At 39.4% G+C, this 144179-nt stretch overlaps 7 protein-coding genes across 10 annotated transcripts; 1 reads left to right on the forward strand and 6 right to left on the reverse strand.

The window, feature by feature from the left end:
• Positions 1–7703: 7703 nt before the first annotated feature.
• On the reverse strand, positions 7704–12618 carry LOC120570371 (CD209 antigen-like protein E). Its single transcript, XM_039818682.1, has 7 exons — positions 12470–12618; positions 12281–12376; positions 9916–10017; positions 9477–9614; positions 8571–8713; positions 8309–8418; positions 7704–8134 (listed from the first exon to the last, which is right to left on the reverse strand). The coding sequence occupies exons 1-7, from the start codon at positions 12537–12539 to the stop codon at positions 7987–7989; spliced, it is 807 nt and encodes a 268-aa protein (XP_039674616.1). The 5' UTR covers positions 12540–12618; the 3' UTR covers positions 7704–7986.
• A 4110-nt stretch (positions 12619–16728) lies between these two features.
• On the reverse strand, positions 16729–46767 carry LOC120570377 (CD209 antigen-like protein A). The gene is made up of 7 exons (XM_039818689.1): positions 46741–46767; positions 36003–36103; positions 23665–23766; positions 22397–22564; positions 19831–19973; positions 19568–19671; positions 16729–17333 (listed from the first exon to the last, which is right to left on the reverse strand). The coding sequence occupies exons 4-7, from the start codon at positions 22425–22427 to the stop codon at positions 17180–17182; spliced, it is 432 nt and encodes a 143-aa protein (XP_039674623.1). The 5' UTR covers positions 22428–22564; positions 23665–23766; positions 36003–36103; positions 46741–46767; the 3' UTR covers positions 16729–17179.
• A 502-nt stretch (positions 46768–47269) lies between these two features.
• LOC120570375 lies at positions 47270–49272 on the reverse strand. Its single transcript, XM_039818686.1, has 3 exons — positions 49130–49272; positions 48631–48913; positions 47270–48474 (listed from the first exon to the last, which is right to left on the reverse strand). The coding sequence occupies exons 1-3, from the start codon at positions 49219–49221 to the stop codon at positions 48127–48129; spliced, it is 723 nt and encodes a 240-aa protein (XP_039674620.1). The 5' UTR covers positions 49222–49272; the 3' UTR covers positions 47270–48126.
• Positions 49273–51312: 2040 nt separating this feature from the next.
• LOC120570376 (CD209 antigen-like protein C) lies at positions 51313–55322 on the reverse strand. Its single transcript, XM_039818688.1, has 6 exons — positions 55209–55322; positions 55011–55112; positions 53127–53270; positions 52595–52737; positions 52326–52435; positions 51313–52147 (listed from the first exon to the last, which is right to left on the reverse strand). Exons 1-6 carry the CDS (start codon positions 55276–55278, stop codon positions 52000–52002), a joined length of 717 nt encoding a protein of 238 aa, XP_039674622.1. The 5' UTR covers positions 55279–55322; the 3' UTR covers positions 51313–51999.
• Positions 55323–63544: 8222 nt separating this feature from the next.
• Positions 63545–71185, reverse strand: LOC120570374 (CD209 antigen-like protein E). Its single transcript, XM_039818685.1, has 7 exons — positions 71130–71185; positions 70853–71000; positions 70655–70756; positions 68647–68814; positions 66992–67134; positions 66761–66870; positions 63545–63759 (listed from the first exon to the last, which is right to left on the reverse strand). The coding sequence occupies exons 2-7, from the start codon at positions 70920–70922 to the stop codon at positions 63612–63614; spliced, it is 741 nt and encodes a 246-aa protein (XP_039674619.1). The 5' UTR covers positions 70923–71000; positions 71130–71185; the 3' UTR covers positions 63545–63611.
• A 4967-nt stretch (positions 71186–76152) lies between these two features.
• Positions 76153–106436, reverse strand: parp4 (poly (ADP-ribose) polymerase family, member 4). Of its 4 annotated transcripts, none has more exons than XM_039818428.1 (40): positions 106336–106436; positions 105961–106088; positions 105565–105784; positions 103986–104106; positions 103320–103398; positions 103123–103227; positions 102102–102257; positions 101186–101323; positions 100733–100909; positions 100057–100208; positions 99678–99809; positions 98929–99027; positions 97612–97795; positions 96751–96901; positions 95741–95883; positions 93898–94029; positions 93386–93472; positions 92453–92617; positions 91925–91962; positions 91578–91659; positions 90520–90657; positions 90240–90429; positions 88753–88823; positions 86833–87020; positions 86522–86621; positions 85985–86155; positions 85302–85382; positions 84459–84539; positions 84265–84360; positions 83989–84150; positions 83862–83897; positions 83725–83754; positions 83532–83618; positions 83336–83425; positions 83172–83225; positions 81701–82599; positions 81510–81576; positions 79095–79197; positions 78236–78368; positions 76153–77720 (listed from the first exon to the last, which is right to left on the reverse strand). In XM_039818428.1, the coding sequence occupies exons 2-40, from the start codon at positions 106084–106086 to the stop codon at positions 77513–77515; spliced, it is 5472 nt and encodes a 1823-aa protein (XP_039674362.1). In that variant the 5' UTR covers positions 106087–106088; positions 106336–106436; the 3' UTR covers positions 76153–77512. The 4 variants fall into 4 exon arrangements, with proteins under 4 accessions (XP_039674362.1, XP_039674361.1, XP_039674363.1 ...); XM_039818427.1 differs by having other exon boundaries at positions 102102–102260; XM_039818429.1 differs by lacking the exon at positions 83862–83897 and having other exon boundaries at positions 102102–102260.
• A 23866-nt stretch (positions 106437–130302) lies between these two features.
• On the forward strand, positions 130303–136814 carry LOC120569540 (probable 2-ketogluconate reductase). The gene is made up of 7 exons (XM_039817406.1): positions 130303–130322; positions 130704–130883; positions 131871–132252; positions 132616–132787; positions 133177–133355; positions 133895–133991; positions 134116–136814. The coding sequence occupies exons 3-7, from the start codon at positions 131874–131876 to the stop codon at positions 134285–134287; spliced, it is 999 nt and encodes a 332-aa protein (XP_039673340.1). The 5' UTR covers positions 130303–130322; positions 130704–130883; positions 131871–131873; the 3' UTR covers positions 134288–136814.
• The last annotated feature ends 7365 nt before the right edge of the window (positions 136815–144179 follow it).

The following is a 144179-nucleotide window of genomic DNA, read 5'->3' on the forward strand; positions in this document are numbered from 1 at the left end:
TCACAGCTAATGAACCGTATGACGTAGAGTCTTGTGTGAGCTATCGTTGAACTCGGCAGGGAGTTCCCTTTTCATTGTTGATGATTTGCAGCGTCTGAGTGCCGCGCGAATGCATGGTCGCAAGGAGCGGCGTCTGCCGGTAACCCCGACGCGCGCAGAGGCGCAAGGGCCCGTCCATTGCTGCTCGCAGCTCTAATCTTGTTGGTTCCAGTTATGCAACGCTTCACCGTCAGAGGAACTCAGAGGAAGTTTCAGAGGTGTTAAAAGAAGTTTCCTTGACAACGCTCCTTTTTAATCTATCTACAGACAGCGCCAGATTAAAAACTAAGATTACACTAGGCGTACTGCATTTTTTGGGCCCCCCTCCAAATGAATACTTTGTTATTTGGTGAAAAAGCCGGATTACTTTTAACTACCACATGGTTGATTATTATTTAAAAAAAATTATTAAGAAATTTTAATGCATCTTTAGGTATTCTTCACCTCCCAGTTGCTTAAGCGGCTTTGTGAGAGTCCCCGGCTTGGTGGGCTTTTTTCGGCATTTGGATCCAAATACACATTTTCGGCCAGCTGACCCGCTTTCCACTCTGCCCTACAATGGCTTGTGATCACACAGCGGCGGGGAGGGCATGATACTCACTGCTGTGTCCACAGACAAAACACAGACATGCTTGTGCCTGCTCTCAGAGCGCTGTGCAGTATAGAAAAGTCTGATAATATATAAATATGTTCACATTCTTACCCATCTGATTTGTCGAAGGTCTTGGGACAACACTTTGGCATAATGATCATTGCCATAGATTCCCTCCATTGCTCACAAGGATGTCAACTATTTACTAGGTCAGCCCTGCAGCACATACTGCACTACATGTAAATGATGAAACTCTTGTTGGTTATAGGCTCGTTACTTTAAGTAGGCTACAATAAAACCTTTGTGAGTTAAAAGTCAATACTTATCAATACTCACTTACCTGTCTACAGACAAAAACATGTAGGAAGCGATATTTCAATCTGCTCTGTCTTCTCAGTCCACTCTTGTTCACCGCGCTGTTTTATGCGAACACAGCTCTACTCTGCAAATAGTGAATTTTTACAAACAAGCTAAAACAAAAGCTGTCAGATTGTAATCTAACTGTTTATCTTAGTTTGCCAGGAATCTTGAAATTTGGACAAATTCTTATAAACTCAACTGCTGGCTCAACAGACCATCCTCTTCGCTGGAGCTGTAAATCTATGGATGTATTAGAAGACCAAACTAGATGCATGTGGCTACTTTATATGCACGAGAATGATGCAATCGTTATGTTCGCGTTCTTCATTCTTGATGATGATGCTGGTTGTATTATTTTGCAACAGCATCGTTTCATTGCAAATGAGGCGTACATGATGAATGCATAGCCTGCTAATCAGTCCATTCATTATTAAAGATTAGGTTTTCCATGTTAACTTTTCGCTTCAGCCTCTTTGACAGTGACATTTTTACCTGACAACGGGCCTTTCTTTCTGCAAGCATTTCCCACCAATCAGGACACTGCATACTACAACAACCATGTTTCCATAATCACAGACTTTAATCATCACTCCTCAGTGAACTGCCTTCTAGTCTGAGATCATTTTCTAGTTAAAGAGCCATTTATCATTATGTTTCCATGTTTTTTAGGAGTTTGCTCAGACTAATAGGCCTACATGTAAAAAAAATATAGCATTAATTCAGTAAGAAAGTGAAAATATCAAACAAGAATAGGCGTATTAGGTATAAATAAATGTTATTTTCTTTATTTGAAAGTCCGGCCCCCGGAGTGTCTGCTTAGAAAAATTCTGGCCCTTGGAAAAATGTAGTTGATGACCCTTATGCTAAGCTATTGCTAAGCTATTTTTTCACCAATCCATCGCAGTTCATTCCAGTTTGCTCAAGTGTTCTTGCCAGCCAATATTTGTGCACAGTCCTCTTAAACCATGCAAGTTACTTTTTAAGGTTGTGTTTGAGTAAAGTGCCATATGCTTCCTCTTGCAGTTCCTCTTCTGACAATGCAAGCCTTTATGCTTGATTATGGATTCATCATATCTTGTGTTTTTGAACAACTTTTTATATAAGTTGTAACACACATGCATTTCTAATCTTACCTCATGTGAGTAAGGTTGAGTAGGATTTACTTCATTAACATAAGACATCACACTTGTTTTCCTCCCTACATGTCCTGTTTTGAACATGCATGTTGATTGCAGGGTGTGCCTTCAAGTCTCGACTCAGATGATGTGTTTTTACAAATACCAACAAAAAAAACTTATTTATTTTAGTATGTTTAATGTTGTTTTGGTTTTGGACAGACCTTGGCTGAGGGGAGTCTTCCAGACAGAAGAGAGTGCGGAGCAGTTTGCCCTCCTTCAGCTTCTCCACCCTCATCAGCTGCAGAACCAGAAGAGTCGCCACCAGCCTCAGGATGTCTGATGTCCTCCCATTTAACAGACTGACCAGAGAGGAGATAACAGGAAGACATGAACATCCTCCATCCTGCAGGACACATTTTATCTGTAGGATACAAACAAGATACATTACAGATCAACAATAATCATGTACATGTGTTTGAAGTTATTTCTGTAGATGTCATTATTTTAATGAATGAATGCCCCCTTTATACATGTTTAATGTATTTCACAATACTTCATTTCCTTATTTTGCCCCATGATAGTGAAAGATAATCACAATTAACCAACCTATGACATTATAAAGGGTGTAGTGAAACTCTGCAGCACACTTTAGTATGCAGAGGATATTTTGTACTGCAGTTTTATCACGGGCATAACTCAGTCTAACTGTCAGCAGTAGAGACATTATATGTCACTGCTGCTTGTGTTTTGAAAATGAAGCACATTTTAAAGAAACAAAGAAGTTTATAATGATTGAAAGCTGCATAAGTATAAAATGTCCGCTTGCAGTCAGTACAAACGTCTCTAGTGTTTAGCCGCAAAAACGGCAAAAAAGGTAATCATTTTTGCACACTGCCGGTTACCCTCCTCGGATGATGCTACATTTCGAAAAGCACAGCGCCACAACAGCATGAAAAAAGTAATGTTAAGACCTGGAAAAAGTTTAGTTTTAGCTTGAAACTAGCAGCAGACTAATTGACTTTAATTATTCCTCCTCACTTAACATTACAACTAAAAAACAAACCGAGCTAAACCACCGTTGTTGTTTTAACCCTCCTCAGACGACTCTGGCTAAAACCACAGCCCAACAACATGAAAAAAAAAAACTGAAAACGTTAAGCTAATTTAGCTTGAAACCAACAGCAGACTCATTAATTTCAGTTAACCCCTGTTCAGTCGACATTGACTGCAAAACGCACGGTCACACACAGAAGCTTATATTTTCTGACATCTGATGTTTCAATAAAGGGTAACACTTTACTTGACAGTACCGACATAACCATGACATGACACTGTCATAACTATGATATGTCACTGTCATGAATATGTCATAAACCTTATAAACAAGTCATAAACGTTTATGACTTCTGTCATTAAGTGTCATTTGGTTTTTGTCATGACAAGTTGACATTGTTGGGCTTGTCTTGATTATGACAACTTGACATTAATCAAAGTGATATTACCAGAAGTTGTCTTGGTCATGACAACTTGACATTAAATTTGTCTCGCTTATGACACTTTGACATTAATCAAAGTGTCATTACCAGAAGTTGTCTTGGTCATGACAAGTTGACATTAAATTAGTTTGGGATGTCTTTGTAATGACAACTTGACATTAACCAGGATGACATTACCAGAGGATGTCTTTGTCATGACAACTTGACATAAACAGAAATTCACCTCTTTTTGTATTCATGACATTTTGACCTAATCATTATTATAATTAGATGTGCAAGATTAGAGACCAATTCTAGCACTTTTTCAGATAGATGTCTGACAGGAAATATCACAAAACTGGGTCTCATGACACTGTTATGACAGTGTAACTAATAAATATTTTGACCTCAAGTAGTGGTACCAATTGTATTTGTCATTAAGATGTCATTGATAGGACTTGCTGTCATGACAACATTATGACAGTGTAACTAATACATATTTTGACCTCAAGTAAAGTGGTACCAATTGTATTTGTCATTAAGATATCATAGATAAGACTTGCTGTCATGACAACATTATGACAGTGTAAGGAAAACATTCTTTGACCTCAAGTAAAGTGGTAACATTTTTATTTGTCATTAAGATATCATAGATAAGACTTGCTGTCATTACCACATTATGACAGTGTAACAAATACATTCTTTGACCTCAAGTAAAGTGGTACCAATTGTATTTGTCATTAAAATATCATAAGACTTGCTGTCATGCCAACATTATGACAGTGTAACTAATACATATTTTGACCTCAAGTAAGGTGGTACCAATTGTATTTGTCATTAAGATATCATGGATAAGACTTGCTGTCATGACAACATTATGACAGTACCGAGGGCCCTGGAAAAAGGGGACTGAGTCCCCTTTTTCCCCCAGTCCGATGCCCCTGTGACTGTCCTGTCTTCCAGAAAACAGTGCTCCATGTGGTAGCGATGTGTGTGTGTGTGTGTGTGTTTAATTTCATTACTGTTACATTTAAAATGATCTATACATATTACCAAATGATCATTTGTAATAAAAAAACAGAAACTTCTCTTTTATTTATTTAGTTATTTATCTTCCATAATATGACTATATGAACCTATTCACAACTTACCTGTCTGATTTAGGGAATCGGGGCCATTCTACAAAGCCCCAAGGTGAAGTAGGGTGGTCCACATCGATGTGTGTGACATGTAATCGTTTTGTTTTATTCCTTGTATACAAGTTGCTATTATTATTCCAGCTATAATAAACCACCTTAAATGAGAGAAATGTTTGTCTTCTGGCCTGACTGACCAACTGGACCCTGTCACCACCTCAGGGGGATCTTACCTTGGTCAGAGAAAACAACAAGGAGCTTTTCGGTTGGTGGTTGCTATACATGTATATTGTTTAAGCAACTAGCAAGGGCATTTTGGGAAATGGTAATTTGCTCTTACTTAGACGAGACACCGTAAGACAATTTAAGACTGTAATTCTGTTATTGTTTACACACACTCAAAAAACAAATCTGCTACCATTATAACAAAGAACAACAAGTGACACTTGATGAAGCCAGTTACCAGTTTGTAAATTTGACATTCAGTATAAAACAGTAGATATTTTTTCACTTGTGAGGAGATTACAATGTAGCGACATGCAGGGAAAGAGGCCACCATTTTGCCATCATATATAGTTTTCATAAATTTAGGTTTGATTCATGAAATTTCTAATTTTGGACAGAAATTGGTTCCTAAATCATAAAGTAGATACTAAACAGATCTCATCACAATACAGGGTGAATAAGTAAACATTTTGCAGCAAGTAAATCTAAATACCAGACACAAGCACTCACTCTGATCCACAAAATGACACATGATTTACAATAATCAAGAGACATTTCTCAGGAACACAAAACACCTTCTGCATTAATGTCATGTGTTATGTATTTGACATGACTTAATTTCCTTATTTTGCCCCATGATAGTGAGAGATAATCATAACTAACCTATGATATATGAAAGGGTGTAGTGAACTCTGCAGCAGGCTTCAGTAAGCATATTTTGTACTGCAGTTTTATCACCAACATAACTCAGTCTAACTGTCAGCAGTAGAGACAAAACATGTCACCGCTGCTTGTGTCTTAAAAATGAAGCTTGTTTTAAAATAAATTACATAGAAATACATTATACTTTATAAATGTTATTTGTTATAAAGTTCTCTTTAATGGATATGTAATGTCTTTAAAGGGAAATTTGAGAAAGGACTCATAATAGGTGCATTGGTGACTGATTAACCCAAATTAGTGAATGTAAAAGTAAATGTCTTTATCCAGCAAGTCCTCTAAATTAAAAGGCCAAATGTGGGAGAAATAGTTGGAGGATACAGCTTAAGTCAACTTTATTTCAGGATCAAACTTCATCATAGTATATATTCAGTATAATGTGCAGGTTTGTTTCATTGTAAATGGTTGGGGTTAGGGTTGCTGTAGTCTGGATTGACGACGGTTTATTTACCTGATAGTTCCGGAGCGGCCAGAAGTTCCGCCAGATGTCCCTCACCTTCTACTTTCTTTGTGTTTACACTCTGAACTCCGATCGCTTTGAGGAACAGCAACCGGATTCTCCGAGCTACCAAGCTAACGTTACATGCTGAAAATGTTTCTGAAGAAAATTTGGATCATGCAACATGGCAGGTCTGCTTGATTATTTGTGGAAATGATTGTAAAGATTCACAAAGAATAATTTTATGGCATTTACTCTTAAACTGGGATGTTTTGGGACGGACCTATTAGCGGGGATTCACTATGGTCAAAATACACACAGCGATACACTAGTAAGAGCAAATTATGTTGAACCATGTATGTGTACTAGGGGTGGTACGGTTCACAAAACCCACGGTTCGGTTCGTATCACGGTATCAGGGTCACGGTTTTCGGTTCTGTACGGTTCTTGTTGTTAGTTTTTCTTTTAATCTTTAACACAAATATACTTCAGCATACGATATATAGCTTAATTATCCACAATGTACGATACAGTATTAAAACATAGTTTTATCTTGTAATCATGCACAAACGGAATTTGACTTTAAGCACATTATTGGGACCATCTCTGAGAAAAGCTAGGTGAGATTTTGATACAGCAAGAGGGAAAACATTGATGATTTCAACATGCTTTTCATTTATTTGGCAAAAAAATTAGTGTGTATTGCCATTTACAGGAACTTATGTGCCTTTTTAGCACATGAAGATTGAAATATTATAGAATAACAATTGAAATAACTTGCATTTATCAAACTGCCAACTTCAGTGCAGCTCTTACAAAAATACCGGTGACGTGACCTGCAGCACTCCACACTCCACCGTTGAGGAGCGGTCGACTTGGCTCGCCGCCTCTCAAAATCTGACCAAAATCTTTTAAACTGACCTTTGTCGATCTGAAATGAAGACAGATTCAGCAACTGCACGGCCTATTTCTCGCTTAAAATGTTTTCAGAAACACGTTTCGGTGAACTATTTTCGTAAAATATGAGATCGTATTCAGAACGAGACGCCATTAGAGTCTGTTTTGAAATTCGGCAGCAGCCAGACCCACGTGTTCAGCTGCCATGTGTTGCGTTCGTCACGCTCATTTCCGGAAAGTATTTTAACATAGGTGTTGAAAGTGGGCACAACGGCAGTAAGTAGTTTGTGCACATTAGAAGTGTATTGACGAACCGCACTACGCACACACGCTCCGAACCGAGACAAGCGAACCGTACAGTTCAGATGTTTTTTCATGAACCATACCACCCCTAATGTGTACTGTATGGTGTTAACTGTGTATGTGTGGAGGGTCCAGTCCTTCCTCCGCAGCGCTGTGGAGATAGGTCTGACAATGTGAGACGAGGGTTGCTGTGGTCTGTGATGAAGACATGAGATTTGTATTTAAACAGGTGGAAACATTACCAGAATATTGTATTCAAGTAAAAGTAATTAGGTCAGTTAAAAACGCACTCTGAGTAAATGTTACAGCTTTAAAATATTTTAAAGGAAGTAAAACAAACATGCAAACTCTTTGTATGATGAATATCACTCTTACTATAAAGCCTCATGCACACCAGTCTTTGTCTCTGATTTTAAAGGATTATTTATTGATTGCAAACAACAGTTCTCATGTACACCCGGGTGACACACACTAGACTGAAGAGGAATTGTTTACATTGCAGATTATATTATATATAGATTAATCAGGCATTTTATATATACATATTAGTCCCAGTATTTTGTGTTCACTGATACCCTATTGACACACAAGCACACATGCACATCATCTCATCATGACGGAGATCATAGCTTACACTGTAAAAAGCATTATCAAATGTATGATCTCAAAACATACACCAATGTTAAGCTTTTTTCTCACAGATCCAGTACATAACTTTTTCACATGACATGTCATTCCACTCAGCGGTGTAAGGTCCAATATGTGCACAGTCCTCTTCGCCCCACTGTGGATCTCCAAGGCCATTATCAGGCTGCTCTGTCCTCCAGTTCCTAACAAATTAAAGAGAATCATAATACTGCAAATCTCTGACATGAACACAGTTCCTCTGTGTCACATAATGCTCTCCAGGTTGATGACTGGGGCATTAAGTGTCAGCAGTAAAAATTCAGCTTTGAGGGAATTCTATAAGTTAATGTCTATATTAAATCAAAGTGAAGCCTTACTTCAGAGTCAGTGGCGTTCCATCTACCCATTTCCAGGTCCCCTCCTCATCTCTGTCAGTCAGACCAATCCAATACAGAGTATCTTTTTTGATGAATTCAGAGAGAAACGTCTGTAAAAGAAATCCACATCACATTTTAGTTTTAACTGTGAGCAGTTTAAAAGTATTTATCTCCACACAAAACTTAACTTTAATCTAATCATCATTATTAAATATTACCTAGAAGAAAATAAGTAAATCCTGTATACTATCATGGACTGTACCTGCTCTTCAGAGCTTTCTATCACCACTAGATCTGCTCCTCTCTCTCTGCAGTCTTGTCTGCCTTTCTCCCAGGAACCTTTCTCAGCAGAGAGGAGATAAAAGGAAGAACTGAACATCCTCCATCCTGCTGGACACATTTTCTCTGTAAAATACAAACAAGATACATTACAGATCAACAAGACTAATGTCAATGTGTTATGTAGTTCTGTAGAAGTCAACTTTTTTAATGATGGTGCTCATTTAGTTAATTTAACCTTATCAGATGGTTTGAGACTTGCCTGGTTTTGGACCAAATTGATTATATATATATATATTATCTAGTAATGATCAATCAAGCACAGACAAGAGGGAATTGTCACTTAGGAGAATATAATGTAGCAATGTAGCGACATGCAGGGAAAGAGGACACAATTTTGCCAGGGTCTATAATCATGTATTGTTTCCATAAATTTACATTTGGTTCATAAAATTTCAAATTTTGGACTGAAATTTGCTACTAAATCATAAAGAAGATACTAAGAAGATCTCATCACAATGCAGGGGGACTGAATAAAAATGTTACTCTTCAGACACGGAGGACAGCTTGTTCTCACTGGCCTGGAGTCAGGTTGGCAGCTGATCCACGTAATGTCACATGGAAATAATCAAGAGACATTTCTCAGAAACACAAAACACCTTCTGCATTCATGTCATGTCTAATTTATTTCACAAAACTCGATATCCTTTTTTTGCGCCACGATAGTGAAAGATAATCATACTAAGCAACCTATGACATGTCAAAGGGCGTGAGCCTATTTTCCTCAAATCATGCAGCCCTACCAAAATCACAGATCTCATCACAATGCAAGGTGACTGAGTAAAAATGTTACGGCAGGTAAATCTAAATACCAGATGCAAGCACTCACTCTGTTTAAGCCGGTCCAACTCTTTAGTCATTTCAGTGAGGCTGGAGTTCAGCCGGTCTCTCTCTTCAGTCAGGGAAGAAGACTTGTTATCACTGGCCTGGAGACGCTCAGTCAGGTTGGCTTTGATAGAGGAGAGCTCTGCAGTGGATCCACGTAATGTCACATGGTTGGAAATAATCAAGAGACATTTCTCAGAAACACAAAACACCTTCTGCATTCATGTCATGTCTAATTTATTTCACACAACTTGATATCCTTTTTTTGCCCCATGATAGTGAAAGATAATCATTCTAACCAACCTATGACATGTCAAGGGGCGTGAGCCTATTTTCCTCATCTCGAGCAAACCCTACCAAAATCACAGATCTCAACACAATGTAGGGTGACTGGGTAAAAATGTTACGGCAAGTAAATCTAAATACCAGACGGAAACACTCACTCCGTTTAAGCCTGTCCAAGTCATCACTGGCCTGGAGACGCTCAGTCAGGTTGGCTTTGATAGAGGAGAGATCTGCAGCTGATCCACGTAATGACACATGGTCTGAAATTACCACAAGACATTTCTCAGAACCACAAAAGACCTTCTGCATTCAAGTCTTTTTTTACTACAGTTTTATCACTAACACATTATACTGCTGCTGTTACAGTTTTTTTTCCAATTGCTAAACGAAACTGGTCACAACTGAAGCTACATGTGCAAAACTCTTACCACAGTCTGCATTGCCAACAGTCACCTGAGGTAAACGGTTCACATCAGCTCCAAACAACACAAATCTTCACACACACACACACACACACATCTCAAAACAGGCTCAGTGCACTGAAACATTTTGAACAATCCTCATCAAGACAACACACACTGTCAATCAGAACACACACAGATTAAAAACACTAGCATCAAACGCCAATACAGAATACTGAATAATTTGAATGACTTCACACCAATCAATACTTTCTTTAAAGAGAAAAAAAATCCTTCACTTTTTATAACATAACCTGTTTTATGTAAACAATAAGGAATGAAAATAAGCAGTCCTTCAATACATATATTTTTATTTTGTATGTGAATTGAATGTGATGTTTGTATTGCTTCCACCTTTATTACTTTCTTACAGTTTTTATTGATTGTTTTGATGCAGCAGTCAACTCAAACTCCACATTTTTCAAAACAGTTAACACACAGGCCGAAACGAGCTGGCTAACCGCAACTGTTAGCTCGTAGCGTTAGCGTTAGCATGCTAACGCTAATGCTAACACTAGCATGGTACCTTGTTCTCAATAGCAAAGCACTGCTACAACACACACAAGTTCACCATAATCTACAAAAGAACTACTTACATGTGCTCCCTCATTTAGAAGTCTCCCAGCTAATCCTGCCTTGTAAGTGACTGAAGTTGGAGAAACAGCCTGTCTTTTACTTCTATGGAGCTAGCTAGCTGACATGATCTACATCTGAGCTACTGAGCATGTGCGAGTGCAATCAAAGATAGTACAGAAGAAGAAGTAGAAGAAAAGAGGTCTCACTCTGTAGCTAAAACAGAAACCAGGTGAAAAGAGAATCTACAGCAGTGAGAGAGAGCTGTGCAGTACAACAAAAATATGGTGTTTTTTGAAAATTAAACCATGTAAACCTATTCTGGTACAACCTTAAAATACAATTATGAACCTGAAAATGAGTATAATATGGGCGCTTTAACTGTTCTGCAAAAGGGTGGGGAAAATGTGTCAATCCAATGAGAAAGGGTTAACACATTTGCAAGAGGTGTCTTCTGCTCTGCTGTGATGACGAAAACCGAGTGGATCCCAGTTTCTTTAAGAAGATCAACGCAATCAAGAAAAACTGTAATGTGCACAGTTTTACTGTAGTAAAGCTAGTGTTTTTTGTTTCTTTCTTTTTTTACATTTTTATAGCTGTATTATATAACCTCAGACATCTTACCTGGACATATTGGTATCTTTGCTCTTTTACTTGTTCACTGTTTCTCTCGAACGGTACACTGTATAACTGTTTCATTCTTACTTTGTGTTTCCTTATTTCCAAAAAGGTCTTTCTGAGCTTTTTCTACATAAATAAACTGTGTTCACTAATGAGTCTTAAACAAGACACATACTTAGGCTTTCAGCTAAAATTGCAAGCAGTGTTTTAGGTGGACCAGGCTGAAATTCATTCTGTTTTGCATATGTGGCTTGACAGCAGTGTGATAGCATTTGAACAAAGTGCTGTAAATTCGCAATGTGGTGCAGGGCATGGTTAAACCCATAGGATAAGTGTGTAGACTTTTGAAAACTGTGTTCAAGCAATGAAAAATGAACTAGGGTTTGGTTCACGAGAACTGCTGCTGTGACGACACACACTCTGGTTAAAGTTTTGCACATGTGGCTCCAGTTGTGCACACTGTTTCGAAAATTAAAATGTCTTAACATGGATCCAACAAATTATTAGCAAATATAAATCAGCCTATTTGTGAGAAAAAACAACAACATTGATGATAGGCTTACTGGCCTATACTGTAGGTTAGGTAGTCACTAAGGTAACCATCCACAGATACAGTTCATCCTATAAAAAAAACTTATGTATATAGGTGTATCATGCCAACAATTTTTATAGCTTAGTTTTCTATGTACTATAAAGGCTTTACGCTTTTATTGTAGGCCCAGTTAAATATGTAACTTAACTTTATAATCTCTGAGATAAGGGGTCCTTGGCTTAAACATTGAAGACCCCTGATCTAGGGAAAACGTAATTTTTTCAGAGTAGAATGGGTTCGACCTAACTTTAACATCTGAATGTGATTTAGACTCACAGTGGACACCGAGGCTGATGAGCCCAGCCAGCAGGAAAATAGTCAGCAGCCCCAGACAGAAAACTCCATGAAATCTCCTCTCTGAGCTCCTGGGACCTAAACACAGAGAAGAGCATTTAATCATACAACAGTAATCAGATAATATACAGATTAATGTGTCAACCTCTCTGACTGACTGAACATTCTTACCCGTCTGATTTGTCGAATGTGTTGGGTCAACAGACTTGTCATAGTCAACATTGGCATAGATGTTATCCATCACTCATAAGGTGGCCAACTATTCCCTGAAGGGTCAGCGCTGCAGCACAGACTGCACCACATGTAAGAGGTCTAAGTATTTATAGTATTGTTGTTGGTTTCATGTTGACAGTGTCTCACGCTCTGAGGAAGTCTCAGAGGAAGTTTCAGAGGTGGTAAAAGAAGTTTCTTTGACAATCCTCTCCTCCTCTCATTGTTATCAGACAAACACAAATCTATCTATCTATCTATCTATCTATCTATCCACCTACAGATAACAAAGACATGAGAGTATTTTTACAGGTGGAAACATTACTAGAATATTATATTCAAGTAAAAGTAAGAATAGGTCAGTTAAAACACTGTCTGAGTAAACATTACTGTGCTACATTTTTAAAAGGGAAGTGACACAATGCAAACTCCTTGCTGAATATCACTCTTACTATAGAGCCCCCGAATGAAGCTCATGTAATGGCATCCACCAGGCTGTAAACATGTTTCATTCTGCTGTAAAAATGGACATTTTACTTACTAGCTTTTGGAGCCAGCCTTGCACTTTTTGGCACGTGTGCGTTGGCTTTATTTTCCAGCACCAGGGGTTGCTGCTGTTCTTCTTCCTCAGGTCTCTTCCATTTTTTCCCCATAAACATTTTTTGGGGGAGTTTTTACCAATTCTTAATTGAGGGTCTAAAGCCAGCGTGTGTCATGTATGCTGTACAGATTGTAAAGCCCATTGAGGCAAATTTGTGATTTGTGTAATTGGCCTTTGTGGCAAACATCAGTGTTGCAGCACAGACTGCACTACATGTAAATGACTAAACCGAGTCTTGTTGGTTTTTCAATAGTTTCTCTGAAGTTTAACTTTTGAGGAAGTAACATGATAAACATTCTTGAAGGCAATTGTCTAAAAACAGGAACTGTTTGAGAGCAATTTAATACTTCATTAATTGATCAAGTACAGACTTTATACAATATACAGTACAGGCCAAAAGTTTGGACACACCTCATTCAATGAGTTTCCTTTTTATTTTCATGACTATTTACATTGTAGATTCTCACTGAAGGCATCAAAACTATGAATGAACACATGTGGAATTATGTACTTAAAAAAGTGTGAAATAACTAAAAACATGTCTTATATTTTAGAGTCTTCAAAGCAGCCACCCTTTGCTTTTTTATTAATAAGCGGAAAAATTCCACTAATTAACCCTGACAAAGCACACCTGTGAAGTGAAAACCATTTCAGGTGACTACCTCATGAAGCTCATTGAGAGAACACCAAGGGTTTGCAGAGTTATCAAAAAAAAGCAAAGGGTGGCTACTTTGAGGAATCTAAAATATAAGACATGTTTTCAGTTATTTCACACTTTTTTGTTAAGCACATAATTCCATATGTGTTCATTCATAGTTTTGATGCCTTCAGTGAGAATCTACAATGTAAATAGTCATGAAAATAAAGAAACACATTGAATGAGAAGGTGTGTCCAAACTTTTGGCCTGTACTGTATATAGCATACTGTATAAATGATGGGTTATAAAGTTCTCTTTAATGGACTTTAATGTCATTACAGGGAAATTTAAGGAAGGGTTCATACTAGTCAGGTGCATTGGTGACTGATTAACCCAAAGCAGTGAATGTGAGAGTAAATGTCTATCCAGCAAGTTCTCTGAATTAAAATACACAATGTGGAAGAAACAGTTGGAGGAAACAGCGTAAGTCAACTTTATTATCCTAACAAGTGCAATTCAGGGTCAAACTTTGTTATAGTATCTATTCAGTATAATGTGTAGCTTTGTTTATTGTATATTTCATTAACAAATGTACGGAGCCCCCCGGGGGTCAGCTGAAAAAATAAATAAATAAAAAAAAAATTAAAATTAAAAATCGGTTCCCTCGGTTTTATAAACGTGAGCAAAGTTAGAAAGATATTCCCAGATTCCAACTTCTGGGATCAATTACTCTGTAATCAAATGTTATTAAATCACAAACGATGCATCTTTCCTCATGTAGTGTCACAGTTTCAGAAGGTGGACCCAAATGCAAGACTCTTCCAATCAGGAGTGCAGAACAAACACTTTATTGTGTCACAACAACTACAAAAGCATAACTACAGAGGCCCGTTCCAGAAAGCAGGTTTAGTGAAAACTCTGAGTTGGTTAACCCTGAGATGAGGGAAACTCTGGGTTTTCCGTTCCAGAAAGAGAGGTAACTTAACCTCGGAGTCAGTTACTATGGTAACTGAGTCTGTGAACCTAACCTGGTCGGGAGCAGGTTTTCTTCAAGAAACCTCGAGTTTCTCTCAGTCTCCTCCCACTGAGAAGGAGGAGAAACTCATTTCCCATTCATTCATTCAGTCTGTATCAGGCGCATATTAATGCAGTTTTATCTGCATGAATAAAAAACGTATTGGTTTATATTTGGCAGATTATAAAACGTTTTTTTCTCAAACATGTCACGTCCTTTGCGCCACGAATCCCATTGATGAAAAAGCTGTATTAATTCACAGAGAGTTTACGTCGGTATGAGTCCCGACTATAGATGTATTTTCATTTCCATATAACCGATTTGAGAGGTATTTTTATCACAGTCCATTAGATATGTAGATACCTTATCCGTCCTCATATCACTAACATCAACCGCGTGGACAGGCTTTAACATCCCAGCAGATTCTTTGTATCGTGACAGTTTTTGCAAACAGCAGTTTTTAACTTAACAACATTGTAGCGGATCATACTGTAGGCTAATAGTAGCTAGGCTAAGCCACTGTATGCAGAGCAATCAGAAAAGTGTGACTCGCTCTGAAACGTTTTTAAACTTTTTGTAGTGTTCCCTGAACAGTAGAGCCATTAAAAAGAAATACATCATTATACATTATAGTTCTGTTAATGATCATGGTGCTGCAGCCTCAGAATGGGATTAGTATAGTTTACTTTTTCGCCCGCAGGATTGCACCTAAATGAAATTATAGGTGTAGGCCTAATACAATTCCAGTTTTCACCAGTAATATTATAAGTTAACTGTGACTAAATATGAAATTAATACACTGTGAATGTGTAGCTACGCATTGACTCGAAAGCAACAATTTTCTTTCCCACACCAATTCTCTTTTTTTTGCAGCAGCAGCCGCTGTCTTGCTTTTTAACGAAACACATGTTCAAACTTCGCTGTTTGTGCGCATGAGTATTTCCGCCGACCCGTTTGTTTGTGGTTGTTACCATGGTGAATCGTAGAATCATGGCTCCATTCATACTGCCTTTTGTGCACGCGCGTAACCCTGAGTGAACATACTCCGAGTTGATTGAACCAACTCATATCAGCTGTCCTGGAACCGAAAACTCAGAGTTTCCCATCTCAGGGTAAATCAACTCAGACATCAGGGTTAGACTCAGAGTTTGTTAAACCTCCTACCTGGAACGGACCCCTGATGAACAGGACAAACAGAGAAAGATACGAACCGACAAGAGACAAAGGAACACAGGGGTGTAGAAATACACAGACCAATAAACAGAAAGACAGGGGATTGGACAAGACAGTAAAGAGCAACAGGTGAGAGTGGAAACGGAGGGAAACTAACAAGACAATTGGGAACAGGTGAGAACAGAACTGGAGGGAAACTAACAAGAGAGGAAGTGCAGACCATATAAGGGGAAGGGCGGAGACAAAGACAGCTGACAGACAGGTAACAACAGAACACAGCAACAAGCACAGATAACAAAATATACAAAAAGGCCACAAGAGTGGCACAAAGGCAAGCAGTCTCAGCCGGATCCTGACATGTAGTAAGGTTAACAACGAGCTACAAACTAATTTTCATCAAAATGAGCCGTCCTCCAACCTTGAGAAATAACATTGGCCCAGAAACATTTAATATTTTAATAATTAAAAAGAGTGGTGTCTCTAACTTGTTACTTTTTAAAAATCGGCATATGCATAATTTTGTATTGAAAATTTTCCATTACATTCCCTAAAAATTATATTATGCTTATTTTTGAAAGGTAAGTGCTGTAGTAAGTGCTGAGTAGTTTTGGAGATATGACTCTCTGTAATGATGACATATATTCATTTTTTTGGCAAATCATACTTACCAAAATTATGAATATGCTTCATTTTTAAAATTAAGTGCTGTAGTACAACTAGCAGGAGACAAGTTATAATTGAGGTAAGTTTGGAGACACTACCTTATTTAATCATAATACATATTTTTGTTGCATCTCTCTCTGTAGTTTGTAGACTGTCCCTAAGCACTCGTCTTACTGCCGTCTCACCGCCGGCTGCTTGTAGAGACAGAGAACAGTTTATAAAACCAAGAGCACGAACAGTTAAAGAAACTGACGGAAAAGATTTTTATTCTGTGCGCACGGTTTAGTTTTTGTGTCTCAGCTGACCCCAGGGGGGCTCCGTACAAATATATACATATACTTGTATACAGATAGGCCTATATGCTAACAATTCCAGAGTCCCACAATAAAGTTTCCCAGCAAGAATCTATTTTATAAATCACAGAGATCTCGATTCTTGACCACCAAACCTTTACATGTTGATGTAGACGCTCTCTCTCTCTCTTTCTCTGTCTCCATTTATCACACATGCAATAACGCTATTAAAATGTAATTTGCATAATCGTAGGTTACATTTAAAATTATTTACAAATGTTTTAAATGCTAAGCCATTTTTTCACAGATCCATTGCAGAGAGTTATCACACCTCCGATCATTCCAGTTTGCTCCAGTGTCCATGCCAGCCACAATGTGTGCACAGTCCTCTTCACCCCACTGTGGATCTCCACCACCATTATCAGGCGGCCCTGCCCAGTACCTAGGAGGTTATTAAAGGGTAACTACCGTTTTTTTTCAACCTGGACCCTATTATGTGTTTGTGTCTAAGTGACCGATGGAAAAAACAATCTTTGACATTGGTCCAGTATTAAGCGAGATCTCTGCAGTCGGCAGCTGCGAAACAAGCTACAATGTAACCTTCACAAAAGTGCTGGTTTTGCCACTGACAGGCTCAGATTAATATTCTAAGTGTCTGACAACATTATGGAAAGGATTTCTAAGGAGGTTGACCTTTCTGTTAATGAGTACGGTCCTTTTTTTAAAGGTACAATATGTAACATTTCTGCATTAAAATGTCTAAAAAACGACCATACCTATGTTATATATTTTTTTTAGTTGTGTAGTTACACTATCCCAAATGTTTCCACCAAATGTCAAACTCAGAGAAATCTGTTTTATTTTCAGGCACGGGTTGTTTCCTTTTGTCGCCTGTCAGTGGCGTCATATAACCTTTCACCCTTTAGTTACTCGTAACTTCTGTCAAAACTCTGGCACCCAGATAATACGTTCGAGAGTAATTGTGAATCGTACAGTGTCACAGAAAAAAATACTCCGTAATACTCATAGACAGTATATAATGGACCAATAGATCCCGTTGCTCTGGATGGAGACCAGTGAAGGATATTAGAAGCACTTTTCTGGTGATGGCTGAGTGTTACTGCGCAGCCTCCAACTGAGAGAGACAATGAGAATAAACTAAATGCATCCGTGAACAGATGCATTCTAACCAGCGATGGTGTTTAACAATAAAACTACACCTCCCATAATTCCACGCAACTTCCCAACGTCATCAAAAGTCTGTTTACAATCCATTGTTTTGGTTGAGAGACCCCTAGCGGCATAAAGTTACATATTGTACGTTTAAACATAAAAACATCCGTTCGCCAAACCCACCATGTAAATAAACAATAATTTTAGCATCGTAAAATACAATTCATTCAAAGTCGACAGAAACAAAATAAAACTATTAAAAAGACGTTTTGGGAGGTCCTCCCACTTTACCAACTATGACAACTCTAGTTTTGGTTGAAATAAACAAATAGTTTACCAATTTACATGTTAAAATATATTGGCTTTATACTAAAAGTATTGTTTTTTTAAATGGAGTCTGGTGGGTTTATCGCAAGCGACCTCAGAGCTGTTTCTGGTTAAACAGAAAGTTCTCAAAGAGGTTTTAAAAAGCCCTATCTCTGTAGGGATCCTTTATATAATGTTATCAGACACTTAGAATATTAATCTGAGCCTGTCAGTGGCAAAAACAGCACTTTAAGTGGACCAAACTGATGCTGAACATTTGCCCCATAGGGTTACATTGCAGCCTGGTCTGTGGCTGCTGGTTACAGTGTTCACGCTTAATACTGGACCAATTTCAGAGATTGTTGTTCCTATCAGTTACTTACCCACAAAAACATAGGAAAATAGGATGAAAAAAACGGTAGTTACCCTTTAAACAAGTACATTTCAGAGGATTCTAAAGTAGCCAAAAAAAAACATTATTGCAGCTTTAAAGGTATATTATAAAGTAAGTATCGCTTACTGTTATTAAACACACAGTGATCAAAGTTGGCTAAGAGAGCGGTGCGTCAAACAAGCTCGAGAGTAGATGAAGAAAGGGAGTGCCGAACAAAACAGTGACTCAGACAAATAAGACGCTATCACGCTTTCACACCAGTTAGGTTCTAAAGCTCCATGTTTCATCCTACTGACAAAACACATACTTTGTCACTCTCCTCTAGTGGTAATTTATCCATGCAGATAATGACAGTCACAATTGAAGTAAACTGCACGCTGCACAAACTGAAGCAGACTGCAGCCTCAGCTCTCTGTGAAGTACCAAGCTAAACACTTTACACCCCCTTCTACAGGGGATGTGTTTGATACTCAAAGCTTAAATTGTGGGTTGACTAAATAATGTTGCAATACATGGAAAAATACTACCACAACTGTGTTATTAGTAAATATCTTCTTTTAGTTATTCTTTATTATCTTTAAACTGCAATTCAGAACAGTGAAACGTTCAGCATCAGAAGGAACAGTTTGGGTTGGGTCATATTTTATTATCTATGATAAATCAATCGATATATTTATGCATGCACTGCATCTATGCTTGCGAGAAATGTCTGCTGGAAATTCAAATCAAATAATTTTCAGCACTGTGATATGAAATGACAGTTTATAAGTTAATGCCTATATTAAATCAAAGTGAAGCCTTACTTCAGAGTCAGTGGAGTTCCATCTACCCATATCCAGGTCCCCTCCTCATCTTTGTCAGTCAGACCAATCCAAGTACCTCTGTTTATGATCCCAGAGATAAACGTCTGTTCAACATAATTATATTATATTTTAGTTTTAACCACAATATGTGTACAGTTTATAAGTATGTATCTCCACACAAAACTTAACTTTAACCTAATCATCATTATTAAATATTACCTAGAAAAAAATAAGTAAATCCTGTATCCTATCATGGACTGTACCTGCTCTTGAGAGCTTTCTATCACCACCAGATCTGCTCCTCTGTCTCTGCAGTCTTGTCTGCCTTTCTCCCAGGATCCAGACTCAGCAGAGAGGAGATAACAGGAAGAACTGAACATACTCCATCCTGCTGGACACGTTTTCTCTGTAAGATACAAACAAGATACATTACAGATCAACAAGACTCATGTCAATGTGTTATCTAGTTCTGTTGATGTCAATCTTTTTAATGATGGTGCTCATTTGGTTAATTGAACCTTTGTGGTGGAAGTTTTTCTTGTCAGCAGCAGGGTTTTGATAAATATCAATGATACAAGAAGAAAAGGAAAAAAAGACGTTTTGAGAATTAAACAAAAGTTTGGTCTTTGAGTATTTATTTACATTTGCAATTGCAGAGAATCACTGTTTCACAAGTACCGCAGCACGTCTGAAAAAGTCTTTCTAAAAACTAGTCTAAACATCACACATTATATACTTGAAGAAAAACCCCTTAAGCCCCCTTTATTTTATCTTTAGCATGCTGACCATTTGGGTACACACCATAAACAGTCAAAATTAGTTTACAGCCCCCCTTTTCTGCTACTGTTCCTGACTTTTTAGTCTAAACACCTGCTCTCAGTAGGAGACAGAAACAGTCATAGTTCAAAATAGTCGGCATTCCCTTCTTCACCTTATCTGTTAAAATAAACACTGAGAAGAACCGCAGCTCGAAAAAGAAAATAACTCTGAACAGCCTGAAAGTTCATGGTGAACAGCTGTCCCTCTCTGGTGCCATCCCTCTCATTAAGACAATAATGTTTAAAATGAAATTTGCCATCACACCTTATCAGATGGTTTCAGACTTGACTGATTTTGGACCAAATTGATTATATAGATTATCTATCTAGAGTGTTGGGAGTAACGGCGTTTAAGTTTTACGGCGTTACTAACAGCATTATTTTTTCAGTAACGGAGTAACCTAATTAATTACTTTTCCCATCGTTGCAACGCCGTTATCGTTACTGAGAATTTACAGTGGTGCGTTACTACAATTTTGTTGAATGAAGCGCGAGGTGTCAGGCTTTGGCTACACATCAGCTGCCTGGAGAGAGCAGGGGTGAGGATGATGACAAATGCGATGATGATTGGCTGGGTGGTCGGATGCCCTGCTCACACTGTCCCACTGCACGCTCTGACTACCACACAAGACAGCGACAATGGCGATGAGCCAGGGAAATTCAAAGGTAGCGTTCTCCAACTGGAAGTACCGACACTACTTCTCGCTCATTGAAATTAAAGGCAAGAATGTTTATGTAACATGTACGCTATGCCCTTGGAAAAAATTTGCCTCAAGCAACTTGAATCTTATGAAGCTTTGACGTTAAAGATGTTAGAAAACGTAATAGCGTTATAGAACATAAAAAATAACGTCACAGTTACTTTGCTGAGTAACTAATTACTTTTACAATGTGGTAACTGAGTTACTAACTCAATTACTTTTTGGGGGAAGTAATTTGTAACTGTAACTAATTACTTTTTTAAAGTAAGATGACTAACACTGTCTATCTATATATCTATTATCTACTAATGATCACTTTATACATTGTAACTCTTGTGCAATCAAGCACAGACAAGAGAGAATTTTCACTTAGGAGAATATCATGTAGCAATGTAGCGACATGCAGGGAAAGAGGACACAATTTTGCCATGGTCTATAATCATGTATTGTTTTCATAAATTTAGATTTGATTCATAACATTTCTAATTTTGGACTGAAATTGGCTACTAAATCATAAAGACGAAACTAAGAAGATCTCATCACAATGCAGGGGGACTGAATAAAAACTTTACTCTTCAGACACGGAGGACAGCTTGTTCTCACTGGCCTGGAGACACTCAGTCAGGTTGGCAGCTGATCTACGTAATGTCACATGGTCGGAAATAATCAAGAGACATTTCTCAGAAATGCAAAACACCTTCTGCATTCATGTCATGTCTAATTTATTTCACAAAACTTGATATCCTTTTTTGCCCCATGATAGTGAAAGATAATCATACCAACCAACCTATGAGATGTCAAAGGACACGAGCCTATTTTCCTTAAAGCAGCCCTACCAAAATCACAGATCTGTTGAGAAAGCTGAGAAAAGAAAAACTAAATGGTGAGCACAGAATAAAAATCCGTTACCTCGGTTTTATAAACTGTTTGCACGGATTCTTAATACGTGCCCTCGGTTTTATAAAGGTGTGCAAAGTTAGAAAGATATCAATTACTCTATAGCGAAATGTTATTAAATCACAAACGACGCATCTTTCCTCACGTAGTAAGGTTAACAACGAGCTACAAACTCATTTTCATCAAAACGAGCCGTCATCCAACCTTGAGAAATAACATTGGTCTCTACAAGCAGCCAACGGTGAGACGGCAGTAAGACCTTGGGGACCGTCTACAAACTACAACACAGAAAAGAGATACAACAAAAATATTCGTCTTCTCAGCTGACCCCCGTACAGATCTTATCACAATGCAGGATGACTGAGTAAAAATGTTACAGCAAGTAAATCTAAATACCAGACGCAAGCACTCACTCTGTTGAAGCCTGTCCAACTCTTTAGCCATTTCAGTGAGCCTGGAGTTCAGCCGGTCTCTCTCTTCAGTCAGGGAAGAAGACTTGTTATCACTGGCCTGGAGACACTCAGTCAGGTTGGCTTTGATAGAGGAGAGCTCTGCAGCTGATCCACGTAATGTCACATGGTCTAAAATAATCAAGAGACATTTCTCAGAAACACAAAACAACTTCTCCGTTCATGTCATGTCTAATTTATTTCACAAAACTACATTTCCTTTTTTAGGATATAAAATAGTGAAAGATAATCATACTAACCAACCTATGACATGTCAAAGGGTGTAGTGAACTCTGCAGCAGACTTCAGTAAGCATATTTTCTACTGCAGTTTTATCACTAACATAACTCAGTCTGTCAGGTGTAGAGACACAACAACATTTTTACAAAATGAAAACAAAACTGCTTTAAAGGAACAAAACGCAAATGAGAAAATCAACACAAGACAGTGAATCAAACACAGATCAGAAAGAGATCCTGGATTTAAAGTAAAAAGAAAGTAACACACACATCCAGGGAAAGCATCTACATCTTTTGGAGTAGACCGTTAATTGTTGGTTTCTTTGGCCTGATTATGTAGTTTTAGTTTGGTTTTGGTTTTGCTGTAGATTTGAGTTTCATTCAGTTTCAGGTACCAACATTATTTGTCACTGCTTATTAGGTTTTGGTTTGTGTTTCCTAACCGTGATGTGGATTGGTTGGGGCTCCCTCCGTTGGGACTGATGTGCTAATTATACCCACCTGTGTGTGGAGTATTGTTTATATTTGCCTGTGGACACGTTGAGGAAGGGCGCTGCCCCAAACGTCCGTTGTCTATCAAATTGGAGTGCTTTTATTTTTAAGGTTATGAAATGATTTGTAAACCTTTAAGAAATCTTTTGTAAACTGTCGATGAACATTATTTGGATTGCTATTAAAATTCAATTATTTGCAACTGTTGAATATAATACCTTGTTAATGGTTAATACATACTTTGTAACATCTATAAACAATATTTAGATAGCTATTATCAGTACACAAATAATAAAGTCATCTCTTTTGTAGATCACTAAAAAAAGATTTAATGGGGCCAAATGAATGCTACTTGATGCTTTATAAACCACTAATTAATTATTAACTAAATATTATAAGCATCAGTTGCAACTTTATAATAGCCATAAAATTTTTTTTTTGGTTTTTTTTAAAAAAAATTTTTTTTTTTATTTTTTTTTTTTTTTTTTTTTTTAGACTCACAGTGGACACCGAGGCTGATGATCCTAGCCAGCAGGAAAACACTCAGCAGCCCCAGACAGAGAACAACAGCTCCATGAAATCTCCTCTCTGAGCTCCTGGGACCTAAACACAGAGAAGAGCATTTAATCTTACAACAGTAATTAGATGATAATATACAGATCAGTGTGTCAGCCTCTCTTTCTGACTGAACATTCTTACCTGTCTGATGTGTTGAAAGTCTTGGGTCAACAGACTTGTCATATCTAACATTGGCATAGATGTCCCCCATCACTCATAAAGTGGCCAACTATTCCCTGAAGGGTCAGCGCTGCAGCACAGCCTGAACTAAATGTAAGTGATCTATATATTTATATATTCTTGTTGGTTCCAGTTATGCAACGCTTAACCATCAGAGGAAGTCACAAATTTCAGAGTGGTTAAAAGAAGTTTCCTTGACAACGCCACTTTTTAATCTATCTACAGACAGCGGCAGATTAAAAAGTAAGATTACACTAGGTGTACTGCATTTTTCGGGGCCCTCTTCAAATGAATACTTTGTTATTTGGTGAAAAAGCAAGATTACTTTTAACTGCCACATGATTGATTTTGAAGAAATTTTAATGCATCTCTAGGTGTTCTTCACCTCCTTGGTGGGCTTTTGGATCCAAATACACATTTTCGGCCCCGCCATGCATCCCCAGTATAGTGGCCAGCTGCCGCCCTTTCCATTCTGCCCTACAACGGCTTGTGACCACACAGCGGCGGGGAGGGCACGATACTCACTGCTATGTCCACAGACAAAACACAGACATGCGTGTGCGCGCTCTCAGAGCGCTGAAAAGCCTGTTTCCCTTGAAAACATTGATGTCAAAGCTAATCACAAAAGGCTATACGCTTTAGTTCGATCAGCCCTCCCATCAGCCCTCCCCCTCGTTTTAGCGGCGTGATAGACACGATCACATAATCTCAACTAAAGATATCAGCTATCACTTTCAGAGCTGGCGGAGCTGCTGGAAAAATACACTATAATTTCCTGTGTCCCCCCAAAGGAGGAGAATGACAAGAGGGATGAGACTGATTAGTTAATGCTTATTACTACGTTAACTAATGTTAAAATAGACATCTTAGTTAACTGTTATTAACTGTTAGTTGATGTTAATAACTGCATTAACTAATGTTAAAATAAGGTATCAATCAATACCTTAGTTAACTTGAACCTCATTAGTAAATGATAATTAGACACCTTAGTAAACTGTTACTAATGGTTAGTTAATGCCTATTACTGCATTAACTAATGTTAATTAATGTACCCTTATGTAAAGTGTTACCAATATTTTTTATTCTGTTCTTGAGTGCACACAAAACTTAGCTACCACCATAATATAGAACACAAAGTGACACTTGATGAAGCCAACTAGAAAATGTATTTCCTGCAGAAAATGTGTGCGAATGGTGAATTGCTAAATTGCTAAAGCTAAACTGAATTAATAACTTAAATCCGTAAGACGAAGTTGAAGTATTGAGAATAGTTGGAAAAGTATGAATGGTTTTAATTACCATAAATTTAATTAAAAAGTTGATTAACACCACGTATGTACACTACCGGTCAAAAACATCCCGATTTTTTTTGTTTTTTATTTAAATTTTAGCAGTTCAAGTCCAATGAATAGCTTGAAATGGTACAAAGGTAAGTGGTGAACTGCCTGAGGTTAAAAGAAAAGTAAGGTTACCCAAAACTGAAGAACAATGTACATTTCAGAATTTTACAAAAAGGCCTTTTTCACGGAACAAGAAATGGGTAAACAACGTAAAGCTGTTCTGCAGCAATGGAGGTTGATCAAGCTTTGAAAGTTGGTGCTACCAATTCCCACAGGTGTTCCAACTTGTCTGGATTACTTACAACCCCCTTTGTTTGTATAAAAGTATTGTTGGAACACACTGTGGTACCATACCCTCGTGAGCATTATTTGAACAGTATTGTACTGCAGAAGGTTGTGTGTTGCCATAAAAATGGTGGGAAAAACAATGAACAATGGAAGAGAGACAGACCATCATAACACTTAAGAATGTTGGTCTTTCCTACAGAGAAATTGCGAAGAAAGTCAAGGTGTCAGTGAGTACAGTATTCTTCACCATCAAAAGGCACTTAGAAACTGGGGGAAACTCTGACAGGAAGAGGTCTGGCAGACCCAAAGCCACAACAGAATCAGAAGACAAGTTTCTGAGAGTCAACAGCTTGCGTGATAGGCGGCTCACAGGCTCAAGCACAGCTTAATAGTGGTCTTAATAAGCAAGTCTCAGTTTCAACTGTAAAGAGAAGACTTCGAGCTGCAGGTCGAGTTGCAGCAAGAAAGCCATTGCTAAGACGTCAGAATAAGAAAAAGAGGCTTGCCTGGGCCAAGAAAAATCGTCAGTGGACTACTGAAGACTGGAAGAAGGTGTTATGGACTGATGAATCAAAATTTGAAATCTTCGGTTCATCACGCAGGATTTTTGTACGCCGTCGAGTAGGCGAAAAGATGGTTCCTCAGTGTGTGACATCAACTGTCAAATATGGAGGAGTTTTGCTGGATCCAGGGTCTGTGATTTGTACAGAGTGAAAGGCACCCTGAACCAAAACGGCTACCACAGCATTTTGCAGCGCCATGCAGTACCCTCTGGTATGCGCCTAGTTGGTCAGGGGTTCATCCTACAGCAAGATAATGACCCAAAACATAAGCCAAACCCAAAATCCAAGCTATGCCAGAACTACCTTAGGAAAAAAGAACAAGATGGTAAGCTTAAAAACATGGAGTGGCCAGCACAGTCACCAGACTTAAACCCCATTGAGCTGGTTTGGGATGAACTGGACAGAAAAGTAAAAGCAAATCAACCTACAAGTGCCACACATTTATGGGAACCTCTGCAACAGAGTTGGGAAGAACGTTCTGAAGAATATTTGATTTCCATTGTAGAAAGAATGCCACGAGTGTGTTCAGCTGTTATATCTGCCAAAGGGGGCTACTTTGATGAGTCAAAAATGTAGAATACATTTTGGTTTATAAATTGATTCCATGATTTCTTTTTTAACTTATATTGTTCATTTGTTCTATTCTTTCATTTCAGAGTACAATAAGACATTGAACTGCATGAATTTCAGTAAAAACCTGGAAAAATTGGGGTGTTCTAAAACTTTTGACCGGTAGTGTATAAAAGTGGAATATTTAAAGTTTTTTTTAAAAGCTGACGCTAAACTGAATTGTTGGCTTTTACAGTTTTTCTCAATCGATCTGGTACATTTCTCCAAACTCAGGTAACTGCTCTCAAAACAGTTAACACAGCAAACTAAATACACTTTCATGTTGTTTAAAAGTTAAGTATTCACTGCACAATGATACACAGCATTTTATTCTAGTAATGCATTTATTCAAATTCAATGTTAACATCAAAACTAAAAGTGTGTTCTCTGTTGATTTGATAACAAATTCTACATTAAAGGGTTGAAATGTTATGAAAGGGGGCGTGGCTAAAGCTTAGGGGGCGGGTCAAACCATCACCAATTAAAAAGGAAGTCTGTGCTGAGTTCAATGACACCTCACACAAGGGTATACCTTAAACAGTTCAAATGTTATGAAAGGGGGCGTGGCCTGAGTAAGTGGGCGTGGTCATATTATAAGGGGCAGCTCAGTATCACATGTAGACCACACATTCTGAGTTTCATGCAAATCGGATGATGTTTGTCATATAAGGCGCATTTCATGTTGCCAGCGGGGGGCGCTATGACCCAAAGGTTTGGCCTGTAGGTGTCCTCAGGCCGGGACCCTTGTCAATCATGAGAAATTTCGGGCACATTTCGGGTTACAACAACTTCTTTGTTCATCGCTAAACACTCAAAATGGCCGCCACGCCACGCCCACACCGTCTGACGAAAAGTTTTTCTTTTAATAACTTTTCATCGTTAAGGTGTTGGGATGGTACAGACCAAGTTTGAAGTTGATCGAATGAAATCTGTAGGAGGAGTTCGTTAAAAGTATAGCAACTTGACTTTTAGGCCTACTTCCTGTTGCCACTAGGGGGCGCTATGACTTTAAGTAAATATCGGCCTTTATTTGTCCTCAGGGTTGGACTCTTATGAATCCTGAAAAGTTTCGAGGTAATCGGACAATGTACACTCGAGTTACACCCACTTCCTGTTTCGGCGGCGAAACGCACAAAACGGCCACGCCCTATGACGAAAAGTTTTTCTTTTAACAACTTTTCATCTTTTACTTCTTAAGATGGCACAGACCGAGTTTGAAGTTGATCGGATGAAATCTCTAGGAGGAGTTCGTTAAAGTACGACATGTGGAAATGGCCAAAATCGCACTAATTTCGAACATTTAATTCAAAATGGCGGACTTCCTGTTGGGTTTAGTGTATGGCTCTAATGTAGTTTTTTGTACATCTTGACATGTTACATATGTGTACCAAGTTTCGTGAGTCTACGTTAAAGGCACTGCAGGGGCTCAATTTTCTTAACTTTCTAGGGGGTGCTAGCAAGACATTTTTGTGCGCCTATTCCCGAAACCCTTAAAATACATAAATTTTCACCAGACTTGATGCGACCGCCAAATTTGGTGAGTTTTTGAATATATTAAGCCCCTAAAAAAGCCAATTCATTTGACGGGAAAATAATAATAGAAAGAAAGAAAGAAAGAAAGAAAGAAAGAAAGAATAATTCCTTCAGTTTCAATAAGGCCTTCGCCGCTGTCGGCGCTCGGGCCCTAAATACATGGTTTTAAAGAACAGGAAAGGGAGCTAAATAATTCACCAAATGTAACCAAAAGTTTAACCAAAAATCCTAGCTTGCACTTTCTGTCTATCTTCCATCAGAGTGCAGTTTTTCCTTGTCTTTCATATTTGCGTTTACTATTGTGGAACTGGCAAAGACCTGGTGGTTGTTTGTGAAAGCTTCACAGACAGAATTGATAGGGCCTAGTCATTTTCATCATTTCACAGCCTTAATATGAATCAAATGTGTAATATGACATTGGCAAAATATTAAATAGGTTATTCAATGCTAATTCTTTAACACAAAGCAACACCTATTGTATCAATAATAGCTAATAACCCATCTTTAAAATAATTGGTTTATTAAGGTTGAAGATAGTTACAGCACAAAAGATGACAGGCAGAGTGCAGGGAAGTGCCAGGATGTCCCAGGATGCTCTACATCACAATATTTCACACGGCCCAAGTCAGATAGTCACAGCCTGGAAGAATTTTTTGCTTACCACCCTCAGCAAAAGCCTAAACACCTGTCTCTACACAGAGAGTTTAGCTGTAGAGATGGTACCAACCGCAAATGGCTAATAAACACAACCCCAGGCATCATCATTGGTTTTGAGATGTTACTTGCTGTGAATACATTGTCTGATAGGCTACAGTATTATGGCATAGTATCAGGACATTCTGGCTAGTGTCTGTCGCGCACGGCTAGGGGTGAATGGCCGGATGATGGGCCTATTTGGGAGAAAGTCCAGGGCTGTTTTTTAGCCCCAGACCGTCCCTGCAACAAGGACTTAAAGATAGACCAAAGAAAGTTGAAGAATAAAGAATCTGATAACAATACTGCTAAATCAGCATTCACACAATGATAATAGTTGTTAGCACATATTTAAATGTGAGAAGCCTTAACCAGACATTTCTGGGTAGTTTTACTTGTATATGACTAAAATGAATAATCCGTTATTAAAACTGTCATCAAGTAGCTTTCTTTTCAGTCAGCAAAACAATGACTCAACTAATTACCGTTAAACAGCCTGGTGAGCCTGAAGCCTGCCATCACCGTTTCTCTGAAGAAGAGCACCGTGGCAAAGATGCAGTAAAGAACCAGGACCCCGTCCAAACAGAAGCAGATAACTGGCTCAGTGAAAACTATCCCTTTAGAACAAACACAGGAGATACAGTGCCTTGCGAAAGTATTCGGCCCCCTTGAACTTTTCGACCTTTTGCCACATTTCAGGCCTCAAACATAAAGATATAAAACTGTAATTTTTTGTGAAGAATCAACAACAAGTGGGACACAATCATGAAGTGGAACGAAATTTATTGGATATTTCAAACCTTTTAAACAAATAAAAAACTGAAATATTGGGCGTGCAAAATTATTCAGCCCCCTTAAGTTAATACTTTGTAGCGCCACCTTTTGCTGCGATTACAGCTGTAAGTCGCTTGGGGTATGTCTCTATCAGTTTTGCACATCGAGAGACTGACATTTTTGCCCATTCCTCCTTGCAAAACAGCTCGAGCTCAGTGAGGTTGGATGGAGAGCGTTTGAACAGCAGTTTTCAGTTCTTTCCACAGATTCTCGATTGGATTCAGGTCTGGACTTTGACTTGGCCATTCTAACACCTGGATATGTTTATTTGTGAACCATTCCATTGTAGATTTTGCTTTATGTTTTGGATCATTGTCTTGTTGGAAGACAAATCTCCGTCCCAGTCTCAGGTCTTTTGCAGACTCCATCAGGTTTTCTTCCAGAATGGTCCTGTATTTGGCTCCATCCATCTTCCCATCAATTTTAACCATCTTCCCTGTCCCTGCTAAAGAAAAGCAGGCCCAAACCATGATGCTGCCACCACCATGTTTGACAGTGGGGATGGTGTGTTCAGGGTGATGAGCTGTGTTGCTTTTACGCCAAACATAACGTTTTGCATTGTTGCCAAAAGTTCGATTTTGGTTTCATCTGACCACAGCACCTTCTTCCACATGTTTGGTGTGTCTCCCAGGTGGCTTTTGGCAAACTTTAAACGACACTTTTTATGGATATCTTTAAGAAATGGCTTTCTTCTTGCCACTCTTCCATAAAGGCCAGATTTGTGCAGTATACGACTGATTGTTGTCCTATGGACAGAGTCTCCCACCTCAGCTGTAGATCTCTGCAGTTCATCCAGAGTGATCATGGGCCTCTTGGCTGCATCTCTGATCAGTCTTCTCATTGTATGAGCTGAAAGTTTAGAGGGACGGCCGGGTCTTCGTAGATTTGGAGTGGTCTGATACTCCTTCCATTTCAATATTATCGCTTGCACAGTGCTCCTTGGGATGTTTAAAGCTTGGGAAATCTTTTGTATCCAAATCCGGCTTTAAACTTCTCCCACAACAGTATCTCGGACCTGCCTGGTGTGGTCCTTGTTCTTCGTGATGCTCTCTGCGCTTTACACGGACCTCTGAGACTATCACAGAGCAGGTGCATTTATACGGAGACTTGATTACACACAGCTGGATTCTATTTATCATCATTAGTCATTTAGGTCAACATTGGATCATTCAGAGATCCTCACTGAACTTCTGGAGAGAGTTTGCTGCACTGAAAGTAAAGGGGCTGAATAATTTTGCACGCCCACTTTTTCAGTTTTTTATTTGTTAAAAAAGTTTGAAATAGCCAATGAATTTCGTTCCACTTCATAATTGGGACCCACTTGTTGTTGATTCTTCACAAAAAATTACAGTTTTATATCTTTATGTTTGAGGCCTGAAATGTGGCAAAAGGTCGAAACGTTCAAGGGGGCCGAATACTTTCGCAAGGCACTGTAAATATTATCAATATTAAGTACATTTCTGATGGGTTTAGTTCTATTTTGTGAGACTTCTACATACATTTCAGAGAAAAACTATCTTTTAATCCATCACTTTATCTGATGGATGTAGGTACCAATTACTTTAGCTTGTAGATCCATATTTTAAAAGATTATATAAAATAAGACTATTTATCCTCAGCAGGGACATTCACAATAACGCAGCACAAAAAGCAGCCTGAGTGAGAACACAAAAATAACTATTGCAATTAAATAAATGTCATTGTAACAAAAGCTTTACATTTTATGCATTACAATAACTTATAGTGTCTAAATAATAATTTTACTTTACAAAAGTGTATATGAAAAAAGGTGTATGCTTAAAAAGACATATATATGAATAATATAGATTGTATATAATAATAAGATAATAATTATACATTAATATGATTAAACACAAGAGAAATATAACTGATTGTTGGTTAACAAGCATGTATCTTCACTCAAAAAACCTTGTATCTCCAGTTTTGGGGAAATTCATTATTCATGCTTTTACTTGTTTGCAGGGGGGACCAATGGAGAAGACAAGTGGCAAGATAAAATGTATTGAGTTAAGGTATATAAATAAAATACTATATAAAATACTATATATATATATTTGTACCAATATTAATGAAAATATATAAGTGCAAAAACAGTGTTCAAAGGGAATTCAGTATATTAATGGAACATTTCTATATTCGATATTTGTATGTAAAATTATTTTACATGCAGTAATTTCATTCAGTATTTTTATGAAGCATTACTTGTTATGATAGTATTACTCTAAGTAAAATGATTTAAGTGCTTTTCTTCTGACTTAGGAAAAATTAGAACACAGCGCCTTCTGAGTGTGTGTGTGTGTGTGTGTACATGGCATACAAGACATCCATTTAGCATGGAAAAAAAGCAACATAGTGAGGCACCCCCTGAAACAGAAAATAAGAATACATATCTGCAGTTCAGTAGATTAACTGTCTTCCTGTCAGTTTGATGGGCTGATCTGAGGTTTTGGTGAGGCTCGTTTATCTCGCTGTGCGGATGGAACAGAAGCCATGTTGGCGCCAGCAGTGGCGATTCATTGAAGCTATGACTTCATTAAATCTTGATCATCTGAAGTTGCATTAGGATATAACATTTCTTCAGTCTTAGATTATTTTTATGCATTAAAAGATTAAATTGTGTAAACACTGTTACTGTGCAGGTGGGTTAAGTCACCTTCAAGTTTTGTTTTATTTTTTTTTCACATTCTTTTGTAGCCTATGTAGTGAGAAGAATTGGAAAAGTGTGAATGGTTTTAATAAGTATGAATTTCATTGACAAGTTGACTAACACCACTTTAACTAAAAAGATGTGGAATAATTAAAGTAATTTTATTGAAAAGCTAATGCTAAAGCTAAACTGGATTGCTGGTTAAAATGTGTAAGAAGAAGGTGAAGTTGTAAGAAATGTGGAAAGGTGATAATTGTTCTAATTAATATGATATCTTTAACAAGTTGAATAATAGCCATAATATATGAAAGCTGTAGGTGTTACAACAGTGGCACAGCAGTGGCAAGCCAGCGACATCCGTTTGGCACACATCGCGGCACAACAGTGGTAAACGTCTGCAGACTGCAGTTCAGTGCGGCTGCCGCGTAGCGCAAATCTCTCTTTTATCTCTCTGTCTATTTTCAAATGAGTCATGAAACTCAACTCAACTTTATTTATAAAGCACTTTCAGCTAGACAGTTTTTTCCCAGGAAACAAACCCAGGCAGTCATCATCCACACACCCCCTATTTCCAAATAAAATCATCTCGGTCTTATCCTCATTTAATTGGAGAAAGTTATTTGCAAGCCAACACTTAACTTCTGCCAAACATGCTTGAAGAGACTGAATGGCACTGTCCTGCCCATGTTTCAGTGGTAGATAAATTTGGGAATCATCTGCATAAAGATGATACTGAATCCCAAATTTATAAAAAATAGAACCTAGAGGCAGCATATAAAGAGAAAATAAAATTGGTACCAGTATTGGGGCCCGCGGGACCCCAAACACAAGAACGGAAGAAGAATAGTCCCCTAAACTGACTGAAAAAGTTCTATCCTTCAAATAGGAAGAGAACCATTTAAGTGCTAAGCCCTGAATACCAACCTGATCTCTAAGACGATCAATGAGAATTTTATGCGTCAACCGTATCAACATGACAGGATCTAACAACAGCAAGACAACACGGTTTCCAGAATCAACACTTCGTAGGATATCATTAGACACCCTCAAAAGAGCAGATTCTGTACTATGACCAGCTCTAAAACCTGACTGGAATCGCGGAAATGTTATTTCTAATTAAAAAGTAATTAAGCGCATGCGTTCACAATTTTTCTAGTATCAGAGAAATAAAGGCAATTTTGTGAGTCGGCCAAAACTACTCTTGTCAAATGGGTCTAAGCCGTTTTTTTTTTAAAAGGGGCTGAATAACCGCATGCTTAAAACTAACTGGAACAACACCAGATAACAAACTAATATTCATAATAGACAGAATACTTGGGCCAATTGAATCAAGTACCTGCTTAAACAGAGAAGAAGGGAGCACATCACCAGGACACCTGGTGGGCTTCATATGAGCAGTTATATCGTTTAGCTGCTGCAAAGAAACAAGCATAAAACTGGTCAATTGGTTCTGGGGGGCAACAGAAACTTATAACTTATTTGCATTGCACAATACGTTTTATAAATGTGTGCCTCCCACCATACTCTCCCTTCCTTAATCCATTGAAGAATTTTTTTTTTTCTGCATGGAGGTGGAAGGTCTATGACAGAAATCCTTATGCACAGGAAAATCTCATTCAGTCAATGGATGCAGCATGTGACAACCTTGGAGTGGAAGCGATTAAAGGTTGGATTCGGCATGCTAAAGGATTCGTTCCCCGTTGTTTAGCAAGGGACAGGATTGACGTTGATGAGGTCCTGTGGCCTGACCATGCCCAGAGGCATGATGCTGAGGCAGAATGACTCCAAGACATTGCTGTGTGTGTGTGTGTGTGTGTGTGTGTGTGTGTGTGTGTGTGTGTGTGTGTGTGTGTGTGTGTGTGTGTGTGTCACAGTTTTACTGTAGTAAAGCTAGTTTTTTGTTTTACATTTTTATAGCTGTATTATATAACCATCTTACCTGGACATATTTGTAGCTTTGCTCTTTTACCTGTTCACTGGTTCTCTTGAACGGTACACTGTATAACTGTTTCATTCTTACTTTGTGTTTCCTTATTTCCAAAAAGGTCTTTCTGAGCTTTTTCTATATAAATAAACTGTTCACTAATGAGTCTAAACAAGACACATGCTTAGGCTTTCAGCTAAAATTACAATCATCAGTGTTTTAGGTGGACCAGGCTGAAATCCATTCTGTTTTGCATGTGTGGTTTGACAGCAGTGTGTTAGCATTTGAACAAAGTGCTGTAAATTCAGTGTTGTGCAGGTCGTGGTTAAAGCCATGGGATAAGTGTGTAGACTAAAACTGTGTTCAAGAAATGAAAAACCAAATAGGGTTTGGTTTACAAGAACTGCTGCTGTGAAGACTGTGGTTAAAGTTTTGCACATGTGGCTCCAGTTGTGAACACTGTCGTTTAGCAATCGAAAAAAATAAATAAATACAAATAAGTTGATATTGGATAAAAACTGAAATGATGATCTACACCAACTTCAATTTGAATTTAAAATGATTGTTTTGACAATTTGGCTGTTTGATTTCTTTTCTCTGTATAATTCACAAAATGTTGAAACTCAAATGAGAAAATTGACACAAGACAGTGAATCAAACAAATCAGATAAACATTCTGGATGAAAAGTAAGAAAAGGAGTTGACATGCATCTAGAGCAGAGATCTTCAACGTTTTAGTACTAGACCTTCATCAGGCAAAATGAATGAAGGAACTTTTTGAACGTTTTTTCGAAAATTAAAATGTCTTAACATGGATCCAACAATTTCATAGCAAATCTAAATCAGCCTATTTGTGAAAAAAAACATTGATGATAGGCTTACTGGCCTATACTGTAGGTTAGGTAGTCACTAAGGTAACCATCCACAGATACAGTTCATCCTAAAGATTCACTGTCACATGTATGTTTAACATTAAAACATGATTTATGTTTATAGGTGTATCATGCCAACAATTTGTATAGTTTAGTTTTCTATGTATTATAAAGGTTTTATCATCAGCCAAACTGCTTGCTGCCCCCTCACAGCGAGGGAGAACTAATCACTCAACGAAATCCTGACTGTTCACTGTCCTGGCTCCCAAATGGTGGAACGAGCTCCCTATCGACATCAGGATGGCCGAAAGCCTACATATCTTGCGCCGAAGGCTAAAAACACATCTCTTCCGACTACACCTTGGACAAAAAAAAAAAAAAATATATATATATATATATATATATATAATTCTTGAACCTGCACATTCATATATCTCTTTGTAGTTTTGCTTATTTAAAGCTAATGTACTTGCACTCACTACTTGTCTGGAGTTTTAACCTTCACAGTTGAAAGCACTTAATTGTAAGTCGCTTTGGATAAAAGCATCAGCTAAATGACATGTAATGTAATGTTTTAGGGTTTTATTGTAGGCCCAGTTAAATATGTAACTTAACTTTATAAAATATGAAGTAGTGGGTCCCTACTCTGTCTCTCTGTCAGATAAGGGGTCCTTGGCTTAAAAAACATTGAAGACCCCTGATCTAGGGAAAACGTACATTTTTCAGAGTAGAATGAGTTTGATCTAACTTTAACATCTGAATGTGATTTAGACTCACAGTGGACACCGAGGCTGATGATCCAGCCAGCAGGAAAACACTCAGCAGCCCCAGACAGAGAACAACAGCTCCATGAAATCTCCTCTCTGAGCTCCTGGGACCTAAACACAGAGAAGAGCATTTAATCATACAACAGTAATTAGATGATAATATACAGATCAGTGTGTCAGCCTCTCTGTCTGACTGAACATTCTTACCTGTCTGATTTGTTGAAGGTCTTAGGTCAACAGACTTGTCATAGTCAACATTGGCATAGATGTCATCCATCACTCATAAGGTGGCCAACTATTCCCTGAAGGGTCAGCGCTGCAGCACAGCCTGAACTAAATGTAAGGATTGTCATAGAAACTTATTTTACCACCTCTGAAACATGTGACTTCCTCAGAGCGTGAGACACTGTCAAATTGAAACCAACAAAAATATATAAATACTTAGATCCCTCTCCTCCTCTCATTATTATCAGACAAACACACTATCTATCTATCTATCTATCTATCTATCTGTCAATCCATCCACCTACAGATGACAAAGACATGAGATTGTGATGGTTGGGGTCGGCTGGCTGTGAGTTTTCTGTTTTGTTTACTATTCTCTGGTTTGTTTCTCGGTTGGTTTTCTCCTCTCCTGTGTTTTCCTGTTTGCCTGCCTCTCTCTCTCTCTGTGCCTACTCTGCTCTCCCCCTCCCACCGCTGCTGCCAGCTGATTGAGCGCATCATCACCGCCTCCCGCTGCACACACCTGCCTCCCATCTACAATTAACACCAGTATTTCTACCCCAGCTCAACAGACCATCTCTGCTTGATCGTTGTTCCAGTCATGCTGGTGAAACACAAAGCTAAAACTCTCTGAGACCCTTGTTGTTTACTTTTTTTTCCTGTCTGTTATGAGTGCTCACTTACCTGTTGTGTGTCTCTCTTCCCCAGTCACCATCTCCTCCAGTCAGCTGGCTCCACCACACGGACCCCCTCCCTCGTCACCCTGCTCCAGCCTCTCCTCGCTCCCTCTGCTCTCCAGTCCCAGCCTCTCTCCCTCGGCTACGGCTTCCCCGCGCTCCCCTGAGTCCCCAGCCCCAGTCTCTCTCCCGCGGCTCCCCGGTCACAGCTCCCCTAGGTATCCCCACCCTCCAGTTCCTCTAGCCTCCACTCAGCTGCTCCCTCATTCCCGGCGTCTGCCTCCCCACTTCCCCTTATCCTTAATAAACCTTTTGTTGTGAGCTCTGCGTTTGAGTCCGTTCTGTTCCACACTTAACAGATTTGTATTTTTACAGGTGGAAACATTACCAGAATATTGTATTCAAGTAAAAGTAAGTAGGTTAGTTAAAACACTGACTGAGTAAACATTACTGTGCTACATTTCTAAAAGGGAAGTGACACAATGCGAACTCCTTGCTGAAAATCAATCTTACTATAGAGCCCCCGAATGAAGCTCCTGTGACTGCATCCATCAGGCTGTAAACTTGTTTCATTCTGCTGTAAAAGTTGGGCATTTTAACATGGAGGTCTATGGGGATTTACTAGCTTTTCGAGCCAGCCTCAAGTGGCCACTCGCTAAATTGCACTTTTTGGTACGTGCGTTGGCTTTATTTTCCAGCACCAGAGGTTGCTGCTGTTCTTCCTGAGGTCTCTTTTTTTTCCCCATAAACATTTTTGAATTCTTAATTGAGGGTCTAACGCCAACGTGTCATGTATGCTGTACAGATTGTAAAGCCCCTTGAGGCAAATTTGTGATTCGTGTAATTGGCCTTGTTGTGGCAAACATTAAACGTATTGTCCCTAGTAAGGGTGAGATGACTAGCAATTAAATACTCAAACACAATATTTGTCTGTTTTTAAAAGATTTATTGCTTGCAAACAAGAGGCCGAATGTACGCCCGGGGAAAATGCACATGACACTGAAGAGAAATTGATTTATACTTAAACATTCTTTGTTATAAACCGGCACGTTTACTTTATCAACAAGGTCAGACCACAACACTCTTTTCTATCTGTAGGCCTACTTCTTCTCGCACTGTGCGAGTGAGGCCGCTCTCCGCTCCCCCTGTCTTTATATGCTCGCAGTCTTCACCTGCCAACAGCAGTCATGCATTTAATATGCAAATTAGTTACAGGAGGTGTCTAATTCTCACAGACACACAAGACACCTTTAACACATGCATTGCAATCCTAACGTTGCCCAGAAGAACTGTATGTGAGAACACAAATTTCTGAATCCGTTGCACCAGACATTAAAGTGATGGTTCGGAGTAATTTCACCCTAGGGTCCTTTGCACCATGACCTCGAGCCAAACACCCCCCCAGAAGCTTTTTTCTCCTGGGTCGAACATTGGGAGAGTTAGCGTAGAGTAGCGTTATCAGCTGAATAGCTTAGCGCAGGGGCTAATGGACCCACGTTTGTATCTCGTAAATTACCCCACTAATAATGCCCGAAATGATACCAAACGTCTACAAGTAGAACAAATAGGTTATGCACTCATAAAACGATGGATTGGAAAGTTTGTAAGTACACCAGACGTTTATGTAAATAACACTTGCCTGCTGGCTTCTGCTCTCTGCTGTTGTTGCTGCTGTAAGACGAGTGCTTAGGGACGTCTACAAATTACAACACCGAAAAGAGATGCAACAAAAATATTTATTAATTTAACTTTTTTTTTTAAAGTAAGTGCTGTAGTATAACTAGCAGAAGACAAATCAACTAATCATTGAGGTAAGTTTGGAGACATTACCTTATTTAATCATTGAATTAATAAATATTTTTGTTGTAACTCTTTTCGGTGTAGTAATTTGTAGACGGCCCTAAGCACTCGTCTAACTGCAGGTAGCAGCAGCAGCAGCTGAAGAGAGCAGGCAAGTGTTCATAAACTTCTAGTGTACTTACAAACTTTCCAATCCATCGTTTTATGAGAGCATAACCTATTTGTACTACTTGTAGACGTTTGGTATCATTTCGGGCATTAGTGGGGTAACTTACAAGATACAAACGTGGGTCCATTAGCCCCTGCGCTAAGCTATTCAGCTGATAACGCTACTCTAGCTAACTCTCACAATGTTCGACCCAGGTGAAAAAAGCTTCTGGGGGGGTGTTTGGCTCGAGGTCATGGTGCAAAGGACCCTAGGGTGAATTACTCCGAACAATCACTTTAAACAGACTTTTTCCTGTCAACTCCTGAGTACAAAGCCTGTGTAATGTGTGAATAAAGCAGCTCATTGTCCGGAGAATTCACAACAAGCAAATGGAAGGGTTGATGACGTTTCTATCGTGCGGCTGGCATCAAACCGGAAGAAAAATAGAGGGTGAAGAAGGGTGATTAACACGAAGACGCCAAAAAAAGTCTAACTGGAGAGATGACGAGATTGGTGAACTTTCGTCGGTAAGGGCCGGCCGTCGCAAAGGAGATTGTCCGTGTCAGACGGGTTCTCACTTACTAAAAATACTCGATAGTTGAAGCCTGAGTAAGGCGTCCAGGAGGCATGACATGACGCGTTTACACTGCGTTAGAGCTGTTTTTTAATGTGGTCATAAACAATTCTCTTGCCGTTCCCTGAATTCGTCTGATGATTTCGACGTCGGCCCTTACTCTCAAATGCTTCTAAAACCAGGGTTCTTGCAGGTTTAGTAAGTCAAATTTAAGACCTTTTTAAGACATTTTAAGACCAAAAAGATTGAAATTTAAGACCTTAAATAAATAAAAAACTATTCAAATCAAAGAAATCCTGAAAAAAAAATTTTTGTGTGACTCCAGCGCCTTCACACCCAGAGTCCCTAATTTTTTTTTTTTTTTTTTACAAAGTTTGCAGCGAGCCTCATACCTGGAGCTGGGTACCGCAGAATTTGTAGTTTTATCACCGCGTACGTACCAACACCAATATCCCCCAGAAAGAACTACAAAACACCGAACCAATGTTCAGAGGGCAGTGTTCTGCTGGTTTTGTTACAGAGCAAAGACTCTAGAGCTCCGCTTTGTAGGCTACGACTCTATACTTTCTTTCTGCGGCCAGCGTTTCTGGAAATGAACGAAGGTAAAACCTTTTTTGGACCTGACTAAATTAAATTTAAGACCTCGGATGAAAATCTGGCCATTTTTAAGATGTTTTAAAGGCATTAAAGTTCAGAATTTTAGACTTTTTAAGACCCCGCGGGAACCCTGTGAAACTAGTTCTCTCTTCAATTAGACACTTTCATTTGTGGTTGCCAACTGGTGGCCCAGTTCACACAGGGCCTTGCACCCCCGTCCTGCGACAGCCCTGGCCAGTATTTGTACTCAGTAGGTCTTTTACTCATACCTATGTCAGATATATGATACAAATAACTAAACGGTAAATTGCAGGCTCTATCCTAAAGTGTTGCCAAACTCCTCAGATCATCGCTGACGTAATCTAGGGGTGGGTGAAAGCACAAAACGGAGATCATAGCATACACTGTAAAAGCATTATTTAATTTATGATCTTAAAACATCCACCAATGTTAAGCTTTTTTCTCACAGATCCACCCCAGAGCACTTTTACACGACAGGTCATTCCATTCAAGGGTTATAGCTCTGACATGTGCACAGTCCTCGTCACCCCACCGTGGATTTCCACTGCCATTATCAGGCTGGGCCGTCTCCCAGCGCCTAAAAAGTTAATGAACGAGAGATTCATGATATTGTAAATCTCTGACATTAACTGTGCAGAAAAATTTGATCTTCACTGAACCTTAAGGTATATGCCATTGTTAATCAACAGATTTTTGAAAATCTACACAAAGCCAAATGCCTGACACCAGTGCAAATGTTTTGTATATAATCAATCAACTGACTTCATAATAACGCATCAGCTAACTAGTTTTGGTTTACAATGAATATGATTTAAAATAATTGAATGAAATGGTACAATTTCTCCTAGAACTGCAAATATTTCCTGAGCAAACTGAATCACCAAAATAAAATACTGAATCCAAAAACTCTACTCTTGTTCAGTGATGTGTCACAGTATGTGATAAACTTATATGGTGTAAAACACAAATGGTTGATCTAAGAACGCAGGGCTGGGCTTTGTTAAAGACTAATGAATGAGAAAAGAGGAAGGACCTCCTTTTATGATGTCTCTACTTAAGTGTGAAAAGTCAGCAGAAAGCACCAGTTCATCCACCTGACAAAACACTTTGTCACTCTCCTCTAGTGGTAATTTATCCATGCAGATAATGACAGTCACAAACTGAAGTAAACTGCACGCTGCACAAACTGAAGCAGACTGCAGCCTCAGCTCTCTGTGAAGTACCAAACTACACACTTTACACCCCCTTCTACAGGGGATGTGTTTGATACTCAAAGCTTAAATTGTGGATTGACTAAATAATGTTGCAATACATGGAAAAATACTACCACAACTTTGTTATTACTAAATATCTTCTTTTAGTTGTTCTTTATTATCTTTAAACTGCAATTCAGAACAGTGAAACGTTCAGCATCAGAAGGAACAGTTTGGGTTGGGTCATATTTTATTATCTATAATAAATCAGTTGATATATTTATGCATGCACTGCATCTATGCTTGCGAGAAATGTCTGCTGGAAATTCAAATCAAATATTTTTTAGCACTGTGATATGAAATGACAGTTATATAAGTTAATGCCTATATTAAATCAAAGTGAAGCCTTACTTCAGAGTCAGTGGAGTTCCATCTACCCATTTCCAGGTCCCCTCCTCATCTCTGTCAGTCAGACCAATCCAAGTATCTCTGTTGATGATCCCAGAGATAAACGTCTGTTCAACATAAAATAATAACATTACATTTTAGTACAGTTTAACCACAATATGTGTGCAGTTTATAAGTATGTATTTCAACACAAAACTTAACCATACCTAATCATCATTAGGGTTGGGTATCATTTGGATTTTTTCTGATACCGGTGCTAAAACGAAAACGATACCGTTTAATCCAGCTACTAGCTAAAGGTAGGCTAATGTTAACTGCTGCCAAGTGTTACCTTAGTGTGAACTAGCGTCACATGCAGCGAGGTTTCTGTTGCCTGTAACGTCCGTTTTGGAGCATCAGAGGGTAGCGCAGGCATTTAGGTGGCACCGAAAGGATGCACCGAAACTCGCGTTGCTATTCGGTCTGGAGATAACGATCGTTTATGCACCGGGTGCCGTATTAGCACCGGGTCTCGGTACCTAACCCTAATCATCATAACTAAATATTACCCTGAAGCAAATGTATAAATCGTGTATACAATCATTGACTGTACCTGCTTATGAGAGCTGTCTATCACCACCAGATCTGCTCCTCTCTCTCTGCAGTCTTTTCTGCTGTCCTTCCAGGATCTAGGCTGACTGGAGAGGAGATAACAGGAAGAACTGAACATCCTCCATTCTGCAGGACACATTTTCTCTGTAAGATACAAACAAGATACATTACAGATCAACAAGACCCATGTCAATGTGTTAGTGTCCAAGTTAGTTAATGTAATCTTGTCATATAAGGTTGTTTTGAGACTTGACTTTAAATTTGGGATTTGTCGTCTTTTTTTTACTTTTAACCTGATTGGCTGATTATAATTGTAATTAAAACTATTTATTACTTAAAACTATTTTATACTATTATTTTACCAGAACAAGACAAAAGTTTAAAAAAATTAAAAGGTTTTGCACCGTATAGATTATCTCATCAACTAGTGATCATCACATGCAGTGTGACTCTTATGCAACCAAGCAAAGGCAAGAGAGAACAGTTAACAGTTGAGTCAGCAGTTTGTAAATTTGACATTCAGTATACACATCACTAGAACTCGTCAGGAGAGTACAATGTGGCAACACACAAGGAAAGCGTGAGGCCACAATTTTGCCAGGGGTCTATAATCATATATTGTTATTTGTATATTGTTACCAGACAAGTGGAGGGGTGTCGGCTAAATTGTATTACAGGTAAAAATGTTGACAACGCCACCTTGGGACTTTCACCCAACGAATAACCAAAGCGTGGCGTTTCAAACCCAATACATTGCTTTTAACTACTTATTTGTTTATTTTTGTGTGTGGTATTTATAGGCCATTATTAGATAGGACACCTTAGACATGAAATGAAAGAGAGAGGGGGAATGACATGCAGTAAAGGGCTGTTTTTAAAACCAGGGGTTCCCACGTACACACGCAAATGCACAATTAAAAATTCAGAGACGTATTCCAAAATATCATGCATTAAAACAATCAGTAAACAAATAAATACACACAACCAAGATAAAAGGAAAATACAAGCTGTAAAACACTAATGCCTGGAATTTAAAATAACAGACTATAAAAATGAAGATACTAAAAAGCGAAGGGGCACCTAGAAACAACTGGCCTAGGCCTTCATAAAACACACCAACCGAAAAGAAACAATAAATCAATAAAATAAGACACAGCAACGGCACATAAAAACATGCACATAGAAGAATTTAGCCACTTCTTTCCTACAACCGAGTATACTCATGTAGCTCTCTCATAGAAACATTTACTTCTATTTAGTGTTTTCCTCCAAAAAACAATATGAAAAAAAACCCACTAGGGCCATAATTACAGTAACTGTCATCTAAAAACAATCCAAAGACTGTTTAATAAAAACCAGGCAAAAGTCAATAAAACAAAGGACTAAAATAATAAAAATGTAGTCAGCTTGATCTAAACCAGCAAAAAACAGTAACACTCTCGGCGTTGTCAAAACATTTTTTAACCTGTAAAATGTAGCCGTCCCTCCTCGTCCGGTGACAATTTCATGAATGCAGGTTTGATTTAAAAATGTCAAATTTTGGACTGACACTGGTTAATAAATCATAAAGAAGATACTAAAAATATATTAATACCAGACGTAAGCACTCACTCTGTTGAAGCCTGTCCAACATTTTAGTCATTTCAGTGAGGTTGGAGTTCAGCCGGTCTCTCTCTTCAGTCACAGAGTACAGCTTGTTAGCACTGGCGGAGAGCTCTGCAACTGATCCACGTAATGTCACATGGTCGGAAATAATCAAGAGACATTTCTCAGAAACACAAAACACCTTCTGCATTCATGTCATGTCTAATTTATTTCACAAAACTACATTTCCTTTTTTGCCCCGTGATGGTGAAAGATAATACTAGTCAACCTATGACACATTAAATGGCGTAGTGAACTCTGCAGCAGACTTCAGTAAGCATATTTTCTACTGCAGTTTTATCACTAACATAACTCAGTCTAACTGTCAGAAGTAGAGGTACAACATGTCACTGCTGCTTGTGTCAAAAAATATAAATAAGATGATGCTGGAATTTAAATATGGAATGATTGTTTTGTTGATTTCACTGTTTCATTTAGATTTTTCTTCTTAGAATTTTGTGTATAATTTTACAAAATGAAAACAAAACTGTTTTAAAGGAACAAAATGCAAATGAGAAAATCAACACATGACAGTGAATCAATGATTTAAAGTAAAAAGAAAGTAACACATATCCAGGGAAAGCATCATCTTTTGGAGTAGAACAGTGCTAATGATGATAATTGTTAGTAATGCTATTATGTATGTGATTTTTTACAGTTAACTGTTGGTTTCTTTGGCCTGATTATGTTGTTTTAGTTTGGTTTTTATTTTTATTTTTCACTGCTTATTAGGTTTTGGTTTGTGTTTACTAACCCTGATGTGGATTGGCTGTGGCTCCCTCCGTTGGGAATGATTGTTTTACATCTCGGCACACGGAATCTTTTTCTTGATGGCAGCAGTTCATATTCAGGAAAGAGAGGGTCTAGAGAGTCTGCAGTGATTCTTTCGGCTTGTTTTCTAACAGCTTACTCGTACAGGCTCTGTATGGGCTTGTACTCTTTCGTCCCTATTATCCTCATAGCTGTCTTGTGTGTGCTGACCAGCCTGCTTTTCAGCTGCACTGTTAAGTTACCAAACCATGCTGTGATTCCATATCTGATGATGCTCTCCAGAATCGCCTGGTAGAACATGAGCACGATCTGGCTGCTTACTCCATACAGTCTCAGTCGCCTTAAAAAGTATAATCTCTGCTGCAGCCTATTGCACAGGTAGTCAAAGACCCTATCTTGCACTCAGCGCAATTGCCTTTGTACACCGACGCATGTATCATTCCTATTTTGCACCCGACGCACAGCGGACTTTTCCCTCCACAGACGCACGTCGGTAAATTAGGGAATGTATTTGCGCTCCAGGGGGCGGTTCTGCGAAAAGAGGCGGCGTGTTCCGGCGCAAACGTTACGTAGTCCTATTTTGCAGTTTCAGAAAACAATTCCGCCATGGACCAGGAAAAACCTGGTCTAAAGTCAGTGGCGCTAGTCTAAAGTCAGTAGCGCGTTATTCAGATGCTATTTTAGGGACGAATGCTTGGCCATAATGTAGTGTGTGCACAACGCGCATACACTTCTCTCATCTACAGCAGTTCCCATTTTTGAAAACCATACATTATACAATAAATACAATTACAAAGAAATATATTACTGAAAATGCGCTTCAGGTGTTTGGATCGGTCAGGAGGCACTTTACAGTACAGTCCTCAAAAAGTCGCAGCATTCTTTGTGGCTTGTTGTGTTTACACAACATTTCCATGAATCATAGATGTGTTGATGACATAAATGAGGAAATATTAGAGGACTTAAGGAGATGCGATGTTGAACTACGGTGGGATTGGACACTCCGGCGGAATCTGGTGAATCTGGAGGTAATGCGCGCTCCCGGTGGAAGCGGGTGGACGGAGATGGAGTGTGTGGTGGAAGGGCACAACAGGAGCAGGTGGTGCGTTTGGAGGCCCACGCTCCATGGCTGCAGCAATCCTCTCCAGACTTGAGGAGATGCGCCCGAGGCCGGCGCAACATCGCCACCCGCCAAGACGGGCATTTATTACTTTGCCGCATCCCGGAACAGCTCCCGCTGGCGCGCCGCAAGCAAATCCCGCCACGTATAATAGCAATCCGCCACGGAACAAGCGCGCCTGCTCTTAAAGGGAATGTGAGATGACGCTCTGATTGGTTATTTTCACGTACGCCCCAAACCACACCTAGCTACTTCAGACCAACCCATTTAAGATTTGCGTCGGGCGCAAGAGTCATTTATCCCGCCGGTATAATAGCAACAGCGGCCGAGATCCGCCCACAAAGCTACTTGCGTTTGGCGTTTCATACTTGCGTTTCAGATCGTTAAAATAGGGCCCAATGTGAGTTTTCCAGCAGAGAAGATTGTGGATGATTTACTCCACCTGTGCAGTATTGGTTGTATAATTAAACCCACCTGAGTGTTTGTATTTGCCTACGTACACATTGAGGAAGGGCGCTGCCCGAAACGTCCGTTGTCTATCAAATTGGAGTGCTGTCCTATAGTAGCTTTATGTATACATTATAAAAAGTCTTTTTTAAGTTTATGAAATGATTTATAAACCTTTAAGAAATCTTTTGTAAATTGTCGATGAACATTATTTGGATTGCTATTATAATGGTATTATTTGCAACTGATGACTATAATGGTTAATACACACTTTGTAAAGTGTCTATAAACAATATTCAGATCCTATTATCAGTACACAAATAATAAAGTCATCTCTTTTGTAGATCACAAAAAAAGATTTAATGGGGCCAAATTAATGTTACTTGATGCTTTATAAACCGCTAATTAATTATTAACTAAATATTTTAAGCATCAGTTGCAACTTTATAATAGCGATCCAAATGATGTTTGCTGATGGTGTACAAAACAATTACTTTATACACTTTAACATTTGAATGTGATTTAGACTCACAGTGGACACCGAGGCTGATGATCCAGCCAGCAGGAAAACACTCAGCAGCCCCAGACAGAGAACAGCTCCATGAAATCTCCTCTCTGAGCTCCTGGGACCTAAACACAGAGAAGAGCATTTAATCATACAACAGTAATTAGATGATAATATACAGATCAGTGTGTCAGCCTCTCTGTCTGACTGAACATTCTTACCCGTCTGATTTGTTGAAGGTCTTAGGTTAACAGACTTGTCATTTTCAACATTGGCATACATGTCATCCATTGTTCAGAAGGAGGTTGACCATTTCCTGAAGGGTCAGTGCTGCAGCACAGACTCTAAGTGACTAAACTGAGTCTTGTTGGTTTCTTAATAGTTTCTCTGAAATAAAATTTTTGAAGAACTTCGTCTGCTACACCACTTAAAACAGGAACTGCTTACGAGCCATTTAATACTTCATTAAATGATCAAGCACAGACATCTAAAGTCCTTTTCAATTACATAGAAACACTAAAAATGTTATTTGTTAACATCACATTTCTCAGAAACACAAAACACCTTCTGCATTCATGTCTTATGTATTTCATGAGACTACATTTCCTTAATTTGCTATTCCTCTGACATATCAAAGGACATACTGAACTCTGCAGCAGACTTAAGTCTTTTTTTCTACTGCAGTTTTATCACTAACACATTTCACTGCTGCTGTTAGTTTTTTTCAATTGCTAAACGACACTGGTCACAACTGAAGCCACATTTACAACACTCTTACCACAGTCTGCTTTGCCAACTGAGCTAAACAGTTCACACCAGCTGCAAAACTCATTCCAAACAACCCAACTCTTCACACACACACACACCTCAAAACAGACTCAGTACACTGAAACATTTTGAACAATCCTCATCGAAACACACACTGTCACTCAGAACACAGTAAAAACACAAGCAACAAACGCCAATACAGAAATGACAAACTTATATTTACACTTTGAATTTTAATGACTTCACACAAAATCAAAGAAGGAACAAAAATAAGCAGTTTCCTTCAATAGATATTTTTGTCTGAATTGAATGCGATGTTTCTCACACGCACGCACGCACGCACGCCTCTGGGCATGGTCAGGCCACAGGACCTCATCAACATCACAGGCAATCCTGTCCCTTGCTAAACAACGGGGAACAAATCCTTTAGCATGCCGAATCAACCTTTAATCGCTTCCACTCCAAGGTTGTCACATGCTGCATCCATTGACTGAATGAGATTTTCCTGTGCATAATGATTTCTGTCATAGACCTTCCACCTCCATGCAGAAAAAAAAAAAATTCTTCAATGGATTAAGGAAGGGAGAGTATGGTGGGAGGCACACATTTATAAAACGTGGGTTATTTTCAAACCACTCACGAATTCTAGGACCACGGTGAAAGTTCATTGTCCCAGATTACCACATACATGGGATACTCTGCCTGCTCATCACCTCTCTGTTCACGTCTGAGTAGTACTTCCTGTAGAGCATACAGAAACGTTAGAAGATGGGCAGTGTTGTAAGGCCCTAGAGTTACATGGTGAATAACCCCGTAGCTGCTGATGGCAGCACATATGGTCACGTTGCCACCACGCTGCCCTGGCAACTCTACAATGGCACGTTGACCAATAATGTTGCAGCCTCTCCTTCTCCTCTTGGAGAGATTGAAGCCAGCTTCATCCAAGAAGATGCACTCATGAGGCCTCTCCATGGAATCCAGTTGAAACATTCTCTATAGAAATGAACAAAAATAAATTTTTGAAGTAACGTAAATGACATAGCATTCCAGGCTTCATGACTCTGTATACATGTGCTGCATTACATTCAACACAGTAAAGATGTACAGTAACTCAATAGTGCTGTATAATCTCTGGACATGATTACTTACTTGTACATATTGATATCGTAGCTCTTTTACCCTTTCAGAATTTCTCTCAAATGGTACTCTGTAGGCTTGTTTGAGACTTATCAGGTTGCGTTTCAGGACACGGTCAATTGTGGAGAGACTCATACTGTTGATTCCTTCAAAATTCACGTGGTCTTCCTCAACTCGCTGTTGTATTTCACGCAGATGAATGAGATTATTTTGAAGGACCATATTGACAATAATGGTCTCCTGCTGTTGGGAGAACATACCTCTCCTTCGACCGGCATGTGGCAGTCTTTCCAGTCTAGCAAATAAAACCTCTTGTTAGAAATGTACAGACAGGCCTAATGCATTGAAATGTCACTAAATATGTACAATACATAAAATACTATTATACAAGTATATCACTGCAAGAAAAGGGCCAATTTCTAGAGATATGTTACAGTAATTTACTGAGACGTTCCACAACTGTACATACTGTACTGTAAGTTTGAGGGACCACAAATGATAGTCCACTTACCTGTTCTCTTCACTGAATGTCCTGACAATGGAGGCCACAGAGAACCGGCTTATATTTGGTTGAACACGTAGTCCTGCTTCCCTCATACTCATTCCATGAACCAGAACATGGTCTATGATTGTTGCTCTAATTTCATTGGAAATGATGGCTCTTCTTCTTCTTCTTCTTCTTCTTCTTCTTCTTCCACCTCCACCTCCACCTCCACCTCCACCTCCACCTCCTGCCCTCCATTGTGAAAATCACACATGCCATTTGGATTTGACATGGCTTTATATCCTGATTACTGATTAGGTGCAACACATTACTGATTTGAAACAGGTGTGTTCAATTTTGAGTGCTTGTGTGTTACCGATGACAAGAGTGTGTTGCTTGTGTTTCACTTTTGGGGGCTGTGTTGTGCCATTTTGAGTTGTGTGCACCACAATCCTACATGTGCTTTGTGAATGACAATGTGTTTACAGTTTTTCACAAAAAGTGATTCCGATTTGCTAGTTGTGTCTAACCACATGAGAAGTGTTTAAGGTTCTACAAACTGTGTGATTCAATCAATAAAGTAGTTTGTACACTTGCAACTTTGGTTTTGCAAATGGATTTTAGTGTTTTAGCAATTCAGAAATACTGTAATACGCACAGTTTTATTGTAGTAAAGCTAGAGTTTTTTTTGTTTTGATTTTTTTTACATTTTTATAGCTATATTATATAACCTCAGACATCTTACCTGGACATATCTTTGCTCTTTTACCTGTTCACTGTTTCTCTCGAACGGTACAATGTATAACTGTTTCATTCTTACTTTGTGTTTCCTTATTTCCTAAAAGGTCTTTCTGAGCTTTTTCTCTATAAATACAGTGTGTTCACTAATGAGGATTAAACAAGACACATGCTTAGGCTTTCAGCTAAAATTGCAATCAGCAGTGATTTAGGTCGACCAGGCTGAAATCCATTCTGTTTTGCATATGTGGTTTGACAGCAGTGTGTTAGCAGTTAGCGTGTAAGTGCTGTAAATTCACAGTGTTGTGCAGGTCGTGGTTAAAGCCATGGGATAAGTGTGTAGACTTTTGAAAACTGTGTTCAAGAAATGAAAAACGAACTAGGGTTTGGTTTACAAGAACTGCTGCTGTGAAGACTGTGGTTAAAGTTTTGCACATGTGGCTCCAGTTGTGAACACTGTCGTTTAGCAATCGAAAAAAAAATAAATAAATGCAAATAAGTTGATATTGGATAAAAACTGAAATGATGATCTACACCAACTTCAATTTGAATTTAAAATGATTGTTTTGACAATTTGGCTGTTTGATTTCTTTTCTCTGTATAATTCACAAAATGTTGAAACCTAAATGAGAAAATTGACACAAGAAAATGAATCAAACAAATCAGATAAAACTTCTGGATGAAAAGTAAGAAAAGGAGTTGACATGCATTTAGAGCAGAGATCTTCAACAGGGGGTCAGGGGACCCCAGGGGGGTCTTGAGAGTTACTGCAGGGGGGCTGCCAAATTAATTATTTTTAAAAAGTTTTTTTCAGTACAGAAAAATACAAGGTGCATCAGAGGGGGATAAGTAGTTCAAAAGTTTCAAAGAAACTCCCGCTCACTGTCTGACTTGCAAAAAATAAAACTGAATAGGCAACATTTTAGTACTAGACCTTCATCAGGCAAAATGAATGAAGGGAGTTTCTTCGCAACTTTTGAAAGTTTTTTCGAAAATTAAAATGTCTTAACATGGATCCAACAAATTATTAGCAAATATAAATCAGCCTATTTGTGAGAAAAAACAACAACATTGATGATAGGCTTACTGGCCTATACTAGGTTAGGTAGTCACTAAGGTAACCATCCACAGATACAGTTCATCCTAAAGATTCACTGTCACATGTATGTTTAACCTTAAAACATGACTTATGTTTATAAGTGTATCATGCCAACAATTTGTATAGCTTAGATTTCTATGTACTATGAAGGTTTCAGGCTTTTTTTGTATTATACTCTAAAATGTGCAGTTTTACTGTATTGGGGGGGGGGGGTCTGGATCTGGTGTGACCACCATTTGCCCTGTACAGTGAAAACCGAGATTCATCCATGAAGAGAACACCTCTCCAAAGTGCCAGACGCCATTGAATGTGAGCATTTGATTATATTCAACTTTATTGTCATTGTGCAGAGTACAAGTACAAAGACTAGAAATGCAGTTTGCGTCCAACCAGAAGTGCAAAAAAAAGTAGGTTAAATAGTCACGGACCTATTGGCAGGGATTCACTATGGTCAAAATACACACAGCGATACACTATAGTAAGAGCAGATTATGTTGTTGTGTACTGTATGGCGTTAACAGTGTATGTGTGGAGGGTCCAGACCTTCCTCCACAGTGCTGTGGAGATTGCTGTGGCCTGTGATGAAAACATGAGATTTGTATTTAAACAGGTGGAAACAATACCGGAATATTATATTCAAGTAAAAGTAATTAAGACAGTACAAACGCACTGAGTAAATGTTACAGCTTTAAATGTTTTTAAAGGAAGTAAAACAAACATGCAAACTCTTTGTATGATGAATATCACTCTTACTATAAAGCCTCATGCACACCAGTCTTTGTCTCTGATTTTAAAGGATTATTTATTGATTGCAAACAACAGTCCTCATGTACACCCGGGTGACACACACTAGACTGAAGAGGAATTGGTTACATTGCTGCTTATATTAGATATAGATTAATCAGGCATTTTATATATACATATTAGTCCCAGTATTTTGTGTTCACTGATACCCTGTTATGGACACACAAGCACACATGCATATCATCACATGACGGAGATCATAGCTGACACTGTAAAAAGCTTTATCAAATGTATGATCTCAAAACGTACACCAATGTTAAGCTTTTTTCTCACAGATCCAGTACATAACATAATCACATGACAGGTCATTCCACCCAGTGAAGGTTGATCCAATATGTGCACAGTCCTCTTCGACCCACTGTTGATCTCCACCGCCATTATCAGGCTGCCCTGTCCTCCAGTTCCTAACAAATTAATTAAAGAGAATCATAATACTGCAAATCTCTGACATGAACACAGTTCCTCTGTGTCACATAATGCTCTCCAGGTTGATGACTGGGGCATTAAGTGTCAGCAGTAAAAATTTAGCTTTGAGGGAATTCTATAAGTTAATGTCTATATTAAATCAAAGTGAAGCCTTACTTCAGAGTCAGTGGAGTTCCATCTACCCATTTCCAGGTCCCCTCCTCATCTCTGTCAGTCAAACCAATCCAATACCAAGTATCTTTTTTGATGAAATCAGAGAGTAACGTCTGTAAAAGAAATCCACATCACATTTTAGTTTTAACCACAATATGTGCACAGTTTACAAGTATTTATCTCCATACAAAACTTAATTTTAACCTAATCATCATTATTAAATATTACCTAGAAGAAAATAAGTAAATCCTGTATACTATCATGGACTGTACCTGTTCTTCAGAGCTTTCTATCACCACCAGATCTGCTCCTCTCTCTCTGCAGTCTTGTCCGCCTTTCTCCCAGGAACCTTTCTCAGCAGAGAGGAGATAACAGGAAGAACTGAACATCCTCCATCCTGCTGGACACGTTTTCTCTGTAAGATACAAACAAGATGCATTATATAGATTATCCATCTATATATTTATTATCTACTAATGATCATCTTATATATTTTGACTCTTGCGCAAACAAGTCAGGTTGGTTGATAGGGGAGAGCTCTGCAGCTGATTCACATAATGTCACATGGTCTAAAATAATCAAAAGACATTTCTCAGAAACACAAGTCTAATTTATTTCACAAAACTTGATATCCTTTTTTTGCCCAATGATAGTGAAAGATAATCATACTAACCAACCATGTCAAGGGGTGGGGGGCCTATTTTCCTCAAATCGTGCAGCCCTACCAAAATCACAGACCTCATCACAATGCAGGGTGACTGAGGAAAAATGTTACAGCAAGTAAATCTTAATACAAGCACTCACTCTGTTTAAGCCGGTCCAACTCTTTAGCCATTTCAGTGAGGCTGGAGTTCAGCCGGTCTCTCTCTTCAGTCAGGGAAGAAGACTTGTTATCACTGGCCTGGAGACGCTCAGTCAGGTTGGCTTTGATAGAGGAGAGCTCTACAGCTGATCCACGTAATGTCACATGGTTGGAAATAATCAAGAGACATTTCTCAGAAACACAAAACACCTTTTGCATTTATGTCATTTCCTATGTATTTCACAAGACTACATTTCCTTTTTTGCCCCATGATAGTGAAAGACAATAATACTAACCAACCTATGACACGTCAAAGGGCGTAGTGAACTCTGCAGCAGACTTCAGTAAGCATATTTTCTACTGCAGTTTTATCTCTAACATAACTCAGTCTGTCAGGTGTAGAGACACAACATGTCACTGCTGCTTGTGTCAAAAAAGACAAATATGAAATGATTGTTATGTTGATTTTGCGGTTTCATTTAGATTTATTTTCTGTGTATAATTTTACAAAATGAAAACAAAACTGCTTTAAAAGAACAAAATGCAAATGAGAAAATCAACACAAGACAGTGAATCAAACACAGATCAGAAAGAGATCCTGGATTTAAAGTAAAAAGAAAGTAACACACATGTCCAGGGAAAGCATCTATCTTTTGGAGTAGAACAGTGCTAATGATGATAATTATTAGTAATGCTATAATTTATGTGGTTTTTTTAGCGTTAATTGTTGGTTTCTTTGGCCTGATTATGTAGTTTTAAGCCCCGTTTACACGAAGGGAAGACGCAGATATTTTCCTGTGGTTTGGCCTCTCATTTACACGAAAACCCTGTTTTTATCACAGAAAACGATTATTTCTAAAAACTCCGGCCAAAGTGGAGATTTTTGAAATCTTCGTTTGCATGTTTGCATGTAAACTGAGATAAACGGAGGTTTAGGCAGCCGAGAGAGAGAAAGAGGACGTGATTGGTTGCTGTTGTTGCTATTGTCAGGATTCTGATTGGCTAACGTGGGCTTGAGCTTCTCGTTATACTGCCACCTACAGGTCTGGCATACTCTTGATGGCATTGACAGCATATATACACGGGCACATATAAACAAACACCTTTCTGAAAACCGAGAGGTTGAAATGTCCGTTTATGAAAATAGCCGGCCACGTGTAAATGTAGCATTAGTTTGGTTTTGCTGTAGATTTTAGGTTTATTCAGTTTCAGGTATCAACATTATTTGTCACTGCTTATTAGGTTTTGGGTTGTGTTTCCTAAGCGTGATGTGGATTGGTTGTGGCTCCTTCCGTTGGGATTGATGTGCTAATTGTGGATGATTTACTCCACCTGTGCAGTACTGGTTGTATAATTAAACCCACCTGTGTGTGGAGTATTGTTTGTAATTGCCTGTGCACACAATGAAGAAGGGCGCTGCCCCAAACGTCCGTTGTCTATCAAATTGGAGTGCTGTCCTATAGTAGCTTCATGTATACATTATAAAAGGTATATTGTTTTTAAGGTTATGAAATGATTTGTAAACCTTTAAGAAATCTTTTGTAAACTGTCGATAAATATTATTTGGATTGCTATTATAATGCTATTATTTGCAACTGATGACTATAATGGTTAATACACACTTTGTAAAGCGTCTATAAACAATATTTAGATAGCTATTATCAGTACACAAATAATAAAGTCATCTCTTTTGTAGATCACAATAAAAGATTTAATGGGGCCAAATTAATGTTACTTGATGCTTTATAAACCACTAATTAATTATTAACTAAATATTATAAGCATCAGTTGCAACTTTATAATAGCCATCCAAATTATGTTTGCTGATGGTTTACAAAACAATTAGTTTTTTACACTTTAACATCTGAATGTGATTTTAGACTCACAGTGGACACCGAGGCTGATGATCCCAGCCAGCAGGAAAACACTCAGCAGCCCCAGACAGAGAACAATAGCTCCATGAAATCTCCTCTCTGAGCTCCTGGGACCTAAACACAGAGAAGAGCATTTAATCATACAACAGTAATTAGATGATAATATACAGATCAGTGTGTCAGCCTCTCTGTCTGACTGAACATTCTTACCTGTCTGATTTGTTGAAAGTCTTGGGTCAACAGACTTGTCATAGTCAACATTGGCATAGATGTCACCCATCACTCATAAGGTGTCCAACTATTCCCTGAAGGGTCAGCGCTGCAGCACAGCCTGAACTAAATGTAAGTGATCTATATATTTATATATTTTTGTTGGTTCCAGTTAAGCAACGCTTCACTGTCAGAGGAAGTCACAAGTTTCAGAGGTGTTAAAAGAAGTTTCCATGACAACGCCCCTTTTTAATATATCTACAGACAGACTCTGCCCTACAATGGCTTGTGATCACACTATATATAATAATACAATATATAAATATGTTCACATTCTTACCCGTCTGATTTGTCAAAGGTCTTGGGATAACACGTTTGGCACAATGACCATTGGCATAGATTCCCTCCATTGCTCACAAGGATATCAATCTATTTCCTAAGGTCAGCTCTGCAGCACATACTGCACTACATGTAAATGATAAAACTCTTGTTGGTTATAGGCTCGTTACTTTAAGTAGGCTACAATAAAACCTTTGTGAGTTAAAAGTCAATACTTATCAATACTCACTTACCGGTCTACAGACAAAAACATGTAGGAAGCGATATTTCAATTCAGTCTTCTCAGTCCACTCTTGTTCACTGCGCTGTTTTATGCGAACACAGCTCTACTCTGCAAATAGTGAATTTTTACAAACAAGCTAAAACAAAAGCTGTCAGGTTGTAATCTGAACTGTTTATCTTAGTTTGCCGGGAATCTTGAAATTTGGACAAATTCTTATAAACTCAACTGCTGGCTCAACAGACTGTAAATCTATGGATGTATTATAAGACCAAATTAGATGCATGTGGCTACTTTATATGCACGTGAATGACGCGATCGTTATGTTTGCGTTCTTTATTCTTGATGATGATGCTGGTTGTATTATTTTGCAACAGCATCGTTTCATTGCAAATGAGGCGTACATGACAAATGCATAGCCTGCTTATCAGTCCATTCATTATTAAAGATTAGGTTTTCCATGTTAACTTTTCGCTTCAGCCGCTTTGACAGTGACATTTTTACCTGTTTTCCACATTTTTACCGCATTTTCCACCAATCAGGACACTGCATACTACAACAACCATGTTTCCATAATCACAGACTTTAATCATCACTCCTCAGTGAACTGCCTCCTAGTCTGAGATCATTTTCTAGTTAAAGAGCCATTTATCATTATGGAGTTTCCACGATTTTTAGGAGTTTTCTCACACTAATACACGTAAAAAAAATATAGCATTAATTCAGTAAGAAAGAAATATATAAATAAATATCAAACAAGAATAGGCGTATTAGGTATAAATAAATGTTATTTTCTTTATTTGAAAGTCTGGCCCCCGGAGTGTCTGCTTAGAAAAATTCTGGCCCTTGGAAAAATGTAGTTGATGACCCTTATGCTAAGCTATTGCTAAGCTATTTTTCCACCAATCCATCGCAGTTCATTCCAGTTTGCTCCAGTGTTCCTGCCAGCCAATATTTGTGAACAGTCCTCTTAAACCAGGCAAGTTACTTTTTAAGGTTGTGTTTGAGTAAAGTGCCATATTGTGCCTCTTGCAGTTCCTCTTCTGACAATGCAAGCCTTTATGCTTGATTATGGATTCATCAGATCTTGTGTTTTTGAACAACTTTTTATATCTACTGTAGGTTGTAACACATGCGTTTCTAATCTAACCTCATATGAGTAAGGTTGAGTAGGATTTATTTCATTACCATAAGGCATCACACTTGTTTTTCTCCCTACATGTCCTGTTTTGAACATGCATGTTTATTGCAGGGGTTTGCCTTCAAGTCTCAACTCAGTTGATGTGTTTTTACAAATACCAAAACAAACCCGTATTTATTTTAGTATGTTCATGTAGTTTTGATTTTGGACAGACCTTGGCTGAGGGGAGTCGTCCAGACAGAAGAGAGTGCGGAGCAGTTTGCCCTCCTTCAGCTTCTCCTCCCTCATCAGCTGTAGAACCAGAAGAGTCGCCACCAGCCTCAGGATGTCTGATGTCCTCCCAGTAACCAGACTGACCAGAGAGGAGATAACAGGAAGACATGAACATCCTCCATCTTGCAGGACACATTTTATCTGTAGGATACAAACAATATAAATTACAAATCAACAAGAATCATGTACATGTGTTTGAAGTTATTTCTGTAGATGACATTTTTTTAATGAATGCCCCTTTAATGGTGCTCATTTGGTGAATGTAACCTTACTATACTGTGGTCTTTTTTTTTGGTCATTTTTTTATTTTTATTTTTAACCTGATTGAATGATAACTGTAATTATAACATTTTTCCAGAATAAAACAAAACTTTAACAATTGTTTTGCACCATATCAATTACCTTGTATACTAGTGATCACTGTGTGGCTCTTGTTAACAACTGAGTCAGCAGTTTGTAAATTTGGCATTTAGTATTTAAACAGTAGAATTTGTCAACTGTGAGGAGAGTACAATGTAGCGACATGCAGTGAAAGAGGACACAATTTTGCCAGGGGTCTATAATCATCTATTGCTTTCATAAATTAAGTTTTGATTTATAAATTTCTAATTTTGGACAGAAATTGGCTACTAAATCATAAAGTAGATACTAAAAAGAGCTTACATTTTTACACAGTCACCCGGCATTGTGATACAGGGTGACTGATTAAAAATAGATAGATAGACATTTATTGATCCTTTCGAATCAAAAAAAAGACAGACAACAGACCATAAAACACAGACAACAACACGACCACCAACCCCTCCCTCTTCCCCACACAACCCCAATACAATGTTACAGCAAGTAAATCTAATACCACATGCCAGTTTACAGGCATTTTCCACTGGGCCCGTCTCTGCTGCGTTCCGGTTTTGTGCCAATCTCAAGAGACATTTCTCAGAAACACAAAACACATTAATGTCATGTTTAATGTATTTTTATATATAAAATTCTGGGCCCTGTAGAAAGGCATTCTCTATGGGCCCCTCCCCGCATCCACAGCTATTCATTCTAGCATATTTTTGGGCCCTCCTCACATGAGGGGGCGGGGGGTGGGGGGGCTTGAGTAAAGTGCCATATGCAGAGTTTATCTAATTTGAAATTCAAACGTAGGCATTTGTTTTTGCAGGAATTGGAAATGTAATGAAAATCATTACTGTTGGCCTATACATATTACCAAATGATCATTTGTAATAAAAAAAGAGAAACTTCTCTTTCATTTATTTACTTATTTATCTACCATAATATGACTATATGAACCAATTAACAACTTCTTGTATCACAGTTTTTTAGTGTTCAAACTACAGTAATGTGTACATTCTACAAATACTCTTGATTGTATTAACATATTTAAATTAAACAGTTTTATTGTTTTTCTATTTACACTTTTTATGTTGTGATTTTACAGCGCTTAACTTCGCAGACTTTTTTTTTTACAGTGCTGCACTACATGTCAGAGCTGTCCTACATATTTACAGTATCTCACAAAAGTGAGTAGACCCCTCACATTTTAGTAAATATTTCATTATATCTTTTAATGGGACAACACTGAAGAAATGACACTTTGCTACAATGTAAAGTATTAAGTTTACAGCTTGTATAACAGTGTAAATGTGCAGTCCCCTCAAAATAACTCAACATACATGTAATGGTTGGGGTCGGCTGGCTGTGAGTTTTCTGTTTTGTTTACTATTCTCTGGTTTGTTTCTCGGTTGGTTTTCTCCTCTCCTGTGTTTTCCTGTTTGCCTGCCTCTCTCTCTCTCTGTGCCTACTCTGCTCTCCCCCTCCGACCGCTGCTGCCAGCTGATTGAGCGCACCTGGTTACCATCCCATCATCACCGCCTCCCGCTGCACACACCTGCCTCCCCAGCCCCAGTGTCTCTCCCGCGGCTCCCCGGTCACAGCTCCCCTAGATATCTCCATCCTCCAGTTACTCAAGCCTCCCCTCAGCTGCTCCCCCATTCCCGGCGTCTGCCTCCCCACTTCCCCTTTCCTTTCCCCTTATCCTTAATAATCCTTTTGTTGTGAGCTCTGCGTTTGAGTCCGTTCTGTTCCCGGCGTAACAATACAGCCATTAATGTCTAAACTGCTGGTAACAAAAGTCAGTACACCCCTATGTTAAATTCCCATAGAGGCAGGCAGATTTTTATTTTTAAAGGCCAGTTATTTCATGGATCCAGGATACTATGCATCCTGATAAAGTTCCCTTGGTCTTTGGAATTAAAATAGCCCCACATCATCACATGCCTTTCACCATACCTAGAGATTGGCATGGGGTACTTCCCATAAAATCATCTCTCAATGCAAATCAAACTGGCTATTAGGCTAACTGACATAAAACCATGCCAATCTCTAGGTATGGTGAAGGGTATGGGATGATGTGGGGCTATTTTAATTCCAAAGACCAAGGGAACTTTATCAAGATGCATAGTATCCTGGATCCATGAAATAACTGGCCTTTAAAAATAAAACTCTGCCTGCCTCTATGGGAATTTAACATATAGGGGTGTACTGACTTTTGTTGCCAGCGGTTTAGACATTAATGGCTGTATGTTGAGTTATTTTGAGGGGATTGCACATTTACACTGTTATACAAGCTGTAAACTTAATACTTTACATTGTAGCAGTGTCATTTCGTCAGTGTTGTCCCATTAAAAGATATAATGAAATATTTACTAAAATGTGAGGGGTGTACTCACTTTTGTGAGATACTGTATATATTTGTTACATTGTATATAGCATACATTTAATCCGGGGAGTGTTGGTTTCATACTACAGTTATGCAAGTGCAGTAAAGAACTATAGTACATGACGTACGTCCTGTCATCATCACATACGTGAACCGATTGGTGGCAAGGGGGTAAGCCGGCATCCGGAAAGCGTACCTATGGGGAGATTCTGAGGCTAACAAGCCATCACCTTCTGCTAGCATTCCATTGACTCCCATTCATTAAGGCAGAAATGTCCAAAAAATAATCTTTAAAAAATTAAATAAATAAATAAAAGAAAAGCAAGGAACTTGCTGGAACACAGGAACTTTACTTAGGTTTTGAGGAGAGGAGCTACATAATTTATTCAGAAGCAAACTGAAACATACGTTTTGATGGATTGGAAATACTTATAAATAAATAATTCATATGAAGTAACATTTATCCACGATCCACTTAATCCACAAGATTCAGATTTCTCTTGGCACAGCTACCAGAAGACTTATAACTGTCAGACAGGTTGTTCACTTCACATCTACGTCGTCAAGCTCAGTTTGAGGCTGCGCAGTATGCTCAGCCATCACCGGAAAAAGTGCTTCTAATTGACTTCACTGGTCTCCGTTGAAGCCTATGGCGTCAAAGTGTCCATTTATTTTCACTGTCTATGTTTTTGGACTGGCTTCCCCGTCCTCTCGTATCCTCTCTGTGTGTCTGAGTTATTTCAACTGACGATGTTGAAAAGCAAGACACAGGAACTTTACTTGTTTTTGAGGAGAGGAGCTACATCATTTATTCAGAGACAAACTGAAACATACACTGTACCATACTGTACATTTACTACCACGTTCATAGCCGACAGCTTTCTGCTCCAAGCGCGTTCACCGTACATACTAAGCACTGAAATGTTCCTTTAGGAGCTTCCCCGGTCTGATAACACGATAGCTTATATCTGCCAGAAGTTCCTGTATTTGGTCCAAAAGTCCGAACCATCCAAAAAATAATTTCACACTAGAAACAAACCGGACCATAGTTCAGTTTGATCCGGACCAACAATACCTCTTTTGGTCGGACCACATTCCGACTGTTTGGTCTGGACCGTGGTCCGTGAGAGGTTTCACACCTGTAATTTTGGCTTGAATCAAACTGAAAAGTCCGAAAGTCCGAAAGTCCGGACTAGAGGAGGTAGGTGTGAGAGCACCCTAGGAAAATCATTTTTAATTGTTGTTTTGAATTAATGATGGTTTATTCATATTTTACATTTCAGTAATAGAGGTACAGTGTATTTAAACTTCGCTACAAATTCTTCTTTTTAAAATAGCTCGGTAGCCAGGTTATGTACACGTGGAATTTATTTTTGCTGTAATGTAGGCTACTGTTAGGTTGTAAAAAGTTAAAACCATGCTTATGTTTTGAAAATAATGTACTTTTGGTCTTATTTAGCATGCAGCTAAATCTAATCAAATAACCACACCTAATCAGCATTGGTCTGGCTCACACCTACTCAAACTTCTAAAGAATCATCAGGTCATATCAGTCATTTAGCATACAGGAGAAAGCTCCTTGTCTCCACACATGGAGATCTATTGTTTCTGCTTTTGGGGAGCCACTCCCTGCTAGGCCAGACGTGATTAGAACAAAGAATGTGTATTCCTATAGTTTGGATTGATTGGGAACGTACACCTTTTCTTTTGAGAGACATCTGACCAATAGGGGAAGATTTAATTTGAGGAACCACCCAGGTGTAGGGAATATATGTGTGATCCTGAGAATGTCTCAGGGCTGCAACTGTGACCCCGCAAGGGGAAGCATGTTCGCAGACCGCTGTTTTACGGTGTAATTGTTTGTCATGTCACATGGCTGTTTTTATGTGACTCCACAAGGAGAAGCATGGATTCAGTCCGCTGTCAGCTGCAGTGTAACATTTGTTTTGTCATGTCGTTTTCATCGTGTTGTTCATTAAACCTTTTGCTTAACTTTCAATTCGACCCAGCCTCTCCTTCCTCCTCAGAAATCAAACGAACACGTCTTTTAGAGATTTTCTTAACACGACATGACAAAATTCACCATAATTGTTTTCAGTAAAGAGATTTTTATTAGGCCTATACTTACAGTGGCTTTTGGAGTCTACAGTAATGACTAACTAATTAACTGATATACCATACGATATATTGAAAGCTGAAGTCACGCCCTTTTACTTCCGGTCCATGGGACCTATCTTTCGAAAAAAAAATATGAACGGGAGTGAACAGGGAGAGGCAAATTATTTTTTGATCCCGTTTGAATTGAGCCATGGATTACAAATATGATGTTCATCAATTTAAAAGATAATTTTTCAACAGAAGAAAGTCTCAGTTTATTGTTAAACTGTTGAAGTATAGGACTGTGAAAATACGTAATTAGAAAGACTACACACTTCAATGTCGCATGGATGATGTCTGGCTGAAGCTACGATGTCTGTGTGTATCGTACCGGGGATGTAACGTTACTCTAATGAGCAGAGGATCTCGCTTGTTCTTTTGCTTATCTGCTGAAAACACTTCACTGGGTAAAACACATCAGGTAAGATAACGTTACATGTGTTGTGGAACAGAGCTAAGCTAGCTGGCTAGCGAGCAAGTTGAGCATCAAGCTAGGTGAGGTAGATTGTGTGAGACGAGAGATGTAGTTCACTGAGCGGTTTCACACAAAAACTAAGTGGTCATATGACAAACCTACAGCTAACTGAGACTTTCTTCGGTTGAAAAATTATCTTTTAAATTGACGAACATCATATTTGTAATTCATGGCTCAATTCAAACGGGATCAAAATACCCCTTATTTGCCTCTCCCAGTTCACTAGCGCTCATATCTTTTCCGAATTAAGGTCCCATGAGGTCCACCGGAAGGGGAGGGACTTCACCTCTCTATTTAAATTGTCCATGGAACACACTAGGACACTAAGCATACTTAAAGTTGTTCCAAAATAACACACTTAATATTCACTTAGTATAACACATATAAAATATGATAATACAAGACAAGAACAGCTTTAGTACCGGTATATTTCTCTTTGACCAGGGTTAAAAAAGCAAATAAGTTGATAAATGCTGAAACGATGATCTGCACCAAATTCAATATGAATATGAAATGATTGTTTTGATGATTTGGCTGTTCGGGTTTGATTTCTTTTCTTTTCTTTTTGATTTTGAAAACTTAACTGCTTTAAAGGAACAAAACGTAAATGAGAAAAATGACACAAGACAGTAAATCCAATACGGATCAGATCATCTGGATGAAAAGTAAAAAAAGGAATTGACACACATCTAGGGTAGAGATGTAGGGTTTCAGAGTAGAATGAGTTCAACCTAACTTTAAATTCTGAATGTGATTTAGCTTCATTTAGGCATTTTGTACAGTTTTAGTTCATGGAGTACTACATGAATGAATTCATGCTTTTTCAGGCATGAAGCCATGCATGAATACATGATATTGTATTATTATTTGTTGTCGCATATTTGTGCCCAGTAGGTGTAAAAACACACACACACACACACACACACACACACACACACACACACACACACACACACACACACACACACACACACACACACACACACACACACACACACACACACACACACAGCTTACACTGTAAAAGCTTTATCACATGTATGATCTCAAAACATAAACATACACCTATGTTAAACTTTTTTTCCACAGATCCAGTACATAACAGATTTACATGACATGTCATTCCACTCAGTGGTGGTAGGTCCAATATGTGCACAGTCCTCTTCGCCCGACTGTGGATCTCCACCGCCATTATCAGGCTGCCCTGTCCTCCAGTTCCTAAAAAATGTATTAAAGAGAATCATGATACTGCAAATCTCTGACATAAACACAGTTCCTCTTTGTCACATAATGCTCTCCAGGTTGATGACTGGGGCATCAATTGTCCTCAGCAAACATTGATTATCAGTTCACTGAACCTTGAGTTATATGCATACCGGTAGTTAGTTTATCGATACATTTTTGGCAATTTACACAATGACAATCGCCAGCAACCACAGTCTCGCTTTGCCAGACCCTCCTCCAAAGAGCGCTGAAGGAGCATCTACAACAATGATGCTAGATGCTTGTCTCACATAGCCAGACATTACTTCACAGCACAGCGGAATAACGTTAGCTTACGTTAGATACAGGCTATGTTGACAGTCATAGAAGCCCGTGCTCACGCAGAGCTCTGTACCCAACTGACAGACACTTTTTCGGCTTAGAATTACGGTAGGAACCGCTAAAAACACAACAACCTCACTGTCCTCTCCACCCGACGGACAGACACACTTCTTAGGCTTAGAATTACTGTAGGAACCGCTAAAAATAACACTACCTTGCCGTCCTCTCCACCCAACTGAACACACTTTATTGGCTTAGAATTACAGCAACAATTGCTAAACACACTCCAAACTCAAGGTCCTCTCTTCCCAATGGTCCTCCAGAAAACGTTAGCAGGGTTAGCATGGCGGCGTTAGCCAGGACCAGTCGGGATCACTTTACTGGTTGTGTCTCAATTTATTTTTTTGCGAGTAACCAACTCCGGTACTTTAGCTAAATAATTCAATGTGAGTAAACAAAGGTTTAAATGACATTAAATGGCTGTCCCTAGTAGCTGTGATAAATTTGCATGAAGCTAATGTTTACCTGTTCAGGAGGAAATTAGCCAACTCTGCTCATTTTGGGCTCTAAGCTGTCTCTGTCTTTCAAATACATCTCCAATATTTACCCAGGGTTTGTTACGTCTCTGGTCACGCAACTGTTAGAAACGTGCAGTCTTTTTTAGGTCGGGTAGAATCTATCTCCGTTGATCCTGTTTGTTTGTTTGCTGCTTTTATGGCTGTACTAACGTTACAGCTGTAGCATGCTAGGTTTATGTGTTTACAGGTATATTTGGCAACCCGGGGCCTGTTGCACAAAACCAGGATAAGGGATTAAGCTAGGATATTCAGGTTATCCTGGATGAATTTAGCTTTGATTTGGTTGCACAAAAGCAGGTTGATTAAACCCAGCCAAGTAACCATGGAGATTTATTCTTTGCAGCTAGCCTGGTCCAGAGCAGGCTAACAGCCAGGCTAAGATTAATCCTGGAGTCTTGTGCATTAAATCAGCTGCTGCTCTGATCCGAAATAAACGTGTTTAACAGTTATTCCGTTGTCTTCTGAATGTGTTCCACTTTATTTTTATTAACATGCATTACTTATCACTATTGCTGTCACGAGTTTGATTTAAATCCTAGTATTGCAGTTGTTTAGATGGTAAGAAATGGTTGCACTGGCACCGGAGATAAAGTGGGACGATACCAGGAAATGGGCTTTTCCTCCACTGCTGTCCCTGTGAGATTTACCCTGTGCAACGCGGGGAGGCGGGGGGAGGCAGGGGGATCCTCCCACACCGTGCAGCGGACTTTAAAGGAGACTTTTAGTGTCAGTAACGACGACAATGGCACCTGCTCAAACGTCCTTTTTTTTACCAAATGGGAGTGAGAATGTGTTGAAATGCCACAAAGCTTCTTAATCATTTATTCACATGAATAATAATAGGCTACATTGTTTTACAGATATGCTTACAGTGTGTATTGAAGTCACTTACCGGTACTTCTTTTTCTAGTTTTTGTCCAGTCATGTTTGTTCTGTATGAACATTAATTGTAGAAATATATTTAGATTTAGAGATAGCTTGTAGAGATTGGTGCATATGGTTGTAAAACATATTCTCGCATTATGAATAAGGGTTTGAAACTAAGACTAGTCCTTAGGGTAAATTTCCCGAGGAACATTAATTCCCTCTGCTCACTTTTAAGGCAAAATAGGCAAAATAATAAAACATTTTATTTATATAGTGCTTTACAGGCTACTGAAATACACTTTAGTGTAAAACCAGCACATTTAGCACATAAAAACAGATACAGCAATAAAACCAACACATAAAACAAGCATATTAAAGCAATTAAAACAGAATGTACAACTTTGTAAAAACGTGGAGTGACTAAGTAGATTTTTTTTAAATCCATACGTATTCAGTCGGTCCGCTATTGTCTGTCGGGCTTTTTCTCTCTGTCTGGTAACAACAGCCGTATTTCCCTTTTTGCATATTATATGTTTCATCTCCTCGTAATTTTCCATTAGAAGCTGCTGCTCAACAGATGAAACATATGCTGCACACGTCTTTTCCATTTTAGCATCAGTAAATCTGTGATCGATACCGTGGTCTATTTATGAAAGCCGTGAACGTGCCCTTATCCCAGCTATCTACACCTGGCTTGACATAGCTTCACCTACTTATCCTGGCTCGGCAAACGTGCAACCGATTAAGCCGCGATGAGCGGATCACACTAAGTCAAGCTGCGCTTTTTCAGATATCCTGGATTTATTTATTCTACTTTTGTGCAACAGGCCCCCGGTCTGGCTGTCAAACTGGGCAGTTGATACCAACACACAGGCCGAAACACAAACAGAAATTCAAAAGGATAAAATACTGGCATTAGCATTGTTGTAAGAAAAGACTGTATTTCAACTTAGTATGTTTCCTTAATATCTGATGATGCATTGGGGTCATTTGGGGATTTATTACAGTAAATATATTACATATTGGACCTTTAAGCAAAGGAAGGAACAATTTAGGTTGAGTCAAATTTTATTATCAATAATAAACAGATCTATATATTTATGCATGCAGAGCATCTATGCTTGTGAAAAATGTCTGCTGGAAATTCAAAGCAATTAAATCCTAGTACTCAAAATATAAAAAGATAGTTATATATGTTATGTCTGTATACAATTACAGTTAAGTCTTACTTCAGAGTCAGTGGAGTTCCATCTACCCATTTCCAGGTCCCCTCCTCATCTCTGTCAGTCAAACCAATCCAATACCAAGTATCTTTTTTGACGAATTCAGAGAGAAACGTCTGTTAAAGAAATCCATATTTTATTTTAACCACAATATATGTGCAGTTTACATGCTTTAATCATAATTAAATATTACCTAGAAGAAAATAAGTAAATCCTGTATCCTATCATGGACTGTACCTGCTCTTGAGAGCTTTCTATAATCACCAGATCTGCTCCTCTCTCTCTGCAGTCTTGTCTGCCTTTCTCCCAGGAACCAGACTCAGCAGAGAGGAGAAAACAGGAAGAACTGAACATCCTCCATCCTGCTGGACACGTTTTCTCTGTAAGATACAAACAAGATGCACTACACGCAGATAAACAAAAAAAAGCATGTCTAGGTCCTTGAAGTTAGTTCTGAAGATGTCAACTTTTTCAATGAATGCCCCTTTAATGCCCCCTATAACCTTGTCAGATAAAGTAGTTTCAGACTTGAATACAAATTATGATTTTTTTTTCTTAAATCTTGTTTTGTTTTTTACTCTTAACCTGATTGCCTGATTGACTTGACATTAAGCTTAGCGCTAGTTCATGACGGCCACGGAAGTCATACACCCGCTGATTGAAATATCATTCCTATCAGACACACACCAATCATTTCAATTTCAATTCAATTCAATTTTATTTATAGTATCAAATCATAACAAGAGTTATCTCGAGACACTTTACAGATAGAGTAGGTCTAGACCACACTCTATAATTTACAAAGCCCCAACAATTACAGTAATTCCCTCAAGAGCAAGCATTAGCAATAGCTATTGCGACAGTGGCGAGGAAAAACTCCCTTTTAGGAAGAAACCTCGGCAGACCCAGACTCTTGATAGGCGGTGTCTGACGGTGCCGGTTGGGGTTATGATGAACAGTGGCATAATAGTCACAATAAAGATAATGGAACAGTGACTACAATGGTAGTCGTAGTAGTTCATGTCATAGCCGGGCACAGCAGGGCGTTACGGGATGTAGCGTGGCACAGCAGAGCATGGGTGGACGCAATCACAGCCATTCTCACATCAAGGCGGCCCTTTTAAATATGACTCCCTCCTCTCACTGATCCCTGCTACACTGACGCTGCTTCACTCACTACTGCTGCTGAAACGTTTTGCCACTACCACCCCAGCCTCCACCTTCCTAGTTCAGAGTCCTACCATGACTCAAAGTTTAAAATGGTTTTCAATGTCTTTCTTTTGGCTCACTCTTGTATACAGGGGGGTTTCTGCATGCCACTCCCTGTTTCAGCTTAGCATGCTGCTTGGGAAGCATTATCAAGAGCGGAGCCACCGGCCCCAAGCATAACTGTATTTCTATTTGTTGCAATAAATGGTTAAATCTATGACGTGAGTGTTCCTGACTGATTATGACTGTAATTATAACATATTTCACCAGAACAAGATAAAAGTTTAAGAAATTAAAGGTTTTGCACCATATAGATTACATCATCTACTAGTGATCATAGTATGCAGTGTGACTCTTGTGAAATTAAGCAAAGGCGAGAGAGAATAGTTAACAGCTGAGTCAGCAGTTTGGAAATTTGGCATTCAGTATAAAATAGTAGAATTTTCCACCTGTGAGGAGAATACAATGTAGCAACACACAGGGAAAGAGGCCATTTTCCAGGGGTCTATAATCATATTGGTTTTGTTAATATAGGTTTGGTTTATAAAATGTCTCAGTTTGGACTATAACTGGTTAATAAATCATAAAGTACATAGTAAAAATAGCTTATTACAATGCAGGGTGACGGAATAAAAATGTTACAGAATTGTAAGTAAATCTTAATACCAGACACAAGCACTCACTCTGTTTAAGCCGGTCCAACTCTTTAGCCATTTCAGTGAGGCTGGAGTTCAGCCGGTCTCTCTCTTCAGTCAGGGAAGAAGACTTGTTATCACTGGCCTGGAGACGCTCAGTCAGGTTGGCTTTGATAAAGGAGAGCTCTGCAGCTGATCCACGTAATGACACATGGTCTGAAAATACAAAGAGACATTTCTCAGAAACACAAAACACCTTCTGCATTCATGTCATGTCTTATGTATTTCATTAGACTACATTTCCTTAATTTGCTATTCCTCTGACCTATCAAAGGGCATAGTGAACTCTGCAGCGGACTTCAGTAAGCATATTTTCTACTGCAGTTTTATCAATAACATAAATCAGTCTAACTGTCAGAAGTAGAGGTACAACATGTCACTGCTGCTTGTGTCTTGAAAATTATCCTCCTTTTAAAAAAAAGCAAATAAGTTGATACTGGAATTTGAATATGAAATATTGTTTTTGCTGATTTGGCTGTTTGGGTTTGATATATCTCCTGTGTATAATTCTCTAAACAAAAGCAAAACTGTATTAAAGGAATACACCACCGTTTGTTGAAATAGGGTTATTCACCGTCTCCTCTATATTTATGTAGGTGGGCAAACGCATTTTTGTCTCAGTGTCTTAGTCCGGCAGCGCCGACGCAAGCTTAGCTTAGCGTAGTGAATGGAATCCTATGTTGCCGCCTATATTGGGTGGAACTAGGCTACAGCCGAAACACTGCTACTCGGGCCCAGAGCTGTTTATTGGGTCCATTCAGCGGTTTTTTTCCAGTTGACTTTATCGCACCGAAAAAAAAGTTGAGGACTGCAGGATGGATCAACGGCGAGAAATCCTCAGTAGCTGTGACACAACTGCAGGCATGCTCATTTCAGTCGGCATATGTTGGCATATTCCCCCACATCACACCACCAGTTCGTGTCGGCTCTCATCCTCATGTCCACGGGCTGTTGAGCGATCGCAACCTCCTCCTCCTGTCGCTCTATTTCCAAAGCACGCAGCTCCTCTTCTGAAAACTCTGGTTCGTAGAGGTATGCTTCTGGATCTTGACTGTCTGAGAAGTCATCCTCTTTGTCTCTCACAAAACCCGCCATGTTCATCGCCATTCACTGTCTACTTTAGGAAAAACAGCCAGCAAATATTCACACCGGTATGTTGCCGGCTGTTGGGGGTTTTCAGGTGCTGCGTGATATCTCTGTGCCCAAGTAGCAGTGCTTCGGCTGTAGCGTACTTCCACCCAGTATAGTCCCAAATCAATATCTGCCTAGGAAATCGTCTAGTCTTAATCTGCATTGCTATTTGTACTCGTGAATACGCAGGCCACAAGAAGTAATTAGGTTTTGTTTTTGTTGTTGTTTGGTCACTTTTACTCACGACATGCTAACCGGCAACATAGGATTCCATTCACTACGCTAAGCTAAGCTAGCGGCGGTGTTGCCCGACTAAGACAATGCATGCACTGAGACAAAAATGCGTTTGCCCACCTATATAAATATAGAGGAGACGGTGAATAACCCTATTTCAACAAACGGTGGCATATTCCTTTAAAGGAACAAAACGTTAATGAGAAAAAGGACAGTGAATCAAACTAACAGAGATCTGAAAAAGATCCTGGATGAAAAGTAAAAGAAAGTAACACATATCCAGGGAAAGCATCTACATCTTTTAGAGAAGATTGATGCTAATGATGATAATTATTAGTATTTCTATGATTTATGTTTTTTAACGGATACAGTTTTTTACACACACATAACATTTACATTATATAAAGTTTTAAATAATTACTTCAAACATTACTGTATTAGGATGGCTATTATAAAGTCTTTTGTAGATCACCAAATGGAGCCAAATTAATGTTACTTGATACTTTATAAACCACTTATTAATCCTTAGCATTAGTCACAACTTTATAATAGCCATCCAAATGATGTTTATAGATGGCTTACAAAACAATTATTTTATACACTTTAACATCTGAATGGGATTTAGACTCACAGTGGACACCGAGGCCGATGATCCCAGCCAGCAGGAAAACACTCAGCAGCCCCAGACAGAGAACAACAGCTCCATGAAATCTCCTCTCTGAGCTCCTGGGACCTAAACACAGAGAAGAGCTTTTAATCATACAACAGTAATTAGATGATAATATACAGATCAGTGTGTCAGCCTCTCTGTCTGACTGAACATTCTTACCTGTCTGATTTGTTGAAGGTCTTGGGTTAACAGACTTGTCATTTTCAACATTGGCATAGATGTCATCCATCGCTTATGAGGTGTCAGACTATTTCCTGAAGGTTCATTGCTGCAGGACGGACTGCACTACATGTAAACTATGAAACTCCTGTTGGTTATAATTTCTCCTTTTTTTCCATAAAGAAGAAGTGGAAGTTACATAGTCACATTTCAGATGTAATTAAAAGAACTTTCATCAAGTTCTATATTTGTGTAATGATTGCACATGAACACATACCGTACATACTGTGAGTACTGAAGTTATTCTCAATTTTGATTCAAAATGAGTTGCAGACTTCAACAGGAGTGAATCAATGAGTAGGGAACTAGGAGAGGCCCTAAGAGAAATGAAAATCATAGAGAGAAAATTATACCAGACCTACGTAGGTCTGGACCACACTTTATAATTTACAAAGACCCAACAATTCCAGTAATTCCCACTGTCACCATACATTATTATGGCTATTTTAAACATATTGCGATTTTCTGTGATTTATTGCAATTTACCTTTGTCAACGTCTGTTCTATCTAAAGAGATTAATTTCTCCTGCTGACCTCACCAGAAACAAAACCTTATCTGCACCATCTAGTGGACTGAAAAGGCAACTGATTTTATCATTCTAGTACCAAAAAGTTCAATTCTTATGTGCAAATTATATAATAGCATTGCCACGGAATATATGTGCTATAGCTAATATATACTAACATGTATCGATTTTTTCCCCCCACCTCTAGTTGTATGCAGTGCAGTGAACTATACCATGGCCTTCGGGGGAGCCCACTTTTTTTCCACGCGGGGGGGTCGTGCGCTTGCGTGTGCTAACAGGGCTTGCAGCAGGTGAATCTGTCGTGCTATTAACGTCATCGCTACACAATTTCTTAGTAAAACCAAAATTAATTAAACTGCCTTGTTTTCTTTCTGCCATGACTATATGATGCTTACTGCAGAATGGTTTTCAAGGATTTTGCACGCCGATTAATGGCCTCCAACGTTTATGTTTTTTCTACGAATCTTTGAGTTAACACAGGGCCGGTTCTAGCCCTTTGGTTGCCCTAGGCGAGATTGAGTTTTGCGCCCCCCCAGCATCGCTGTGTCAGCGATAGAGTAGCAATGTATGTTCATTTTAGTTTCTAGCATCCATGTAAGTTAGATGGCACCAACATTACGTCTAATTATAACTGGTCTGGTAACCCAAAGGCCAGTTTTTTGTTTCCAGATTTGTGTGCATGGTGACTTATGATGGGGGGGGGGGGGGGTTCTGGGGGTCCACCCCTTGAAAATTTTGAGCATTAAATACTTAATTTCCTGCATTCTGGTGAATATTTATGCATTTTTTTTTTTTTTTATCTTTTTCTGAATCAATTTTTGCTTGAAATATCTTTATCTAAAGGCAAACATAGATTACAATCCAAATATAAAAACATAATGGGATATTTTGCAGTAAGGCTCTCAGGCATTCTGTATTGCTTTCATCTATTTATTCTCCTTTGGATGGATGTTTCTAATTATATCTGAGTCAGCACACATGTAGCCTAGGCATCATTTACTCTTCCCACTTTTGCTTCTTTTGTTGAGGAAGTAACCACCTTAAACGTGCATATTAAAATGATTCACCTGAATGATATATGAATTCATTTTAATGAATTAATAAACCCCTGGACTGTAATATTTCAGATGTGTTTGAGCAAGATTTCTGCTCATGTTCAAAACTTTGTGCACATTCAAAATACAGTATATCTCATCTGTGTTCTCTGAGGTTTGGAGGAGTTGTGATATTGTGAGAAAAATAAAGTGATAATGCAATAGGCTACTACAAGAATAAAGTCACTATATTTCAGAAAATAATTCACCTGCACCATAGTCTGCTGTGCATTACGTGATTGCTCTGTTGATACGGTAGATCTCAGACCTGCTGACAGACACAGAGCCCCGTTTGGGACGCTGGTCTCTGAATGAGACAGTTTAGGGAAGTGGCTGTAGGCTACGCTGCTCTACATCGGAGATGGAAACACAAAACTACGCAGAAATAGGGACACATCTGCCGTAGCATGCCCACAGCAGAGCGCGTCTATTATAAACCTGAAGCTGCACAGACCAGGGAAGGCGCGCTGCAGCAGCTCTGTCTGTGCCGCTGCTCGTCTCTATTTTTACAGCGAGAGTGGACACTAAGCGACGCACAGGTCTGCTTCAGAGCTCCGTGTGTTTGCGTCTGACCCATAGACTGGAAACGTCGCGTAATGAAAGGTTGACAAGTAAAAGTATGACTGAGGGGGCGCCCTAGGATGATCATGTTTAATAAACGCGTTTTATTTCGCTTGTCATTCATAATTCTATTATTAATGGGAAGTAGACCTAAGAATGACACGGCGCCCCCAACACTTTTGACGCCCTAGGCAATCGCCTAGGTCGCCTATAGCAATCCCCGGCTCTGAGTTAACATGTGCTAAACATGAGTTGAATTTGCACCGCAGCGCCGCCACGCCTTGATGCTCACAACAATAATAGCATGTATAGTTATCTTTATTGAAGTGAATTAGGTTCAAATCACCGACATGCATGAATGACATTTTTGCAGTTTTACACATAATAATCCACGATGATCACATTACACGAAACTGAAATTACACGTCAAAATGACACATTGTCAATATTTTTAGAGACCCCCGCAAAATTTCACAAATCACGTTTTCGGGGGAGCCCATGTCTTATTAAGGGGAGCCGAGCTCCCCCTAGCTCCCCCGTAGTTCGCACCCTGGTTGTCTGTATCACATTTTGTGCCAGTCCCTCTAACAGTTGTCTTGTGTCTTCCAGTCTTAAATTGTCTTATGTTGTCTTGTCTAACTAAGAGCAAATTAGCATTTCCCAAAATGACCTTGCTAGTTGCTGAAAAAAATATACGTGTATAGCAACTAAGGCTGCACGATATGAGGAAAAGATGCGATATGCAATAAAGTTGTTGAATATCGCGATATCGATATTACTTGCGATAGATAACAGATGCTAAAGTGTACTCCGTTCTGCATTTCTGCTTCTTTCAGTTTTCTGCTGAAATACAACAAATTGTTCAAGTTATCTGGAGACACTTTACAGATAGAGTATACTCTGTAAAGTGTCTCCAGTCGTTATGATTTGATACTATAAATAAAATTGAAGTGAACTGACATAAGTATCGTGATAATATCGTATTGTGGGGGCTTTGGTGATTCCCGCGCCTACAGACAACCCAACAGGATGAACTGTGGGTTTCCTCTGACTTTGACACTGCCTCTGGTGTGATTGTTGTGAAGCTAAACTCAAGTACATTGTGTCAATCAAATTCATCATTTCAAATAGAGAGACATCAACTTCCTGACCCAATGAGCAATAATGCATTTGGAAATCTACTCATCCTGTAAAGAGGTGTAATAAGAAGCCTAACAGCATGACAGTGCAATAGAAAGCAAGATCATCTTCGGACCAGCAGACAAAGCGTGCAGGGCGTCTGTGTGGACGGGAGGTCAAAGACAACAGAGGGTTCCTGCAGAATTAACTGAAAATGGTCATAAACACAAAAAGAAACATTAAGGCGCTCGAGGAACATTGTGAAATATTTTTTATTCTGTTCTTGATTACACACACTCAGAGAAATCAGATACCATTATAACAAAAGAGCACTCTATCTGCTGCTGATCATGAAAATAAGAAGTTGACACAATTTTAAAATAATTTTCAGGAAGGTTCTCTATATCTCTATATTTCTCTTTAGGTTTTAAGGGAAGAACAAAAGCAGTTGCTGAGATAAAAAAAAGGAAGTGTCAAAGCAGGCTTTTTAAAGGGGTGATGGAATGCAAAACAGAGTTTACCTTGTCATAGTTGAATTACTAGTTTGGTGGGTAAATAGGACATACATAGAACCTCAAAGTCCCATTGACATCCCTTTCCTCAGCAAATCTCACAATATGAAACTGCTGCTTAAAACGGGCGAATCTCATCAAAGCTAATAGTTGACGTCAACTCAGCTGTACCTTATTTGGCTCTAGTCCCTATCTTTGTCACGCCCCAAAATTGACATACACCACTGACCTGAGATCAGCTAGTCTTCCAAATCTAGGTCAAGCAGATCTCAGAAATTGTATACATTGTTTGTCTGCTATTTCATTACTAAATTCACTTCTGAGTCTTTTTTATGCGAGAAGTCAATTATATAGAGATCAAATATGGGCCGTTTTATGAAAATTGTTGGCTAATTGCAAATTTGGTATGACTGTTTCGGACTTGAGGAGCTCCACAATCTGCCGTGACAGCCGGTGGCTGCCTGCCGGGTTTGCTGCCTTCCCGGTCGGCCTCTCCACCTTCACAGACCCGCTGAGCTGGAGCTCTGCTACTTTAGAAAGGTTTTCATGACAGTTTTTCAAGGATATTGAAAATGAATCACGTCGTAAATGCAGTGTTCCAGGCTGTACAACGGAATACTGGCCCAGAGAAAAGTGTTTAGAACGAGGGGGGGGGGGGAGGGGGGGGGGGGTGTTGTCAAAGAAAAACAAAAAGGGGGTGCTCAGGGAGTAGAGTGAGGGAATCCCCAGAGGCCTCAACGATACGATATCATCACGATACTTATGTCGGATATATTATTGCGATTTGAAAGATATTGCAATATTCTGCGATATATTGCAATTTATTACCTTTTTTCCAACTTCAAATTTTTCCGATTTCAAATGACGTCCCCAAAAGAAAACTTTGTCAACATCTGTTTTATCTAAAAAGATACATTTCTCTGTTTGTTCCTCTCACTTCAATTTTACTGCTGCAAAATGGGATTGTCAAGCAGACAAACTGACCAACACATATATAATAAAAGATCGATACTTGGCGTCTGTGTATCGATACAGTATTGCCACGGAAAATATTGCGATACTATGCTATATCGATTTTTTCCCCCACCCCTACTGCAGGGCTTCCCTCTCCGCTAAATGTCCCCGCGCTGACTAGCTACAGGGTGAGTTGGGATTCCTTGGTGGAGTTTTTTTTTTAATGTTCCAAGGGGAACGTTACAACAACACTAGTTGTAATGAAAGGGTTTGCAAATTGTAGTATTAGTGTTATTATGTGCTACGGAGCAACGCGCTCTATGTTGTTGTGCAACCAATGCGCGCTTCGCTAAATGAACACACCATATATAGCAGAAAACCTCGTTCATTCTAAAACCAATTCACAGGGTTACATTAGGGACCATAGAAAGGCAGCAAATAAATTTAGAAAAATAAAAAAAAAATTTAATATATATTAATCATTCTATCACCCCTTTAATCCTAAAACTGACCTGAAAAAACGTAAAAGGTTTAGTCAGGTCAGCACATGTGCATGCACAATATGTTCTAGGTATTTATCTTGATTATTTTTTTTTTCTTAACGTACTGTATGTCTGTATACCAAGTTGTGGGCAGCCAATTCCAGAATGGCCCCCACAAAATAACAAAATGATGTGATAAAATACCTGCCATTGTCTTATATCCTAATTGACAGCACACGGATACTAGCTGTAAGTCATTGTTGCTTCAGGCTAACACAACTAGCTCTAACAAGCGGAAACTTAGCTTCAGAGAGCTATTGTGTGGACTCAGCATGATGTGTGAATACAGTATGTACATATTTACTCCTTGTAAGTGTGTTTGTATTTTCTTCTTTTTGAACTTCTATCCTACAATAAAGTAATCAAAAGGTGCTGAAAGGCAGTTGTATATGTAAGGCAAGGCAGGTTATTTGGTACAGTAGTTTTATAAAAACACACAAAAGATTCAGATACACTCAAGTTTGTTGAATCTTTTGTGTGTTACTCAGAGAAACCAGGTTACATATGCAGCAGGTCAGTCATCACATTTCTCCACTTCTCTGACCTTATTCAGAAATATCACTAAATTACTTTCACTGCAAGGCACTGCTTCCTGATTTTGTTATGTATGTATCTGTGTGTGTGTGTATGTGTGTTTGTGTCAGTGGGAAGACAGCTGTGTCTAATTTAACGCTCAGAGGAAACTGCACTTCTAGATACTGCGGTATTACAGCAGTTTCAGTTTTAGTGTAACTTTGGATGGGAATATTTTGAACACGCAGATGCCATGCTACTCTTCATGACCTTTCCTTTTATCCTGTTGCCCTGCTGTCACAGGGATAATTTCCCTGTCTGAAGGCTTTGTCATAGACATGCGTACATGTAGAAAGCAGTAATAAACCCAGTTATTAGTATATCAGTATATGTCCAAGAAATTAACCAGGAGAAATCTAAATCTCCAAACCCCTACACCAATTAAAGAAACTGCATTTCTTGTATTTGTGAAGTTTAAAGAAATCAGATTACTGAAGAAATCAACTGGATCTGGTTATTTAAGTGTATAAAAGGGAGTATAAATCATGCATTTGTAAGAAATAAATCGCAAAGATAATCTCATCCCAGGGCGACATCTAGCTCACCCAGTAGAGTGTGCGCCCCATGTAGGCTGAGTCCCTGGCAGCGACTGTGGGTTTGAATCCGACCCACAAAAGCCCCACAAAAAAAAAAAAAATCTTCCCTGAAAAACGGAAAAGCGTTATGAATTTCTCTCTCGCTATCTTCTCTTCATGCTCCCTCAGTTATGTTGGCGTGCTCAGTGGACCATTAGATGCCCAACAGTCCTCTGCAGTTTCAGACCACTAAGAGGTGAGAAGGGAGGGAGGCCCTCGAAACCCAGCAGCTGACGGGTGGAGGTCTCCCAGCTCAGACCAAACTCCAGCCGGCTGTAGACACACGGGTACTGGCGGTCAGCCCAGCAAACCCAGTCCACCGCCCTCTTCACCTCTTCCCACCGCTCGGGCCTGGAAGAAAAAGTCAGTCGTTACCAAAACAGGGTAGCCAATCTGGGAGCAGTGACTCCCAACAAGAAAATTATAATAAATTAGGAAACTCTAACGGCTGAGAACAATAGGTTAAACCAGGCAAGAAGTTTAAGAAGTACTTTAAAAGTCATTGGGCATTTTTAGGTCATTCCTGAATAAAGTGCCATATGCTTCCTCTTACAGTTCCTCTTCTGACAATGCAAGCCTTTATTCTTGATTATGGATTCATCATATCTTGTGTTTTTAAACAACTTTTTATATCATGTAACACGTGTTACTAATATAAACTCATGTGAGTAAGGTTGAGTAGGATTTATTTCATTAAACATAAAACATCACACTTGTTTTCCACCCTACACGCCCTGTTTTGAACATGCATGTTGATTTCAGGGTGTGCCTTCAAGTCTCGACTCAGTTGATGTGTTTTTACAAATACCAAAAAAACATTTATTTCAGTATGTTCATGTTGTATGGGGTTTTGGTTTTGGACAGACCTTGGCTGAAGGGAGTCGTCCAGACAGAAGAGAGTGCGGAGCAGTTTGCCCTCCTTCAGCTTCTCCTCCCTCATCAGCTGCAGAACCAGAAGAGTCGCCACCAGCCTCAGGATGTCTTCATGGGCCCTCACACCTACACACACACACACACGTTGATTGTGATTTGGGGGAAATTACCCTTTCCTTCACTCAATTACTGGCTTACAATGTTAATAAAGTCTGTTGAAAGCAGAGCTGTCGCATGAGAACTGACTTGTTTTCCACCATGTTTGTCATTTCACACACTGAAATGTGTGTCCCTTTTGAGGTTAAGGTTCTTAGCTTAGGTATATCCACTGATGATGGTTCTGGCAACTTCTTACTTTGAATAATGATTTTAAATTGTATATGAAACGTTTCAGTAAGGCTACTTGCAGTTTGAATTTTTTTTTTTTTACCGTTTATACAGGGAAAGCGATTTGATAACTTTCAGGTCATATTTCAACACATTTTGATGATCTAAAAACACAACATTCTAGAGAATAATAGAGATAAGACATTTACATCTGATAGGTCATGACAATGCATTTGATACTTCTTCCCATCAGTTTAACAGTATTCAGACCAACCTGCTCTTTGGCAATAGCTTAAATACTGTTAACATGTTTTTACTATGTACTTGAGTATGTTGAATTCTTGTTTACTTTCAAGTGAAATGTTACATTTCACTTTAAAGTACATTATGGCACTTTTACTTAAACAAATATTGTGAGTATCTCCCCTGTGCAAACCCAATCTTCTAGTTCAGGAAAGATGGAAGAAAAAAAAAAGACAACTTTTTCCACTCTGAATGCCTGAAACAGGTTGCGAGAGCGCTCACCTAGAGACTGGATGCCCTTGTTCTTCAGGAAGACGTTGGCAAAGAGGTCTGCATCGACATTCACAAGCTCACCCAGTTCTGTGGTTAACTCCCAGTAGCCCTCCTGCAACACACAACGACACTAAGAATTCATGCCATCAAAACATCAATGTTCCACTTCCCCAACGACTACAAGTACGAGCAAGCACGGTTAGGGCAGTGGTAGTCTAAAGGTTAAAGAAGCGCGCTTGTGACCGGGAGGTCGCTGGTTAAATCTCCAGACCGACAGGATAAAATCTTGGTGGGGAAAGTGAAAGAGCAGCGCTTGTCCCTCCCTCATTTGCCACCACTGAGGTGCCCTTGAGCAAGGCCCTTAACCCCAACTGCTCCAGTGGAGCTGCTCAGTGGCCAGCAGATCAGACTGTGGTTGTACCGGGCAGCTTCCAGGTATGAGTGTGTAACTGTGTGAATGTGACAGGTCGTCGTTGCAAATGGAAATTTGTTCTCAATCGACTTACCTGGATAAATAAAGGTTTAAAAAGAAAATAAAAAGTCAAAAGACAGCTAAAAAAAAAGAAAACAGTACTGTATGTTCTGTATGCATCTACTAAAATAAAAAAGCAATATGTTACACATGTTATAGTGTATACAGTATGATCAGTAGTGGAATGTTCCTAAATAAATGTACTCAAGATCTGTACTCAAGTACAGTTTTGAGGTGCTTTACTTTACTTTATAAGTATTCGATGTTATGCTACTTTATACTTTTACCCCACTAAATCTAAATGTTTTACTTTTTACTCCACTAATTTTGTCTGACCACTTAAGTTACTTTTTAGATTCGTTTTTCATCTCCTTCCTGTCCAGTGAGAACCATGCATCTCCAAGTGTTCCTTTACGAGTTGAGAAAATTCTCCTACTTCTTAAAGCTAAATAAAAGTCTTTAAAAGGCTTTTTGGATCAGATGGAAAATGCATCGCCACAAAGCTGAAAACAGGGCTGTTTTTCCAACACCATGAAAAGTTTTAAAACCTTTTAGAGATATGTGGTTCTCACAGGAAAGCGACGCTACAAACATATCATCATCTTATAGAATATGATGCACTGCTGTAGATTAAACTACCCAACAGTATATAAAGGACATCTACAGCAGCAAAATGCAACATACACATTAATGCAGCAGGAATATTAATCCAGAAACATCAGATATTAGAAGAAAACACTGAGGATTTGACTGCACAAATGAGTACCTTTATGTTTCATACTTACATACGTACATGTTGCTGATAATACATTATAGAGTGGCGAAGATTAAAAAATTAGTTGCCAACTATTGAACTAATCAGCAACTATTTTGATAATTGATTAATCAGTTTGAGTAGTTTTTATAAATAAAAGTAAAAATGTCTCTTCTTAAATCCAGTTTCTTAAATGTGAATATTTCCTACTTTCTTCACTTCTCATGACAGTAAATTAAATATCTTTGAGTTGTGGACAAAACAAGACATTTCAGGGCGTCATCTTGGGCTTTGGAAAACACTGACCTACATTTTTCACAATTTTCATGAGATTTTATAGAGCAAACAACTAATCGAGAAAACGATTATGAAAATTATTGTTAGTTGCAGCCCTAATACGTTACATACATTTACTTGTATTAGTAAAAGTATTGTCACAGTGTGGTATTAGTACTTATGTTTATTTGTATAGGGAAAAGTATGTGGCAAAGACCTTTATGCAACACACCACAGCATTTATAGCCTAAGCTAATTTGCAAAGCACCTCCCTAGATGGACCCTACTTTTAAACTTTTAAAGCAACACTAGAGAACTTTTCCCACTTCGGTCCCCCTACAGGTTGGAAGCGGAATTGTCCATTACATTACATCGTCCAGTTCATTCGAACTACAGATCCGAGGCGACCCGATCTGGCAAACTTGCATAATGTAATGTAATGGACAATTCCGCTTCCAACCTGTAGGGGGACCGAAGCGGGAAAAGTTACTTAGTGTTGCTTTAAGTTAAGGATCTGAATATATTTTCCACCACCGAGTATGATAGCATTGAAACGGCTTGCTAAGCGATGGTAACAAAACGCCTTTGGTAAAATTAATTACATTTAATCCAAATAAACTTTTAAACTGCAGAATAACTGTACAGAAATATTGTTAAAAACAGACACAAAGCGGCTGCTTTTGTAATCCAAAGCGACTCTGCTTACTTGCTTGCTCGCAACACTGGAAATGGTTCCAGTGTTCTAACAAAGTGAGATGTCGCCTTTGTGACAGCTAGTGGTCCTAGAGTTAGTTCCCCTTTATCAAAATTGATAAACCTTTGTCAAAGCCGACATTTTAACTTGCCAGCAGGAAAAGAAAAGACTTAATTTAGACACACGGTTACGCCAGCATATTTATTTATTTTTTAAATCACATCTTACCAAATGCTGCATCTGGAAGATCTTTGTCCATCTGAGCTGCAGCACTTCAGGATCTGCTGACTTGTCGCTGAAACAAGATGAGCAGTTGTACATTAAAAAAAAAAACACACATTTACATCCAGAAATGCAAACGAAAAAAGATGCAAAAGAAAATGAGTTTTCTAAGTAGGAAAAGTTTTTTTGGGACTCACTCGAGGAGTTGATCTGATAAAGGCATACGACGGCGCTTCTTGCACATCATAATTCGAGAGCCAAGGTGCAATCCCTTCATTAAATGAGCCTGAGATACATCAGGTGCAGGTGCTGGTAGAACGTCTGCTTTCGGCATTGAGTTTATTTCTCTTCTCAGTTTTGAACTTATACATCCTTGATTTTCTGGTTCAACAGATATAACACCAACATCCTGTTCAATGGGTTGGTGTTGAGGCAGAGAGCCACTGGGACCAAATCTTGACTGTTTTAGAGATGTAAAACTACCAAAACATGCTTGTGTCTGTCCGTGTGTTACGGGAAGACTCCTGTCAAAAGATCTGACTCGAGGCAAAAGGGACATGTTACTGACACTAAAAGCTGACTGTTGTTGTTGTGGAGCTACATACATCGGCATTGCTGAAGAAAATTCCAAAGGAGAAAATGCAGCAGAACGTTCAGTAGAAGACATATCCATTGAGTTAGAGGATGTGGTACGTCTCATGCTGCCCAAGAGTGTGGGGATTTTAGGTGCAAAGGAAGTGTACATCGCTGACTGTGGTTGACGGAAATGTTGTATCCCTGAGCTGTCTGAACTCGGTAAACACAGTGACTGACTGACAGAAGCTGGCATGGCATCGTAGGAGAAAGACATAGGTGGAGGAACACCAGGAAGACGATCAAATGAATGGGCTGAACCAAACAATGAAGAGGTAGGTGGGGGGACATCAGAGGCCATAACTAGGGGTCGCATATGTGGAGCACCGGGTGGACAAGGAGGAGGAGGAGGAGGAGGAGGAGGAAGAGGGACCATACAGGTCGGTAGGTAAGCTTGCCTACGTAAAATTTGGGGACCCGCTTCTCTGGAGCTCATGTCCATGAGTCTCCTACTCTGGACACTCTACAAGAGAAGAGAAATAAAGAAAACAAAAAACAAGACAGAAACATTTTTTAGCTCACAAATGAAAACTGAACGACAATTGTTTTTAAAACACCACTAAAAGTTGATTGTACTTCACACACATAAATGAATTAGATCAATTCTATCATACATTATATACTTATTTTTTATATTTTTATTTTTTGATTTGTGTTTCTCTTTTCATGTATTTAATAAGCATTGTAAGAGGTGCCTGAGGCCTAAGCTTTTAGTACTTTTTTTTTATTGTTGTGCACACGACTAAAAAAAGAGCCTTGATCAAGCAAACTTTATCCATCAATACAGCAAATGAATGGAGTAGTATGCATTGTCCAGCCTCGATAATAACATGGATATGATGCCACACAAGGACATGTGATGCTAATTTAAAATTTGTGAACCAATTAAGTGTTACTTACAGTATTAGTTTATTTTTGACACTATATAGTCATTACAAATTACAGCTCTATCTAAAGAATATATATATATATATATTTTGTCCCCCCCCAAAAATAGCAGGTGTGCAGCTGCAGCTTGGGCGTGACGGGACTAACCTTGGCTGCATAAAGTGGAGCCTTTATTGCCTCTGTCTGACAACGTCCATCCGTCTACAACAGAGAGAGAAATGCAGCTCATAAAAGTGACAATTAGTAAATCCCAGCATGTAAATGTGCTCGCTCCTTCTCTCTTAATTACACTATACACAGTATGATGTTACCATCACTTCATCTGAACATTCTTCATACACAGCCGCTGAATTGCAGCAACTTCCAACCAAATCAGGATCAATTTCAGACGCTCCCGCGTACTAAAACAGAGAGACAAATGCAGCTCATTAATAAATTAGTAAATCACAACATGTAAATGTGCTAATTCCTTCTCTCTTAATTACACTATACACAGTATGATGTTACCATCACTTCATCTGAACATTCTTCATACACCGCCGATGACGCGCAACTTCCATCCAAATTATCATAAATTTCAGACTCTCCCCCGTACTAAAACAGAGAGACAAATGCAGCTCATTAATAAATTAGTAAATCACAACATGTAAATGTGCTATTTCCTTCTCCCCTGATTACACTATACACAATATGAGGTTACCTCCATAAGATCAAAGTCCGCTTCATCACCCTAAAACAGAGAGACATGCAGATCATAAAGGAGACATTAGTAAATCACAACATGTAAATGTGCTATTTCCTTCTCCTCTGATTACACTATACACAGTATGACGTTACCTCCATAAGATAATAGTGCCCCTGCTCTTCCTCATCCTAAAACAGAGAGACCCATGCAGATCATAAAGGGGACATTATTAAATAACAACCTTCCCCTCGTATTGTTCTATACGCAGTGTGACATTACCATCTCTGAACCTTCTTCACTCTCCGAAGAACTATCATCTGCTAACTGATCCTCTTTACTATCCTGAGGAGAAATCCAGCTGATGTAGGGTAGGAAGTCCACATCTTCATCTTCGATTAACTTGGGGATGTCCGTGAAGCCCTCCTCTGGTTGTTCGGAGTCCTAAAACGAGGTAGACGAGTTTGGTTTTGATTGGGAGCTACAACACGTTCAAATCCAGGGTGTAAAGTGAGCAGGTGAGGGAGATGAATACAAATAACTCTAAATGAAACGAACCCTTTCCTCGATGGCCACAAAGCTGGTGAACTGAGACAGGATGGAGAACTCCTTGCTTAACTCGATGATGAAGCGCTTCAACTCCACTTTCTTCCCCTGGAACAGTAATAATAGGTCAACATACTGACACACACACACACGCACGGACACACACACACACACACACACACACACACACACACACACACAATTACCTCATGTTCAGCTTCATTGGTATCCAGGCTTCCGTCTTCGTAATCCCTGATGAGGGCCCTCGCTGTGAGCTTGTGAAGAAACTGAACACACACACACACACACACACACACACACACACACACACACACACACACACACACACACACACACACACACACACACACACACACACACACACACACACACACACACACACACACACACACACACACACACACACACAGATCATAATCATTGCCTCATCATAATAATGACAGTCACCATAATCCTGCATCAGTATCTTCAGGGTAAAAGTGGAACGATGTGTGTGTTGTGTTTGTTCTACAAGCTCGATCTGAATATGGAAAAGCTGCTATTAACTTTAGTGCACCTGACTCCTGGAACAATACAACACTTTCTTTTGTAATTACTCAATGTCATTGTAAATGAGTGCTGCCCCTCAAGGATCTCTCGAGTTTAAATAAAGGTTGAATGAATGAATGATTGAAAGATAGTGTTACAGTATTATTTTACTTCAGTTAACAAGCAGATTCCCCAAATGACATTAAATCTATACAGCAGGTACTGTTGAGACTAAAAGTTGTTTTAGTCGTGCAACAGAAAACTCAGATTGGACAGATAGTCTAGCTAGCTGTCTGGATTTACCCTGCAGAGATCTGAGGAGCAGTCAACCATAGTTTAGAATTCCAACACAAAAAAAGTGGAAGGTAACAGACATCTGGCCAAAAAGAGTCAAATCCGTTGGAATTTCCGACGGCAACGGAGCAATCCCAGATGTGAAACATAGTGGATATAGACTAGTTGAGACTGACTGTTGAGTGTGAATGTGTGTGTGTACTTACCGTGCCCCTGGTCTTCTGCAGCTCACTGGTCGACACCATGGTTTTGAGTTCCTGACCGCTCAGGTTTCCAAGGAGGGTGGCCTGCATGAAGCAACATCATTTGAGTCATTCATTAAGAAGAAATGTGAAATCTTTGCTGGTTTATATTTTATTAAATATGATGCTTTGCTGCTTGACTGTGTTTTATATCATTGCACATTTAATATGTTCATGTTTTGACTATTTGTCAAAGAAAGCAATCGATTTAAAGATATCAACTTGAGCTCTGGGAAATTGTGATGGGCATTTCTCACTAGTTTCAGGTATTTTATAGACTAAACAATGAATCAAAAGAAAAACAAAGATGGATAAACTGATTACAGCTAAGGTGCAGTGTTTGGTCTTTTATTTTCATGGAATTACTAGTTTATTGTAAAAAAATATATTTAGATTTATTGCACTTTTCCTATTTGCGTGAGTTTTTATTACTGGATAATAATGAATGTTTTACAAGTTATTAGTAGCATTTGCAATTGTATTTTGTTAAGTTTATTTATGTGTTAATTTTTCATCAAAACTTAAATGATTTAAAATAAGTTACTTGTAGCCCTAACTGAGATGCAGAATAATGCAAAAATAACCGCAAGCAACTGAAGAAAAGAAAAGCATTCAGCGGTTTGCAATCGTGTGTATAAACTGGGTACCTGAGTGCAGTGTGGAACAAAGCCGTAAACCAGGGTGTGGCAGTCATTGAACAGAGCATTGAGCTGCTTGGGGGCTTGCACAGGAGGGGCCGCTGTTGGGTTGAACTGCTGCCACTTTACTGACACTGAACTGCAGCCAGGAGACGACATACGCTTCACCTGACACGCCACCTGCGACCAAAACACACAAAACAAAGGGCAAACAGATAAATTAACAGCGGTTATTTCGCTCTATGTGAAGGTGTGTTTGTCACAGTTTACGATAACAAAATTCAGGAAAAATCCTCTTAGGAAATTTGTGGATACTTTGCATATTTAGAGAAAGACTAAAATTACAACAAACTAGAAGGGCACTTCAAAGGCATGCCCTATCTCACAACGTTAATGCAGTGTGAATTTTCAGGGGAACTCATTTTTGAGATTATTCCGACACCACATGAATGCAGCATGATGAAAAACGATGATGAAAAATCTGACTATAAAGTATGATTATATCTGTTTGATAGTCTGTGGCTCATGGGTACTAGTCAGTCTCACCTTCTCTGCCCAATTGTGTTTGGTTTTTGTGTCGAAGAATTCGTAGGCTCCACCCCCTGCCCTGGCCAGGGCTCTCAGCATGTGCCGATTGGCTGTCGGGCTGAAATGACAAAGAAACATAAACAGATGCCTTTAAAATGTCTGTAATCAAACAAAACTCAGTGTGCAGAGCATGGTAGCTGCTACTGCAGTGCGGACAAATGCTGTATTAAAATTTTTTTATATAAATATGTTTGTCTCTAGAGTTCAGAGTTCACTCCCCCCTCCCACCCCCCGTGAACCTGTCCTATAACCACTGGACCCGTTCAGACCTGAGGCCGCAGGTGAAGAGACGGCTGTGCTGAGCGTTGTCTCTGAGAAGTTGCAAGGTGAGCTCCGCGTTCTGGATGTGGCCGTCCGACAGCAGCAGCAGGTTCCTGACGCCGCGGGATGGAGGCAGCAGGCTGAGAGCTCGCAGAGGCCGCCACAGCTCAGTGCTGCCCCCGACTGGGCTGGAGCGCTGATAGGAGGGAGAGGAGCAAGGCTTTCAGAACACACAGGCATTCAAGTCACATTGTCTTAAAGTGATGGTTCGGAGTAATTTCACCCTAGGGTCCTTTGCACAATGATCTCGAGCCAAACACCCCCCCAGAAGCTTTTTTCACCTGGGTCTAACATTGGGAGAGTTAGCGTAGAGTAGCGTTAGCCGCTGAATAGCTTAGCGCAGAGGCTAATGGATCCGAAGTGTCTCTTCACATTACCCCACTAATAATGCCCGAAATGATACCAAAGGTCTACACTAGTATATATAGGTTATGCTCTCATAAAACGATGGATTGGAAAGTTTGTAAGTACACCAGAAGGTTATGTAAATAACACTTGCCTGCTGGCTTCTGCTCTCTGCTGTTGTTGTTGCTGCTGTAAGACGAGTGCTTAGGGACATCTACAAATTACAACACCGAAAAGAGATGCAACAAAAATATTTTTTAATTTAACTTATTTTTTAAAGTAAGTGCTGTAGTATAACTAGCAGGAGACAAGTAATAATTGAGGTAAGTTTGGAGACATTACCTTATTTAATCATTAAATTAATAAATATTTTTGTTGCATCTCTTTTTGGTGTTGTAATTTGTAGATGTCCCTAAGTACTCTTACTGCCCGGTAGTAAGAGCAGCAGCAGAGAGCAGAAGCCAGCAGGCAAGTGTTATTTACATAGACTTCTGGTGTACTTACAGACTTTACAATCCATCGTTTTATGAGTGCATAACCTATTTGTACTACTGTAGACGTTTGGTATCATTTCGGGCATTAGCAATTGTTAACGTTAAGCGCCTCGATCCATTAGCCTCTGCGCTAAGCTATTCAGCTGATAACGCTACGCTACGCTAACGCTCCCAATGTTCGACCCAGGTGAAAAAAGCTTCTGGGGGGGTGTTTGGCTCGAGATAATGGTGCAAAGGACCCTAGGGTGAAATTACTCCGAACCATCACTTTAACTGTAATCACGAGCAGCCAAGTAGGGAAAATCGTACACATCAGCCTCAGGCATGTAATTCCGATTACCCACTTAAAAAGAACTATCGATTCACTTATTTTCATAGTACGTAATTTCTTATGCTATTTATCTGGTGTGACAACAAGGTCAGCACCAGGACTAACCACCTTGGAACAATGCGTGAACACTCCCATGTCTGAATAATGAGTGTGATTTCCTGTTCTTCCCATTCTGCAAACATTGCGTGAATGCAGCAAAAGAAAACCGTTACAAATGATCTTTTATCCCATCAGGATTAGAATGAATATGCAAGGGTTAAATGAGTGCACAAAAAGAAGCACTCTTTTGCATTTGCCTTATATCTCTTTTGTTAATTGATATTACAGTATATTAACTCATACAATAGAAAAGTGTAAGATATTATACCGTACTGTATTATTATACTGCTAAAGTAGTCTAAGCATATGCAGCCCATGGAAGCCCTGAAAAGCAAAGTGAAAAATAAAGATTTTGGACTTTTGGCCTAAACCTAAGTCTTTTTTTTTCTTTTTTACCTTGCCTTTCAGGGCTTTCGTAGAAGCTCTCTTATTTAGATTATTTTTAGACCTATATATATATATATATATATATATATATATATATATAAATATATGATTGCTTAATTTCAGAGCTCTGCAACCACACCTCTTAATAATCCTTATGACAATGGCTTCCAGGTTGAACTGCAGTATGAAAGAATGTGCCAGTCATAACTCACCTTGATGAAGCTCTCGGCTGCTGGACGGGCTTTAACATACGGCTGTGCTGCCAGGAAAGCTTCTGTGTGATCTGACAGACAAAACACTGCAAACGTCAGGAAAATATCTACTGACCACTGTAGCACTTTTGCAAAATAGTCATTAACATGATGATCTATAAGAAATTGATTAGACAGGTTTAAAGTAAAAAGTAATTTAAATTATTAAAGATGCAGTAGGTAAGACTTATAAAACTAACTTTGTCATATTTGCTGAAACTGACCCTATGTTCGAGTAGAACTACATGAAGCAGGTAATAAATAAAAAAATCTGGCTCCTCTGGCACCACCTACAGCCTGTAGTGCGATTTGCAAAAATCCACCGCTCCCTGTTCAGATGCACCAATCAGGGCCGGGGGCGGGGGGTCTAACTGTGTGTCAATCACTGCTCATGCACATGCATTCACTCTCCCTTGTTGGGGGAGGGGCTTAGGAGACCGTTTGGGCTTTAGCAGAAAAGGGGGGAGGGACTGAGAAGTTGTCAATGTTAAAAGGCTTTAGCCAAGTCCTGGATCTTCACAATCCTACCTACAGCACCTTTAAAGGTCCCATGACATGGTGCTCTTTGGATGCTTTTCTATAGACCTTAGTGGCCCCCTAATACTGTATCTGAAGTCTCTTTCCCGAAATTCAGCCTTGGTGCAGAATTACAGCCACTAGAGCCAGTCCCACAATGAGCTTTCCTTAGGATGTGTCATTTCTGTGTCTGTAGCTATTGAGGAGGAGAGAGGGAGGGGCAAGGTGGAGGGTGGGGGTGTGGCCTTGACCAACTGCCACTTTGCTCGTTTGAAAGCCATGATGTCTCTCTCTCATGGGTTGGCCAAATTCTCTGGGCGGGCAAAGCAGAGAAAGGGGAGGTAATCTTGCTTGTTATGACCTCATAACAAGCAAGATTCCAGAACGGCTCTTCTGAGCTTTCATTTTCTCAAAGGCAGAGCAGGATACCCAGGACTCGGTTTACACCTATCACCATTTTAAGCCAATTGGGGACCATAGGCAGGCTGGGGGAACGCATATTAATGTTAAAAAACCTCATAAAGTGAAATTTTCATGCCATGGGACCTTTAATATAATTTTTTTTATCAGTTTTGTAATCTGGGTTTTTAGTTACTCAAGCATACTAAACATGTGTTTATCAAATTGTCAGAAATAACAGGTAACTGCATAGATTTCTGTCAAATACGCTAACTGTACGCGGACTGATCATGCTTATTGCCTTGCGTATTCCCCCCCAAAGGCCCATTCTGAGCCAGGAAAATGTAATGTTGTTGTAATACAACAATCAGCTCACATGAGATGAAGTGCTGAAATGCTCTTGCATGTCAGAATTTCTAACCGATCACCGAAAAATAGATTGCTTTTGTCTTACCTTTCCAACTTGTACTTCCTCTGTCTATTTTATGCTTTTATCACTATATACACAATAAAGGTAAAAGGGTCAAACTGACCTGTGCCAAAGAAAATGACATTGAGTCTGAGGTTGTGGTTGAGGCTTTTGAGGACCTGCAGGGCGAGTTTCTGGGCCATGCGGAGAGACTCTTCCTTCATGGACTCAGACGTGTCCAGCAAGAGGATGACTTCATCGGATGCTGAACTGGAGTTGTCTTCAAAGTCTGGATAGAAAACTAACATGCTGGCCTAGAGGAGAGAGAGACAGATGTGGCTGTAAAAAAGGTAACAGAGTGAAAGTAAAAAAAGGAAGACATGCAGACAGAGAGACAGACAGACCTGGCTGTCCTTGTCGGGGTGTTTCTCCACCCACATCCTGGGCAGGTGGACCTCAGACAGAGTAACTGACAGCTGGAAACCTTCCTGTCCCATGACCTCTCCTGGCAGCACGCTCACCACCGCCTTACAGTCGGTTCTCTAGAGAATCACCCACACATACAAGGAAAGAAAAAAGGATAAACGAGCAATATGAAAGGGACTAGGTTTGCAAGTAATGCTCACCTTTTTAATGGATTAAACTATCAAGCATAGCTTCAATTAATCAACTTTTTAGAATCAGAAAAATATCAAACGTATGACATTTCTGCATCATCAGTGATTTAAAATGATTTACACATTTGAAGCAACAGACAAAACAACTTCTGATCTGATATAATCCAGAAAAGCATGTTTATTTTCTTTAAACTGTAACCTGTAACACGCAGATCTTTAGTATTTTGACATTTAAAAGAAATACATAATTATGACAATATTGTGTTAATTATAACAAATTATCTGCTGTTAGGCTCATCAATTTATCCAGTCATTATTTCAGCACTTACACTTACTTACCCCATTAGTACAAATATAAATATATGAAACAGTAAACACTGCATCTTTTCACGACCTATACGCTGTGCAAAGTGACACAGCTTCAATTTCAAAACTTTTTTTAAAGCATGCCTGAATTTTTGCTTCATTTCAAAACTTTTCAAGTCCAAAGAAAAAAACATTAAAATCTTTTTTGATACATTTGTAGACTTTCTTGACATGTGTAGGAACCCAGTGAGACAGAGAAATAAAAACATTACATTACATGTCATTTAGCTGACACTTTTATCCAAAGCCACTTACAATTGCTATATATGTCAGAGGTTGCACGCCTCTGGAACAACGAGGGGTTAAGTGTCTAGCTCAGGGACACATTGGTTGATGTATCGCAGTGGGAATTGAACCCAGATCTCCCACACCAAAGGCATGTGTCATATCCACTGCGCCATCACCGCCCGACAACCACGTACTGTAATAATATCTGCATAATCAAAATATATGATTAAACTTTAAAACACCAATGTTACCTTGATCTTGACTTTGTGAGTGATGCACTGTAGGTTGGTGATCTCATGCGGCATCTCAACTGACATGTCCAGAGTGAACTCTCTGAGGAAAAGAAACAACACTTTGAACACAGCCTCTAGATGCACAAAGTTAAACGTGCATTTAAAAAGACACTAAAGGGAAGGACATATAGCCAAAGACTAGAAGGACAACACACCTTTCTATCTAAAATGTTTTACTGCATACATGACAAATGATTAATAAAAGTGTCAGCAGTTAATTATTTGTGGATCAACTAGCCAATATATCTAATGCTTCACCAAACTACACCAATGAGTATTTAGCACTAAAGATGGTGTCAGCTCACCTTGCCTCATCAGTCACACACACCTTCTCCACAGTGACCTGTTAAGCAATGAAAAAACAAAGAACATTAACAGTCATTTTGCTTTCAGAGCCCCTCACATAACCAAGATAGAAAGGCAAAGGCCTAATGCAGTGAAATAAATCAATACATCAGAAAGAGCAACACTTCTCAGCCTCAGTTTAGAATTTCTCCGGTGATGAATGGTTCATGCAACAGTAAGACAGCTCAAGGCAAGCTGCAAATTTAAATTGAAGACCAAACACTGCAGGCGAATCCCACTATATTTAATATCTCATACGTTTAATTGCCTAACTTGTGTCAAATAGAAAACACATGAACATCCACCGAAAGGAAAATAAGGAGAAGAAATTAAACAAATATTTGCATACAGTACATGCATACATCCTCTGATTGTTTTCTTGATGTTTTACTGTTCACACTACGGACAGCCTGCAGAAAAACAAATGACACTTGGGAGGAGGAATGTTTTTAGTTTTAGTTTGGACCTCCCGTCCAGGCTCTCCTTACTTGTGTGGTCTGGTTGAGCGCCGCACTCTCCTGCCACGGAGCCACACTCCCAGGCAGGGAGAAGAGAATGCTCCCGTCCCGGACAATCAGCTCAGACACAAATGTAACTTTAATGAGGACGGTCGCACCGGGCGGAAGATTGCCAACACTGATGGTAAATACATCCTGCAACGAGCACAGAAATGACATTACAACCAGTGCTGAAATAGAGATGCAAAGTAGGAAGAGCTACTCTGGACACCTCTGAAGTTCCAGAAGTAAAAATCCTATTAATTTTTTTTCAATAGACAAAGTTGCACAAAGTATTAACAAGTGCATTAGAAAATATCTGGTTCTTTGATACAACGTAGAAACCTCAAGCTTATGTACAAATAAATTTAAGTGGAGAAGTTAACCACGACTCCCAAGGTGCATTTTGGCAATTTGGATGAATTCAGCAACTGTTGTGCCGGGTTTTGTTAACAACTGCAACAGCGTTTTTTTGATTTGCCACCAATGTGATTGTTGCCTCAGACTGGATTCTTCTCCACGGCAACGCTGGCTGGGGCTCATGGGTATTGTAGAATTTAGAGTTGACCGTTGTGCCAAAATTATGGATAAAACAGGATTTCTCAGAAACAAAGTTACATTTACATTGGTAGAGTCCGGTGTTTTCGTTAGCAATGTTAAGGATATTGTTTAAATAATTTGTTTTTTATGGGAATACAAAATAAGGGAAAAACACTTTCTTAACCACAGTTCCCACTTCACAACTTTATACACTTTTATGTATTGATTTAATGATTCGATGACATTAATAAAATACTGTGACAAAAAAAAAAATCCTGCAATACTGATTGATCAGTCTATTATTTCAAAGTTAGAGATTGCTAGATTTAGAGCTTTAATCAGCACGATGATATGTGTTTGCTGGAGTGCACAGGGTGGACATACGGGGGCGTCCTGGTCCATGAGGTAGGCTCCATGGCCTCTCTCAATAGCCTGCTTGTACTCCTTGCGAGCCTGCTCCTTCTCCTTCACCTGAGATCCAAACGGACACAAAAAACAAATTTGGTTTTACAAATAATCCTCAGTTTTGTACTGGTGGGTACAATACAATGACATGAAAAATGCATCTGATCACTGAGCAGTCAATCAGAAAAGAGAACAAAGCAACAAAGATGGGAAAAATACTTCACTGAACATAACTAACATCTCGTGTGATCAAATGGATGCAAACTCCAAATGGCATCTGTTTAATCTGGCTATTAATGAGAATATGAAACTTAACTTTTACATTGTCTTCTGTGTCATTTACAAAAGGGACATTTACAATATAATCTCAGTAACGTCTGTGAATAATCATACATATTAAAGAAATAAGAGAAGATAAAGAGGAAATACTGCATCTGGATGTAAAAAAAATAACACCAAAATATGTGATAAGAAAAGTTAAGTTAGGTTACCTGTCCCACCACATGTTTCCCATTGATGAAAGCTTCAAATCCACACACTGCTGCAGAATCATCCAACGGGAAGACATACTTTGCCTCAATGGGCACAGGGCTCAGGTTGGTGTATTTCTGGAAAATGATGACCTAAAAAGATGACCGAAAAGAGGACAGATCTTAAAGGGGTGATAGAATGATTATATAGGGTATTTCACACTGTTCCTTAAGGTCTCCTAATGGGGTATGTAACATTGGTTGGGCTGAAAATGTTCTGGTTGATATTTTATTGGCCCTTATGCATCCCTGTGTTTTGGCCCTATTTTCAACAAGAGCTTTTCTTCCAAATATGGTATGCTCATGAATATTTAGATGAGCTGCGGGCTGATTGGTTGAGCAAATCCCCATACACACACATTAGAGAAGCAACAGAATCTCATATTCCAGACACTGCAATGTTTCATTACCAAATTCACTTCTGAGACTTTTTTATGCGAGAAATATAAAGCTCAAATATGGGCCGTTTTATGAAAATTGATGGCTAATTGCAAATTTGGTATGACGTGTCGGACTTTAGGAGCTCCACACAGTCTGATGAGAAAGCGGCAGCCTGCTGGGCTCCATACCCTGGGCAAAGTCACCCTTTGTGAATTACTGCATTAGCGGGGCTCCGCGGCCGGCTGCCGGCATAACTATAATATATTTACAGTTTGAATTTCGTCATAGCACTTATATCACAGCTACCCCAAAGTCTTACAAAGCTAACAAAAGCTAACAGTCTGATTTGAATTTAAGGCATTTTTATGAAGGTGAGGGGTCTTGTTAGAAAGAGCAGCTAGCTAGCTAGCTAGCTATATGTCCCATTCAATACAATGGGAAAATATCGTGGCTAACTAGCTACACTTTCGGCATAACTACAGTATATTTACAGTTTGAATTTCGTCACGCCAATTATATAACATTTACCCCAAGGTCTTACAAAGCTAACTGTTGTGTCCGATTTCAAATTAAGGCATTTTTGTCAACGCCGGGGGTCTTGTTAGGAGAAGCAGCTAGCTAGCTATGTGTCCCATTGAATACAATGGGAAACGATTGCGGCTATCTAGCTACACTTTCGGCATAACTATAGTACATTTACAATTTGAATTTCCTCACGGCATGCACATTACAGGTTCCCCAAGGTCTTACAAAGCTTAGCTAACACTTGTCCGATTTCAGATTTATTGTATTTTTGTGAATTTCAGAGGTCTCGTTAGGAGGAGGCTAGCTAGCTCTCATTGATGGACTCCAGCTCACCGAGGGGTCTATCAATGAGACTCGCGGAGAAGAGCCGTTTATTTCCCCAATCGTTTGTTTAAATAACTCAACACACATATCCATTATAAGATTAACTGGAACCTGCGGTAAAAGATTGCGGGCGTAACAAGCTCGCTGACCGCGCTCTCAGTCACACACCAGCCATTTAGCAGGAAGAGGGGAGGGAGAACAGTGAGCTGCAGGCCCTGGAGCTCTGTCAGGGCAGCGGCGTTTGGTAGTCCAGTCACCCAGAAAAGGGTGAGTTTGCGTGGGTATGGAGAGCCGCGGGCTGCTGGCCGTGACGGAGCTCAATTGAGCTCACAGCAGGCCGGGGTCTGTGAAGGAGGACGGGCAGAGCGACGATGTAGCAACCCAGGCAGCACCGGCGGCTGAACTCCGACACACAGTCGGACAAAATTTGCAATTAGCCATCCATTTTCGTAAAACGGCCCATATTTGAGGTATATGAGCCAGTAAACTCAGCTGATTATGCTTTTTAGCTGAATAGAATCAACCATCAGATCACTGAGCTGTCATCAACCTAACAGAAATTTTTTTTTTCCACCTGAGAAAGCAGATCCATCAGCTTGCACTTCACGTGGACGGCCTGCAGAGGGAGCTGCTGACCAGAACTGTCCAACAGTCCAGCTGTCACATCCGCCAGTGGGTTTTTGATGTTTTCAAACCCCTGATCGTCCAAGACACACTCTGGAGACACAACACACAAAATGTTTTTTTGTAATACAATTGCAACAATACAGAGATCTCTTAAAAATCAAAGTTAGGTTTAACTAATTACAAATCAAAGTGACCACAAGTCTCCATTTTTCTATTGTTTCATACTGTATATAATAGATGTTATATGCGATCAAAACATCTTATCTTATTCCACATCCTTTAAAACTTCATTCAGGTTTAGATCATTTACAACAGTTAAAGACCTGCAGACTTTCTTGGGGAACACTGTCAGTGCAGTTACTTCTGCATGGAAATGTGATCAGTTAAAACAACTTGCTACGATGTGATGTTTTGCAAGACAAAACAACATCTTTGGTGCTGATAGTTGTCTCCAAAATGTGTTTGGTAATATGTGAATGCTAGAATGTGGACATGCTTAGTGCAATGCCTTTAAAATCTGTAGGCAAAACCACTGCAGAAAGATGTGTTGTTTACAATTATTTGCAAATGTGAAGGCCAATAATGATGTACATTTCTTCATACAGAAGCCACTGATAGCCAAACCATGATCCCTTCAGTGCAAAACATTGTGGGGATTTGGTGTCCCCTTGCCTAATAAGAACGGTTCTCTCATTAAGGTAAAAAAACTAAAACTCTGCCTTATTTTGCTTTGCTGCTGTCTGAGGTAAAACACTCCCTAATTCAGCTAAATGGGCTGGAATATTGTACTTTGATGATATTATGCTAACAACACAATTCATTAAGTTTATCAAAGCGGTTTTTCAATCATGTTTTAATCCCTCGAAAAAATCATGACAATCACCACAAACAATATGGTAGTATAACAATATCAGATTTGATTGTTATATAAACTCCTAACCTTTAGGAGAACTATACCTGTTTCTTGCTGGTCTGAAGAGGGCAGACCCAGCTCAGCTGAGGTGTCGATGGCAGGACTGAACTCCTTCAGTTGTTCTCCCTCGACGCTGAACTGAACCACATACTTCAGTTTCACCTGATCGGGACTGTAAACCACGTACTCGTCGTCCTGGAATATAATCATATACAGTACGCAGTTAGAGTGCACATGGGCACAGACGTCTAGACGTGTTAGGGCTGAGAGATGTCACATATTATCACAAGAAGTCTGAAGGAATACCCCCATTAAGAGTGCGACAGTATATTTTAAGGGTTAACACCCGCTGCTTTTAGACGATACTTACACACAAGACAGTTTTAACGGACAATCTTTAGCAATTTACATATAACTAATAGGTAAAGTCACTCATTGTCCATTTCATTCACACATTTATGTCTTTATTGAAGTATGCTACTGTGGAATTGAGGTTTTCCGGTTATGCACATATTGCAAAACCTTGCCATCAGACTGAACCCTGTGGCTTGGTATATCTCCAGATGCACACTTGTTTATAAAACTGCAAGTTGTGGTTTAAACATGGTGCGCTGACTTTATTATTTCTTCACTCCTCATCCTCATCAATTTCCACCGCACTGTACACATGCTTTTATTCAATTATTTTTTCATTTCTTTACGGTTAAGTTAAAACTCTAAACCTTGTGTTCACATGGCAGCGTGGCAAGGAGTCCAAATCAGAATTAAAAATCGTAGCTGTTAATCAATATGATCACATTCATAATCTCATAATCACGATCTGTGTCCAATATTACAGCTAATTTAGAGGTATGTCCATCCGTCTATTTATCTTTCTATCTACATTCACACGCAACCACTCCTACCTCAAACTCAGAGGGAGTGTTAGGGGTGCGGCGGACCCCGTGCACGCTGTGGTGGCCCTCAGGAGCCTGGGTCAGTGTGAGGTCTCTCTTGTGTACCCGCTCGCATCGTCCCAACGCCACATCACACACCAACAGCAGCCGAGAGCCGTCTGTCTCACTGGGCCTGGAGTATTTCAAACTGGTGCTGTGGATGGAGAACATGGAGAACATGGAGAACATGCTTACATTACTAAAGAGGACTGGGTTTTTGCCCTCTAGGGTACCCAGATTATTAAAAAAAAGGTTTTAAAAGAAGGACCAGAGACTCACTAGTACAAGATCATCTTTCTTTAAAAGGAACACGCCGACTTGGGCGGAGTGATTTGCTCGCAGCACCCGAAAAGCACCGTTGTTACTCTCTGCTCCTCACCACGGGGCTTCTCGCGTGCTGCGAGCAAATCACTCCGCCCAAGTAGCAGAAGTAGCAGTGCTTCGCCTTCTGAGAATATAGTTCCAAGTTTGTATATGGTTAGAAGATGGCTGTGTCTCATGTGACCTTGTTATTTGTACATGCTGTGACTATACAAATCACAACATGTAAATAGGAACATGTTGGTGTTATTTTGTCACTTATTCGGAGCAGTAGGCTAGTTGGACCTGGTTACCTCCAGGATCTGTGCTAGGCTAGGCTAGTGGTGGGTGCGTCAGACAGAGTTACAACACGCACAGAGATGAGAAGGGTATGTATCGACTTATCTAACTCTGGGGGATACTGTGAATAAGCTAAAGTCTCAATAAGTCGGCGTGTTCGTTTAAATTAATTGTCATAGACATGCTTTTGAAGTTGTTTTGGGCTTACTTTATTGTTTTTTTTTACTAGGGCTGCAACAAACTTTTATTTTCATCGTTGATTAATCTGTAGATTATTTTCTCGATTAATCGATTGATTTTTTTAGTCTATTAAATGTCAGAAAACGGTAAAGAATTTTCCCCAAACCCATGATGACATCCTTAAATGTCTTGTTTAGTCAATATTTAAAAGATACTCAGTTTACTGTCACAGAGAAGTGAAGAAACTACAAAGTATTCACATTGAAGAAGCTGGATTCAGAATTTTTATTTTTTTTCATAAAAAAAAAGACAAACCGATTAATCAATTATCAAAATAGTTTTTAGCGATTCATTTAAAAGTTGACAACTAATCAGTTAATCTTTGCAGCTCTATTTTTTTTTACGTTTCAGGGCAAAATAGTATTATCAAGAAGATGGTGTTATATGTCAAAATTAATTGAATATTTTTATGGAACAACACTCATCAATTACAGATTTTCTACTAACCTCATGGCATCACTAAAGTAGATTCCACTTCCCAGATTACCAACGTCTGTTCTCTCTATCCCATGATGCTCCACTCCAACACGGGGCAGCAGCAGACCACTGAAGAAAAAAGTGAAAATACTGAGTTACAAAATAAAAGTCCAAGTCAGATTTATTTATTGTTCTGCTGAAGATGTACAGTAGACTGGCACTATAGCGTACCGGTCAGGCTGTCAGCATTACTATAACATCACATCACTAAGTAATATATAAATTAATAGAAATACGACAACAAGCTACTTTGCAAAATATTGATTAACTGATTTAAATTGTGAATATGTTAAGTAATGATCTACTGTATAAAACTTGTAAAATGTTCTAGCATACAGTATATTTGTACAATATCAACTCCAAATAGCACTAGAGGGTTAATGCTTAATTTTGGTAGCCCTGGTAGCCTATACATTTTAATTTAAATTAAAGCAATATAGTATATAATGTTTCTCTGGTGGTACATTCCCTTACTGCACATTGTTGTTTTTTTATTCAAAAGACACATTTTTATCTTAGAAAATTTGTTTTGTTTTATTTCTGTTTCTGTGCACGAATACCTGGAATTATCCAACAACAATTACAACTGAATTTCAGGATGCTCAATAAGTTAAAATTTAAATTTAAATTGTATAAATATATTGTATATAATTGTGTGTGTATGTGTGTGTGTGTGTGTGTGTGTGTGTAGATGTGTGTATTTGTCTGTGTGATCTCACCGAGACAGCAGTCCCACAAAGTTGCTGGGGCTGGAGGAATGGAGGAGGGGCTTAATGTTCCCGATATCACTCTTAAACGTCTGTAGCTCCACCCCTCTTCTGACACACAGAACCTGCTGGACCTGCACCTTGCTGCAAAGCACAGATCGAGACAAGGGCAGTGAGAAAAAAATATGGATTAGATGGATTTGGATGGACAATAAATGGCCTTAGAGGGGATCACAAATAACTGGTGGTGTGTATTTAGATCTATATGTGCAACAGGTTTTGTGAATAGAAGTGTGTGTTTTGGCGTTTCGAAGCACTGCATTACTGAAAATGGGTTCTGCTTCCCTCCAGGACATCAGACACAAAAGCATTTTGGATGCGCGTATGCTACCTGTCCTGCAGCAGAGCGGTCACAGCCTGAAACTCGGCAGTGCCGGGGGGGACAGTCTCAATGCTGCACCTCAGAGCGCGGTACTTCCCCAGACAAGACGGCGTGGGGCTCCTCAGAGTCATCTCGCTCACGTTCAGAACATCTTTGATTAACTTGACAAAAAGAAAAATAATCATTTTCACATTAGCCCGGATATTCCCAGGGGACAGTGTTGACTTGGGTTTATGGGTGTAAGGTAGTGCCATGTATTTCAGAATTCAAACAGGGGGGCTCAAACTCTTTTAAACTTTTTGTATTTATTGTTATCGTCTATTGATATTTTGTGGTTGAACAGTAAAAGTGTTATTGAGCTACACACTACAATTGTTTGAAACTAAATAAGACAAATTATTTCATAATACTTGATGATAACAAATGTTTTAATTACCATACAATAAATGCACATATAAATACTTTGTGGATTGCATTGTGGGATAACAGTGTCCATCAACAGCAGTGGTTTTTTTAGCATGCTAACTGACTGATTTCAGTATGTTTAATACACGCCCCAGACTCAAAACCTACTTCAGAAACCTTGTTATTAAACCTACATGATTGTTTGCTTATTTATTTCTATCTTCTTTATTTGTATCTGTCTTGGTGCTCCGTGTTTGTGCATGTGTGTAAGTTATCTTACCTGACAGAGGTCCAGTTTCTGAGAGATGAACTTGGCAGTGGGAGACAAGTGGTAAATCAGTGCTTGTATGTGTGGCAGCAGGGTGTAAACCTCACCAAGGAGGGACACAACCTCATGAGTATTTCCCTCTCTCTGCTTCCTCTGAGCCTGAAGCAACAAGCCCTCCGCCCTGCTCACCTACACACACACACACACACACACACACACACACACACACACACACACACACACACACACACACACACACACACACACACACACACACACACACACACACACACACACACACACACACACACACACACACACACACACACACACAGCGTAATATAATGAGAGTCATGATTGGACTGTCTTTCCTGAAAGGTGAAACAGACAACAGGCTGATGCGACAGCTCATTTTAGTAGTTTGACAGCAGATTTTGCAAAACAGCCCGCAGAGAGAAACCTTACATCGTTGAGGCTGAGCTTATCGATCGGAACTCTGAGGATGTTGCTAAGGCAGCCCAGGGCCTCAGTCCACAGCAGCTCCACAAACACGCCCACTTCCTGTGATAAGCTTCCTGTGTTAAGCTTCTCCTCCAGCAGCAGCTGCCAGTCAAACGAGACGCATGTAAATCAACTGATAAGCTCATTAGCAGTCACTCCTAAGGCATCAGATATCATAGCATCACAAAGTCTACCTCAAATCCATGCTAACTAAGATACTATTGTGAATCAGAAAACACCTTTGTCAAGTCAGACAAAAAATGTGTGCAGAACACACTGTAAACCTTGTATACAAGTCTTTAAAGCATTGTGTTGTAAGACCCGGCTCTCTCTCTTACATTCTTGTATATTACAACGGGTTGCTTTTAAAGTTTGGTGATGTGAGGCTTATCAGGCTACGACAGTGTCAATATAGTTAGTCACAGATATGTAAACCTCAAGACAATTATGCAGTGTTATGTATTATTACAATTTGTATTGTTGTATTTTTATTTTTTTTACTATGGTGATTTACAGTAATGTATTGTTATTAACATTAAATATAATACCTTAATGTGTAATAATTGGCAAGATGCATTGACACAATTATTGTAAAATTAAGCTAAAGAAACATCTCAAAAAGTGTTTGGCCAGAAAATTGACTTAAAAAATATCCACATGTTGATACTGTATGCTCAGATTTGAAGAAAATACAGCTACTTAAAACATGTCGTAATAAAATTGTGCAATTACGCTTAAAACTACAATGCCTTACAGCAAAGCATTCTAAGTTACAGTATGGTACACTTATCATAGTTGCCTGCAGCTTTTATTTTCTTGCTTAAAGACTAATAAGACAGTCAGTAAAATATGTGTAAATGTTGAAGCGAGTGTGTCGGACCTGTTGGAGGGGGGCGGAGCCCAGGTCCCCGGCCTGCGAAGGCGTGTTGTTCCTCAGCTGCAGACCAGTAGCCTGCAGTTTCTCTCTCAGGGCCTTGTACACCTCCAGAGCTTCCTCTGAGGTGGACAGAAACACCAGCATATCCCTCACCGCCGCCTTCTGGTAACACAAAAAACACAGGCATGTGTTTTTATGGGTTTTTTTCCAACATGCAAGATATTCTTAAACTTAAGTCTGACTTGAGTCCCACATTTTTAGTAGCTATTACTCTGACGGGGGCAAATTGAAAAACAACTTTAGAATTATACTACTACAAATACCTATTAACTTCAGTTTACTTCTTCATTTTACAGCATGTTTAAGGCAAAAAGGTCACATAGGTAGATCAATAAAAGGTCTAACACTATTATATGCACCTTTTTAAAGCAACACGAGACAAATGACTGAATAACAGAGTGCCGAACTATCATGAAATTATAGGTATATCACTTAAGCATAAAAAACCTCAACAATTTAATATTTCAAAGGAAACGGTACATTAATACAACACAGATAAACAGCACAAACATAGTTGAAGAGCAAGGTGCAGTAGGTAAGACTTATAAAACTAACTTTCTGTCATATTTGCTGAAACTGACCCTATGTTCCAGTAGAACTACATGAAGCAGGTAATAAAATATAAAAAACATAATTCTCCCTCATGGAGGGAGGGGCTTAGGAGACCGTTTTGGGCTTTAGCAGAAAGGGGGGGAGAGGGGGACTGAGAAGTTGTCGATGTTCATGTTTTTTGGATAAATCCTGGATCTTAGCAATCCTACCTGCAGCACCTTTAAGATGTTAAAACTAACAAATAGTGATATGGGAGGTATATACAGTGTAAAGCATTATAAATAACATTGTAAAGTTATTTTTTGTTTTCAAGCTCTCAAAAATTATTTTATTTCCAAATTACTAACGAACAAATAAAGTAATCTGTGAGCTGACATTAGTACATGCAGTAACATACAAAAGGACTTCATACCTTGGCTCCTATATCGTCCTTCCAGTACCTGACCACACGGTACTGCCATCCTTTCTCTCCTTTGTAACTCTGCAGCTCCAGCACACACCAAGTCTTGCTGTTTACCTTGAGAGAAAATGTATTTTATTAATATTAGTAATTGAAGCACTGCTTTAGCAGCAATAGTGGAGAAGCAAAACATAACTAAGCAGCTTTACCTTTTCAAAGATTGAATACTTCGCCACTTGAAAATGTTCCGGATACGTTGGAAGATCAAAATCAGTTTCAGTATAAATTCTGTAAAATTTAACAATTGACAACAAACATTCAAAGATTAATGCAATTTGTGGATGTTATTTGGAAAACAACTTCTGCAAGAATTGTGACTGAATGACTTAGTTTTAAAACTCTTGTGATAAAGGTATGTGAGCAGGAGTTATTCTTCTAGAGGTGCAACTGCATCTTTGAGTGGATAACATTGAAATTTGAAGGAATATCATAACATTTTGTATGAAAATTATTCTAATGGTGGACTGCATTCTCAGGTAGCAAAGCGTGCCCTGCCTGTGAGTGTGCAAAAGCTACTCTATGCAGTACTATCCTTTTTAAGTCTTTAAATGAAGGAGCAGGGAATGCAAAAAAATATATATACAGGAACAGGCTACCAATCAGCTTGATTAGGCCTCACTTGTTTATTTTAACTAAGTCACACCATAAATTAGGCTTTAAAAATGGAACTGTAATTCACTGTACCTTTAACCATCTGTACAATGGATATGATTTTACTGAATGTCATCATCTCCTTTCATCACTAACCCCACAGTGTTAATATAACACACTACTTTGCAAATCCAGGCTAACATGAGGATGTTCCTTGTTCCCACCTGAACATTTCCAGGATGTTTCCACTCCTCTCTGGAGACCTTGCCTTCTGATCTAGGCGGACAGAGTCCACAGGTTTGGCTGGGCCTTTGGACAGCTCAGCAACTGCTTTGCTCGTTGGTACTTTGGACAACGCACAAGACAGAACACATACACATGAACGGCACACCCCACCTCACTTGTTCTGCAATAAAGGCATTTAAACCTGAGTACACACAGGTTATGTAAGCAAGGTGACATATGGATTACAAATGGACTTGACAAAGAGATCGTTACACAACGCTGCTGCAGCTTTGAGTTAGCTCTAAAGAAACAAACCTCAGTGTGTAACAAAGTAAAGTAATGCACACACCTGATGAGCAAACACACTATTTATCTAACCCAAAAGCTGCTATGTAGTTAAACCTGCTGACTGAGTCTGCACTGTGTTTTCAGAATATCCATATGCCGATGTGGAAACAGAAGTGGGAGGACAAATCGATTGAACCTTTGACTACAAGACAATGAACTCATGACTTGTGTGAAATTAAATAAGTGAGTCATTGCGTTGGAACTGGGTGGAGTCCTGCTTCAGATTGCGTTAGTCTGCCCTCTGTTACAGGCTGTTACCAAATGAATGATTATTTTTACATCTGCACATCTCTGATTGCACAAACAGTGTGAAAACCTGCACTACATACACGTATTCTGCACATTTTAAAACAACAGAACTTTTAAAGTTTGATAGACAATAATGTGCATTTACATCAGGGTTAGAGGTGTACTGTTGTGGTGTTTCTGCACAACATTTTCTAGATACCATCCATCACATACACGGTGTGGAAGATATTCTGGCCAGGCTCCAGGCCAATCAAATTCAGATTTGCACAGCCCTGGTCCTCTTCCAGTTTTGTTTTGTAGCAGCATTGGCAGAAGTGTGATTTCCTGTTTTGGGATTTTGGTAACTTAAGTCTACTTTGAGTTTGATGCATTTGTCTTTGTCTATCCAACCATAGCTATTGCTACTAATGCTAAATGGTCAATTGTTCTCCAATTTACTTTAAACAAATGTGACACATTGACTACAACACTATTTTTTTTTTATCTTGGCAAAACAGACATCTATTAATGTATTATTATGAATAACAAGTGCGTTTTGAAATGTTGCCATGAAACGAAGACCTGAACTTCCTGGATCAAGAAGACATTTTTTAATTTGTCCAATAATTATTAAACTGAAACGGATGCTCTGCTTTTGTAATGGCCCACATTAGAATGCGATGTACCACTATAAATTGTAATAATCATGGCAATATGTGTTCTTAAACTTGGTTTGGAAGATTTGTTATTTCACATAGAATTTCCATCCTGATTACTGACATAACGAAATTCCAGCAAAACACTGCCACATTACGTGGGTTTAAAACCAACAGTAATCTACATGTTTATCTTTTTTATTTCATGTGGACCTGACTGAAGTTATTTTTGCAGCTAAAACATAAATCAGTGTGCAAAATTTCTTTTTTGCCAATATTTGTTGCATATAGCATCTGCTCTGTGTGCTTTTATGGAGACAATTACTGCCTATATAAGTATATATACCTTGATGTGAGAGTGGACTTTGCATGATGGAGGAGAAAGGAAGAGGAAGTGAAAAAGCAGAGGAAGTATCCAGCTTGTATTCATCCACAGGCAGAAGAACACCTCTCTCCAGACAGCTGTACACATAATCCACCCCGACCACAGGCGTTTGGTATTTTTGGATGCTACGCAGCCTGTTGGAGCTCAGGTTGGACACATTACTGGTCACTATCAGAGAGCACTGTGGGAAATGAAGGCAGAAATCAAAAAGCAAGATGTGATTTTTATTACTGTATATGAATATTGTCCCACTAGGATAATATACATTATAATCATGCAAGCTGCAGTTTAGTTATTTTTATTTTATTTTTTTTAAAAGACCTTAGCTGGTGGGGAATAATCACATGATCATCTTACCTGTTTATTGACCACAAAGGAAATGTTGCCTCCATTTTCTGTTACTGCTGATTTCAGCTTAGTCTTCTCCTTGAAAGGCAAAGTTTTCAGCTCAAAAAGCATGGAGCAGTTCTCAAACACAGCCATGCCTGTAAGGAGAGGACACACCCAAACGACGTCGTTGTTACTTTAAATAACGTTAGCTGTCAAATTTTGTATAACGAGTATGAAAACAATAAGGAAACAAAACACTTAACACAGTAGGCAAAGTAATGTAATTGGTGCCCTAACATTCCAATAAACTGTACAGTAAAAACATGAGCTTTCGATAACATTTAGCAAATAAAAGTAACGTTAACGCGTTATCTTACGTTAAATATAGAAATTGAGGCTTACTTGACAGTAATTATCCAGGCGATACTGCTGCGGTTGTTGTCAGAAAGCATAGGTGGACTTACAGTTCCTGTGTCAGATAAAAAATACACAGAGATAAGCCACTGCTGTGTACTACTTTAGCATACGGCTCTTTTCCGGTGTGTTTTCAAAATAAAGGTTGTGACGTTAAAGTGTCAAATGTAGTGGAGTAGAAGTAAGCCTATAGATTGATACAATACAATACAATACAACACAAAACTCCCCCCTGAAATGTTATTGAGTAGAAGTATAAAATATATACTTAAAATAATTACTCAAGTAAAGTGCAAATGTAAAAATTGTACTTAAGTAGCCTACTGCAGCTTACCTGAGTCAATGTTTTCCACTGCTTTCACCCTAAAACCTAATTCCCACTATCATAATGAACAACTGTTAACAATATATACAATCAATTAATACAAATAATACATCAAAATAGCTTTGTTTTTCGTATATCATTTTAATTAAATAAATTTAAGTACATGTTGATTTCATCATGTAAAGTGCCAAATTCTTTACAATCAAGTACACAATTTGTGAATGGTCAATTGCTTTCTTGCAGGATGAGTAATAAGATGCTCCAACTGTGGACGTTTTTTTTTTTTTTTTCTGTCTGACTTTACATTGAAATGAAAAATGACAAGAATGGAAGTGTCACGGTCAGTTACTGTGACTTGACAGACTTAATTTGCAGGCTGACTTCCTGGTTCACATTAAATTTCCAGTTATCCACATGGGCTGTTCTATTTACATACAGCACAGACAAAAGGCCATGCTGCCCCCCTCTGGATGAAGAGTTGTGCTACAAATAAAAACACTACAGTGTATAGGCAAAGTTAACTGCATGTGCAGCCCAGCCTTGTTCAACACACTGACACTGACACAGATACAAAATATACAATATGTTACATTGCCCAGAATAATTAGTGATGGACACTAAGGAGCTGTGATAAAACCGAAACAGTTGTTGTGGTTGTATGTGTGTGTGTGTGTGTGTGTGTGTGTGTGTGTGTGTGTGTGTGTGTGTGTGTGTGTGGGGTATATAAATTAGGATGTTGTTTCTTGCTATTTGAACCAACAACCTCAGCTTTTAAGCCAACACTGGGGTGTATATATTTGTGCCTATAGACAAAAATGCACATTACGATGGGATATTTGGAGTGGATAAATACGTATTGTGAGGACATTTAAAACATTAAATACTGGTAGTTTAACTCCACTTAATGCTTCATGATTTTTTTTTTCAATAATTGCGTTCCCATTTTTCACACACTGCATCCCCCCCCGCCCCCAACAAACACACATTTTCCATTTGACCATCTTAAATTCCACAGTCTTATTTCATCTTTCTTTGTATAGAGTGGCAGAATAAATTGCTCCATCAAAGATGGGAGACTTTGAGAGAATAACCAAAAAATTAAACAAATGAATTACTGAACCTCCTGCAGTAATAAAATCGGAAACCAAGCAATGGGAACCCAACATTTGACTGAGCTTTGATTCAGATACAGAGCAGTCTGGTGACTCTACAACTGGCAGATTTACATGTCAATCTAATGTCAATCTGCCTAAAGTTGAGACACTTTTTGCGTTTTGATTTTTCACACAAAAAATAGATACTGAAAAGAAGTGAATTTCCACATGACATGCCACATGACATTTCATAAGCTTGTAGACTAAGATATTATCAATCAATAATACCCATAAGTAGTTTATATTTTCCACATTTAGCTCATAAAAATAAGCTTGCTTTTTGTCTCAACTTTGTCTCAACTGTACCCATATGTGGTACAGTTGAGACAGTACCATGGTACAGTTGAGACACACATTTTTAATGATGTAAAGGTAACTAACCGTTCACTGCAAATGTAATAAATAAAGACAAATAAAGAAAATAACAATTGGGCAACATGTTTGTTTATTCATTCATTTAAATTCATTACTTTTATTTAAATTAGCACTTATACACTAAAATGTATAAAACAGGAACAAGATATTTAACGAGCAGATATTGCAACAGTATAAATGGAAACATTCCAATAACAACACTAACAATAACAATGTAAAAAGTAACAGTAAACAAACAAAGGAAAACTTGTCTCGTGTCACTTGATGACGATGGCATGTGTAGCGGGAGACAGTTGAGACACACTGTCAACTGTCCCCTGCTGGCCACCTTGCACATTTCTCTAGATTTTGCAATGAACTTGCATGACACAATACCATAAAATATGCCAGTTTTAAGGGCACAGAATAACGTTTGAGATGATAGGCTACCAGTTATGTTTAACAGTCACATAAGGATAATAAGCTATTCATTGTGGAGAGTGCATGGTGAAGTGAACGTCTTACCTTAGGGACCGTTCGGTATTTATGGAATGGACCACCGGAGGAAAATAGGGGTGGGTCATTTCTTTTTATTCTTTGTTGAGGGGAGGGTCACCCAAAATGTTATAGTCTAGGAGGAGGGTTCACACAACTTTTGCATTCATGAAACAGCAACATTTCAAAGCGGCTTGTTTGGAGCATATTTATCCATGTAGCTCTCAGTCTCGGCCCCCGCTACCAGATGGAACTAAGAGGAAGCGTGCATTTAGTTTCCATGCTTATTGTGTTTCCATAACAATGTTAGTAAGTAAATCTACTAAAATGGCCACCACACCATAACAGAGTGTGACGTGTAAGATGAGAAAGCAGAGGTTTAATCATGTATGTCATGGCTGTAAAAAATAAATGGCATCTGCACATTTTTACCAAGTGCTAATAAGTACAGAAGGCATCCTCAAATTGATGGGGAGGGTCATGCCTCTTTTCGCAATCATTTTGGAGGGTCATAGAATTTTTTTTACTGCCGAAGGGAGGGTCAAGTCTATTTTTACTAAAGATTCCAAAACTCCTGAGGTATAAAGGTATAAAGGTGTCTCTTTATATAAATAACGAACAGATCCTTAGAAAAAAAATTTGCCGATCTCTTTGGATTGGAGATGCATCCGTTGTTCAAATTTCCCCCGATCAAAGAAGACAATGCATGTGCACAGCAAAAATCACAAATTTAAGGTGTCTCAACTGTACACGTCTCAACTGTACACAGTCTACCCCAATAAACAGTATACTAGCCTACCTTTTGTTAGTGATTTGTTTACTTGGCTACAAATTACAAGAAAAGACCGACAATACAAAAAAAGCGATTGCAGGAAGTGTTTGGCAAAGCAAAGTAGAATCGGTTGACTCCTACATACACTTGTCTCCTTCATTGTTATTGCGCTTATGGGCACCATCTGTAACACACCTGTTACCTTTTATACAGTCTATGGTTACTTCAAGCCCCAGAATGGATGTAGAAATTGTCAAACAGAATATGTCAACGGTGCTATATTGTTATGTATAGGATCGTGTCATGTTTATTGATGTCCACAGGATCCTACCATTCCTATGTGAATACTTGAAGTCACACAGATGCCTAGAGCAAGCCCAGTTGTCCTTTTCTAACATAATTGCTGTTCTATCCCAAGTGAATTGTTTGTTTAAGTCAGCTAATTGCATGGACCGAGCTGTGAAGCACAACAGGGCAGCACCAAAAACTGTAACTAGTGTTAACGTATGCAGACAAGCACATCACTCACAATTTGGCTGAGAAATGTAACACCATCATCTTGGCAAATACTGAGGGTGTGAGCTACTGAAGAAGTGGGAGTATTTGGCTCCAAGAAAATTTGTGGATGACAAATTGGACGATAACCATATTCATCATGCTGGAAAGGAAACAATAGATTGACAGAGGCAAGTTCATCACAGCCCCGTGATTGCTAAACGTCGAATAATAATGAAATCAATACCAAATGTCTCTCTCTCTCTCTCTCTCTCACACACACACACACACACACACACACACACACACACACACACACACACACACACACACACACACACACACACACACACACACACACACACACACACACACACACACACACAGCTGCCATTTCTTGGATCATCAGGTACCAGAAACCTCCAAAGCTTCTGAGAAGCTGCAGAAAGATGAGAGGATCATAGATAAAAGAACAGAATATTCTGAATTACTAAGAGATCCAAAGTACCTGGGTGAGTGAAGAGCAGGAGGCTGTGAAAGAAGTTTACCCTTAGATGAATACTCCCAACCTTAAATAATCTTCTGTATACAGACCGAGGGTATTTTTCCCTTCATATAGACCCAATCTCTTCATGTACCAGTCAGGTCTTAATAGCAGCTATCTCCCTCGACTTCTTTTTCTGATTCAAGCAGTCGCAGACAGCACCTCAGTGTGAGTGTTGACACTATGTGTGTAATTGGAGTATTACTTCTCCAATCCACCATCCAGACTGTCTTTGATTAGCCTTGACACAGCCAGTGAGTCAGCTTTATTCACAGCAAGGGCTCGCCAGAGATATGAGTTACCTTTTTCATTCCCTTTGAGTCTGCACAGTTATCTGGTTGTATTTACTGAAGGAATATTGTGCCAATATCCATTCATTGTCCAGCTGTAATATCTAAGCTGTTTATAGGCTACTGTGTAGTAGTAGCACCGAGCTACAAAGTCAAAACTCAGTTACAATGGATTGAGAACTCTGCTGCCAGCCTGAGTGTTGACTGAGAGCACACGGAGAGCACACATTTTAAATTCTTTACAGTGGTTGCCTATAGTTTTTCTTTTGAATTGCTGTTTAAATAATTTGACCAGCTTATATAGCACTGCATGGTTTTGAACATATTCGCATGACATGCTTGCAAAGTATGAACCAGGGTCTAATTTTCATAAAAGTCACATTTTGCAAATAGGGCTGGGCAATATATCGATATTATATCGACATCGATATATGAGACTAGATATCGTCTTACATTTTGGATACCGTAATATCGTGATATGACACACGTGTTGTCTTTTCCTGGTTTTAAAGGCTGCATTACAGTGAAGTGATGTAATTTTCTTACTAGACTTACTGTTTTATAATGTTGCCATGGTATCCACATTATTGGTGATTATTTATCAAAACTCTCATTGTGTAAATATTTGTGAAAGCACCAATAGTGAACCCTTCAATATCGCCACTATATCAACATCGATGTATTTGGTAAAAAAATATCGTGATATTTGATTTTCTCCATATCGCCCAGCTCTATTTGCAAATAAATTGCCAATTACAAATTGTGGAAGATTTTGCAAGTACTTCAGGTCTGTTATACTCAGGCACAGTAAAATGGGAGGACAAACTTATGTTGCAAATTGTAGGTTGCATGTTGCAAATCTGGTAAATTAGCCCCCAGGTCCTCTCACACAAGTCTTTTAGTTGTTCTAAAAAGCTAATGCTTTTAGTTCTTTTGCCGCAAGCTATTAGAACAGCCTGCTGGAGGGTCTGTGAGTAAAGCTGAAAGCGTTGATATCTTTAAGATAAACTTAAAAGCTGTACCACCGTAGCCTGGATTTTGCTAATAATGTTCCATGGCCATTATTGGATTCCTATTATATTTGTTTTTAAAGCCCCTGAACACTTCAGATCTTAAGTATTTGTCTATGGCATTACATGAGAATGAGACTAGGCTAATTAAGAAAAAAGAACAAAAACAGCAACAACATATTTAAGTATTATTTATTCACTCATTTAAAAACTCTAACTACAACTAATCTGCCTCATCAGGACTGTGTTGTTTGATCTGAGTCGAACCACCAACTGTCATCAGATTCTGATTCAAATTCAAATGTTGCTAAATCTTGATCGGTGCACTAAAGTCAAATCAAAAAACTTAAATCTGAACAGAAATCACTCGCAGTAAGAAGCTGATTGACAGAATAAGTCTCAAGGCTTTTAAAACGTTTTTTTTTTTTTTGTCTTTTATCTACTGCATGTTATTGTTTTCTAATTTGATTTCCATCATTCATATTTACATCTTAATCTCACATGTCTATTTAGATGCATGTGAATTAGTCTCCAGTTGTTTTACAGTTCATATACACTACCTTACAGCTTATACACTGCTACACGTGTGCATGTCCTGCATGCTTTCTCCTGTGCTATTGCTGTCTTGGACCTGACATTAGATTTCACACTTACAGAAGTGCGATGCCCAAACCTGCCAGTAGGAGGAGCTCTGGCTCCTGTGGTTGACACCAAAGCACTCTGACCCTCTGAGTGGAGGGTGGTTGGTGTAAGGATTTTCTCCCTCTCACATTCCATCTTTTGGGAGCCACACATGGTCATAATTTCCCTGAATACTCGTCACCACCTCACACACCAGATCTCCCGATTGATTCCATTCATGCAAAAAAAGAAAAGAAAAAGCAAAGCACGTTAAAGCTCCTCCTCCCTCATCTGTCCTTTCTTCCTCCTTCCCTGCCTCCTCTTTTTATGCATCCTGTGTTCACTGCAACCTGTCTGCTCTCTTTCTCTCTCCCACTGATGTCAGAGTCCAAAATGGAGGAAGCTATTACTGTGGCTTATTAGGACCATCCACTTTTATTTAACCTCCTCTGTTGGAGTATAAACTGCTGCACACAAAAAAGTAATGTTTTTGGACATTTTATGAGACAGCTGAGTCGATGACACAAATACATCTTTCGAATAAACCGTGTGAACTCATTGTCCATTAGTGGCGTGATCTAATGAGCTCGCTGACTGAGCTTTTATCCCCGTTCATGCCCAGTACTGAGAAAATAGAAATAAGCCCAGAGAGCTCTATTCATTACATTTATTCATTTGGAGCGATTGTGACTGACTGGCACTAGCATGTTCCCGGCTGGCTTGCATGTTAGCTCGTTTGCGACAGGAGTTTGCCGAATGAGCCAATGTACCAGCAAAATATGTGCTTATAAGCACATATTGTGCTGTGACAGTTTCTGGTGTGAAAGGCCATTACCTAATGTTGTAGCCCTGTGTCAAAGTCTAGCTTAAAGAGCTTAATTATGACTTTGATTATGTCAGTTTATATTGTGCTCAGATGATGCATAAGTAATGCAGTATGTTGTGTTTAATCACTGTTCTACCACATCACCTAATCACAAACTATTGTTACAAAGAACTGTGTGATCTCTAGGGCGCCCACGTTGCACAGAGTGCAGTGCGGGTAGCGCACCTCCACCCCCTGCAGCATATATTTGCCCCAGGGACCCCTAACAACACATTTATGCTGCAATGATCCATACAGACATATATAGAAAGACAAACAGTCTCTGTTTGTTTCTGCTTTCTCCAGGCCTGCAGCAGATTGCTTTGCACAGTACAATGACCATAAAAGTCAGCATTAATATTTTTGTGCTTGCTCTGCTCCCAGAGAGAAAGAGACAGAAGAGGTGTTGCAACTAAAAGGGAAACCTTTATGTTTTGAAGTAGGAGGTCGTTGTGGAAGCTGGGAACAAGTGCTGCAGGTTCACTTTTAAATCCTTGTTGACATCCATTAGCATTTTAGCAACACAAGTGCTGAACGGGAACAGACAGTGTCCAGTGAAGATAGATGATGCAAACTGATTCCACAAATTCACTTATATAGTCTGAGGACTGTGATTTTTCACTATTTTGTGATATCAATTTCCGCTTGTTCTTGACTTCAGGCGAGCCCTACCCCACAGGAACATGGGATATTTCAACTTGGGATATAAGTCAGAACTTTGCAGAAGCTCTTTTAATGAATTCTCATGAATCACTGGGATTTATAAAAGGAAACAGCTTCACTGTCAATAGTATGCTTCACTCTTGGGTTAACTCATAAAAAAGAAACTTTATTTTTTGGGTCCATCACACAATTTCTTCATCTGTGGAATAAACAGATCTTTTCAGTGAAACATAGAGTTGCCAAATAACTTTATCTAACCTTAGTCCACCTTTAGCTCAGAATAAAATGAAAGGAACGTTAACGTGACTGCAGAGCTGAAATCAAGGTTGTTATTAACTGAAATGCGTTTGACTTGGGACACAGAGCATGTTATTAGACAATGGGCTCCCTTGTCAGAAAACAGAAAATTATCCAACGCCTATTGCAGTTCTGCATCATGGAGCACTAATGAAAGCACTGTAGATAAAATTAAGGTACAGGTGCAAACACCTCGGGAGAATCAGGTCGCACAAATTCATTTTAGAGATTCCAAGTCAGACAAAAGCCCAGCGAGCAGTGAAATCTGACTCCTCCTGCCAAACAGTATTAAATTGGCTCATTTTGTTTCGCTCTCACTCGCTTGCCAGGTTTCTGATAACATATTCAATATAAAGCTGGCAGCAAATTAATGGCTCCTGACATAATAAACAAAACTCGATGCGGTTTGCCTCGCCTGTGGGTGTGAAAGCAGTTCACTTCATAAATGTTGGCAATAGGCATCCAATTAATTAACAGACTGTCAATATCTGTAGTTAACATGGGACAACTGGAAAGAGGTTATATGACCAAGCTACAATAAGTATTTACATATTTCTCACATGTGACCAAAAATAAGATAATTATATTGAGAGAAATATTATATTATATTGCTTGTTTACTCCACTACATTGGTCTTTGGCTGTGGGCTGGGCAATATGGAGAAAATCAGACATCACAATATTCTTATTGTCTTTATCCACGGCGGTTCACTTCCGGGATTGCTCCGTTGCTGCCCAGAATTTCCGCCAAATTATGCTCTTTTTGGCCATATTTCCTTTACCTTCCGCTTTCTTTGTGTTGTAATTTTAATCTCTGGTGGATTTATGAGGACTATGCTTAACTGCTCCTCAGACCTCTGCAGGGTAAATCCAGACAGCTAGCTAGACTATTTGGCCAATCTGAGTTTCTGTTGCACAACTAAAACAACTTTTGAACGTACACAAAAATAAGTTCCTTCCCGAGGCTATTTTGCTGCGGCATCGTGGCTCCGTCCGGCGCTTGGCGCCTCCCAAGACGATTGTGATTGATTCAAAGAAATGCCAATAAACCAGAGCATGTTTTTCTCCCCTCCCAGAATGCTGTGTGGACTCACCAGACCCTCTTCCGTTGCGCTGTGGAGGAAGGTCTGGCAAAGCGAGAATACGATATTCTTGGCCAACTACATTGATATCGTTATTGCAATGATATTGTAGGGTTGACTTGGTTGGTATTTGTGATGAATAATCACCAGTAAAAATAATAACAACAATAATAATAATAATAATAATAATAATAATACATTTTATTTATATATTATTTTAACGCACTTTACATTTAAAAAAATCGCAGTGCTACAAGTGCTACAGCCTCTGTATAAAAGACAGATTAAAGCATATAAACGGGAGACTAAAAGGTCAATTAAAATTCATAGGTCTTGCTAAAAAGAAATGTTTTAAGTCCTCTTTTAAAACTTGCAGTAGTCTGAGGTGCCCTGAGATGATCAGGGAGACGAGGGGCAGCAGAACAGAAAGCCCGATCACCCATGATGCTGAGCTTAATCCTAGGGACTGAATATAATGACTAAGTGGTTAAAGGCAAGTAAACGAACAGCTTGAAAAGGCTGGTATGTTCAAAAAGTGACATCACTTTACTATAATGCAGCCGTTAAAACCAGGAAAAGACTAAACTTAAGCCATATTGCGATATCCCAAATCTTAGAAAATGTCTAGTCTCATATCACGATATTGATATAATATCTACATATTGCCCAGCCCTACCACCAAGGACTCTTAGAGAGAGTGAACTCTCTTTGGATTACCTGGCTTCAGTGAGTCTAACATTGGCTGTCCTGTATAACTGGTGTGACCAAGTTGGTTATAAACTGGTTCAGGTAACTCTGGGTTTTCTAATCCAGCTATGATTGTGTTTATGTCAAAGAAGCAGAGTTGTTAATTAAAAGCAACATCATCATAACCATGAATTTGACTTACTGTAATATGAAATAAGATTAAACAGTGCCTGCCATACCTGTGGGCAAATTGAGTTATAGCGACAGCAAAAAGTGATATTCAACTAAATATACATGAATCACATAACTACAGAATAAGAAGCTGTGGAAACACTACAACTAATTTCCAAATATTAAAGTAAGGCAAAGGCTATACATGAGTGCGGGAATTATTATTATACATAGAGTGAGTATATTTTGCCTTTATGTTTGAATATGAATCAACCCATAATGAATATGTGATGCACATAAAAGTTAAAAGTAATGCCTGTTTCTGCTGCCAAAGCAGAGAGGAGAGAGTAGAAGAAAAGCTAGATGAGTTCCATCTGACAGAAACGTTGCATTTATAATCATCATATTATATTTATAAGTGTGTGTCGGTTATTTTCAAATAAAAGACACAAGTCGGTATAGTTTTTTATATATACAAATATGTCAAAGTCGCCGCATGTTATTCTGAGCTGCAGTGAAGGAAAAAGAGTGTAAACGCATCGACACTGACAGGAATAAAAAAATTCTTTGCACAATTAAAATGCAGCTATAATTCATATTCATTATTTAGAAGCTCTGTTTTAAAAAAAAACTCTGAAGTTAACCTGCTCTAGGGCAGGTTACCTGTGCAGTATATATATGTTACCATGGTGATTTACCCCGGTAACCATGGTGATCAACCCCCGTTTAAGTGAGCCAATATTTATGCTAACTATTTTTCATAGTTTTTCATTTTCATAAAATCTTAGTTAAACTCATAAACGTGTGGTTTTTGGATTATCTCAGACACTGAAAAAAGACATGTTTTCCGGTCAATGACATCAGACCTTATTCAAAGAGATTTCTCTGCCCTTCTTCCTTTTTTTTCTCAACAGCCCACTTCCCTTGTGACAGCTCATGAAACAAAAGCCTCAAAAAGATGTCCTATGAGGTGAATGTTCCTCATAGTTTTCTCTTCTACGAAGAGATTCTAACTGAAGCCAGTCACTTTCACTGGTGCTGCCTCCCTGAAATCTAATTTCATGCTGCTCTCACCATGCCCCATCCTCTGGTTACGCTCCTGATCTAATATCTCAGCCGTTAGATTGATTTACATTGCTACAGCTTCTATTTGGAATGCTCCTTTGTTAATGTAACAGTCCTTTAATGCAATAACTGAACGTACATGCTTTTTATATTAATGTTGTAGGCCATTGGAGCTTGGACTTGATTACATATTGTACCACCGCACTGCACTCATTTTAAGAAAATCATTGACAGAACAGAAAAATTGAAACTGGCTGGACTTTGATCAAACTTTCCAGAGAACTAGGCTGCTTAATAATTGACTATATAATGAAAAATGTCTCAAAAGATGTGTTCAGACAGAATGCGAGGCAAGTTTTAGACGTGTTGTAGTCAATATTGACGACGATTAATTTAGGGGTTTATTGCTCTGGTGCCGCTGCAAGATCTGTCGGATGTCCCTTATTTTCGGCCAGATGTCCGTCACCTTCCGCTTTCTTTGTGTTGGCATTCTAAACTCTGGTTGATTTCTGAGGACTATGGTTAACTGCTCCTCAGATCTCTGCAGGGGAAACCCAGACAGCTAGCTAGACTATCTGTCCAATCTGAGTTTTCTTTTGCACGACTAAAGCAACTTTTGAACGTACACATGTTCCACCAAAACAAGTTTCTTCCCGAGGTCGTTATTGCGTCTGGCGCGTAGCACCGCTCAAGAAGATTGTGATTGGTTTAAGGAAATGCCAATAAACCCGAGCACGTTTTTCTCCCATCCCGGAATGCTGTGTGGACTAGCCAGACCCTCCTCCGCAGCGCTGTGGAGGTAGTTTTGGCAAAGTGAGGCTAGACGTGGTGGTGATTGCGTACAAATTCAATGGAAAGATGCGATTAGATAAATTCGTCCAGGTGGCGTGAAGTCGAGATGTTTTTGTGGGTTGAAAAGGTTTTAATCTGCGCTCTTATGTATCTTAAAGATGCAGTAGGTAAGTCTTATAAAACTAACTTTGTCATATTTGCTGAAACTGACCCTATGATCCAGTAGTACTACATGAATTATGTAATATAAAAAAAATCCAGCTCCTCTGGCACCACCTACAGCCTGTAGTGCGATTGGCAAAATTCCACCGCTCCCGGTTGATTTTCACCAATCAGGGCCACAGGGGGGGTCTATCTGCCTGTCAATCACTGCTCAGGCACGTACACGCATATAAGAGCGCTCTCCCCTCCCCCTTCCCCGCGCTCGAGCTGCAGAAAGGTTTCCCTAAACTCTAAAGGTGAATATTGGAGTGGCTTTTCAGAGGTGGCGTGAGCTCCGGGATTTTAAAGATCTGAAGAATGATGCAGACGTAGCCACATTTCTTCTCGACAGGTAACATAATTACCATGAATGATTTATCTTTCTCTTGGTTATTTGTAGTCAAAAGTCCACAAAGCTATGTTGGTGAAGATGATAGTAACGTTTGCACAGTGGTCGGTCTGATATGATGCTGAAATGGCTAACGCTAGCCTGCTAGTTAGCATCGTTTTACGGTTGGTGAGTAAACATTGTGTTAGTGTTTAGTTATTGAAAATGTTGTCTGACATGCCGGCCGGACGTTCTGTCCAACTCCCTTGTGTGGGAGGGGCTTAGGAGACGGTTTGGGCTGCAGCAGAAAGGGGGGAGGGACTGAGAAGTTGTCGATTTTCAAATTTGTTGGCAAAGTCCTGGATCTTCACAATCTTACCTACAGCAGCTTTAAGGCTTTATGAATCTGCTTCAGAAATGTACAACATATGAGAGAAAGAGGAGAGAGGGTGGAAATGAAGGAAAGAAACTTCACAAACTGTCCAATAATTTACTTTGTTCAAATTACTTGGTGCAAAAATTGGTTTTCTTTCTAAAAACCTTTAGGTTTATCTCTGTGTCAGTAAAATGTTCACTGACAATGTTTTGCATTTGCACGGACAAAAATTTTATGATCAGGCACCCACATAACCTATGGCTAGATCATGGTTTTGGATTAATTAAATTGATAAAAAAAATCAACAGTAATTTGAAACATAACAATCTTTCCCTGACCTTAACCAAGGCCATATAATTCAGGCTCCAATTAAATTTCCCTGCAAAATGTACTTGGCAAAACAAATTACTAGTATATAAACATCATTTCTCGGAGGCAGGGTTGTTAGGCCAGGTCCCAGTTACTGACTCCAAGCTTCAATGTGGCAAAATACTACCCTAACACATCTGGCTGTTGGCCTTTCTGCCAACAAAACGAGATAGAGCAGGATTCTTATTTGATATGCAAATTCAATACTGGGTTCAGTTTTCAAAAATGGTTTTCAACCGTAAGCCTTTAAAAGCATGTTGTCTTGTTTTTCCTGTTTCATTAACCAAAACAGCACTGAGAGTTCAGAACGGTCAGGAGGAAATCAAAGCGGCGTCATACAGCGCAGTATCCTATTTCACCCCCTTCTCTACATTAACGACACACCACTTCTCTATTTGGTCTATGCTATGCTTGAAATAAAAGCATTTTAGGAGATTGATCGATACCCATTGATTGCTACAAGATATTTAGTTCATCTCTTCTCTTAACTCGGGCTGAAATAAAAGCAGCACTCTGGATCAAGTTGTTTTTGTTCTTTCACAGCTCAAACTGTATAAACAGACCCTAAAGAATAACCCAGTGGTTTGGTGTGAAGACCGCCCGCCGTTTTAGTTCAGCCGAATCGATTCAGTCTGGATTTCTCTGTAAAACACATTAGAGCACTTTGATCTTTTTTTTTTTTTCTCACTCTGTTAAACCAAAGTCTCTGCAGACACCCACAGCTCTGTCCCTCCTCTTTCATAAAAAGCATTCTCACTCAGAGTACATTTAGAACACAGCTGTGATCAGAGAGTAACCTCCGCCATATGAGCCCAGTCACACGGTCACCAACTAAACTAAAAACGTACAGTACATGTCTGCTTAAACTAATAGCAGGCAAATAATATGAAATATATAAGAATACAGTTGCATGATAATCTTGAGTGATCAATTTTGTGTTTACACTCACAAATGAATGAACCAAGAGATGGACTGCAAGTTGATTCATTGAACGGTCCTGATGGCGGCCATCCATCATCATCTTTATTCTCATGCTGCACTTTAAGGTGCAGTTTGGGTTATTTATTTCCTCTGGTCATCACAAAGAGCTCACTAAGAAATAATGTATTATCAAGGTTACAACTAGACCTCCCATGTCATAAATAATGACGTACAGGTAAAAGCAGGACAATAAAAATAGATGCGTGTTGTAAAAAAAATGGGGGACATGGAGAAAGACAAAAAACAAGCTGAACACACCTTTGTTTTGACTCATTTTTACAATCAACAGATGGTAATTAACATTAGTTAATTATTGGAATTAATGCTATAATCACTTAATCAAACTATATGGACGAATGCAACAGAGTTCAGTTAAAGCTTACCAAACAGGTTAGGTGGGAAATAGTCTGCATCAATTGAAATAAATAGCTACTATAAGCCTGACTTTGCCCCTTAACAACTAGAAGAACCTCAGAGCTAGCAAGCTAATGTTACTCACTAAAATTGGTAAATCGCAAAAAATTTTGACGAACATTTGAATCGTGCAATAAGGCAGACCTGCTTGGTTCTTTCTGTGAATGATTTTAAAGATTTTACAAAGAATTTTTTGTGGCTTTTACTATCTAACTGGGAGGTTTTGGGAACAATTGGCGGGGATTGCTGTGGACGAACACAGGGTGATACACTCGTAAGAGCAAATGAGGTTTAACCATGTCTTCAGCTAATTTAAGTAGCTCACGTTACTGTATTGTGTGAACAGTTAACTTTATATAATATTGTATGTGACGTTTTCTTTTGCGGGGTGCAAATGGACAACCAAAAAAAGTTTCTTCCCGAGACTAATTTGCAGAGCCACCGTAGCGAGCCACTTAGCACCGTCCAACGGCGGTTTAACAAAATGCTAACAATGCAGATCGTTTTTTTCCTCCTATCCCAGAATGAATCTGTGGTGTAGCCAGACTTTACTCCACAGCGATGTGGAATAAGGTCTGGCAATGCAAAACTAGGTGTGAAAGCACCCTAAAGCTACAGTAAATGAGCTGAAAGGTTAGCTTCCTCTCCAGAGTGTCTCAGCCCTTATAGGTCAGCCCAATGCTCATTCATCATCAGACTGGGCTCTATTTGACCCATATAGACAGCACTGATGTGGTGTTAATATCAAATTCCAAGGTCAATATTGGCCAAAGCGAGCAGCAATCCCTTAATGATTTAAACCTACAGTATATTGTTTATTAAATAGCAATGAGAGCTAAGGTTATAAGAAGTACAGTGTAGGGTATAAGTGTAGTATATGGTCAGGAAATGGGAATTAAACAGAACCACATTAAAATATGTTATTTTAGCAACTTGACCTCATAGAGGAGTACTGTCCTTTTGTATTTCAGCATTTTCACCAAGCACACACTCTCGGGCTGATGAGATGCACAAGAGATAAATCCAGCATGTGAAGAGCAGCACTCACTGATCTTTTCCCTCTTCACACTGTATGCTTTAAAAAGAAAGCGCTAAAAGAAGAAATGCTGTTCACCCATTCACGACCTGCTCGCCTACAGAGCAATCCTCCTTTAAACAGCCCTCCTACATATCTACACACGAAAAAAAATCCTTTTTATCCTTTGGAAAAAGATATGTATCTCAACTGCTTATAGCAACAAGATGTTTCTGTAGACCCTTGTTGGTTGTAAGAATTGCCTGCCTCCTGTGACTTTAAACTTGACCAAAATCATTGATTAAATTTCACAATAACAAAAACTCTCCGGGAACCATCACCTTATCGTGGTGGAGAGGTTTGTGTGTCTCTATGACCCTGAGGGCTGTGTTGTCTGGAGCTTTGTGCTCCCGGTAGGGTCTCCCAAGGCAAAGTGGTCTCAGGTGAGGGGCCAGACAAAGAATGGTTCAAAAACCCTATGACACAACGAGGTAGAGATGGAGTGACCCTGCCCGGAGGAAGCCCGGGGCCCCCGTCTGGAGCCAGGCCCAGATGGCGGGCTCGTCAGCGACTGCTGGTGGCCGGGTTTGCCCCGGCGCCGGCCGGGCCGGGCACAGCCCGAAAAGCTAGCGCTCCCATCTCTCCAGCCCATGGGCCCACCACCTGTGGGAGGAACCGCTGGGTCGGGTGCACTGCCAAATGGGTGGCAGTGAAGGTCAGGGGCCTCGACGGACCAGACCCGGGCAGCAGACGCTGGCTCTGGGGACGCGGGAACGTCACCTCTCTGTGGGAGAAGGAGCCGGAACTGGTGCGGGAGGTGGACGCGGCACCGGTTAGATCTGGTGGGGCTTAACCTACGCGACAGTCTGGTTCTGGAACCATACTCCTGGATAGGGGTTGGACTCTTTTCTTCTCCGGAGTTGCCCAGGGTGTGAGGCGCCGGGTGTGGTGGGATATCAACTTCCCACGCCTAGTGCGGTTGTGGGGGGAAAACTCTGACTGTTGTTTGTGCATATGCACCAAACAAGAGTTCGGAGTATTCGGCCTTCTTGGAGACCTTGACTGGAGTCCTGCATGGGGCTCCAGTGGGGGACTCAATTGTTCTGCTGGGGGACTTCAACGCGCAGTGCCAAAGGAGTGGCAGACCGGGGTGGTGGTTCCCTTTTAAAAAGGGGGACCAGAGGGTGTGTGCCAATTACAGGGGTATCACACTTCTCAGCCTCCCTGGTAAAGTCTACTCCAAGATGCTGGAAAGGAGGGTTCGGCCAATAGTCGAACCTCGGGTTGAAGAGGAACAATGCGGATTCCGTCCTGGTCGTGGAACAACGGACCAGCTCTTCACTCTCGCAAGGATCCTGGAGGGAGCCTGGGAGTATGCCCAACCGGTCTACATGTGTTTCCCCCGGGAGATACTGTGGGAGGTGCTGCAGGAGTATGGGGTGAGTGGGTCTCTTCTCAGGGCCATCCAATCTCTGTACGACCAAAGTGAGAGCTGTGTCCGGGTTCTCGGCAGTAAGTCGGACTCGTTTCAGGTGAGGGTTGGCCTCCGCCAGGGCTGCGCTTTGTCACCAATCCTGTTTGTAATATTTATGGACAGGATATCAAGGCGTAGTCGGGGTGGGGAGGGTTGTTTCGTGTGCGCTGGGGGATCTCATCGCTGCTCTTTGCAGATGATGTGGTCCCTGATGGCATCACTCGGCCGCGACCTTAAGCACTCACTGGATTGGTTCGCAGCCGAGTGTGAAGTGGTTGGGATGAGGATCAGCACCTCTAAATCTGAGGCCATGGTTCTCAGCAGGAAACCGATGGAGTGCCTACTCCAGGTAGGGAATGAGTCCTTACCCCAAGTGAAGGAGTTCAAGTACCTTGGGGTTTTGTTCGCGAGTGAGGGGACAATGGAGCGGGAGATTGATTGGCGAATCGGCGAAGCGGGTGCGGAATTACATTCAATTTATCACACCGTTGTGACGAAAAGAGAGCTGAGCCAGAAGGCAAAGATCTCGATCTACCGATCAGTTTTCGTTCCTACCCTCACCTATGGTCATGAAGGCTGGGTCATGACCGAAAGAACGGTACAAGCGGCCGAAATGGGTTTCCTCAGGAGGGTGGCTGGCGTCTCCCTTAGAGATAGGGTGAGAAGCTCAATCATCCGTGAGGAACTCGGAGTAGAGCCGCTGCTCCTTCGCGTCGAAAGGAGCCATTTGAGGTGGTTCGGGCATCTGGTAAGGATGCCCCCTGGGGCGCCTCCCTAGGGAGGTGTTCCAGGCACGTCCAGCTGGGAGGAGGCCTCGGGGAAGACCCAGGACCAGGTGGAGGGATTATATCTCCAACCTGGCCTGGGAATGCCTCGGGATCCCCCAGTCGGAGCTGGTTAATGTTGCTCAGGAAAGGGAAGTTTGGGGTCCCCTTCTGGAGCTGCTCCCCCCGCGACCCGACACCGGATAAGCGGACGAAGATGGATGGATGGATGGAAATTAGCTCCAAGTTTATACCACAATTTTTACTGTTAGCCTATTTACCCCTGATTAGATCAAAGTATGACTGAATGCATAACCAAATTGAGTTATGTAAATGTATATTATTTAACTAGGTTATTCTATTTTACTATTAAAATACAGTAAGTAAAACAAAAATAAACATAAACAAACACCTATAGTCCAATTTTAACACACACATACACACACACACACACATATATATATACATACATCACAAGGAGTCTACAACGACGCCAGGCGCTCTGTTAAGATTAATGCTAACTTCAGCATGCTTACAAGGCAATGCTAACATGCTGATGCTAAGCAAGTATGTGATATTTCCCATGTTCACCATCTTAGATTAGCATGCTACCATTTGCTTACAGGCAGCTGAGGGCTGATGGGAACATCATTGGTTTATGCAGGCGTTTAGTAAAAAACCAAAGTAGTAGATACATTGAAATTTTGACCTAATGATAGCGCAGGATGAAAAGTCAGGGGATCACCAATGTGATTGCAGTTCATCCTTTCGGGGACATGAATGTGTGAACCAAATGTCATGGCAATCCATCCAATAGTTGTCAAGACATCAGTATAAACCACCCATGTGAAATTATGATACATCGTTGGGGACAATGGGAACCATAAATGTCTGGACTATATGTGGTGCCAATTCATTCAGTAGATGTATTGATACAGTATTTTACTGGATGGGAAGGGAACAGTTTAATCTGTTTGTGGTATTAGAGAAAAAGTCAGGATATCAGAGTCATGAGGATTCATGCCCTTGGAACCATGCCGATCCGTACCACATTTTATGGCAATCCATCCAGTAGTTGTCGAGACATTTCACATTTCTGTTATCGTGTCTAGAAATATAAACCTTTTAATAATTCCCTGACTAAACACAATCAGTTTTTCTTCTTCCAATGTTATCAAAGTTTTACAAACTGATATGGGAGCAATGAATCCCCAGAGTCTCTGTGTGCACACGGTATTGAACCTGTAACTTTGATTTGCCTTTATACCAAATATTACCTACAAATCTCAGGTAAATGTCTCTACAGAGGAATTCCTCCTGTTGATTCCTTTTAATTCTTTTACAAAGGTGTGACGCCAGTTGAATAAAGAATGACTAAACCTTGCCGTTTCCAGTGGGATTTTACCTCCACAGCTTTTTTTTCAGCAGAAGCAATGCAAGGTAGAATAAAGACGGTGCAAAGCACTTTGATAGTGTTCTTCTGGGCTCCTGAAAGGTACACTGTAAAACAATTCAAGCTGGTTCAACTTTGAGACACGAGTTCCCCCGCTGCAATAACAACAAGAGTACACTCAACTTAAAGGCAAAAAAAATTTCAAATCAAGTAGCAGTTTGTTTATTCGAATTTTCCGCTCCACTTGTACCTGATCTTTTGTCTTTTATTTGTTTTTGAAGATCAGATTTTACTTTTCAGCGATTCTTCAAAGGTGTGAATTTCCACTGCTCTGGTTCTTACTGCACAGTTAACATCTTTACATCACTGATTCTGTTTCAAACTGCTTATTCTGGTTCCATCCTTTTTTTTTATAATTCAGTGACTTCTTGTTACGCATGCAAACTGTAAGCAAGTTTGCTAAAGAGAATCCGAGCTCAAAGATCCTACCTGTCCTCACAGCAAAGACAAAAACACCATTTGTTGTTGACTCAAAAGCCTAATATGAGCTATGCTGATGTTCTAAATCTCTAGGTACATCAATGTCTGTCTGATGGTTGGTCGCTCCACCACTTTGGCCCAGACTGAAAAACTTCAACAACAACTTGATGGATTACCTTTAACTTTCGTACAGAAATCATGGTCCCCATGGCAGAAATCTTACTCACTTTGGTGATCTCCTGACTCTTTCTGTTGCACCACGTTGAGGTTGACATTTCTGGCTGCTAGATAACTAAAACCATAAGCTAAAAGATCATATGTGGTGCTTATGCCGACCTTACACCAAATGACTTTGTGAATGAATGTGAGATGGTGTCAGACTTAAGTCTTTTCAAAGTCTGTTCAAAGTCTTCTAGTGTATGGTAGGCATTAGGGAGTTTCATCTTACATATGACTCATCTTGTAATCCATTGTTAATATAAAATATTGATTTCTAGACTCGTCATTGCAGTGGCACATCAGAAAAAAAAGTCATATGTTGTTGTCATATGTCATCAGGTGACCATAATGTGGACCTTCGGTTGCGTGATAACACGTAGACATACTGTATACCGAGGGAAATCATTACCACTATAGCTCATACGTATAAATTAACCTGTTATTATCTCCGCCAATGAGGTTGGTGGAAGGGAGTAACTTTGGCCAAGGAAGAACACAAAATCACAGGGCGGATACAGAATTCTTTTTTTTCACTTTCATTAACATTGCGAGATACAGTATAGGGCATGGCCTTAGTGGAGGACTGCGCTCTCCAAGTAACATTTTAGTTTAGTCTTTAATAATCAGTGAATATTGGCAATAAGAACGGTGATCAAACACCACAAATTGAATTTTCACCTGCTTTTTGTTTGATGGAACTTTTTACGTTGCTTTCTTTTTTCTTATTCATTTAAAGTTCTTGCATGTCGAACTGAAATCATTTTCTGACTTGATAAAGCATGATAAAGAGCTTGGTACAAACAATCTATTATGTGCCCTGCTGTCCTAATGAATACCCTAAATACATTAGAGCTTTATTCTGTGAACATGATTGGCACAAAATAAGAGGTACTGTAATTTCTGCAATATTTCATGATTAGAGTAAAATAGACTAAAGGGGCTTTTTTTGGTCCGGACTTTCGGACTTTTCAGTTTGATCAAAACCAAACTTACAGGTGTGAAACCTAATCCGGACCACGGTCTGGATCAAACAGCCAAAATTTGGTCTGACCAAAAGAGGTAGTCTCAGTCCGGATCAAGCTGAACCATTGTCCGATTCGTTTCTAGTGTGAAAGCATTTTTTGGATGGTTCGGACGTTTGGACCAAATACAGGAAGCTCAGGCAGGCTATCATTGTTATAAGACCAGGGAAGCTCCTTTAAGGAATAGGTCAGTGCTTTGTGTGTAAGGCCACATGAGAGAGTGTGACGGTGAATGTGCTCAGAGCAGACAGCTGTCGGCTATCACAGCAGAGAATAAATCAGCAGTTTACTTGTTAAGTGGTAGTAAATTCACAGCGTAGGTTTCAGTTTGTCTCCTAATAAATGCTGCAGCTCCTCAAACCCCAAGTAAAGTTCCCGTGTCTTGCTTCTCAATAACGCAGCAAATCAAAAAGAGCTGCAAAAAACTCAATACAAGAGGACGGCGAAGCCCGTCTACAAACCAATCAATTACAACTGTCAGGAGACGCAGCGCACGTATGTGATGAAGAAAGGATGTAGTTTTGTCACATATAGTTCTCTAGTGCGCTTGCATAACTGCAGTGTGAAACCAAAACTTACCAGATCAAATGTATACAATGTAACAAAAACATGAACCTTGGTCTGGACCTTGGTTCGGACTTTCAGGTGTGAAAGCCCCGTAAGAGCTTAAATACCTCTTGCTTTTGACAATTACTTTTGAATCATAAGGATACATTATATAATTATGAATCATCCCTATAACATAGTGTTTTGACATAGTAGTTCTAAAGTAATGCATTCAATTAACCGTTTTTAATAAGTGGTGATTTACAAAAGCCAATTTTTTATTTTTTTTTACCTAACTTTATAAATCTGTTCACGGTTTTGCAATTCTGCTTGAATTTAAAATCCATACGGCACCTCATTCCTTTTACTTTTCATTAGTGAAAATGAAAAACTGCGTCAGCTCAGCAGGGCTTTAGCAGCAGGGAATGGCAAATGGAGTCTTTAGATTTTATGGTCCAAATTTACAGTATGTCTGCAGATTCAAGACAAGACCATTAGTGAACCGTGCAGTCATATTTTCTCTTCTAATATAACTGGGAGGGATATGGAAATGTCCCCCCCGTCAGCAACACTTGCCGTTATCAAAAGAGCTGCATAATAAATAGAGGAAAACCATACTGAGAAAGAATTAGGAGTTAAACATGAAAGGAATCATGACCAACAAGCTCCACTGCTCTGTGTAGATGAAAGCACAAGCTACTTTCTAAGTCAAATCAATAACTGAATGGATTATTTAGGGTTGTGTTTGTTTATATTTGAGCCTACCTGTAATGTTCCTGATGCAAGGACTTGAATACAGATCAGATGGGTTATAATCAACTTGGGGAGACAAGTATGTTAGTCTGGAATGATAAAGGAAGGTTTATTGATTGGTTGCAGAGAATAAGGATGGATGTGGGGTGAGAATCTGGCTTTTGGAGACAGAGGTAATGGAGATGGCCGGATGAGAGCGTGGCAAAGCAGCTGATTGTGCAGGCACGCAGGCAGTCAGAGATCCTGTGGCACAGAGAATCCGGTTAGAAGCAAATCAAACACACGAGGGATAAACTTGAATGCACAATTCAAGCGGCCTAAAACGTGAAACTACCACTGGAGCTGGGACATTTTGAAAGTATCTGACGCCGGATGAGTGAAGAGCGAATGAGTTGAAATATTGGAGAGGGAGTGGGAGTTTGGGAAACTATGGAGTGAGATGAGAGAAGGTGCAGAGGAACAGCAGACAGGTGTGGAGGAGGAATAACAGGATGGAGGGAGGAGCAGATACGTTTTGGTTAATGTCATGGGATTATGAAACAGTGAAATTAATTCATTTTAACTATTATTAAGTTTGCATGCACTTTTATGAACCTCATTTGCTGCCGTTTTCATTTAAATGCTAAGCAGGTTTAATGTCTTACTGGTTTTATTCATAATCATGTTGTAATATCTGTGTGATTAATGAGAGGTGATTTGAGTGACTTAGGCATCTTGGAAACTGGTGTAAAAAAAAAACTCTCTATGATGCAATACTGTGACACCATATGTGTAGAGCTGTGCTGTATGACTCAGTGTTATTCCATCAGTCCTCCACATTCACACACAACATAGGAATGCACACAGCTTTAAATATCTAACAACATATGGTAGAGGGCAGCTTTTTGAACCAGCTAAGATGAATATCATCGAGCATACCATGTTGTTGTGTCGTAGAAGCCCATCAAATAGCTTTAGATTATTGTTGTGTTTACTCCATCTCTGCCGTCTTCATGACATTGACAAGCCACACAGTGTTTGTGTAGTTCTAATGTGTTTATCTTTGTGTTCCGTGCCTCAGGGTGATGGGAAAGGACAAACCATCCTTGATAAGGTAACTGACATAATGAAACGACAGCATACCATACCACACCCACCCACACACACACACACACACACACACACACACACAGATGCATGGCCCCTAAAATCTAGGCCATGTTCCATGTGTAGCTGCTACCCTGGAGCTGAACATTCCCTGCTCACTTTGCTTGGCTGGCATGAATGTCAAATTGCATGGCAATACATCCAGCAAGACATTGCACTCTGAACCAAACGTGAGCTTCATAGTGGAGCCTTGGGAAAATGAGTCTGTAAGATTCAACCTCTGGGAACCACGAATGCACACAAAGTGGTGGACGGTGCGACTCACAGACCAGCATTGGCATACATAGAACCATGCCTCTACAGTGGTTAAGATGTGTTTAATTATGGCTATGGCACGTTATAGCCTCCAGATGCAGTACACACCAAGAGAAACAGTGAATTATGTGTTAGCATTACAAAGCTTTGCAGCAGCAACACAGTTTTTATTTATGAAAATAATGGGAGTCACAAATAAATAAGAAAACAAAACATTTAAGACTTTTAAGTCCTTTTCCTTCACAGCTCATTAAATAGCTGGGGACCCTAAACCCATCCACATACCACAAAGCCTGATGGGAGTGGATGTCACAGGATATACTCTGGGAATTATTGAAACGGGGGATATTGGAGATTAATGAACTCAAAGAAGCAAAAAAAATTATCTCTGGAACTAACATCTAGCTAGAAAAGTATAGATGGGCATTGCACCTAACCTGACTCTGTCCAAAGGTTAAAGAAAATGTGTCTACCAGCACCTCTTGAGCTCACTTATTAACACACTATATCTTGTTAGTTTAATCTGCACAAAAACCAAAGGGCGCTTTGGAGATGCGGGTATGTTGATTATTATTTCTTCTTTTTTTTGACAAAGCCAGGCTAGCTAATCAATGCACAGAAATGTAAAGACCAAACAGTGGCAAAATCTCTAAACTACCCGTGATGATAACCAGAAAATCCAGTAACAGACCAGCCTTTAAAAAATCTAAAAGCAATGAGTCAGCATGAAATGATGTCTCTGGTCTTGTTTTGCTTTACTTGCTTTTATTTTAAGTTAATTTGTAAGGCGAGCTAATTTAAATGTGCACCTTTCAACAACAATGTCGTTAGTTGGAAAGGTTTTCAGCACATAGCAAGTTTCAATGCCTGTCATTTATTATTTGTAAATTATAAACCAAGCACAACATTCCTTCCCCTGTCACCTCTTTACGCCACAAGGTGAAGAAAGCCCAGGGTTTGGTTTTCACATTAGGTTACCACGTTTAATCTGCAACTTCACCCGAGGAAAATGACAACACAACACTGGTCAAAGGTTTTTAAAACACCCCCAAGCCCTCAGCTCCTACCGGATCACTCTGAGGAGACAGAAGGGTTGAAACCAGAGCTCGGGTTAAAAAGGTGAGTCTCCCTCATTAAAACTAACTCTGAATAAAAACACACTTTAATGTAATTTCCTAACCATTTTAAAGGAAGTTTCATGGAGAGAATTTAGCAATTTGGTATTAATCAGAGGCTAAATTGTTTTTTTAACCCCTTTAAATAAGAGCTTTATTTCAACCCAAGGAAATATTAATTTTTCGTTGGAAATGCTTGCTCGTTGACACATTTTACATTGTTGCATGTCCAGCTTACCTACTGTACACTAAGTCACTTAAAGGAACACGCTGACTTATTGGGACTTTAGCTTATTCAAAGTAACCCCCAGAGTAAGACAAGTCGATACATACCCTTCTCATCTCTGTGCGTGCTGTAACTCTGTCTGACGCCCCCAGCGCTAGCTAAGCCTAGCACAGATCCTGGAGGTAACTGGTTCCAACTAGCCTACTGCTCCGAATAACTGAAAAAATAACGCCAACATGTTCCTATTTACATGTTGTGATTTGTATAGTCACAGGGTGTACAAATAACAAGGTCAGTATGCTTTTACCATCTAGTAATTGTTGACTCTATTACTCCAACTCTGAGCGAACTCTCTGCTCCTCACCACAGGGCTTCAGGTGCTGCTAGCAAATCACTCAGCCCAAGTAGCAGAAGTTGCAGTGCTTCGCCTTTCTGAGAATATAGTCCCCAGTTTGTATACGGTTAGAAGACGGCTGTGTCTCATGTGACCTTGTTATTTGTACACCCTGTGACTATACAAATCACAACATGTAAATTAAGATCTGTGCTAGGCTTAGCTAGCGCTGGGGGCGTCAGACAGAGTTACAACACGCATGGAGATGAGAAGGGTATGTATCGACTTGTCTAACTCTGGGGGTTACTGTGAATAAGCTAAAGTCCCAATAAGTCGGCGTGTTCCTTTAAGGTTACACTAGCAGCTAATTGGAAGTGTGCTATTTGAACAAATAATATGACAAAGTACTTTTATGTCTTATGTCACACCAGGTGATGGCGGAGGAAAAAACATGGGCGTTGGTCTCAGAGGTGGGGGGCGAGCACGGTTACCTTGAAGAGCTAGCTGACATACTGAAACAACACTTCCGAATCATCTGCTACAGAGAGCTTCTAGAAGACCCAGTGCTTCACGGCCCCAAAATCCAGGTCCTGTTCATGTGGAAGTATTGTCCTGCAGCCGAGCCTTTGTTGCTTGGCCTGCTTCCTTCCCTCAAAGTGGTTGTCAGCGGAGGAGTTGGCATCGACCACCTTGACGTGCCGTTCATTAACAGTCTCGGGGCAAAGGTGGCCAACACGCCAGGCGTAGTCAGCGACTCTACTGCAGATTTGACCATGGGTCTGCTTCTGGCATCAGCTCGCAAGATCCTTGACGGTGAGATCAAAGGTTAACCAATGCAACACAATCTGTGTGTCCTCCAGTTTACAGGAAAACTCGCTGATCAGGGCTTGTATTTATTGCCTCTGAGTAGGAAATTAATCCTAATTTGCCTGCAATTTTTAGATGGATACGCAGATTATTTGGTCATTCTTTTAGCATATTATCAGCTTCCAAAACCTTGAAAGATCATTTGTAAATCTGCAATTATTGGCGTTTTTTTATAAAAACACCCAAACACATATATGTGGATATACAGTGTATAGACTTAATATATATATATACCTGTATATATATACCTGTATATATATTATTATTGTTTTTGTCCAAAACTTGTCCAACTTTTTGTTTTTTTCAAAGGTCATCAAATAGCTATTGACCCAAAGACAATGCACATACCACAAAGTCTGATGGGAGTTGAAGTCACAGGGTCGACTCTAGGGATCATTGGAATGGGAGAGATTGGTTACAAAATTGCCCAAAGAAGCAACGGATTTGAAATGAAGATCCTGTATCACAACAGGACCAGAAGGTACAATCAACAACCTCAAAATGTTTGCGTTTTACATCACTGATGAATTTATTTTTTAATAGCCATGTAAAACAAATTCAGGATGTTTTATGTTGTATATTTTGCAGAAATAACCAATGACTGCAGTATTGATAATGAGGTTTCTCTAGGACTATGCAGGAAATCAAACACGTTGTTCATCAATGACAACAACAAGCTAATGCTTAACAAGGTAGCATTTTTCTTGCAGGGTAAAAGGTAAACTGTACCAACTTTAGCAATGTTTCTTTTTTCAAAAGAAGCTGATTGCTACCATTCTTTAAAAAACACAACATATCCTCCCTTGAAAAACTGGATACACTGTTAGTGTATGAGTCTGAAAACGTTTATTCATTAATTCTTCTATTCAGAAATGTGGAGGATGAGCAGGCAGTTAGAGCGAGCTACTGCGAGAGCCTGGACGACCTGCTGAGGCAGTCGGACTTTGTGGTGATAGCTGTCAAACTGACCTCGGACACAACGGGTCTCGTCGGCCACAGAGAGCTATCCCTCATGAAACCCACAGCAACACTGGTCAACATCAGCAGAGGTGGGAACAATGTGTTTCCTACACTCAGGGGCCGGGCTAGAAGTGTGAAATATGATTGCCCCTCCCCCATCCATTGGGTTAGAGTGCTGTTGTGATTTCCATGGGATCACAGTATCACTTGGCTGCCTGTTATGCCAATTTTCCCAGCCCTTGTCACATGACCAATTTCCATGATGACTATCCAAAATTCTGATACCATGGAACGATTTAAAGTAGCAGAAAATGTGTGTATTCTGATATACAATTTGTTCAAAATGAAAACAAGTGAAACTAATAATGAATGTGATGTTTTATTTAGCAGAATTACATTATGCTCTATCCTATTCAATATTTACTTGAATTACATTATGCTCTATCCTATCCAATATTTACTATATTTCTAAGCATTTTTTCTGTGCTGATAAAATGCCCCCCCCCCATGACTGATTGTTGGTCCTCCCTGTGCCACCTCACTTAAAAAGTCTGTAATCGCCCCTGCCCACACTGTAACTGTAAATTACTGGTTCAAGTTAATAAAAATTCTCTTTTCATTTTCTCAGGCCAAGTTGTGGACCAGGATGCCTTAGTTAAGGCTCTCCAGTCGGGATCAATTCGTGCAGCAGCATTAGATGTGACTCATCCTGAACCTTTACCAAGGTCCTTTACACTGAAAATACACTCTCAGACCAATCAAAACCCACATATGTTCTAAAGCTAGAATGATTCACTACTGTAACAACTAATAACGTATTACTCAGCCTCTCTGCTTCATCTTGTGCAGGGACCATCCCCTCCTCGGCCTACCTAATGTGCTGATCACCCCCCACATCGGTATCAGTACCTACAATACAGCAAGAAGGATTGTGGAGAAGATGGTAGAAAATGCCCTGGCTGCAGTGAAAGGCTTACCTGTTCCAAATGAAGTCAAGCTGCAGTTACACAATCAATGTTAAATCTTTCTGCAGTGGTTGTTCAGAACTAATGGCCTCATTCTTTTACATAAGATATCTTAGCAATGACATGTAAACATAAGCAATGGCAACAGTCAGTGTGAAAGTGCAAAAGTGTATTATACCATAGTGTCTTTCACAACACACTTTTAAAAAATAATAGCAGTTTATACAGATTTATATGCATTATTTTAAAAACACTTGAAACAAAGTTAAAATAACTTAGAAAATAATAATTTTGGCCACAGGGCATTCATTTAGACATGGTAACAGACACCTACTAAGTACTTCCAGTGAAACTGTCTGTTCACCGTTCTAAATGAATGCGCTGCACCTGCAGAATTAAATCGAATAGAAGATGAAAAAGATGAGATCAAGACATATGCTGCTGTCGCATAAGCGTCTGCCTCACATCCCCAATAGCTGTTCAAACTCGCTACTTCAGGCTCCGACCGACACATGGCACGTCATTTGTTCGTGAAGATCTTGATGTTGATTTGGGGACAATGGCATGGCTGGATAGCCAGCTAGTCTTGTTGTTACCCTTATAGAATACATTTGTCAAGTATTTAGATGAATTATCATTTAACTGAAACTATACTCTTCCCCTAACCTTACCTAAAGTGCTTTTGTTGCTTAAATTTAACCCCCGCGTGTGACTCATGAGCACGAGTGTGCGCAAATGAGACCCTTGAGGCCACGTTTGTGAGTGAGTGGGACGGGGACAGACAACAGTGAGGCTGCCACTCACTCTCTATCTGTGATTGTATTTTAAAAAGGGCATGCTGTCTAGAAATGAAGGGCACCCTTTCAGCAGGCGGCCCACACAGGCCTCCCTGAAGTCCACAGCTCGGCTGACTCGGGCTGGCCTTTTCCCTCAAGGCTGCTCCTATAAACTGTGAAGGTGAGAACTACATTAGCCTATTACAGATGTGACCTCACTGAAAACTAGAAATGTCCTTGAGATCTTATGATCGTTTCATTTTCTTGGCAGTCTAATCATTTTACATATTAAATCGCTAAAAAGGCTTTGCTCATATAAAGGTATATTATTTGCATCTGAACATGGTGGACGGTGCTCTATTTTTATTCCATAGCCCCATTCCAGTGGCATTAACATTAAAGGTGGGAAGTGGAGAATGAAATGTTCTCTGCGCCCCTCTGTAATTTAACTCATTGTTCGGGTGAAAATATGGTCTGTAATAGACATGGACATCCTGCCAGCATCTACATGTAGCGGACAATATAACAGCACATTGGATGAGCATTTACCGGGTCTTGCTCTCCTGACCGCTTTAATTTTCCCCTGTTCTGAAATAGGCCTGAATGTTGGTGTCAGCATGTTTCCGTCAGATTGGCAAAGACATTTGTAAATATTAAAATCACCCCACTATCACCTAGAGAAATAAATCCAGTCTAAATGTGGCTTGTTTCTACAATTTATTCTTCAGTTTGGAATGTCCAATTCCCCATGCATTACAGTCTTGTAACTGGTTATTTGTTTAATACGGCTTCATATTTCATTACAGTCAGACTCTCTCTGTCGAACTGTTGCACTCTGCTCCCCACTCATGGTCTCTAATTAAAATGACAAACTGTGATTGCATGTTACGTTGATATTGCACATATTTTCCATGTGTATATGAATACAAAACACATACACAACTGTGTTTGCAGCGTGGAGGGGGCTACACCTGCATTTCATTGGGCAATCCTGTATTGTATAATATACAACAATAAAGCTAGCTAAGCTAACTAGCCAATAATTTATGATTTTTCACTCTACTTATAGACCCAAAGTAGGCATGTTTTATTTTTTTTTCAAGATTATCTTTTGGGTTTAAGCGCTAAAGATCAACTGGCACGCACTTTCAATTTAGGAGGACAATGGCGTTCACCAAAATGAGAACACAAGTACGAACAATTCTGCGGTTTAATAACACCCTCATTAATCTGACGTAGATCTCTCTTCGGACATTTGTGACGAACAAATTTGAGAAGAAACTTAGGAAGATGTTGGTGAATGAGGCCCATAGTTACTACATGGCTGGTTGCTAAACTAATCAATCTAACTAAGGCTGGCTAACACGCTAGCTAGCCAGGAACACGCCGAACGTACCACTTGTCAGTCACAATGGTAACGGTAAATGTGTCAGTGGCAAACTGGGAAGTATGTCCACACAATTAATTCAGGAGATGTGTTTCCCATCAACTCTACTCCCACAGCTGTCTGCGAGCCTCTTTTGTGGAGCAGTTTGCATTCAACGCATCAACATTTGTTGAACTCAATGTAAAAGATTTATGCAGACGCAGGCTAATGTGCCCTTGCAAGAGAATCCACTGATCACAGCAAGTTTGATGAGTTGCTCCTGTTCTAGTTTATATTGGCAACTTCATCACCTCAGCTAACATATTGATTTTGGCACACTGAGCACCCCTTTCACATTAGACTCCATCATATATATTTGAATCAGTGTCCTACCATCCAAAATGTTGATTATCCAAATGAAATGTATTTCTCTCAGATAAAGTGAAACATATTTGGTATAAATAAGTAGACATTATGCTGGTATCTGTGTGTGTGTGTGTGTGTGTGTGTGAGTGGGTGGGTGGATGAGTGGGAGGATGAGTGTGCAAGGCAAAGCTTAATGAACGGTGCTTCAAGTGTGACTCTTGTGTCCTTTCTTACATAATTTAAACTTTTCTTTTTTTTTTTTTTTTTAAAAGGCTGAAATAATAAGAACCTACACATCAGAAATGTTGGAATCTGGTGGGAATTGATACGCTCTCAGTGTTTTCAGTGAGTCACAGATAGAAACTGCCTGAACCACAAACAGTCATCAATCCCTCTCTTCCTGTTTTCTCTCAGGCTATACTGGATGCTTTTATTTGTTCATGGCTTTGTCGGCAGCCCATCCTCATGTTCCACTTCTATTTTTGCACGTTCAACCACAGTAGATGAAAGCATATCAAGATTTTTTTCGCCTCAAAGCCCAAGTTCTTCTGCAAGAGATGTTTTTTTTGTGAGAACAGCTAACTCTGTATTATTATCCAAATGAGGAGGAGGAATACTAGATTTTATTAAAGCATGAGCGCACACAAGAAAGTACAGTTAGTGGATCAGAAATTCTCCTCATTTCTTTGAATAAAGAAAAGCTAGAAGCCATGTCTCATTTGCAAAAGGAAACTAAAGAATTCTTGTTTTAAAAATGAGACTTCTAGTCTTATATGACCTCACTTTTAGTCTATTAATTCACACCCTAACTCCACTCACTCTGTTATCAATGGTGTAGGAACAGACTTCTTTTCTTCTTTTTATTGATCTGACAAAAGGCAAAAAAAGATGTTAACACAGTATTTATGAATTCATTTAGATGCAAGAAAGATGTTGATGTTGATGATTTTTTAAAGAGTTGAGCATGTTTTTCTGCATCTCTTCTGACACTGCAAGCTCCTCTTTGCGCCTTTTCTCCTCAGAAGTGAGAAAATAATAATGTTCACAAAGAATTAAAAATGATTGGTGGTTGAGATTTAAAAGAACAAGAAACACTAAAAATGAAATTAAATACATTTAATTATATTGTGAAATCCAGATTATGTTGACAGAATTTCTTCAGGTCTCCTGGTAATTTTAATTAACGCACTTTTGAAAGCATTAACAATGCTGTTGATTGTTACAGAGCCGTTGGTTATTCATGTCACTCCCAAGGGGAATATTAAGCTTCAAGGTAATTAATCATGAAGTTGACAGAGCGGGTGAGGCAAAAAGAAACTGCAAAGATGCAATCCACTGCAAGCATCATAAGGTCACAACAAGAAAGTAACAAAAGCAGAGTCCAGAGTGTGTAGACAGCGATTAGTATGGTAAGATAAGATAAGCATACATTGATCCACCGGGTGGAAAGTCAGGTGTTGCAGCAGCACAAAGACAGAAATAAGTACAAATGAATAGGGAAGTACAAATAAAATAAGAACAACTACAATAAGTGATATATACAACTAGTATTAGAGTAGAATAAAAAAAGAACTAGAGCAATTGCAGATGACGTGACAAGTTAAATTGACGTGACAAGTTACGAGGTAAAGTGACACGGTATGATTAAAAGCAGCGAGCCAGTATACACCAGAATTATCCAAATTGGTTTTATTCACGTCGTTCATCCTCCTCTTCACCACCCACTCCAGACTGTCCAGTTCCAGCCCGAAGCATAGAGCTGGCCTTCCTCGCCAGCTTCTTCAGTCTGTTGGCCTCTCCAGCTTCAGTCTATATCAACAACGTTTCATTTCAGGGATTCTTCAGGTGCTGCTGGAAATAATTCCGCCGGATGCCCCTAATTTTCGGCCGGATGTCCATCACCTTCTGCTTTCTTTGTGTTGGCATTCTAAACTCCGGTGGATTTCTGAGGACTATGGTTAACTGCTCCTCAGATCTCTGCAGGATAAATCTAGACAGCTAGCTAGACTATCTGTCCAATCAGAGTTTTCTGTTGCACGACTTAAACAACTTTTGAACGTACACATGTTCCACCAAAACAAGTTCCTTCCAGAGGATATGTTGTTTTCACTGGACAGAAAGGAGATGTGGTTATAACCTCTCTCTCTCCCCCCCCCAGTAAATAAAAAGTTTTTGTTGCTTTTCCTGAGGGGTTTTTTTGACAATTTTTTCAACGTTTCTGTCGCTTCTTCTGGAGTTTTTGTTGTCTTTTTTAAGGTTGCTATTTTTTCGAAGTTTTTAGCGCTTTTTCAGTTATTTGTAGCCTTTTGATGTTTTTTTTTCGACAATTTTTTGGGAGGTTTTCGTCTCTTTAAAATTATAAATAAATTATATTATTATAATTATAAATAAATAAATAAAGCTTCTTTCAACGTTTTGGTCACCTTTTTCAATTTTTTTCCCCCACAATTTTTCCGATGTTTTTGTCGCTTTTTTCAATACATGCAGACATGTCCAGGGACCTCCCATAAATAGTTGGAGATCTCAACCCCCCCCAATGTTGAACCCAAAGTTAGGCCCTTGAGGAGATGAACAACTGCCATCTTAAAAAGTATAGCTGTCAGACAATTGTAGTGAAGTAAAAAGTACAACATTTACCTCTGAGATGTAGTGGAGTATAAAGTTACATAAAATGGAAATACTCAATACAGTACTTGAATAAATGCTAGTCCTTGGTGACTTAGGTTCTATTTGTAGTTGCAGAGGTGTCTTCCTGCTTTGTAGAGTTAAACAGAAATGCATTCTGATGTAATGTGTAAGACCTTCAGTGTCCTGAAAGCTGTCAGCCACAGCATACGGTGACAAAAGAATCATATAAGGCTCTTATCCTCTCTGCTGTCACAGAAGCTCAAACACTGCAGACTCCACACACACATAAGCAAACATTATAGTTAATGATCACATCAACACGGTATTGTGAGGGGGGATTTTAAAGGCTGTATTTTTGCTTCAGATCCGTAACAACAAGCGAAGAAGCTTGTTGCCACAGATGGAGAACACTGAGGCACATTCTGTAAGGAGCCGACAAGTCTCCAGGCAAATGACATTACAGTCACCCTCCTCCCCTCTCACCACCCTTGCCTCATGTTTCTGTCAGCCTGGATTGTGTAGGAGCCCATCAGTGTTGTGGCTGAGAGCAGAGTCCAAGGAGTCAGACACCTCTTGTTATCCCGGGGACTGAACTCGTGGGAGGACTGGCTGTCAGAATTGGGCGACAGAGTGCATGAGGCCGCCGAGGGCTGTCTGAGTGGGTAACAGGTTTCTTTTTGTCCAATTCACTTAACGAAGAATGAGGCAGAAGTTCCCTTGCTTTAGCCACACACCAGTTCACGGTGCATTTATTATCATTCATCCCGTCGTGACAGCTCCTAGGCCTCAAGACCTATTAATTCCCTTTGGTTGCTGGGATCTGGGGATTGGCTAATGAGGACTGATGATTGACACCTGGATGAACTGACGTCCATAAACAGGAGTGCCTGGGCAGTCGCTCTTCCTCTCTCCCTCCTCAAGGTTGCTTGGTTTGTTTGGACTTTGGGTTGAGTTACTTTTGTGTTCTAACATTGCTACACCTACACACATCCATACACTACACACATTACTGATTAACTGATAAACATGTTTACCTTTGTTTAACAAGTCCTCATTAGCCAATCCCCAGATCCCAGCAAACAAACGGACTTAATAGGTCTAGAGGCCTAGGAGCCGTCACACTGTTATTATTACTTTTATCATTGTCTTTATTCTTTTTTTTAATCCAAGGCCAACCTCTACCTGCCAACCCAGAACATCTATCTGTCAGAAATGTCTTAAGGCTGATTTTACGACAGTACAGCATTGCTGTAGGGATGAATACATAAAGACTTTGCTTGTTTGTTTGCCTTGATATTTTTCCTTTGTCCTTGACGGCCTGCAGCTGCTAACAATCTTTTTTTTAAAGATTATTATTTTTAAAAGGACAGCTTAGACATTTAAAGGAGTTTTTTTGGTTCATTTTAAATTACGGGTCTATATTATTTGTAAACTAAGCTGTCGGTAAACTATTGTTATTTGTATACATAATGTTGTCCTGTGTCAGTTATTGTTTGTGATAATTTCACTTAAAATAGGTAAACGTTTGTGGTAGCTACCTTGAGATACAAACCCAAAAGCCTAAATCATTCTACCCGAAACACAGGATGGTGCTGCAATTAAATAAAATAATTGTTTTTCTGCTAAGGAATAAAGGGCACTATTATCCATATTAATATTCGGCAGCAATTCTGTTGAACAGGATGGAATTAAATATGAACAAGAATGTTTGTAGAGCTCAGCAGGGAAGCCATCATGTAAAGGTGCCTTGTTATTGAGCATGCTTTGAAAAAACCCTCATAGTGCTTTATTAAAATGTTTACTTCTGTTTGATTGGGTGGTTTTATATTACTCAGGAATGTATTAAAGTGTTCAATACTAACATGCTTTGGATTGTGTATATGCAAGGTGTGTGTTCTTGTGATGCAATCTATTCAGGGTACGGAGAGAGCTGCTGGAGATGAAAATAGTCACGTGGGTGTGTGCATATTTCAGCTGAGGGAGGAAGAGAAGCATGTTAATATATGGACGCCTGGAGTGAAAATGACAAGAGGAAAGGGCAAGGGATATGTAAAATACAAACTCACTGTAAAGACAAAGGGTCAAACTGAGGCTTGATGTGAGAGTCGGGAGCATTTGTTAAACTGCACACGGTGGTGCATCTATTAAGACTTTTCTTGTAACAGAGTAGATTAGATAAGCAGGGTGGGAGCTCATTGACATGGAAGAGTTGTCTATCGATGTACAATTTGCTTTTCCTATTTTCTTCCAGAACAGTTTTCTTCTTTGGAAAATAATTGTGCATCCTTTCAGTATTTTTCTGACAGAACGGGGCAGAAGTTAGTTCATCTCAGTTCCTTCCTTTGGGTATATCCAGCTCGTCGTGTTTAAAGTCTTCGTGTTTGACAAATATTGATGGCTGACGTTTGTGCATTTTCTTGTTGATGGAATAGGACTTCAAGGACTAGCATCTTGAGTTCAATGGTCATGAAATGTCTTACCATTTTGTCGTGGTTGGAGGGAGGATGATTAAGAGGATGGGAAATATAAGTTTTCGTAACATAGAACAGGGGTCTTTAACGTTTTTTAAGCCAAGGACTTGTTAACTAAAGGAGAGAAGGAGCAGGGACCCCCTACTACATATATTGTATAACTTGAAGTTGCATATTAAACTGGGACTACAATAATGTGTAGGGCGGCCTCAAGCCTTTATTCATACCTTCTTAGTGCACAGAATACTAAGCTATTCAAATATTAATTGTTGGCATGATTTTACAAATCATGTTTTATGTGGCACAGTGAATATGATTAACTGTATCTGCGGATGGCTACCTTACCTATAGGCCAGTAAGCCTATCATCAATGGGGATTTATATTTGCTAATAATATGTGGGAATTATGTTTAGACATTTACATTTTTTGAAAAAAAAAGAATTTCAAAAATTGACTATAATTTGGAGGTCCAACTGCAATAACTCTGAGGATTCCCTAGGGGTCCCGGACCCTCTGTTAAAGATCTCTGACATAGAACATGTTTGTAAAATGAAAACGTCCCTATAAGGCGGTTAGTAGTAGTTACAGTAGACTATAGAAGCCATTTTGACCTGCACCTGGCTAAACTCCAAACTTTGTAATACAGTTACTCCTGAAAATCCTGTTTCAGTTAGCATAAGTGAAATCCTCGCAATCTAGAGCCAAGACTATCAGGCCCACTGATCAGGGCAGAAGCCTCCGTCTGGGTGAGTCAGTGAGTGATTCAGAGGATCGGAGGCGTTTGGAAGATGGTGTACGCTTCATACATTTTCGCAGTTGGTTGAAACACCAGTCAGGGTACTGTTCAGTCCTCCAGATTGTCAGTGGTGGTAAACACACGAAGATGTATGTCCTTGGTCTGATCATATATATGGTGACAGTCCTTGTTTGATACAGCAGTAGTAATATTTGCTACATTTCAGTTCCTTTTTTTAGGTGCGTCAAGTCATGGTTTGTCTGCTTTAAACTAAATATGTTCTTCACCAGCAGGTGTCATAGGGTACACTGTGTTGAACAGGGGTGTAAATATATAATAATAAAGACAGTGCAGACAGTGTGGTTGCACTGGGGCCCGAGCAGGCCCTCAAACAAAATGTTGGGCGGAGAGTGGGCCCTTGCGAGTGATTCAGATCGGCACATCGGAAATGCACCTGTGATCAAAGTTCCATATTTTTCATTTTCTTTGGTAAAACTCAGTCAGTAGCAATTTTTTTTGTCCTAAATATTGCAGATCTCTGCCGTCTCGTTGTATTCTATCGGCTTCACTTTACTATCATCGCTTGCTATTAAATCAAATAAAAGTGCACTTGTGAGGGTATTGCAACAAAAAAAAAGCCTTTTGTTAAAGTCAGTGATTATTTCAGCACCACAATGAAATAGACAGCTCCTCTGCTGTCGGCCCTTTCAGCACTTTGACCCTCAGAGAGCTACCCGTGGTTCTGATAGCTTTCTCTTTGACCTCTCCACTTTCCCAATACAATAGCCTTAAGAACTCATTCAACTGTAAAATCCAACATGGCTGGGGCCAGTCGCAACTACCTTTTGCCACTGGTGCTGAATGACGCTTCCAGTAATAGTTATTTTTATGCTGCAATTGGCTGGAAAGCTTCACTGCTTCAGAAACGCTTATTTTACGGTAGGTAGTCAAGAATGGCTGCCCAACAGTATACATACTGGGACTGATTACTGATCGAAGCGTAAATCTTAATAAAAACAGCTCACAAATATGTAGATTCACTTTTTTAAAAGGTCAAGTTCAATTTCCTGAAATGGATGGGCACTGTAGTTTTAAGCAAACATCTTTCTAACAGGAGTAAATTGCGCATCCATATCTCACGCAGAGAGATGGACAGCAGAGCCTCCTCTTTAGGGCTGCACTGTTCTGCTCTGTTGGTTTAAATCTCCCTCTTCCTCTCTCATGGCTCATAATGTGCAATAATGGGACATTAAGTGCAATAGCAGGGACATAGTCATTGAAAATTTTGAATTAAGACTTAACGGTACTATGATTTAATATTGTACTATATGTCACTTCTCATACTGTTAACCTGTTATATTTTTGACATTACGTATGTTTTGGTTTTTGCAGCTTAATAATAAGCTGTATTGTTTGTATTTTTAGTTTTTATTTGCACTCTCTATGTTTGCACCTTTTTATACTTTGTACAGAAACTGCTGCACAACAATTTCCCTCGGGATCTCTTTTTACTACATCTTTTTTTTGGGGGGGACTATTTTCAAATTCACATTATTACACATTCGGTGCTCTAGTGAACCGCAGCAGGACAGTGTATGACTCAA

This window comes from Perca fluviatilis, chromosome 12 (assembly GCF_010015445.1).
Source record: "Perca fluviatilis chromosome 12, GENO_Pfluv_1.0, whole genome shotgun sequence".
NCBI classification, from domain to species: Eukaryota; Metazoa; Chordata; class Actinopteri; order Perciformes; family Percidae; genus Perca; species Perca fluviatilis.

Bases quoted from the DNA above. Each gene is read 5' to 3' on its own strand.
- LOC120569540 (XM_039817406.1), top strand. From the start codon at position 131,874: ATGGCGGAGGAAAAAACATGGGCGTTGGTCTCAGAGGTGGGGGGCGAG. The intron at 132,788-133,176 runs GTACAATCAACA...TCTTCTATTCAG, and splicing joins TATCACAACAGGACCAGAAG to AAATGTGGAGGATGAGCAGG. The intron at 133,992-134,115 runs GTCCTTTACACT...CATCTTGTGCAG, and splicing joins CATCCTGAACCTTTACCAAG to GGACCATCCCCTCCTCGGCC.
- LOC120570376 (XM_039818688.1), bottom strand. From the start codon at position 55,278: ATGGGTGACATCTATGCCAATGTTGACTATGACAAGTCTGTTGACCCA. The intron at 52,738-53,126 runs GTGAGTGCTTGT...TGTATCTTACAG, and splicing joins GTTGGACCGGCTTAAACAGA to AGAAAACGTGTCCAGCAGGA. The intron at 52,148-52,325 runs GTAAGGCTTCAC...TTAATTTGTTAG, and splicing joins GGAACTCCACTGACTCTGAA to GAACTGGAGGACAGGGCAGC.
- parp4 (XM_039818427.1), bottom strand. From the start codon at position 106,086: ATGGCTGTGTTTGAGAACTGCTCCATGCTTTTTGAGCTGAAAACTTTG. The intron at 103,399-103,985 runs GTGGGAACAAGG...TAAATTTTACAG, and splicing joins AACATCCTGGAAATGTTCAG to AATTTATACTGAAACTGATT. The intron at 78,369-79,094 runs GTGAGCGCTCTC...GTGTGTGTGTAG, and splicing joins CAAGGGCATCCAGTCTCTAG to GTGTGAGGGCCCATGAAGAC.
- LOC120570371 (XM_039818682.1), bottom strand. From the start codon at position 12,539: ATGGATAACATCTATGCCAATGTTGACTATGACAAGTCTGTTGACCCA. The intron at 10,018-12,280 runs GTGAGTCTAAAT...TGGTAATTTCAG, and splicing joins CATCAGCCTCGGTGTCCACT to ACCATGTGTCATTACGTGGA. The intron at 9,615-9,915 runs GTGAGTGTTTCC...GATCCACTGCAG, and splicing joins CTTGGACAGGCTTAAACGGA to AGCTCTCCTCTATCAAAGCC.
- LOC120570375 (XM_039818686.1), bottom strand. From the start codon at position 49,221: ATGAGTATGAGGGAAGCAGGACTACGTGTTCAACCAAATATAAGCCGG. The intron at 48,914-49,129 runs GTAAGTGGACTA...TTTATTTGCTAG, and splicing joins ACATTCAGTGAAGAGAACAG to ACTGGAAAGACTGCCACATG. The intron at 48,475-48,630 runs GTAAGTAATCAT...TCATTTCTATAG, and splicing joins TACGATATCAATATGTACAA to AGAATGTTTCAACTGGATTC.
- LOC120570377 (XM_039818689.1), bottom strand. From the start codon at position 22,427: ATGGCTAAAGAGTTGGACAGGCTTCAACAGA. The intron at 19,974-22,396 runs GTGAGTGCTTGC...TGTATCTTACAG, and splicing joins GTTGGACAGGCTTCAACAGA to AGAAAACGTGTCCAGCAGGA. The intron at 19,672-19,830 runs GTACAGTCCATG...TATGTTGAACAG, and splicing joins TAGAAAGCTCTCAAGAGCAG to ACGTTTATCTCTGGGATCAT.
- LOC120570374 (XM_039818685.1), bottom strand. From the start codon at position 70,922: ATGGATGACATCTATGCCAATGTTGAAAATGACAAGTCTGTTAACCCA. The intron at 68,815-70,654 runs GTGAGTCTAAAT...TTGTATTTTCAG, and splicing joins CATCGGCCTCGGTGTCCACT to ACCATGTGTCATTACGTGGA. The intron at 67,135-68,646 runs GTGAGTGCTTGT...TGTATCTTACAG, and splicing joins GTTGGACCGGCTTAAACAGA to AGAAAACGTGTCCAGCAGGA.